This window comes from Mirounga leonina, unplaced genomic scaffold (assembly GCF_011800145.1).
Source record: "Mirounga leonina isolate KUSES-001 unplaced genomic scaffold, KU_Mleo_1.0 Mir_168, whole genome shotgun sequence".
NCBI lineage: Eukaryota > Metazoa > Chordata > Mammalia > Carnivora > Phocidae > Mirounga > Mirounga leonina.
This window is the reverse complement of record NW_023270426.1, coordinates 29,303,999-29,418,477: the sequence shown is the minus strand read 5'-3', so window position 1 is coordinate 29,418,477 and position 114,479 is coordinate 29,303,999. Positions and strand designations below refer to the sequence as shown.

Sequence of the window (114,479 nt, the reverse complement as noted above, 5' to 3'; positions counted from 1 at the left end):
AGCCTGCTTCTCCCTCTCCCACTCCCCCTGCTTGTGTTCCCTCTCTCCTTGTGTCTCTCTCTGTCAAATAAATAAATAAAATCTTTAAAAAAAAATCCACTTTGGGGCTCCTGAGTGATTCAGTCGGTGAAGTGTCCGCCTCTTGATTTCAGCTCAGGTCATGATTTCAGGGCGCGGAATCGAGCGCTCCATTGGGCTCTACACTCAGCGTGGAATCTGCTTGAGGATTCTCTCTCTCCCTCTCCTTCTGCCCGCCCCTCCGCTCTCTCTCTCTTTCTCTCTCAAATAAATAAATCTTTTTTAAAAATTCACTTTTAGCCTGAAAAATAGTATTTCTTTATATAACTACATAACACTTTCTTCCTTCTTACGCCATAGTGGTCACTCCCTCGGGGTACTGCCGAGAAAGTGGGTGTTGCTGCAACAGGAAGCACACACTTTCAAAAGTTATAGGACTGGTGAGGGCTCCCAGGAAACTTTGCTGCGCTCTCACAGTCCCTAAGTTGTAACCAGAGAACATGACTGCATAAAAAAAAATTGTTATTCTCTGCTTATTACAGGAACATTAGAAAATATAAAGAAGCACAAAGAGGGCAATAAAAGCAATTCACAACCACAAATACTCTAACATTTTCGTACATATCCTCCTGTTTTTCTCCCCCTAGACATTTGGATGCATTCATACAACTGTTGATTTCTCCCACCTTCACCCTAAGTTCTCTCCTCCCTCAGAGTGGCCTGTCCCCAAAATAGTACCACCATTTGCCTAGTTGCTCAGGGTAGTACCTAGGAATGATCTTTAATTCCTCTCTTGCTCACCCCACATCCAATCCACTGACATATCTCATCTCTCCCGCTTTCCAAATATAGCTACTTCCAAGCCCATCACCATGTCCAGACCACCACCCCTCTTGCCTTTTGACCTCCTGACTTCTACTCTTAGCTCCCTGTCTCTCTAGCTGATTTTCAAAACAATAGAGTGATTCTTTTTAAAAAAGTTTCATCATATCATACCCCTGCTCAGAACCTTCCAATAGCTTCCCATCACACTTAGAATGAAATCCAAGACAGTCCCAGGGCCTACAAAGTCCTACGTGACCTACTCCCCTCTCTCACTGCCCCTCTGATCTTTTCCTTTCCGCTCTCGCTGCTTCCTGCACCCAATCTCAGGAGCGACAGGACCCCAGTGGAGCCCTCTGCTGCCATTCTGAGCACATGACTTGTTTTCATGCAGGTCTCAGCTTTCTCTCTTTATGATGTTTCTGACCAGGTGAAACTCCATGAGAGCAGAGGACTTGGTTTACCTTGGTCCGAGGTCTCACATTCTAGTACAGTGTCCATTACCTTAGAGATGTGGATCATACATAAGACTAAAAATTAGACTTAGTGAATGTAAAACCACAACTTTGGTGAGAGAATATACTGGTCAGTAGAAGTTGGGCTATGCTGTGGTAACAAACAATGCCTACGTCTCAGTCACCTAAAATAACAAAGAATAGCTTCTCTTTCACACTTGTCCATCAAGTGTGGGGACCAGGAGGTAGTCTCTGCCCAGGGCACCATCACTCAGTGATGAAGGCTGACGGAATCTCTACCCTGGAGAGTTCCAAGACCATGGCTGGGAGGAAAAATGAGAGCAAATTGGACTGCTCCTTACAGGCTTCTATGGGGAATTGATATATGTTGTTTCTGCACCCATTTAATGTACCAAAGCTAGTCTCATGGCCACCCTTAACTCCACGGAGGCAAGGGAAGCATGATCAATCATGTGCCTAGACAGAGGGGCATCAGAAGTACAGGGTGTCCACAAAGCCTGAAAACATAAGAAAATACATTTTGAATAGTTTGTTGATTTTTTTTTTAAAGATTTTATTTATTTATTTATTTGACAGAGAGAGACACAGCGAGAGAGAGAGCACAAGCAGGGGAAGTGGGAGAGGGGGAAGCAGGCTTCCCGCAGAGCATGGAGCCCGATGTGGGGCTCGGTCCCAGGACCCTGGGACCATGACCTGAGCTGAAGCCAGACGCTTAATGACAGAGCCACCCAGGTGCCCCAAATAGTTTGTTGATATTATAATTCATGAAAAAATTATATTTTCTTGTTTCCAGACTTTAAATACTCTCTATTTGGTCAACAGCACTGACAACTTCCACAGTGCTGTGCAGAAAATGTCTTTCTCATCTCTGTGGCCCTGATAAGGTATAACAGGGATCTGACCCCTATTTGTGGGAAGCGATGTTTGAGTTGAGATCTGAAGGATGAGTTGCTTCAGGGAGAAGGAAGATGTTTCAGGGAGAGTGAACTTTTTAGGCCATGGGGCTGGGTGTTGTAGGGGGAGTCAGGGAAAGAGTCAAGGGAGAGAAAGCTGGAGACTGAGTAAGAGGCAGGCAGGACCAGGGCTCTGCGCACATTTGGCTAAGGGTGAGGCTGTGTATGCACGGATTATATTTGCAAAATGGGCATCAAACTAAAATTGTCTCAGAGCCTGGTTTTTTTAACTTAACATTATATCATAAACAACTTTCCTTGTCACCATAAGCCTTAATGCAACTTATTTTTAATGACAGCACAGAACCATTATATAACCAAATCCTAATTCATTTAACCAATCTCCTACCGTTCAGTTTTGAAATGGCTTCAACTTTTTCACCACTGTAAACGATGCTACAGAGAAGACCCTTGTAATTTAGTGTTTGTCTCTTCCACCATCATTCACTTGGAATGAATTGTTCAAAGCACAGTTGCTGGGTAAATGAGTACGCACATTTGTTAAGCCTTTTTTTTTTTTTTTAATGAATTAAGAAATTCATCCTCTGGACAGTTTGTGCCCCTGTCTGCTCACACCACAAATACCACTTTGCTTTAAATGTTAAGACATCTGTAAGTTACTTTGTTTCACTATTTTCCAGCCCCATACACCATACCCGGGCAGAGGGAAGGCGAAGCGAGGAGCGAGATCTGCAAGTGCGCGGGGATACTTCTTCCACCGAGACAAACCGGCAACGCTCACGTATCAGGCCATAGTTTCCAGTAAGTACCATCATCTCGTCCACAATATAGATCTCTCTAGCAGCAAACATTTAGGGGCCATATAATTCAGAAGTCGCTGTTGAAACAGATCAATGGGCCGTGCACATAATAACGAGCTTTCCCCCGCAATTGCGAGCTGGGGAGGCTGCGCCTCTCTCCACCCCGCGACTGGTCCGTGAATGGGGAGTCAGCATTCAGCCCTGCCGGGCGGCCCTGAAGCCGCGGGAGGGGAAGCAGGGCGGCTCAGCGGGCCGAGGAGAGGACTGCGATATTAGAACTTCCCTTTCGGGCTCTGCCGCGGACTTGGGCCGTGGCCTCGGAGCCGTCTGTCCCCTTTTTCCTAGTGGTGAAATCCACAGCAGCGCTAGCTTCTCCCCCGTAAGGAATCCAGCCAAGCGCTCAAAGACTTTGAACACGTCTGCGCCTCGGCAAAGGAAATTTTGTTGCCCAGGGCAATTAATTGTTTGGTTTTTTTTTTTTTTTAAGATTTTATTTATTTACTTAGAGAGAGAGAGAACGCGCGCGCAGACGCGCACACAAGCGGGGGGAGGGGCAGAGGGAGAGGGACATGTAGCACTTCAGAAAAATCTAGATTTCATGGTCAAGGAAAGGGGGCAAATCAAAATCAAGGCACCAATGAGAAATAAGAAATGTGGTAAATTGGGCGCCTGGGTGGCTCAGTCGGTTAAGCGTCTGCCTTCGGCTCAGGTCATGGTCCCAGGGTCCTGGGATCGAGCCCCACATCGGGCTCCCTGCTCGGCGGGAAGCCTGCTTCTCCCTCTCCTACTCCCCCTGCTTGTGTTCCTGCTCTCGCTATCTCTCTGTCAAATAAATAAATAAAATCTTAAAAAAAAAAAAAAAAGAAATGTGGTAAATTGTCTTGTCTTTTGCTCTACAGTGAACCAGTAGGCTAACATGATACTAAAATATGCCCCTCATTGGAGGTCTGAAAACAATGTAGAGGAAATATTTTTTCATAATTCTGGAGAGATAGCAACTTATTTTTGGAAGAAAAAGCTAATGAAAGCAATATAATCTACACGGTTCCGTTTTTTGAAAATTGTGAGCATAAATACATGTAAATACAGCCTTCACAGAATGTATGTAAATACATTCACTAGAGGTATACACAGGAAAAGTATCAAGTGGTTGTCTGTGGGTTTTCATTTTTCTTCCTTTGGCCAATCTCTATTTTCTGATTTTTCTACAATGAACATAAATTACTTGAGCAGTAAAAATTACTTTAAAGTAACTGATGAATATTTTAGAGGACAATGATCTCTGTGAACCTAAACAGAGAATAAACCAGGAAGCTTTCATATTATATATATGGACATGATCCAAAACTGAGTAATATGAAATATTTGTTTTCATTGAAAAGAAGTAAGGAAGTCAAGGGGAGGGGGCATTTTCTGACTTGAAGTAAACATATTTGGGGACCTGATCAGAAATAACTATTGAGGGGCGCCTGGATGGCTCACATGGTTAAGCGTCTGCCTTCGCCTCAGGTCATGATCTCAGGGTACCGGGATGGAGTCCTGGGATGGAGCCCCACATCTGGCTCCCTGCTCAACGGGGAGTCTGCTTCTCCCTCTCCTTCTCCTGCTCCCCCTGCTTGTGCTCTCTCACTCTCTCTGTCAAATAAATAAGCTAAATCTTAAAAAAAAAAAAGAGTTATTGACTTTTGTATCTCCACTTAGAAAAATTCTGTTTCTAAATGTTGTTACAGATCAAATTCTCCTTCTCTGCAAACGATGTAGGTTTTACTTCCACAGAATGGATTAACTCTTCAAATTACACTAGCAGTCACCAACTTAGCACCTAGAACCATGCAGTCCCATATACGTCTGGAGGGCTCTCCCGGCACATCATGCGTGTCCCCACATCCCAAGTACATACTGTACCAAGTAACAGAGAGCTAAATGGGATTCATCCATGACAATGATAACAAGCCTATATATGGCAGCTCCTCTTATAGATTCCTTGCTCGTACGACTCCTGGGGAGGGATCAGATGAAATGTTGAGAGAATATAATGTTAATCTAACCATCATCCTTTCCCCCTTCCACTATTAGACACTCCAGTTTTGCTTTGGGGAACTAGCCCTTCTTGAACAGATACAATCCTGGTGGGACTGTCAATCATGAGTCCTATCCTCTTCTGGTTGATGGGTTAGCATATGACTCAGGGTTGGCCAGGCAAGTGTTCTCAACATGGGCACTGAATCCTGACTGGACTGACAAGGGCTGTAGGAGCTCATTCACAACAGTTGCGACACCTAAAAGTATGGTCCCATTATTCCTGCTGCCTCAGAACTGCCTGGCTCCTGTCGTTTTCTGAGATTTTCAGCCTTTTCCTCAATTCTGTATGCTACTCTATATTTTCAGTAAATTCCTTTTTTTTAATTAGCTAGATTTATTTTCTGTGGCTCATAACCAAAGAATTCAAAAAAGATAGAGACCTCTTGTCACAGACCCGCCTCTGAATCTCTGCAAAGTCCCAAGATGATACTGGATGATTACTCCTGTATGGCTGGAATCAGGTGACAAGAGGTCACAAAATATCTATTATTCCCTGGAAATGAAATGAATACAAATATATATGTGTATACACACATGCGTGCATACACACAATATATATATGTTATGTAAATATATTGTGTAATGAATAATATTAATGTATATAAATATATATTAATAAAGTGCTCTGAAAATAGCACTCTTTTGATATATTTTTTTAAAGATTTTATTTATTTATTTGAGAGAGAGAGAATGAGAGAGAGAATGAGAGACAGAGAGCACATGAGAGGGGGGAGGGTCAGAGGGAGAAGCAGGCTCCCTGCCGAGCAGGGAGCCCGATGCGGGACTCGATCCCGGGACTCCAGGATCATGACCTGAGCCGAAGGCAGTCGCTTAACCAACTGAGCCACCCAGGTGCCCACACTCTTTTGATATTAAATGAGTCCCCACCACCACCATCTGCTATAAGAAGAGAAAAACATTCTGAATTATAACTAATGCAAAATAAACTAAAATTCTGGAAACATAATCCAAAGTCATGACAATGTGGCAGCAAAAGTTTCAGTGATCCCTAGGTCAAGAGTTCCCAGAAGGGAGAGCAGGATAAAAGAAGCAAAGATGGGACAGCATAACACATAGACTGCTCTAGGCTGGGAATCAAAAGAGCTGGTCTTTAGGATGTAATTCTGAAGCCGACGACTCCAGGCATTTCTGCAAGCCATCACTCAGATCTAGGAAGGAGAGAGCATTATTTCTCAACCCTCTCTTTCTTTGTCCAAATTCCCATGGGACCGTTGGCTGATTCTACCCACCAATGACTGCTCTCCCCTGGGTCACGTGTCCATCTAGGGTTCAGTCACCCGAGGTCACAGAAGGTCAAGGTCATGTCATATAAAAAAGGATGCAGAAGCCCAGCCCTGAGGGTGGAGAGGACAGTTCTGAAAGTCAGGGACAAGAGTTGGGAAAGGCTTGTCTGCTGCAGCAGGATAATTTTAGAACAAGAAGGGGGATTAGAAAACAGGTCCCTCGTTCCCAGACAAACGTTTCAGCTACCAGACCACATCATCACTTGGAATACAAATTTTCTGAGAGAGGGTACCTGGGTGGCTCAGTTGGTTAAGCGACTGCCTTCGGCTCAGGTCATGATCCTGGAGTCCCGGGATCGAGTCCCGCATCAGGCTCCCTGCTCGGTGAGGAGCCTGCTTCTCCCTCTGACCCTCCCCCCTCTCATGTACTTGCTCTCTCTCATTCTCTCTCTCAAATAAAAAAAAAAAAAAATTTTCTGAGAGAGAGGGTTGCGTTAGATAATTTCCAAAGCCCAGCCAGCACTAAAGCACTGTGGTAAAGTTTCATTACAGCGTGAGGATTGCTTTGTTAGTAAACAAAGAACATTCCTTCGAAGTATTTGTTTCAGTGGGGGTAGGTATACTGCGTGGTCATAGACTGTAGGTTTTGGAATTGGACTCTCTGGGTTCGATCCTGGCTCTCCAGGGTCCCTCCCCATCCACACATAGTCTCTGAACCACCTCGTATGTTTTTTATGAAAGATACACGAAATAGCCGATGCAAAGAACTCGTTGCAATTCCTGGCATTTTACTTTTATGAGATATAAAAATACCACTGCTGTTATAGCAGGAAAGGATGGATGAAGAAAAGCCTTTCTCGCTCTAAGCCTGATTTCAGTTTTTAGTCCATAGTAAATCTATAATCTGATATTGACCTTTTGTGATATCAACCTGATCTCAGAAATAATTTTTTATCATGATGACCTCTTAGGATAAAGTCAGATGAACAAAACACAAATCACTATCTCATCACATAAGCATTGATCATTGGTTTTTTTTAAGTGATGAGGGAAAAGGCACTTCTCAGTAAACCCTGGTTCACACGGTGAATATTAACATAACCTCCCCTCCTCCCTCCCGCACTCCCCGCTGCCCCCACATTCTCCTCCCTTCATCCTTCCTGTGAGCATCTCCCTAGCATTGTCCTAACTCCTGTGATGTACCCTCCCAGGACTCTCTTCAATAGAGGAAAAAATACACTTTTTATTGATTTCATTTCATATACATTTATGCTGTTGGTTGGCTGCTTTTATGTTACATCCAACCCTCAGAATTCGGGTTGAATATGTCATGCCATGATGCGCAGGAGGCCTGTGGAGAGAGCGCCCCTGGACATTAATGGGAGCCGAGTACATTCAAAGGAAGAATTTTGCTTTCAGTGTATTTAACACTGTTTGCCTAGAGTTCTGTCTCCACAGGGGCTAACATCTGCGTAAAACAGCAGGGAGGGGAGCTCCTGGCCTAGGCCCTGCTGAGAACAAAGCCAGGACACCTGAGAATTAAAGAGCTCCCATCCTTCAAAGCTTTCCCAAGACTTATCATCCCTCTGTCTGTCTTGACGCCTTCACAACCTGTGTCCGACCACTAAACAATTCATACACAGCGTCGCTGCGCAGGTTGATAAACTTGATGTGAATGGCATCATACGTATACATCTTATTGCCCCTCGCTCTTGTTGATCAGAATGACGTTCCTGAGCTTTATCCACCTCGCTCTAGCTTATTCATTTTAATAGCTGGAGAGCATTTTGTTGTTCATAATGTTTTATTTCTTAAGCTGAGCAGTGGGTACCTTTGGTATTTGTCCTATTCTTTTCTAAACTTTAGCGGAAGTCTGAGATAGTTCATGATCTAAAGAATAAAGTGAGTGCTGTCTTGCGGGTTCTCCTGGACATACAGTGATCCTTGCAGCCATGCGTGGCTGTCCTGGTGGGTTGCAGAGTGCCTCTCCCCACTCACCCACGTTCCTGGCTCTGTAGGCTTGAGCTCAGCAACTAATAGTTTTGCAGTAAGACTAGTTGTGTTTACTGAACACTGATGCTGTGCCAGGCACTGTGCCAAGTGCTTTGAGAGGGTGATCTCACTTAGTCCTCATAACAACACTACAGGGAGGGGAGTGTCATTATTGTCCCACATTTATAGCTGGGAGAGATGAGGCTCGGAAGTTTGGTGACACGTCAGATGGCGAGGAAGGTGTAGCCAGCATTTCTTTGCAAGCAGGCCTCTCTGACTGCAAGATTCACGTTCTCATGAATCACCCCCCCCCCCATGTTTTTCCATAGTTTGCGGGGGGAGGGGTGCCTTTGGCTTGGTCTGGACACTGATGGTTGGCCTGGCCCCTCCTCAGGACATGCTCACCCAGACACCCATGGTAGGATGGAAGGACGAAAGTAGCATTGGGATTGTGACTTCCAGCCAACCCCTTCTTCACTATAGTAAGAGTGAAGAAAATACACTTTAGGATGGTTTGATCTGCATGCTAAGATGGGTCAAAGGACCAGACACTACCCCATATCCACTTCCACCCCACTGCACACAGGCATTTACCCAGTGGCTGTCTTCCCACACCAAGCCTCGGACCTACCACAGGGGTTGGCCAAAAGACTTTTGGGAAGGGCCTTCAGACCTGTGAGATTTTTCTCCTAACAAGTTTACACTTAAAGTCATGGTCATTTTTCTTTTCTATTTTTTTCTCCTTTCTTTCCTTTCTACTTCCTCTTCCTTAAATAAGAAAAGCATTTACATTTTTTAATGCAAGGATTTTAAGTATGCCAATTTCAAATTCTTATTTTGTTTAAATGCCTCAGGAGCCTTTAAAACATGGCAGTGGCTGGACCCCTGAGAAGTCTCACTGGGGCTCTGTAGGAGGGGAAGGGTCAAGATCTTGTAGGTCACCCCGCAGTGTGCTGGGAATTCCCTCTGGTACCCTGGAGAACTCTCTGAGTTGCAACAGCCAGACAAAATAAAGCCTCTTGCATGGGTCTGTATCCTCTCTAATAGAAGGTAATTTGAGGGGCGCCTGGGTGGCTCAGTCGTTAAGCGTCTGCCTTCAGCTCAGGTCATGATCCCAGGGTCCTGGGAATGAGCCCCACATCGGGCTCCTTGCTCGGCGGGGAGCCTGCTTCTCCCTCTGCCTGCTGCTCCCCCTGCTTGTGCGCGCTCTCTCTCTCTCTCTCTGACAAATAAATAAATAAAATCTTAAAAAAAAAAAAAAGAAGAAGGTAACTTGAAAGATATCAGGATTTGTTTGTTTGCTTGTTTTTACCAAAATTTGCACTGGCTGTGGATGAATAACTATTTAAAATCAGTGTTACAGGACCAAGCTGACAGGTGGCACCTCTCAGCTGCAACCTTCCCCCAAAACCTATTCCAGCAGCCCCACAGTAGGGGGAATTCTCTTCTGTGGCATGCTACCAAAACCTAAACCAGCAGGTGAAAGAAAAAAAAAAAAAAAAGAAATCAACTTCACGCCTCTGAAAGAATCAGCAGCATTGTATTCATCAATCCTAGCCAGGAAGCTGCTCCGCTGTTTTAATAATTCCAAACGTTCTGAGGAGGACCCCTGCTCCTTGGAAAAAGGCTGTCGTAACTTCAGGCACTTGTGACAAAACCTGGGTGAATTATTAGACAATTTCATGCTGGTTTGTGGAGTGATTAAAACAAGTGGCCTTGAATGATAGCACATGTTATAAAGAGATGGAGACTTTCAGTTATAAAAGATGTATCAATCAGGGGAAAGCAAATACAAGTTAAAGTTTGATGAGCAATTGGATATTAATTGGTATTAACTCTGCTTTTTATGTCACTTTGATGTGGAGTGGATCATAAACATGGTAAGCTATACTAATAATGTATATTCACTTCAATTCAACTTTATGGCGTCATTTATTAAAGAAACCAGTATTGAGATTGAGTTGTTGGTGCACTGGTGTGCACTCTTCCCATTGTGTACCTAACTTCGCTCAAGTCGTGAACGCTCTCAGCCCCAGCCTGCGGGGGGCACTGCAGGTTAGACGTGTGAGACCCATTGCCTGGTTTTTGCTTTATGCACCAATTCTAAATTATAGTGGAAACAGGTTTAATAGCAACCTAGGGCCTTATGCTTTTTTTCAGAATTTTTTTTTACAAGTTGCCTGCTTTTTTCTGAATTTAGACAGCAAGTTCAAGGAAAGGAATGTCTTCTTAAGGTTATTAAGTAAACACCAAATAGACACTGTAGCATACGTCTATAAATAGCCACCATGTTTTACGTCAAGTATAACCCAACACATTTTATTTCCAATATAAAAGTAATTTTTTCCAATTACAAAAATGCAAAAGTAATACATGATTACTTATAAAAGAAGAAAAAATTGTCTTCAGGGGGCGCCTGAGTGTCTCAGTCATTAAGCGTCTGCCTTAGGCTCAGGTCCTGATCCCGGGGTCCTGTGATCAAGCCCCACATCGGTCTCCCTGCTCTGCGGGAAGCCTGCTTCTCCCTCTCCCACTCCCCCTGCTTGTGTTCCCTCTCTCCCTGTGTCTCTCTCTGTCAAATAAATAAATAAAATCTTTTAAAAAAATTAAAATGGAAGCACACTGGATAATCAGGTTCATAATGTTCTTTTTTCCTTTAGTAATCCATTTGGACATTTTTTCAATTTCATTTTACCTGGATTCATAGCCCAGTTCTGCCATTTCTTCACTGTGTGACCCTGGGCAAGTTACTTAATCTCTCTGTGCTTTCTCATCTGTAAAATGGGAATAATCTTACGCACCTTAAGGAGTAGTGTAAATGTAAATGAGACATTTTTGAACACATCCTTTTAAGCTACTATTTAGTGCTTAGCACTATGCCTAACATGTTCAAAAAGTTACCTCTTTTTATTAAGCCAATACTGTTTCTAATGAGTGGGGTCTAATTGGCTGCATTGCCAAACTATAATTTATTTAATCAATAGACTAATGCTGATATTTCAGGTTGACACTGACATTTCAAGAATACCTGGCATTATTACCTTGGGATAAACCTTCAGGAGCCCACATGGCTAAGAAAACATCTAAGAAATACAGCTTCTCTTTGCTGCACTGGTTGCCATGACTTAGAATTTTAGCACAGCCAGTACTTTATTACTACATTATTACTACATTATTATTACTTGCCTCCATATGACAAATTTACTCTACTAGTTCTGTTGTTTTGTTTTAAAAATCAACCACAGTTTCCCTTTGGTTGAGTGAAAGGTAGGCCAGCTTAGAGTGAGGCTGAAAAATCACTGGAGATCTTTGGGAAGTCTAGGACGGTATTTTGTTGATATTTGGGAGACAAACTTTGCCTACTCTGGGGGTCAGAAGCAGGCAAACACTGATGTGCATTGGATTTTTTCATAGAAGGAAATCTATTAATTAGGCTAATGCTCTGAGGAAAGTATTTCACCGAGCTGTTTGCCTCAGAACCTATATTTTTATTTTCTGCCCATTAATTTAAACAGATTATTCAAAGGGGATGTGTATTAATAAATAGCAAGGGAAGGGACTGAAGCTAACCTGGGGCAAGGGTTCCATCGTACGTGTATGAACTTAGAGGAACGCCCATCAAGGAGTAAAATGGGCTGTTTGTACAAAGCAAGAGGAGGAAGGCAGGCGAGTGCAGAGATGGAAGGGATCCTTCTGTTCCAGATTTATTTGATTAAAAGGCAGGTTTGCTGTCATAGTTTGTAAATATGTCAGGACCATAATTACTACTCACACCACATTGGGGGGAAAAGGCAGGTTTGTGTGAAAATTAGAGAACCAGATCACAGAACAGGCACCCTGTGATGGCAGGCACTTGGCAAACAAAAGACATGTGTTGCATCTCATTAAAAGAGGTTTCCTTTCATTGCCATGGAGGGACTCAGATGTCATATTTCCCCTCCAAAGTAAATGGCCTATTTTCAAAATAGGCAGAGAGTCCCCGCTCCTTGTATCTGCTCTTAATTCAAGAAATATATCTAATGGTAGTCTAACAAGAGTGAGTTTCAGAAGAAATTAATGAGGAACATCCATTAATTATTTATGCTCTGAAACAGTAGGTCTGCTAATGTTTCTGCTAATCACCAAAGCTAAACAGATGTATCTTCATAAAGACAACCTTGAAGGATAGAGTGAGTATAAAGAGGTGCAAATAGGAGAAATCCGTCTAGGTACAGGGATGGAAGGAAGTGATACTAGTAGAAACACTGTCCCCGCCCAAGGCAGTATTTGTTTAAACTGCAAGGCACAGGAAAATCGCCAGAGCAGGTTCTGTTCACATTTCCCAGTGTTTAAGTATTCTATCAAGCAGTAAGAATGGAAGTTGAATGGAAGGAGGGGAGGACAAAAAGAACGAGACCACTACTCTGAAACAACTTCAAAAGCTGCCCCCTTTCCGGAGCCGTTCCAAAAGCAGCTTCTTCCATGGCTGCTGAATGAGTGGCAAGGCTGTAAATGTTGAAATCATCGTGTACAAATCTGGATGATTCAAACCTGTGTTTTTGCTTTCACGCTGATTTGGACAGAATAAAATGTGTCCGTCCCTTTTCTGAGTTGCAAAAGTTGTGTCCGGACCTGCAGTATGGAGTGGCAGTTTGTGTGGGGCCATTTTTTTTAAAGATTTTATTTATTTATTTGAGAAAGAGAGAGAAAGAGAGAGCAAGCACAAGCAGGGGAGGGGCAGTGGGAGAAGCAGATTCCCTGCTAAGCAGGGACCCCGAAGCGGGGCTCGATCCCAGGACCCTGGAATCCTGAGCTGAAGGCAGATGCTCAACCATCTGAGCCACCCAGGTGCCCATACATGGGGCCATTTCTGAGAGCTGGCCCGTCCGGATTGAAAGCCTGGCTCTTCCACTCACTAGCTTTGTGCTGGGGGTAGTGACCTCTGAGTACCTCAGCTTCCTGACTGGCAACATGGGATAGCAAGAGGACCGACCACTAGGTTGTAAAATGATGCTCTTAGGACAACCCAAAACACATGCTCAGTTTTTGTGAGGTATTATTACTATATATTATTATTACTTACAGTGATTATATTCAGGACAGCTTTACTGTGGTCAATTTATGAGTGTGGCAGGAGTGGGTATTTCACACAGAATTCACATCCTGTACGTGCACAGCTTTCGTGATGGGATGATAGTGACGGTCTCCACCTTGCCTTCTAACTCACACTGTCCGTCATGATGATTTCTCATGATCCTTTGAGAACAGAATTCCCTTCATGTTCCAAGGAAGATGTACAGGATGCTTGGTATCAACTTGGGGACCAAAATGGCGGCCACAGGAGACTGGCGTCTCCAGGTGTGCCTCTTCCCATCTACACTGGAGACGGAGGATTAGTTCCTTTCGAAGGCACTTGTAGCCCTCAGACCTTGTATCCAAAGGGTCACAGGGAATGACCCCTCTTTGGGAAGGTCATCTCTGTCTTGCCTGTTGAATCACGTGTCATCAACATATGGAGTGATCCTAGGAAGCATTCCTCATGCTGCATGCAGAATCACCCGGGGAAGTTTAAAAAACATATATGCGTATGTACATATGTATTTATTTATATTGAGTGTGCAGTGTGTAAGTGCAAGTGAGCGTATGTGTTGTGTGTGTTGTGTGTGTGCATGTGTGATATGTGCACATGTGTGGGCGTGTGTCTACTCGAGCCCCTCTCTAGGACTACCGAATGAGAATTCTCATTGCTGGGGCCCAATAACCTGCATTTTCTGAAGCTCGCTAGGAAGCTTCCGGTGTACAGTCAGATTTCGGAACTACTATTCAAAGGCGGGGATTTTCTACATCCTGTGTCACAGCGCATCTGCATGTTTCTCATCGTTGGCTGTGATTAAAGAGTATCAGTATTTACGAAAGACCCGCTGTCATAAATCAGGGTGGATGTGAGCTTATCCCCGGAGCACGGACACTCTCCCTCACTCCTGTGCTCTAACACTTTCTTGCGCGGCGGGAAGAGGGGGTTACGTTTCTAGTGCTGGAACCAGCATCCTGTCTCCTCTCTGCAGGAGTCGGCCATGTGCGAGGGCCACTGATGGGCCGTTAGTCCATGCGGTCAAAATAATGCTTCACTTACCAGAAAGAAATGGAGGGTGGGGGGAGGACTACTTTCAGTAGCTAGCGCACTACACTCCTGAGAGTGCGTTGCTCAGGGGATTGTGCATTACCCGCCGAGGAGGTCTACACCAGACCAACAGCCTGTTCTCCCGGGGCCAGAATGCCTGTCTCACCTCTCCAACCAGAACCTGTCCCTGGCATGGGTCCACCCTCTTTCCACGAGTCATGAAACAAGACAAAAACAATAGATTCCTTTAGTATCCATCCCACCCCCTGCTTTCCACCATCCCCTGTGCATACTCCCTTAACATCAATGATCCCTGGACCAGTCATCATTAGGTTGTGAAATTAAAATAGAAATACCACAAAGAGAGGAGAGCCTATTACCTAAAACCAAGCTCTCTGGAAGTAACATTAGCTCATCTGTCCAAGTTAGGGGGAAACGGACAGGGGCTGGGCCAAGTGCGCACGCCATTAGCTGTTCTAACAAAATCAAACCCAACGTGCAGCCAAAGCTTTCTGCGTCACTTCTATGTTTTATTAAACAACACAGCCTGTCAGGCTGGGTAACTGGCGCTGCTTCCCGTGCACAGACCAGCTGAATTCAGAGGTGTGTGGCGACGGTATATTTAGGTCTTTCTACCCACACTGGTCAGGTTCCTGATTCCTTCTCCACACATTTCTAAACCCCAAGGACATGCTTACTCGCTCTGTGATCTGTAAAAATACATAAACTCTCACAGAGCTGAATGCAATTAATCTGAAGTGGGATCACAGGCACTTTATAAACCATAAAATGAAAAACGGTGGGGGGAGTAGTGAAGAGATGAATTCTGATAATTCTTACATGTTTTGTGCTGCATTGAAACAAAAAAATTTTAATTTGCCTATGAAGGTATGGAAAAGTACGACTTCCAGACCACTCTTCTATTTAGCTGACCTGCACAAACTTCTGCTCAGATATTTTTACTTTAGGATAGATACTACTACCTTTAAAATGCAACACCCAGAATAGTGCCCACTACTAAAATATCTGCAGAGTGCACTGTAATAACAATTAAACCAGCTAGTGGGAGAAAGGAAGAAAATGAAATCGTTATTCCAGAATTTCTCTACCTCCCAGTGCTGCCAGCCTCTGAATGCTCAAGGAGAAAGTCCTTAGAAAAATCTTAGCTAATAACGTCATACAAAAATCAAGTTGTATGGGGGAAAAGGGCAAGGATGTTTCTTCTCTGTTTATCATATAATTTAACATACTCTTGAAACAAATGGGCAGATGACACTCACTTGTTCCGGATGTCATGCAATAAATAAGTTCTTCAAAAATTCTCCGAGTTGCTTTTCAGTATTACTACCAGTGCAAAGAGTGACAATAGCAAATGATCTTTTCCTACAGGAAAGCTCAAAACGTTCATGTCTTCTGGGATCCCAGTGTGTAAAGTACTGTAACATTGTAAAGGTTTGAATGATTACATAATCCTTAGGTCTGTTGCCTTAAAAAAAAAAAAAAAGCGCCTTGTTGGTTATAAGACAGGCTCATTTCTTTCCCTGCAAGAGCTTACTCTTTTGGGTTACAGCGTAGTTTCAGAACGGAATCCACAGGTAATATTCATGACCAGTGGAAAAGGCCCCTTCACCTAATATTCCAGATCTAGTCCAGATAAAGCCATTATCAAAAATTTTACACCTGCTCTCCTGTTTTGATTTTAAATTTGAAGTGCAACTTCGCCTCTGGCTTCTGGGTAGTCACATTAAGTTAATCATTCCAACAATAAGAAAGAATAAGGCAGAAAACAAAGGAGAGGGACTCCCAGTGAATTATGCACACTACCCCTGGCAATCCACCACCTCCTTTCTCCCTAAAGCGAAATACTTTGCTACAGGAAATGGGTTTTCAAAAAGAAAAAGTCTTGCCGTTTTATGAATAGGGAGATGATGTCCTGAGGAAGTGTAGAGACATAAACACATCCTCAGAGAAGAAAAAGTCTCCGCCTGGTTAATGGTGTGGTAGGTTAGACATGAGGAGGGGAAGCAAGCAAGGGGAAGACTCCATCCTTTCCAGACAAAATATGTCTGTGTTTTTTCAAGTTGAGTGTTTAAAACATTTTTATCTTCCAGAATGCTCAATAAATCAATACATTTGCTTAAATGGTTACAAGAGAACCCACTAAAAGAAGAAATGTTTAATAGTTTTAATAACATGACTTTTCAGAGTTTATCATCTGAATGATAATTTTACAAAGAAGTGAGGAAAATGATAGCTTGCTTTTAGTTTTCTGCCTTTTACCCAGAAAAAAAAAATCCATGAACAGTTTGTGCAGTTATTTCACATACTGTGTACTAACGACGTATCTATTCAACAGCTAATTCTTGTGTCCCCCAAATATACTCCAAATGCAAAATAGTTTCATCAACTTTTCTATCTTAATTGTTTTCCTTTGGGCTCACCGTAGAGCATAATTCATTGACCACCCTTTTACACATAGGTATACCCACTGTACAGAAATGTGACAGCAAGGAAAAATCTCATTTTATGTAACTAAGAAATTCACATGAAAGGATTTTTTGGGCTGGAGCAAATTGTTTGGCAAATAACACAATAGCCCATGAGGGTGATTCTGAAGTATGCCTTTTAAATTCCCAAGTCACAGGGCTTGAGACTTTGGGGTGATAATTACACTTCTCTGTGATACACTGTCAGTAGACAAAAAATACTTATCTTCTTCAGGGGAGACTGGTAGGGGGATCCTAGTCAGGAAAGCGAGCCCTTTCATTCTTCTGCAGGAGGTGACTTGGACGACTGTCAAAACACACGGTATTTGACTCAGCTCAGGGCTACGTGTAATGTGCATTTACAACCATTAAGTCGTGAGAAAATGTCATTACCTAGAGTCCAATTGTCTTTATCTGGTTGAGTAATGTGGCATATTATGGAAACATAAAAGTGCAAACTCGGGTATGAAGTATTCCCTTGTCTCCAACATTGCTAAACACAGTTATTTAAGTAATTCCCTAAGATTTAATAGCCAAAGTAGGAAATTCAATGGTAGTTGAATAGAACTCCATTTGGACAATTTGATGAGGCTTAGAAGATGTGCTAATAGTGGTTTACATTTCACAAAGTACTTTCAGAGGTTTTATCTCATTGAATGCTTATTGCAACCCTGTGAACATTAAATGGGTACCGATATTAAAATGCCCATTTTATTTACGTTGAGCATTTAAGACTAATTAATCCAAGCTTGCACAGGTAGCAGGAATTGGGATGTGAACACAGTTATCAAGCAACGGTTAAAAGACTTACTGTGAAGTCAGATATAATGTGACTTTCAAACTGGACTTCGCTTTGAGACTTTGAGGTGACAGAGCCTGTCTGTGACTCACTTTTCCCTTGAACAAAAAGAGAAAAACCAGAGTATACCTCTCAGCGTTGTTGAAAGGACTAAATAAGAACGTTTGAACACATGCAGCTCAGTGAGTCACACAAGAAACACTGAAATGGTAGCCAGGATAACTGTGACCCTAAGGCTGGGCCTCTCTTGGCCACTGGAGGGTGAGGGACGCCCCAGTTGTGGGAGATGAGTTGCCTGCCTCAGACCTGTGGGTCCTCAGGGTTCTGCCTGCCATCTCTCTTCACAAAGGGAACACTAACAGAAACACCACGACACACAGGGCGCTTGGCTGGCTCAGTTGGGGGAGCACGCGACTCTTGATTTGAGCCCCATGTTGGGCATAGAGATTACTTAAAAATAAAATCTTTTTTTTTAAGTACTACACAAAAAAGGGTACCATGCTTTAAAGAAACCAACACTCAAATTAAAAAAAAATAATTCGTAGAAAATACATCAGGTAGGGGTGCCTGAGTGGCTCAGTTGTTAAGCGGCTGCCTTCAGCTCAGGTCATGATCCCAGGGTCCTGGGATCAAGCCCCGCATCGGGCTCCTTGCTCAGTGGGAGGCCTGCTTCTCCCTCTCCCACTCCCCCTGCTTGTGTTCCTTCTCTTGCTGTGTCTCTGTCAAATAAATAAATAAAATTTTTAAAAAAAAAAGAAAGAAAGAAAATACATCAGGTAGTAAGTCTCCACAATTCTTTTTCCAAGTTGACCTTAATTTCTTAGTGCCATTAAAAGGGACTGTGCTGAAATGAAATGAAAATGAATCAAATAAAAAGTAGAGATAGTTATTATCCGCCCTGGTTCTTCCAGTCATTTACTCAACAGTTATTACAGGGCTTGTGTGTGCAGAATATTTCACCTGTCTAACATGTTTTCTTAATTTCTTATTTATGGCACACACACACACACACATACACACACACAAATGGGTCATGTTTCTGGGCAAGCATGCGCAAGGAGTCCCTAGTAAAATGTTGAACAGAATCAAAACTTGTACTTTTCTCCTATTTTAAGTGTGCAAATTCTCGGGAGTCTAACTCATGTAGGCCACAAAGGGAGAAAAACAAGTGAAACCCTCTCCTGACACCAGTCCTGCCGCCCACAGTCTAGAAAGCGTAAAAGCGCTGCCAGTGATGATCACTGAAACAGCAAAATGTAGGAAAACGCAGTCCTCCTGGGCTGCAGGACATGAGGTGCAAAAGAGGCTATGTGCTGGTTTTAGACATTTAAAGTCTTCCGAACATGTCATAATGTACCAGGTAGGGTCTTGTTGTTTTTTTTCCTAGATATAGTCATTTCTGAGAAACTGATGGGTGCCTACAAGTCACAAACAGATTTCCAAATATATGAAGGCCTCAGCACAGAAGCTTGCCATAAAGAGTTCCTGTATAAGTAAGTCCTCGCTTCTGGCAGATTTTAATCATTTACTTCAGTCTTTAAAGTCTTCTCTTTAGCTTTATCTGACTTATCAAGAACAGTCACCAAAAATATAAAACTAAGAGTGAATGAAACTTCTTTGACATACTTGGGAGCCTCAGGAGACCGCACGGCAACATTCTATTGAGCTAACTCCAAATAATGTTCACATGAGTGGCTAAAGTGCAGAAATGTATAATTTATTAGGATTTAAATAAGTCACAGGGAGAGAAGTGCTTTAAAGTCATTGGTAGATTTAAAAAAAAAGTAATTCTAAGGAATTAAGTTCTGTGTGTAAAATTCTTGACCATCTTTAATTGAAGCAAAACATGTTGATAACGCTTTAAAAACAGCACCCCTGCTTTTTTAGCATTTAATGACAATGAAATATTTGTTAATGGCAGAATCCAATTTTTAGGGGTAAACACCTAAAAATATGTACTGTTACCAGCAGAAGGTTATAATCACTGTCTTTTGACTCAGCCATTTCCCTGAGACAGTTGGTATACTGGAAATACTCCCAATGGCTACTAAGTTTGTCAAGAATAAAAGTCTTTTTTCTGTTGAATCTAGTAGAACATGCCTACATTCCTCATGGGCTGTCAAGGGAAAAAAAAAGTCCCCTTTCTCCCAAGGGTGCTTACATCTGCCTTTTTTTTTTTGCAGGTGACAATTACCACTATACAATTAGTAGTCAATAAACACTTCATAGTTGCCAAAATAGCTAAAATTAGAAATTCCCCAAGGATCTAGAATGACATTACTAAAATAAGAAATCCAAACTTGTAAAAAAAAAAATCAAATAACTTTATACAATAGAACAATGACATGAACATCAGTTTTATTCACTGAGAATATATATATTTTTAAAAATCTATGGCATAAACATAACTATAAACGAACACTGCTATTCTCAGCACTTTCTGCCTAGAAAATTCAGTATACTATATGAAAACATCATTAAATTAAAGCATGTAAACTTATTTATGTACAACATGATTTTTTTAATGCCAAGGTTAAAAGGAAGAAGGCACCAGAAATATTGAAAAACACAAAGAAGCAAGGTAGAAATACGGCAAGATTATCATAATCCAGTTTGCCATGGGGAAAATATTTAAGATAAAATTGAAAATAAAATAAACATAGGTTATGATATAGCCAAATTAGTGTGAAATGTATCAAATTGGCTGGCTGTACATTATGGAGGTCACAGAAAATTACTTTAAAATGTTTCCCCACAAATTAGCATATATAAACTGTTGTCTATGGTTTCCAATATGCTACCTAAAAACACAGTTGTTGCTCCCCAAGGGAACTTGGTTCCAATCCAAGGCAGATGAGATAGATGGAGCCAGAATGGCAGTGTTTTGACAGACACTGATAAAAAAGGCCAGTGACATTCTATAGACTTGCAGTATTCCATTTTATTAGAAGCAGCAGAGCAAAGAGGTTAAGAGTATGAGCTCTGGAGTCAGACCAGTGTTTAAATCCTGGTCCTACCACTAAAGGCTGGAATCCACTTAACCTCTCCAAAACTCAGTTTTCAAGTCGAACAAAAGGAGGTTAGAGCAGTTTCTTCAAAGGGCAGCCGCAAGCAAGAAGGTAGGCAAACTTCTGAACCATTATCTGGTACACAGCCTGCATTCAATACATGCCAGTTATTTTTAAAAAGTGAGTACCTTAAAAATACCAATCAGTTTCATTGAAAACATTTACTTGGTACCATTGGTATTACAGGAAAGTCAGGCTTTATTGCCTAAGGAATCCCACAAGGAATGTAGAGAGAGAATAGAAATACTGGAATGTACATATAACATATACTTCCATGATTAGTACTGATTTCATTACTTTGCAGGTTTAATGGCTTTTCTCTGCGGCTTTCTGAAGATATGGCAACATTCTCATCAATACGTTCCCAACTTTCTCTTTACATTTTAGAAACTGAAAAAGCTCAGGTACATAAAGCTACAAATGACACACTTGCCCAAATTTAAGAAAAGTGGCACGGAATGGGTATTTTTTATACAGGGGTTTATCGAGACCAATCAGAAACCTATAGGGCAATGTGTTTGAAAGGATAAAGTTCAATGGCACAATGTTGGAGTATGTAGTGTTCTCACAGAGATAGCATACTTGATTTGCTTTGAATAGCTAAGGTAAACTCCATATGCGAAATAAAATTCAAAGCCAAATAATTTGTATTGATTCACACCCACTAAGTAGTTGCAGTTGTATGGACTTCACAGGCAGGTCTTTTATATATATAATAAATAATATCTGCAAAGTGACTTGAATTTTGTAAAAAGTAGCACCAATAGAACAGTATTCCACTCCATTCCCTGGACAAATGACAAAAATTTAAAACTGCAAGTAGGTTTAAAGTCTCTCACAGTTGTCTATTTAAAAAATTGAAAACTATAGGGGCACCTGGGTGCCTGGGTGGCTTAGTTGGTTAAGCATCCAACTGTTTCAGTTTAGATCACGATTTCAGGGTAGTGAGATTGAGCCCGTCAGGCTCTGCGCTCAGCAAGGAGTCTGCTTGAGATTCTCTCTTCCTCATCCTGTTCATGCACGCGTGCACATGCGCTCTCTCTAAAATAACATCTTTGAAAAAACTGAAAACCATAAAAACCTTCATGTTCAAGAGCATCCACTAATCAATAAAGATGTCATTTTATACATTACTTCCACCTTTAATTTTAGGCCAATGGTCAACAGCACACTCCAGACTGACTACTTTTCCAAGCAAAACACAGAAGATAAAATTTTAACATTTTATATTCAAAATAGTAGTGATGACAGCAAGGGAGAGAGTGGTTTAAAAGTACAATTCACCCTGCAATTCAAAAGTCTACTCTTTTCCAAACTGCAGTTCTGAAAGCCAAATATTGGGTCCTGACAAGAATTTTCAATAGAATATAAAACTACCAGGTGCCTACTGCATAAGGATACACATTGGTAAACTTTTTTCTCCTGGGTGTGTGTGTGGACTAGGTCACAACGCAAAATGTGTTTTTCACTGAGTTGCTGTGAAAGATTGAGTCACTGCTCCAAGGCCAACTAAAGTTTGCCTGCTGGAGCCCCCTACAGGCTCTCAATGTTAAAAACTTCAATCCTACAGTAAATAACCCTTTTGTTCAGAAACCAGAACTCAATAGTTTATAGAGGAACAGATGTTTCCATAGATAAATAGGCAGTGTTTGGTCCAAAAACATAAACTGAACATGTGTGCAAGCTCATTCTTGAAGCCAAATCATCCTCAAGAAACCAAATGAATTTAGCAAGTTCTGTATTAGCCCTTAGATCTAATTTCATTTAAAATCGGGAGAATATATACCCGTATTTCGCAGTAATAGCTGAGGGCAAAGAGAAGGAACCGCAAGGACTTTAGAAAACTGTTAACCAGACATCCACTTTTATGAAGTTTTCACAAAGCAGTGTTAAAAAAACCAACAGAAACATGAGGAGGGTCACTGAAAAGCTTGTTTTCACACCTCTATACCCCAACAAAGGATTGTGTAAAGAACAATTTTGAAATATCAAGTCTATACTTAATAGACTCTATTATTTTAAGAACTAATGGATCATTATACCAAAGTAGTGGAACTCGATGAAGTGGTTGGAAAACTGGTGTAGAAAACACAGGCTGATTTTCATTGAAAACAAGCTAATAGGGTATTAGAATAGAGCCTTCTTCCCTTGCTCCTCTTTCATAAAAGATAACAAATACAAAGAAAAGTTAACAGCAATGTTTATCATGCTTAATCACCACCATCATCAAAAACAAAATTGCAGAAGCCCAAGAAAAGAGTAGCTTCCATCTACAAATACCTTGCCAATAATCATCAAACACTATCCTGACCTTAATTTCAACTGTATCAAGTCACCTATATCAGAATGCTGGGACAGTTTAGTTAACCTAAGGTCGAATGCAGAATCAGGTTAAGAGGCCAAATGGTAGATGATCCTGTAGAAAGGAGATCAGTTGACAGTAAGATCAATGTAGCATAAATGGTCATTCAAAACATAATAGCAGTATAGTTTTTTTGACTCATTGTTAGCCCCTCACATAGATATTTGAGACTAAAATTGAAAAAAAGTGCTCTACCAATGTTGGTTCACATGTTTAAAGCTATCCTGACTCTCTCATCTAAAATGATCCCACACGTTGACATACGCTCACCCCTGTGTTTACAGTAACATAATTAGATCCAGACTAGATAGTACACTGGGGCTTGGGATTCAAAATTTATCCTTGGCTTTAGAAGAATTGACATCAAAATCAGTAAAAACATCACATAAAACCAGTAATTGCTGTTGATAAGAGCTCCACTGTAGCAAAATATTTGCCTTGCTACCATTAAACAGATATAACTATGCTTAGAAGTATGCTTGAACCCTTCCAAATGCCCAATTAATGTTAATTATAAACATAATGCTGGTTAAATTACCATGTATTCAAAACAAATGGTCACACAGACCTTGCCATTTACTTAATTCATAAAATACAGATAAAATTTATTTGAAAAGAATGAAAATGAAATTTGTTCCCATTCCTTGGTATTTTCCTGTAAAGTTGAGATTTAAAGAATTCTTCGTAGACAATGCCTAATCATTTGAAGGGGAATTTTATAATAAGAAAAACAGTTTTTAAAATGAGAAAATAAGTCCGAATGATATACCTCCCCTTCTCATCACCATCCAGTCCTTGGTGTGTATTATCACTTCCTTCTGTTATTCCTTACAAATACTCATCATGACCTATCTGCAGGTCATCTCTTCAAGGTGTTCTTTCCCTTCTCTCTATTCCACTGATGGAAAATGTCCTTCCAATTCACTGGTAAGCATACTGAAAAATCTCAAGATAACATTCAAGTAACTTTTTTCATAAAAACTGTTTGTGTTTTTTGTTTCTGGGATACCAGGACCCATTCACAACCAAAAAAATATGGTTATCCAAGGCTACTCACAACTACCACTTCAATACTCTTCTCATTCATTTTTAAGACCGCCCTGTTCATTACAACTTCTTGAATTCATTGAATATTTAATAGCTAGGAACTTCGGTACCCAAATTCATATTGAGTGCATTCTCTCATGTACATGAACCCAACATGAAACACACAGGCATATCCACTGCTCATTCATTCTCACATACAAACAAGCATACACACACATTTTCTTTCTTTCCAGAACAAGCCAGAATTACAGCTCTTTCGGTGATTGTTAGAATTTTTGGAATGGTTCATAAATTTTCCAAATTATTTTAAATTTGTAATACTTTTATCTTTTTTTTTCTTTTTTTCCAATTGTGAACCATTCCATATTGCATCTTTATTGCAAAAGTCAACATGCTTCTTAGAAATTCAGATTGTAATCGATAAAACAAACATTACATATATGAATTTAAATGTATAAACAGTTAGAAATTCAACAATATCTCCTATTATACTATTACACAAGTTCACAATTTTGTAAAAACTATAATACAGGCATACTATACATCAAGAGGAACCACTATTCCTTTTCACATGATTTTTTCTTTTTGAAATAATGATCCATCACCACGGACCTACCTAACTAGACTGTTTCCCAATTTTATCATCTTAGCTGGTGACAATGTTTTCCCAATGTTACAACACAAAGAAAGTGAGGGAAATTCTGTATTCCCTAGGGTTACCTTGTTAAGCTTGGGCAGCAACCCACTAGTAAACGAGGCTAACCTATCTAGACTGGTGGCTGTTACTGCTCATCAGCTTCTTAGATGTCATACTCATTAAAAAGAATAACATTTGCCTCAGATGGAGTATGTTATTTCCATAAGGGAAGATGCCAGGAAAACAAACCGCGGTACTCACTTTTAAGAGAAATTCTAGGGCTTCGGGTTTTGAGGGTGGGGGTAAAAAAATCCTAAAGGAAAAAAAATACACATTCAACTATTTTATGCTAACCTTAACTAAATTTTCTAATATTATATTTAACCCATATTTTGAATTCATTTTGGAGAGTCAAATATGTCTTAGACTCTTAGGACATTTTAAAATTATTTTAGTCCTATTTTAAGGTGTATTGAAAACTACACTATTTTATAGAAAGAGCTTCAAATCTTCCTGAAAACAGTGTCCGTCTATGCTTTACTTGAACACCCTTTTCTTTCATCTCCTCTCCCCCAGTAACTAAAAAGTCAAACAAATCTTCAACTCTATGCTGAGAGTATTATCAAACGATGTCAACTTTGAAGTTAAAAAAATCATATGAAAAGGAATCTCATTCTGCTAAACTGTCAGTCTACTGAAAATTTTCTTTTACAGCTCCATTAATTTACTGTAATTTTCAGTTTCCAAATACAAAAATACAACAATTCTTATTGAAATCTATACGCTGGTAGTTTTAGTACACAAAAAAACCAAACAAATTATTTACAAAATTATACAGTTTAAGAAAAAACTTTGTACAAAAAATATATAAATCCTTTGTTCCCTCTATCACGTTTAAACTGTCAGGACTCAAAATATTCACCACAATGAATCTTTCAAAATATATACCAACTGAGCCACAGACATCAAAATTTCATTAGAGATGATGGAGGAGGAAGGAGCAAGATTGCTTATTCTAGGTACCCCGTTGTAAGGTTTTCCTTTTATGAGCTTATTTTAGCTTCAGTGTTATCAGAAATACAATAACCTAGAAAAAGGAAGTCCTTATTATTGTGAAGGGAAAATTACATGAACTAAAAAATGATCCTGGTTTGAGACATCATTCCAGGAAAATACATGGAAGAGAAAAGATAATCAGAACGTGGGATTTAACTTCTTACAGCTAGGTAAATCTAGAGTCCTGATGGTTTTAGGTTTCTTAGCGAACAGTTTCTATTTTGAGAAACAGCCTTTACCTCAGGAAACAAAATCCTTGATATAGTAATCACCAAGAACCTTCTGAAGCCAACAGGAAGTTTCAAATTTTCACACCACACATATATAAAAACATAGATGTGTATATCCTTGAAAAAGTGACATCCTATGTACATTAATCATTTTATTTTCCCAGGGGTCAATACAGTGTAGTGTTGCTCCTCTGCTTTTCCCTCTAACATTCAGAACACAAGGACATAAATTTACATATATATTTTACTTAACAGATATTCTACTCTATACAGTGTACAGTAAAAATGCACACAGTGAAGGAAACTGTCTACTGAAGGATGCATATGTTCATGGATAGCAACAAGCTACAAAATTATGAAAATATAAAGTCATCTGATCAAAGTCAAATTATGACTCCCATTTATTACTAGCATCCCCATCCCCCTACCCCACCCCACCCCCACCCTATCCCCAGTCACCTCACCATCATGGTTTAAATTTAGGAAAAGAATTTCAGACACTTTTTAACCCTTTTGTATAACTATTAACTAGACTGAAGCTTCGAAAAAGAAAAAAGAAAAGCTGGTGACTCTCCCCCCGCCCCGGAAACCTTCCATTATTCTCATCAAAACATCACTTATTTATCAAAGTGCTGGTTTAAACTTTTTATTGGGGGACTGACTTTTGGTGGCTCAAAAGAATCACTTATCTCAATAGCTGGTAAGTCAGGGCTGTTAATAAAAAGGCAGGAGAAAGAAAATGGGGATAAGAAAGGGGCAAGAGGTGAGAAAGCCTTTTACATTCTGAGAATATTTTTAAAGAGGACCAACTGAACCAATACTCACTAATTTCAAAGCAAACTAAGGATCAGTAGCATAAATCCAGGACAGTTAACATGACAGAATGGAAATACCATGGAGCTAGCTACCACTGCCTTACAGCATTTAAGAATACAGTCTGATTTACACTAAAATAGTACTTCTACTGCACATAAACACCCCCCCACCTCGAAAATTTAGATTGAATACAAACTGGGCTCCTCCACAGTAAAAAAAATTAAAATAAATTTACTTTTCTTCTTCCAAGACAACTCTTGAAAGCAAAAGGGTATTTTAATTACAAATATCTCCTTCTATCTGACGACCCATCCATAATAGCTGAGAGTTAAGAGATTCCAGGCGATTTTGACATTTAATGAAATTTTATCAGATTATAATCCAAAATAAAATTTCTGAACACCCTGTCATTTACATCATAATCCAACACCAATAGCAACAAAACAGGTGGTGTGGAAAATAAGGCTCTAGAGATTATCCATATCATTCCTGTGGATCTTCACAACTGTGTAAAAGTCACTAGGCCTTTGGTGCTTTAATATCATGAACAGTTATGAGATGTGTTTAAATAGCAAACTTGCTGTCCTTAAACCTACTGTGTGGAAAAGAAAAATAAAAAAAATTTTTGGCTCATTGACTTCTTTAAATAATTTTAAAAAGTTGTTCTTCTAAACAATATTCCTAAAAATTATACAACTCGCATCAGATTTCATCTTCGCCATGAACGAGACTCATATTCATCTTCATCTTCATCATCATCATCATGCAGAAACAAATCTGAGGTCTCTGTTTCCTGAAGAAAGAGACGGTAAAATCTGCTTAGTGGTACAAGAAAGTTAAATTATTAAGCCAAAGGACAAATAGACTAGTATACAAAACGCAGGCTGGATTTACAAGTGATGCACTCAGAGAGTATCCTTCAGGGCAAAAACACCCAAAACAGTTTTTTAACATATATATATTCTCCTCCCCCTTGCTAATTTTGCTAGTTTTAATAGATTTCCATTCTAATACCATCAGGAAAATAAAGAAAATAATATATGAATGTTTAGTAGGAGAAATAAAAAAAATCTATGAAATGGTTTTGATAGAATCTATTAATTTAATAAAATTAAATAAATTTAAAATTAATTTTATTCCATTAACTTAAAAAGAAGGAAAATAAATGACGAAGCTCCTAAACCTTTGCTTTAATATCCAATTATCTGTGAATGGAGAACATACCAATTTCCCCATGACGCCAACATTCTCAATCTTACATAAAAATCTAAAATCTTACAGTAGAAATATCTATAAACATACCCAAAACACCAAGATTTTTCTTTCCTTTTCTTGTTTTTAAACATGCGAAATGTTTCTGCTTTTGCTTTTTAAAATTACCCACATAGTCAGAGGACTCTTAATCAATGATCAACGCTAACATCTTTTAAAACCAAAATTACAACAAATCAGGAATAATTTGCAATGTTGGCTAAGTGTCCATTTTAATTAAGAAATTAGAAATAGGGAGTAAAAAAACAAAATTATTTTTCATGTATTTTAAGAGTTTCATTATTTAGCAGTTCTATTATGTTAAGTCCTTGGTTTTCATATTTCTTCCCTATTATTCCCACTTTCTTACTCTCATTTTAACCAATTGTATACAGAAGGAAAATAAGAAACTCAAATCTCTTACTTATGGTACATGAACAAAAAGCTAAAACAACCAGCTAAAATTAAATCTGTTCATGTAATCCATGTCCTCACTTACCAGAATAAAAATTTTTAGAGCACAAAGCCAAATAAATGCAAAGAAAAAAGAAAAAAAAGTCTCTCCTACACCAGAAAATATCCCCCCGCAAAGAGGTTTTTATGTCTGCAACTGTTCTGATTCTTTAGTAAACTTGTAGACTAGTCTTGTTACTGCATGCATCAAAGAACAATATTTTATTTACTTTAATGTCAAGAAAAATACTAATTGAGAAACAATCTAATCTGAATGCTTATTTTCAGTCGTTACATTTACCTCCTCCTTGACTTCTTCTTCCTCGGTCTCAGTGGATACAGAAGGCACCTTGGCCTTGTGCCATGATATTTGCAGCCGACGGTCTTTGAATTTTGACCCTTGGTTTGCAGTCTAAAATAGATTTTAGAAAAACACAAAAGTCTGTATTCAAATTGTAGACTATTTAAAAAGTGTAATGACTCGGGGAGGAAAATATTAAAGTGGATCTATACAATCTCCAGTAAGAGCTAGAAAAAGTGAAATCCCTTCCTCCCTTTTTAAATGTATTTAAATTCAATTAGTGAACATATAGTCTATCATTAGTTTCAGATGTAGAGTTCAGGTATTCATCTGTTGCACGTAGCACCCAGTGCTCATTACATCACGTGCCCTCCTTAATGCCCATCACCCAGGTACCCGATCTGCCCACCGACCTCCCCTCTAGCAACCCTGAAGTCCCCCCCTTTTTTTTTAAAGATTTATTTATTTATTTATTTATTTGAGAGAGAGAGACAAAGAGAGAGCATGAGAGGGGGGAGGGTCGGGAGGGTCAGAGGGAGAAGCAGACTCCCTGCCGAGCAGGGAGCCCGATGCGGGACTCGATCCAGGGACTCCAGGATCATGACCTGAGCCGAAGGCAGTCGCTTAACCAACTGAGCCACTCAGGTGCCCCTGAAGTCCCTTTTAATTAAAGAACCACACGTACTATTTTGCCCAGATAATTTATGATTTGTATTGATGTCATGTTAACTTTAAAACTTCCTCTTGGTTTAGATGATACTGTCACTCCACTTAAAAAAGTCATGATGAAAACAACAAATACTATTTTTTTTTTTCTGCTCATGATTTTATTGACATCAGGAGTATTGAACAAGGGCGCCTGGGTGACTTAGTTAAGTGTCTGCCTTCAGCTGAGATCATGTTCCCAGGGTTCTGGGATTGAGTCAGTCCCGCACTGGGCTCCCTGCTCAGCGAGGAGTCTGCTTTTCCCTCTGTCCCTCTTCCCCACTCGTGCTCGCTCTCTCTCTCAAAAATAAATAAAATATTTTTAAAAAGAGTATTGAACAAGATGCTAGGATTAAAAATCTTGATCCAGCTCTACCATTAACTGGCAAGTAACTGAACATAAACGAGCCTCCATAAGTTGCTTAATATCAAAGTATCTCAGCTTTCTTTTATTTTTTCCTATTTTAGGATTGCTCTAAGGAGTCCATAAGAACAATGTGAGTGTTCTATCCAAATGCACAAAACCATTGTTAGCACAATTATAAATATTAAAAGGCATTAAACCAAAAAACAAATTAATATACACCCTAACATACAAATTGTTAGTATGTAGCAAAGTATACAGCTATGCAAATGACACACTTGTTTAATCTCAAGCTCTTTAAAATTTAAATTCAGTTAATTAACATATAATGTATTATTAGTTTCAGAGGCAGAAGTCAGTCATTCAGTCTTATATAACACCCAGTGCTCATTACATCACGTGCCCTCTCTAATGCCCATCACCCAGCCACCCCATCCCCCCACCCCCTTCCCCTCTGAAACCCTCAGTTTGTTTCCTATGATTAAGAGTCTCCTATGGTGGGGCACCTGGGTGGCTCAGTCGTTAAGCCTCTGCCTTCGGCTCAGGTCACGATCCCAGGGTCCTGGGATCGAGCCCCGCATCGGGCACCCTGCTCCACGGGAAGCCCACTTCTCCCTCTGCCACTCCCCCTGCTTGTGTTCCCTCTCTCGCTGTGTCTGTCAAATAAATAAGTAAAATCTTAAAAAAAAAAAAAGTCTCCTATGGTCACCCTCTCTGATTTCATCTTGTTTTATTTTTTCCCCTCTTCCCCTATGATCCTTCTTCAACAAATACTATCTTAATACGATTGCTGGTCTTTAGCTTTGATAATCTACATAGTTAGACTGAAAACTTAAAAGTGTAATTTTTTTTAAATGCCTATTGCTGTCACAGCATCTCTTAGAGCCCAACCCATAGTTGATAAAGCTATTCCCACTTCCTCTTCTGAAATGCCATACAAGACAAGTACCAGCCATTCTACACATTCAACAAATGTTAAACACCTACTCTCCTAACTCAAGGTAAAATTACTCTGTTTCAAATGTATTTCTTAGTACTACCACCCAATTTCTTCCCCCCCCCCAAGAAATTTCATTAAGAGAAAGCAAAAATTTCAAAGAAAAAGCAAGAGAGACAAAAGAATAGGGCCCCAAAGTATCACTAAAGTGAAAGCTCAGTCATTCCTACAGCTTTTCTATCAATGATGCTAGATTGCAGAACATCCCCAATTCTGGGTTCAATCCTGAAAAATGTAATAGAAATGGTTCTTTCTAAATATGGGGGTTCAGTCTAGTTTTTCTAGGAAAAATGCTGATAAATGTCATTAAGCTTTTGCCAAATGTTTCCACAAAACACTCAGATCACTGCATGTTAAGAGTGTATGTTCTGTCAAATAAAATCTTAAAAAGGTGGGGGTGCATGGGTGGCTGGGTCAGTTAAGCATCTGCCTTCAGCTCAGGTCATGATTCCAGGGTCCTGGGATCGAGCCCCATGGGGGGGACTCCCTGCTCAGCGGGGAGTCTGCTTCTCCCACTCCCTCTGCTGCTCCCCCTGCTTGTGCTCATTCTGTCAAATAAATAAATAAAATCTTTTTAAAAAATTAAAAATTAAAAAAAAAAAGAGTAGTGCATGTTAAGCCAGATCCGTAACCAGTCAATTACTGTCTGCACAGAAATCAGCCTGTGATCTAAGGAAAAACTCTATTATCCCTGTGGGGGCTGCATTTTTATACCCTGATACCAAACATTTTAACTCAATGGGACATACTAAAATGATGTATCAAAATGGCCCCATCCAAATATATATTTACCATCTTTTTTAAAAATCAAGTAGATGCTAAGAGAGTAGCTCTCATCACCAGAAAAAAGAGAATTCTTACTATGTAAGGTGATGGATGTGAACTACACTTATTTTAGTAATCATTTCACTATATGTACAAATATCAAATTATTATGTTGTACAACTTAAACTAATACAATGTTGTATGTCAATTAGATCCCAATAAACTCGGAGAAAAAATCTGGTAATGTGTGTAGTAAACATCTTTTGCCCTTATTTGTTTAACATACACAGCCCAATTAGAGAGACTTTTTCACTATTTTGCTCACTTCGGTATTACTTGAATTCTTTCCAGCATTACTGAGGTAAAACTGACAAAACTGAAGGATATTTGTAAGTGTAAAACATGATGATCTGATATACATATAAAGAGTGAAGATTCTATCTAGTTCATTAACAACACATTCATCACCTCACCTAGTTACCTTTGTTCTGATGAGAATATTTAGGTTCTACTCTCTTAGCAAATTTTAATTATACAATACAGTGTGATCAACCATAGTCACCTTAGACTTTGTTATTTAAAAATTTTAAAAAAGATATATTACTTTTATAACCACAGAAAGTGATGAAGATTTTTTAACCTACATTTACTGGTTTGCCCTCCAAAGAAGGTAGCAGTTCTATCCTCCAAAAGGAATTTTAGGGCATTAAATGTACTGCATATAAACTACTGGAGGAAAAATTAGAAATTTACTTTGTATGCAGTCAGGAATTAAGAATATATAACTCCCACAATCTAACTTACAACAATAAACAAGATTAGTGATTAAAATTTGTACACATATACAATGAAGGATCTAGAAGAATACTCCTATCAATAGTGTTTGTAAAAATAAAGCGAAAATAACCCAAATACCCATCCACAGGAGAACTGAAGAATAAACTATGTTATATTTATAAAACTGAAAATTATACAGCAATAAAAATGGCAAACTATTGTTACATATGACATTAATGAATCTTACAAACATAATGTTAAGGGAAAAAAGCAGACACAAAAGAATACAGACTGTGTGGTTCCATTCATATTTTTAAAACAGAATAATATTATCACCTTTAAGAACGCACATTTAGGTGATAAAACTACAGCTGGTTCTCATTATTCGCACTAGTCGTATGAAGTTCACTGCAAGCACAGAATTAGCAAATACTGAACCACTGCTCCTGGGGCCAAGAGAGGGTTAGGTTCCTATGAGCCTCTGTTCAAAATATTTTCTTCAACTGATCAATACATAACCTTGTTTATATTTAAAGACACCTTATTTAAAATACACTGTTGATTCACTGACATTGAACTCAGCTAAAAGCACTCATTCCTGAACAAAGCTTACATAACACACGGATCTTCACCATAAGGCACATTGCAGCCTTCTTGAAGTTTCAACAGTGCACTTGAGAACTACACTTCGGGGGGGCATTTCAAATAGCAAAATCACCAATGAAAAGCACAAAAATGAGAAAAATTTGGTACTAAATAGACTGCAAAAAGGACAGCTGTTTACAGTATGAGAGCTGAAACAAGAAGGGCAGAGCATCACTTTATTTGAACTGAGCTGGGAACACGTGCATCTGGTATCTCAAATTTTTCACAGCTCTGTCAAAGTCTGAAAATGACCACAAAAGCATCTTGAATATTGATTTTTGATCTTACAAATAATTTTAGTAGGTAGGTTAATGTGCAAATGCAAAATCCATGAATAATAAGGATCAACTGTATAACAAAAGCAAGGAGGTGATTATCATAAAAAGTGAGGAAAATGGTCACTTTTCTAAGGAGGAGAGAAAACAGTGACTGGAAGGGGGCTGGGAATATTCTTTTTCCTGACCTGAGGGGTAGGTATATACACATTTATCTTCTGCTAAATCACTGAATTATATACATTTCTACTTGGTATAGTTTGTTTCAGTAAGTATTTTAAATTGAGTATTATCCTTATAATTTCAAGAAAACACCGAACAGCTAAGATATTTATGTTAAAAAAGCAAGGCTTGAAATGCAGCTCTGTATTTATAATGTAAGCCTACTCTGGTAAATTTTTTCAAGTGAGAGACTTTGTGTATATATTCTTGTATTAATAATTTTTTTCTGCACAGCTATTTACCTTTTAAGAGTAGGCAGAGATCAAGAAAAGGGGAGATTTTTACTTCCAATTAACCATATTTTAAACTATTTGCATGTACTCTTTTGTTAAAAAGTACTTTAACAACTTTAAAACTAGCCTCTAAAATGTCACGTATCTATTAAAATACGTAATTTTTCTATACCCACATATATATTATCTCACACACATATCTATAATATGGCTTGAAATAATGAAATAGTAGGCAAAAGTTAGCTCTCCATCACTATGGGACAGTTTAAATCCAGTGTGGTACATCGATGCAACGAAATACCATGCAGCCATTAAAAAGAACAGAGCAACACCACGTGCACTCATATAGCATCATCTCTATTAACAAGCTAACACATATTAAATGAAAAATGCACATGCAAGAGAGTACTGTTTAACATACCACCATTTGTGTTAAAGAGAGACAAAATAATACATATACACAGAAAGAATATCTTCAAGAAGATATGTAAGAAACAGAAAACAATAAATGCCTATGGGGAGTGAAACTGAGTGACTGGGTACAGAAGGAAACCTTATCTTTCATTGCATATACTTTTAATTCTTTTACACTTTGTACATGTGTGCCGCCCCTCAAAATATATAATTCAAAAAAAATTATATACTGATAAATAGGTGAATATGAGAAAATCAATTATAGGCAATCAATGAAAAGTTACATGTAGTAACTCAGAGGTACTTGGAACCTTAGAGGCAGAAGTTACGCAGAGAGAGATTTATCTAGGCCAACCATTTTCCCAGATCACAAACCGATGCCAGTTCTGTCAGTCATCTGACTAGCAATCACCTGACAAGCAAATATGAAAAAACAAAACTCAAATGCTATTGAGGATATAAGCAACAGGTACTCTTATCCAATGTCACCGCAAGTATGAATTAGTACAACATTCCTGCAGGGTTATTTGGCAAGCTGTCCCCAAATTTTAAATATGCATGCCTTTGATCTAGTCATCTCACTCCTACAAACCAAAGTAAAACAAGGTTCTCAACTGAGACAGTAACATTACCCTGGGGGCATTTTGGGTGTCACACAGACCAAAGAGCACTTCCTGGCATTTAACAGCAGTGCCAAAGGTCTTGACATGTGCAAGACTGTCCTGCATAACAAATTATTCTACTCAAAATCGCCAAATCCAGTAAGATGTTATTAACATTGTTCGTAACAGTGAAAAAAATGGAAAACATGCTAGTCATCAAATGGCAGTAAGTATCAGTAATTCACAAAAGATCTACCACTTTTTTTTTTTTTTTTTTTTTTTTTTACCAGGCCTGAGGAAGGGCAGTCACTGAAGTGCTATTCAGAAGTTTCTCTGAATGTTAAATGCGGAGAAAGGGTAACTTTTGTTCTGGTAAACACAAAAGCTATTACTTGTCAAACAATAAGGTATCACTTTCATATACAGTAAAACTCTCAAATATATTTCCACACACTTGGAAGATGGGAAAGGGTAAAAACCGTATCTAGAGAGGCTACAGGGAAAATCTAACCATATGTGAGAAGTCTTTAGTAATTACAACAGAAGTATTCCATTGTCTTACATGGAAGTTCCAGGCATGAAGAAACAGGCAAATTAGAAGTTCTTGCCAGTAAGAACACAAAAATTTGAATGAATTACATAAATATTTTTGGGAGTATAGAAACAGACTTCTAAACCTTTTTACTTTCTTAAGACTCAAAATGCTCTCTGGCTACAGACAGGAGAGTGCATTGCATCCACAGTATACAATGATACTAAAGTGATTTATTTTTTAAAGGCATAAATCTGTAAGAAAAGAGAAAATAGGAGAGAATACAACACAGCCAAAAAAACTGGGGAGCTGAAAAGCAAAAGGATTAATGTCAATATATAATGCTTATAATTTAAAAATCAAGAAGTAACAGTAAAATCACATTATTTAAAAATGAAAAAATACTCAAAAATTCAGCTAAAAGATTTAAAAGTAGACACCCTTAAAGAAGAGAAAATGAGAAATCAAGCAGGAGAATGTTTAACAACTCTGTAGATATAAGTTCATTTGGGTTTTCAAATGATGTACACCTATAACTCTTAAGAAAACTAAAACATTCCTATCAAAAGAATCTAAGGTACTTAAAGTTGTTTGCTTCTTTCTGTAACTAAAATGCTTTCCAAGTATTCTTCAATGAACATCATAGAAGACACTGTCTTGCAGAAGAATGAAACTGAACCATTCTCTTTCACCAAACACAAAAATAAACTCAAAATGGATTAAAAACCTAAATGTGAGGTCTGAAACCATAAAAATCCTAGAAGAGAGCTGAGGCAGTAATTTCTCTGCTATTGGCTGTAGCAGTGTTTTTCTAGATAGGTCTCCTGAGGCAAGGGAAATAACAGCAAAAAAAATTCTGAACTACATCAAAATAAAAAGCCTCTGCACAACGAAAGGAAACAATCAATAAAACTAAAAGGCAACCTATAGAATGGGAGAAGATACTTGCAAATGACATATCCGATAAAGAGGATCCAACATACATAAAGAACTTATAAAATTCAACACCCCCCCCAAAACAAATAATCAAATTAAAAGATGGGCAAGAGAAATAAACAGACATTTCTCCAAAGAAGATATCCACATGGCCAACAGACACATGAAAAGATGCTCAGGGGCGCCTGGGTGGCTCAGTCGTTAAGCGTCTGCCTTCAGCTCAGGTCATGATCCCAGGGTCCGGGGATCGAGCCCCACATCAGGCTCCCTGCTCAGCGGGGAGCCTGCTTCTCCCTCTCCCTCTGCCTCTGCCCCTCCCCCTGCTTGTGCTCACTCTCTCTAATAAATAAAATCTTAAGAAAAGAAAAGATGCTCACCATCATTTATCATCAGGGAAATGCAAATCAGTATTACAGTGAGGCACACCTATCAGAATGGCTTAAATCAACAACACAAGAAACAACAGGTGCTGGCAAGGATGTGGTAAAAGAGGAAGCCTCTTGCACTGCTGGTGGAAACGTAAACTGGGGGCGGTCACTGTGGAAAAGAGTATGGAGGTTCCTCACAAAGTGAAAAATATAACTACACCTCTGCCCCCCAAAAATAAAACTACCCTACAATCCAGCAATTGCACCACTGGATATTTACCCAAAGAATACAAAAACATTAAATCAAAGGGATACATGCACTTCGACATTTATAGCAGTATTATTTACAATAGCCAAATTATAGAATCAGTCCAAGTGTCCACCGACTGATGAATATAAAAAGATGTGTTGTGTGTACACACAAGACACAGACAATGGAGTATTATTCACCTATAAGAATGAAATCTTGCCATTTGCAATGACATGGATAGAACTAGAACTAGAGAGTATTGTGCTGAGCAAAGTAAGTCAAAGGAAGACAAATACCATATGACTTCACTCTTATGTGGAACTGAAGAAACAAAACAAATGAGCAAAGGAAAAAAAAAAAAGAGAGAGAAAGGGGCAAACCAAGAGAAAGACTCATGACTATAGAGAACAAACTGATGGTTACCAGATGGGAGGTGGGTGGGGGATGGGTGAAGCAGGTGATGGGGATTAAGGACACTTGTCATGATGAGCACTGCATGACGTATGGAAGTGTTGAATCACCATACTGTATACTGGAAACTAATCTTATACCGTATGTTAACTAACTGGAATTTAGATAAAACCTTAAAAAAAAAAAAAAAAAGACACTGTCTTAGTTGTCTAAACCAACTACTTAATCTCTTTCCATTCTAATTGATTGTGATTTTTATCATTGGCCAACTGGCATATGGAACCATGACTGATTTAATTCAATCATGGTAATGGTTTCCTCAAGAGGGACTGGCTTACAAATGGGTAAGTAACAATTCTGGCTAAGACACATGAGGGCACAAGTGCTGAGTGAGAGTGGCGCATGTCAGGAGTCAGGTGGGCATGGAGGATGAGGGTTAAGGCAGGGATATTTTCCGGGAAGGTTATCTCATGATTTTAAAAAATGCGTAAGAAAGGTACTGTTCTTTTCTGCCTTTGGACATTCTTTTTAAATGCCATGAAGTTTGTGGTTGCTGCAGACATCCTGGTGTCACACCATGAAGAAAAAAGCCTAAGAACAAAAGCCAACATACTAGGATACTAGAGGAAAAATATGAAAAGAAGTTGTGTGCCTGAGTTTCTGAATAAATTAAACCTAAAACCTCCTTACCTCTAGATTTCTTGAAAAGAAAGAAAATAAATGTTCACATTTCCCAAGTTATTCATATTTTATTTGTAGCCAAACACTTCCTGAAATGCATGTATTACTTTCATAATCAAGAAGAAAAAAAAAATCAAGTTCCACCCTGTATCATTGAGTGCAACAGCTAAAACACACTACACCACAGTTCAAAAATCTTATAACTGATGAATACTACTTGAAAATGCCTAAGTGCATTTCAAGTATTCCAAACATTTAGTTTAAGTAACTCTTCTGTTGCAACTTGCCAAACCTCTCTTTTAATCAGGGGCAAAGGAAAGTACCTTAGCTCTTGTCCTGTCTGTGCCCTCAAGCAACGCTCTATGACTTAAAATTTTCATCTTCTGACCTAAATTTTAATATTAAAATACTTAGAGGGAATTCTTCATAAAGGCCTGTAATATCCTCAGATCTCTGTCAAATGAAAGATATATAAATAAGGACCCTTATTTTAAAAGTTCTTGCCAGACTGATTTTACCTTTAAAAACATAAAATTCTATTTATATGCTACATAATACTATTTTATATTTTTTAACTTAAATACTTAATATAAAAAGTAATATGATAAGCATATACCATCTCTCTGCAAACTACAGTCATCAGGCCAAATGTGGTCCAGTAACTTGTTTTTGATAGCCTGTGAGCTAAGAATGGTTTTTATGTTTTCAAAAGGTTATTAAGAGTGAAAAAGAAGTTGGGGCACCTGGGTGGCTCAGTCGTTAAGCGTCTGCCTTCGGCTCAGGTCAGGATCCCAGGGTCCTGGGGTCGAGCCCCGCATTGGGCTCCCTGCTCCGCGGGAAGTCTGCTTCTCCCTCTCCCACTCCCCCTGCTTGTGTTCCCTCTCTCCCTCTGTCTCTGTCAAATAAATAAATAAAAATCTTAAAAAAAAAAAAAAAAAAAAAAGTGAAAAAGAAGAGAGGCACCTGGGTGGCTCAGTCAGTTAAGCGTCTGCTTTTGGCTCAGGTCATGATCTCAGGGTCCTGGGACTGAGCCCAGCATCGGGCACCCTGCTCAGCGGGGAGTCTGCTTCTCCCTTTCCCTCTGCCCCTACCCCCACGTGTGCTCTCTCTCCAAATAAATAAATAAAATCTTAAAAAAAAAAAAAAAGGGGAAAAGAAGAGCACCTGGCTGGCTCAGGTGGAAGAGCATGTGACTCTTGATCTCAGGGTCCTGAGTTAGACCCCCATATTGGCTGTAGAGATTACTTAAAATTTTTTATTTTCTTTTATTTTTTTAAAGATTTTATTTATTTATTTGACAGAGAGAGACACAGCGAGAGAGGGAACACAAACAGGGGGAGTGGAAGAGGGAGAATTCTGCAGGCACCCCGCTGAGCAGGGAGCCTGATGCAGGGCTCGATCCCAGGACCCTGGAATCATGACCTGAGCTGAAGGCAGACGCTTAATGACTGAGCCACTCAGGTAGCCCTACTTAAAAATTTTTTAAAATTAAAAAAAAAAAAAAAGGTAAAAAAGAAGAGGGAGAGGGAGGAGCAGGTGAAGGAGGAGGCGGAAGAGAAGAAAACTCAAGAGACAGTATATAGTCCACAAAAACCTAAAATATTTACTATCTGGTCCTTTACAGAAAAAGTCTGCTGGCCTCTGATATATGCTATTAAAATATTTATATATAGGGGTGCCTGGGTGGCTCAGTTGGTTAACCATCCAACTCTTGGTTTCAGCTCAGGTATGATCTCATGGTCATAGGATCATCATGGGATCGAGCCCCAACTTGGGATCCCTACTCAGTGAGGAGCCTGCTTCAGATTCTCTCTCCCTCTCTGCCCTTCTCCATGCGCATGCATGCTCGCTCTCATAAAATCTTTAAAACATTTATATATTATAACATATGCTTTATATTATATATAGTTCTCATTGTATGTTAGATATATTATGTATTTTAATATGTATATAGTTTAATTTACACATATTTTTTATATAAGCATCTGGGATCTAAAAGCCCAACATTAACACATATCCTCTAATTTGGTTTTAAAATATACAGTATAAAAACATGGGGGCGACTGGGTAGCTCAGTCAGTTGGGCGTCTGCCTTTGGCTCAGGTCGTGAGCCCGGGATCCTGGGACTGAGCCCCACATCGGGTTCCCTGCTCCGCGGGGCTCCGCGGGAAGCCTGCTTCTCCCTCTCCCACTCCCCCTGCTTGTGTTCCCTCTCTCCCTGTGTCTCTCTCTCTGTGTCAAATAAGTAAATAAATAAATAAATAAATCTTTAAAAAAAACCAAACCTAATATGGGGTGCCTGGGTGGCTCAGTCAGTTAGGCACCTGCCTTCTGCTTAGGTCATGATCCCAGGGTCCTGGGATCAAGCCCTGAATCAGGCTCCCTGTTCAGTGGGGAGTCTGCTTCTCCCTCTCCCTCTGTTACTCCTCTCCACTCGTGCTCACTCGCTATCTTGCTTGCTCGCTATCTCTCTCTCTCTCTCAAATAAATGAATAAAATCTTTAAAAAAAAATACTAATACTGGGGTGCCTGGGTGGCTCAGTCAGTTAAGCATCTGCCTTTGGCTCAGGTCATGATCTCAGGGTCCTGGGATCAAGCCCTGTGACCAGCTCTCGGCTCAGCGGAGAGTCTGCTTCTCCCTCTCCCTCTGCCCCCACTTAGCACGCTCTCTCTCTCTCTCTCAAATAAAATCTTTTAAAAAAACAACAAAACTAATTTTCATCCTAAACGTGAATGTGATGTTAAAAAGTCTGACTTAAGAAGTAATATATGTTCATTTGTAAAGCAAAGAAAATAGCTCCTCAGAAAGAAAGAAATGAAAAACCAACTTGAATTCTGCCAACTCAGAAATATAAATTTAACGGACTTTCATTCCAAGCTTATGTATAATCATCTTGTATCCCACTTTTTTTTAACCTAAAAGTCAATCCTGAGATTTTTCTCGTATTATTATTTAAAAACATGTTTTCCAGAGCAGCAAAATGCCACTGAGAATTTAGATTGATGCTTTTTTACTATTACAAGGGGTGCTATAGTTAACATCCTTACAGCTCTTATTTGCAGACAACCATAATTCCCTTATGATAAATTCTTAGAAGTAGATTACTCGATAAAAGAATAAACTGAAGGATTCCAGAATTAGGTCCTCATACTGCAAAACAGCTTCATTAAAACCCATCTACCATCTTTTCATACATATGTGGTTCATCCATGATCCTTTCACAATCATTAAGGACAGTAAAAGAATACTGAAAATATCCATGTTACCTTTGCCTTTGTGGGATATGAAATACCTCAAAGAAGAGTTACCCTTTATGTGTGCTAAATCTATTTACAATGCTGTCTAGGCATATATATTTCTGTAGTTCTTTCAATGAAAACATACTACACTGCCCAATTATCCATTACTAGGGTGTGTTTCTAGTACTTCAAGACTGTCTAATAGCACCCTATTAAAACAAACAACAAAATACCATCAAAACTGATGGCAATGTCTCCTTCTTGAAGTTACCTCACCTGCATTGGCTTTGTTTGCTCCTTCCCCAAATGCCTGGACATGCCCCTTTCCACAAACCAAATGCCATATTTCAGATTTATAAATATTTATACATGAAAATTGGTTATGAGATGCTCTAGAATGACCCCACTTATGAGAAAGACAGAGATGCATGTGAGCATGAGTTCTGGGCTAAAACTTAAACATCTACATATAGTCTCCAGAGACCCTCAAGATACAACACACAGCCTCCTACCTAACAAAGATTACCTTGTTTTTGTAACTAGAACTTTCTGCAAATTCAAATTTACAACAATTCTGCTTTACTTCAGTGTTGCTTCACCAGAGCTTGTAATGGGTCTAAATGCCCAACTTATTTGGCAAGGAGATATTAATTTTATGTATTTCAACATCAAAAGACAAAAATCAACATTTACCCTGCCTCCACAAGAATACTCTACACATGTGTAGTGCTCCTCTCCCTATTTTACTCCTCAAGAAGTCACTTTAAAGCTAGTCTCCCAGTTTACAAAAATATATGTATATACAACGGTCAGACTGGTGAAAGAAACTGACTCAAGAGTGAACAGAATGCAGCCAACAGAGCTCTCAAATCTGGACACTTTAACAACCCACTAGTGAAAAAGGATTAAGGGGCATCATACTAATAAGAAACAGAGTGAAGTCTTGCTCTTTAAGATTTCCTTCACCATCTTTAACACGTAATAGGGCTGAAAATGGGGGCGGCCCTCAGTCGGTTGAGCGTCTAACTCTTGACTTCAGCTCAGGTCATGATCTCAGGGTCGTGGGATTGAGCCCTGCGTGGGGCGGTGCACTGGGCACGGAGTCTGCTTGAGATTCTCTCTCTCTCCCTCTGCCCCTCCCCCCAACTCATTCTCACTTGCTCACGCTCTAAAAAATAATAAAAAAATAAAAATAAATAGGGCTGAAACGTTTTCTCCCAAAAAAGTCTGACGGGGCGCCTGGGTGGCTCAGTCGTTAAGCATCTGCCTTCGGCTCAGGTCATGATCCCAGGGTCCTGGGATCGAGCTCCGCATCAGGCTCCCTGCTCTGTGGGAAGCCTGTTTCTCCCACTCCCCCTGTTTGTGTTCCCTCTCTCGCTGTCAAATAAATAAATAAAATCTTTAAACAAAAAAAAAGTCTGAGGAATAGGGATCCCAGATGTTAACAGTCAACTGTGTGTATTTTTATCTTGGTTCTGCCACTTACTAACTGTATGATCTTGGCTGGTTTACTCTTAAGTTTTAAACTTTCATTTTCTCATCTGTATACATGGAATTTCACATGCACTTTATACAGTTATTTAAGATTAAATGAGATCATGTATGAAAACACTCTAGCACAAGTAACACTCAGTATTTATTAAATGAATGAGTGGAAAGAGGATATACTCTGTTTAAGGAGCAAATTAAAGACAGTTATCTGTAACAAATCTCTATTTGCATGTTTATCTAAAAGTGTTTGCCACTGTATACAGAATATAATGATACATGTCTCTTATCCTAAATAAATTCTTCCTTTGAATTCTGTCTTCGTCCCAGATTATTTTCACTTATTGACTATAAACACCTGGTAAACCATGTAATAACCTCCCCCCCAAAAAATCAAATATTTGCTTAGAACAACTTGTCACTACAAATGCATTTAGGTGGAGTATTATGGAATTACAAAGCATGAGCTGCTTCTTGACCTTCAAATGTATTAATAAGAATTTGCTAATACCCATTTTTTTTTTACAACTTGATTTTCTAATCTATAAAACATTTGACATTTATACAGAATGCAGCAAAAAAATGCTGAATACAGTGCTTTTAGAGCTGCATCTGTCTACTTTAAAAACTTACTGAGAAATGCTGAAGTAATTCATCTTTCTCCTCCTCAATGAATCCCCCAACTGATAGTGCTTTGGGGCGGTGGTCCACAACCATGTGATTCAGTGAGCCCCTTCCTCTTCCTCCACGGCCTCTGCCTCTTCCTCGACCTTGAGAGGACATGGTCTTTCCTCGACCCACAGGTAAAATACCTAATCGTGCAGCCTGAGTAACAACAAAAGGTAGAATATAATATACACTGTCAGACTAAAGCCTGGAAAACAGAGGAAGAAAAAAGTATTATTTGAGGTGTTAAATGTAGTGGGTAACTCCTCTTAAATCTCACCTCAACCTGTAACTGACTGAGTTTTTTCCGTAACTCTGTTGTGTCCTCTCCTGAGGATAGCCTCTTGTGAAGGTCCAGTTCAGTATCTAATAGTTCTTTCTGAGCCTTTGGAAAAATTAAGAGTAAAAATGTATTTGTTAAAAAAAAAATGTATTTGTTAGATAACATCTAAGATCTTATTCAGAATAGTATACTAACAAGATGACACACATCTCTTTTGGCAAAATGAGAATAAGAGGATGCAATAAACCTGAGTGTTTTAGGGAAGGTTAACTGTGCAAAAACACATAGAGAGTATACTGACATTAGTAAAGATATTAAGCAGTATTACTGCTTAAGATGACCTAAAAATCATACCTTGGAAACAGTCAACGAGAAGAGGGAGCTGAGAATAATTTTCTAATAATAAAGAGTCATAAATGAAACAATCAGGCAAAATAAATTACATAGGAAATATTCGTTAATGATACAAACATAAATAATAGCTACATAATTGCTTTCAGATTTGAACCCTACAACTATTGCCATTCTTTTTTTGGTGTGAGGGACAAACTATCCATCTTTAGATGGCGTGACCGTGAGAGAACTAACCCCCCCCATTTACTTTCTAACTTTTAAAATGTGTGTATGTTCCTTCTATAATTGGGGGACATTTCAATAAAAATATTTTATTACATTTTTTCAAAGCAATCTTGATGAAATACTTTATATCCCTCCAGTAATATAGAGAACCACAATTTCAACTGCATTATAATATTGTACATAAAAATTTGCATTCTATATATCTGATAAAGTTATTATTCTGAGTTCTCAACGGGCCAGAAATTAATCTAAACTCCACTCAGAGCTGTGGTATAATGGAACCACTGTGTACAGCAAGTATTCTCCTAGGGTAAGGAAACAAATGGCAATTAACAAAATTAGACTATAAATGATCTAGAACTTCTGATTAATCTTTTCAACAGAATGCCTCATTTTTACCCATATAAAGCCAATGATACCTTTTGAATATTAAAAGAGATGGTTCCACTGTACTATAATAGAAAAACAATCCATGAAACAGGAAAATACACTTTTTTTTTTTTTTTTTTGCCATCACTCTAGCAATTTCATCTTCAGGAAAGGGAACCAAAAATCCAGTCAAAAACACATCTTTGTTCAAAGAGGATATTACCACCTCTTTCAAAAAGCATACACAGAATATATAGAGACATTTTTTAAAAACTATTACTCTAATGGTCTCCCCATTAGACTATTAGCTACCTAAGGGTTTCAATGTACTTTCAAAGAGCCAAGCATATAATAGATGTTCAACAATCCTATGCTGACTGGAAAATGCAAATAGATACCTCTGTTTTTGTCTTTACTTTAGATGGTGTGGAGACTGCGGAAGATGTTTTTAATTCATCTTTCAACTGTGAGATCTTTTCACCAAGCTCTTTCAAAGTCTTCATTATGTTTGCTCTCTCTTCTGGTTTCATGTTTTTGTTCTTTTCTAGCTTAGATATTAGCATCTATAAAATAAACAGAAAAAAATAAAACTACACTTAGTAAATTTTAATATAAAAAAACCCTTATAAACTTTACTATGAGGGATATCTTTGTAAAATCCATTGTATCCATCAATTCCAGCAGGCAAATAATGAGCTCTTATCTTACCTTCTGACATTCTATTTGTTTTTCTAGCACTTCTTGCCTCTTTTTCCTCATGTCTTGTTGTAGCTTCAATGCTTCCTATATGAATACATTAAAAAAATTAGTAATGGATAACAAAATTTGCCAACATTTGCATACATTTCATAAAATACCAACTTATTTCTTCTGGGTCTTCCCTATGCTGTACAAGAAAAATTTTGCTCCTAATCAAAAAATAGCTGAAACCAGAGATGAAACCTTTAAGTTTATTTTCTGTATAAGAGTTTATAACTGTACTTTAAAAAATATTTAAAATGCCGAACACTGTATCTGTGACATTTACATTCACTTTTGAATGTATTTATGAAGAAGATGACATGACATGAATGTATTTATGAAGAAAAACAAGAGCTGTTCTCATCTGCCAATGTAATAAGCCAATCCTTATTTTTCAAGTTTAAAGTTTAAAAAATCTGAGATGAAGCTAGAGGACAGAAGTCATAGCAAATTCTATGGATTTCTGCCAGGAAAATATTGCCTCTCACCCCTCTCTGTTAATCAAATCTCTAATTATACTGAGACAATACATATAAATACCTATTTTATTTGAAAAACTCTATTTGAGTTTAAATCTAAAATGATAATGAAATTCAGAAGTGAGTCATATGAATAACAACTACAAAAATGTTTTACTTTATGTGAAACATTGTCTAACTTACAAAGCAAGAGAGGAATTAAAAGAGGAAATAATGAAATAAAACTGTCTGCTTCTTTACCTTGGAGGAAAAAACAAACAAAAGAGGACAACTCATTGTCGTTTATTTTTATACGGAAAAAATTCTTGCCTTGTGCTTAATGTAGCCACTGAAAGGCAATTGCAAAATACTTTTTTGTCTGTTCATCTCTTTTTTCCAAATGTACACTACATAAAGAAGCAGCTAAATAAACATTTTAATGTAGTTCCATAACAACATGAACTATTCAAATATGTTAACATAATCACTTAAGAATTCAATGGGTCGTTTCCTCTTTAAGGAAATTAGAATCAAGGCTGTTACCTGCTTCTTTTTAAGAACTTCTTGAACATCATGAGATTTAGACCCTGAACAAAGTTTTGAAGGTGTCTTTAAGTTTGAGGAGCTGTAAATCATTTTTGGATGGCCTGGAGCTGAAAATATCTATGAAACACAAATATAATTAAATTAAATTTTAGAAAAGCTTTCAAGTAATTTTTTAGAAAGACTGCATGTATTTTGTTTTTTTCAGGAGTTAAACTTTTTTTACATTTAAAAACTTCATTTATAAAACGAGTTTCTTATGTATACATAAATTCAACTGTCACTCAAATATAAAAACAAAAATTAATTTTAGCAATAATATTGTGTTTCAGAATGCAAACACATCATTCCTCTTCTCCTTATATTTTTTTAATTGAGAGAAAAAGAACTGCAGCCCCTTATATCTAGGAGCTGGCCAACTACTCTGAGTGAGGCCTTACTGTCCTGTTAAACAAAAACAATTTCACAAAATATCAACCTCCAACATGGCCACTCTTGGGACCAGGATGGGTCAAGACAAAAACAAGATCACTCCACAATCATTACTGAACAGACACAAAAAAGAGGAATACTATCTAAACAGTAAAAACGACTAAGTATCTCTCTAACCTGACTAACAGGAATGACTGCAGCTTCTTTACCAATTACAGCTTTAGCCTCATTCTAGTTTTCCCTCCTTCTAGGTTAAGACTAATTAAGACATTTGATCACAGAATTACTCGTTTCCTTAAACCCTCCTTCAAATCACCTAACACAGGATTAAGGTACTTTGTAATCATAATCTTATTACATTTAATCAAATGTAATAATCAAACATAAGTAGTTAGATCACAGATCTGAGCAAAGTGGTGGTCATCTCTACCGTGCTGGTTTTGGTATTTAGATTCCTTTCCCCTTCTGAACAGACCACTCTCCAGTCAGTCTTCCCTAAGGCTTAGCAGAACTACATGGTACAGTACAATCTCTCTGGTTCAAGTCTTTCCTAACACATGTTCCTCTTTTATTTTTTAATTAAATGTATGATATAAGGGACACAATATAATATTGAGAAGTTCATAGAAAACAACTGTGTAAATAATATCATTAAATATTCATAACCAAATACAAAACTTCTCTCAATCATACAATAGTTAACTGTCCTCAAAATTAAGCTACTTTAACTACACAAGAGTCTCTGAGGTACTGTAGGAACCCTACATAGCTGAAATTTATGTTTTTATTAAAAAAAAAAAAAGGCAACACCTACAATTTACTGAGCACTTAGTATGTATTAAACACTCCCCTTCCATGCTTTATTAACAGGAAATTTTTCAATCCCCACAGCAACTCAACTTATTGAAAAGGGAACCAATGTTCCCGAGTTATCTAATACAGCCAGTAAGAGGCAGGTCAAGTCAGTCGGGGCTGTCTGACTTCCAAATCTGTAAAATTGTCTTTGTTTTGGTATCTTTTTTTTTTTTTAAGATTTTATTTATTTATTTGACAGAGAGAGACACAGCAAGAGAGGGAACACAAGCAGGCGGAGTGGGAGAGGGAGAAGCAGGCTTCCCGCTGAGCAGGGAGCCCAATGCGGGGCTTGATCCCAGGACCCTGGGGTCATGACCTGAGCTGAAGGCAGACGCTTAACGACTGAGCCACCCAGGCACCCCGGTATCTTTTTATAATAGAATTTTTGAAACAAAAGAGTTATATTACCAATTTGATGTATCCATCACCAAGCACCAACAATTATCGGGACATAAAATACATTAGTTCCCCCTTATCCAGTTTGGCTTTCCATAATTTCAGTTACACGTGAGGTCAACTGTGGTCTGGAAACAGATGACCCTCTGACTCATCAGAAGGTCATCAGTAGCCTAACACTACGTCACAATGCCTGTATCATTCACCTCACTTTACCTCATCATGTAGGCATTTTATCATCTCACATCACATGAATAAAGATGAGTACAGTACAATATTTTGAGAGTGACCTCTCTTTTATTAAAGTATATTGTTATAACTGTTCCATTTTATTATTGTTGTTATTCATTTCATTGTGCCTAATTTATATATTAAACTTTATTATGCATAAGGATATACAGGAAAAGAAATAGTATATATATAGGTTTTGATACTATCTATGGTGTCAGGCATCCACTGGGGATCTTGGAAAGTATCCCCTGTAGATAAGGGAAGACCACTATAATCTTGTTTTACTTAAGTCCTCAACTCCACATTCATACCAAACACCATGTTGTTCTGTCTGTAAATATTTCAGTTGTATCTTTAAAGGATAAAAACCCCTTTTTTAAACATAACCACAGGGCGCCTGGGTGGCTCAGTCGTTAAGCGTCTGCCTTCAGCTCAGGTCATGATCCCAGGGTCCTGGGATCGAGTACCACATCGGGCTCCCTGCTCGGCAGGAAGCCTGCTTCTCGCTCTCCCACTCCCCCTGCTTGTGTTCCTGTTCTCGCTATCTCTGTCAAATAAATAAATAAAATCTTTAAAAAAAAAAAACAAACATAACCACAATATGGGGAGCCTGGGTGGCTCAGTTGTTAAGCGTCTGCTTTCAGCTCAGGTCATGATCCCAGGGTTCTGGGATCAAACCCTGCATCGGACTTCCTGCTCCGCGGGAAGCCTGCTTGTCCCTCTCCCACTCCCCCTGCTTGTGTTCCCTCTCTCACTGTGTCTCTCTCCGTCAAATAAATAAAATCTTTAAAATAAATAAATAAATAGGGGCGCCTGGGTGGCTCAGTCATTAAGCGTCTGCCTTCGGCTCAGGTTATGATCCCAGGGTCCTGGGATCGAGCCCCACATCGGGCTCCCTGCTCAGTGGGAAGCCTGCTTCTCCCTCTCCCACTCCCCCTTCTTGTGTTCCCCCTCTTGCTGTGTCTCTCTCTGTCAAATAAATAAAATCTTTAAAAATAAATAAATAAATAAACATAACAATACCATCATCACACTTAAAAGATAATGACTCCTTAATATGATTAGATATTCACATCCTAAGACTGTATTATAATTTTCTAAACATTTTTCCCCATTTGAATTGGGATCTATTAAGGTCCATCTACTGCAACTGGTTATATCTCTTTTAAGTCTCCTTTAAGACTGTTTCATTTCCCATCTCTTTCTTTTCCTTGCAAATTGCTGAAGAAACCACGTCACTCATCCTGCAATATTCACCAGAGAATTATACGATACTCTGGTAACATGTTCTGCTGTCCTATGAATTTCCTTTAAATTAGTGAGTAGATCTAGAGCCTTTATGACAATTTCTCATTCTTTGACAGGATTCTAGAAATCTCTAAATATCTTTTTTTTTAAGATATTTATCATCTGGAATACTGTCAGCCCCAAATCCGAGGAGAGCCATTTCTTCAAGAACCCCTGGCTCCTCTGAGTGCAGGGGGTAATTACCCTTGGAATGATTATTATTTCTAGATCTTTCCAGTGAGCAGATTTAAGAAATGTTCTAGAGTTTTTTACTGCTTATTTGTTTTTTAAGATAAAACCATCTGAATTTTATCAGTACAGTTGATCCTTGAAAAACTCAGGAGTTAAGGGGTGCTGACCCCCCATCCCACAGCCAAAAATCCACTTATTTAACTTTTGACTCCCCCAAAACTTAATAGCCTACTGTTGACCAGAAGCCTTACTGATAACATGAACAGTCAATTAATACATACTTTGTATGTTACATACTGTATTCTTATGATAATAAGCTATAGAAAATGTTTAGAAAATCATAAGAGAAAATACATTTACAGTCTTTACTGTAATTATTTAAAAACTCCATGTTTAAAAGAGCCCAGATGTCCATCAATGGATGAATGGATAAAGATGTGGTATTTATAAATATATATACTCAGCTATCAAAAAGAATGAAATCTTATGGGCACCTGGGTGGCTCAGTTGGTTAAGCGTCTACCTTCAGCTCAGGTCATGATCTCAGGATCCTGAGATCCTGAGACCCACATAGGGCTCCTTACTCAGTGGGGAGCCTTCTTCTCCCTCCTCCCTGCTCATGCTCTCTCTCACTATCTCTCTCTAATAAACAAAATCTTAAGAAAAAAAAACTTGTCTGAATAAGTTTAACACATAATTGTGTACCAGCAAAAGAATTCTTTAAAAAAAAAAAGAATGAAATCTTGCCATTTGAAACAATGTGGATAGAACTAGAATGTATTATGCTAAGCAAAATAAGTCAGAGAAAGACAAATACCATATGATTTTACTCATATGTGGAATTTAAGAAACAAAACAGATAAACATAGGGGAAGGGAAGGAAAAATAAAATAGTATAAAAACAAAGAGACCCATGGGCGCCTGGGTGGCTCAGTTGGTTAAGCAACTGCCTTCGGCTCAGGTCATGATCCTGGAGTCCCAGGATCGAGTCCTGCATCAGGCTCCCTGCTCAGCAGGGAGTCTGCTTCTCCCTCTGACCCTCCTCCCTCTCATGCTCTCTGTCTCTCATTCTCTCTGTCTCAAATAAATAAATAAAATCTTTAACAAAAAACAAACAAAAAAAACCCAAAGAGACCCTTAACTATAGAAAACAAACAGAGGGTGGCTGGAGGGGAGGTGGGTTGGTGGTGGAATAACCAGGTGATGGGCATTAAGGAGGGCACTTGATGTAATGAGCACTGGGGGTTATATGCAACTGATGAATCACTAAATTCTACCCCAAAATTAATAATATACTATATGTTAACTTGAATTTAAATAAAACCATAAATAAATAAATAGATAAATAAATAATAAAGATCCATGTTCAGGTGGACCTGGCACAATTCAAATCCATGTTGCTCAAGGATCAACCATACTTTCAATTCAAAGCAGGACTACAGTGTTTTTACTTAATCTCATATACCGTACACTTCTTTTCAACCACACTAATTTATCTCAGTTGTCAGTGACAACAATATAATTCTTCATTTGATTTATCCTGCAATGCTCACAAACCAGTTTCAGAATAACAATGCTGCCAACAACATGACTGCTGAAAAATACTTTTTAAAATTGCTTTTTGTGGGGCGCCTGGGTGGTAGAGCTGGTTAAGTGTCCAACTCTTGGTTTCAGCTCAGGTCGGGATCTTAGGGTTGTGGGATTGAGCCCCAAGTCAGGCTCCAAGCTCAGTGCAGTCTGCTTGCGTTTCTCTCTCCCTTTCTCTGCCCCCCCCCCACGTGCTCAAGCTCATGCACACGCACTCTCTTTCTCTCTCAAATAAATATTTTTTAAAAATTGCCTTTTGTCCTCAAGGCTTATCTCAATACGATCTATAGTCAAATAACTGTGTTTTAAAGTACCTTTTATGCAAACATTGTTATTTGTTTCATTTTTTTAAATTTTGAGATGACTTTTTTCATTTTATTTTATAACTGCAATCACCATTTACATGGTTCCAAGACAAATCTCTAAAACAAGACATAGTCAAAGTTGTCTAGTTTCTTCTATTCTTGCTGTAACCACCAAGATTTAAATTTTAGGAATTAAAAAAAATTCTTTTAATTTTAGGAATTTTTGTTTCTGTTAATAAGCAAATATTTATGTGTGTTCATGGGACCTACTTGTTTATACTAACAGGGCTGACTATATATGTTTTGTTCCATTTAACTTTTTTTTACCTAATATAGCCTGATGATCACCTCATGGTTCATATGAAGATACTCCTCATTCCATTGTAAAGTTGCATATACGCTGTTCTATGGATGTACTACTACATTTTAAGTAACTAGTTCCCTATTGATGGGCATCTGGGTTGTTTGCAGTCCTTTACTATCATAAAGAGTCTACAATTACTAGCCTTGTACATATATTTTTTCACAGTTTGACAAATGTACTTTTGGCATACATTTTGAGGAGGATTACTGGTTTAGAATAAATGCATACATAATTTTGCCAGACACTGCCAAATTTGCTTTCATGGGGGTTGTACCACTTAGCATTTCCATCAGCATCTAAATCTCAAGATCTTTTTAGAAATTATCCTAGTTTATTATGTAATTTTAAAAATGGATCTAATTTTATCTTTTCTATATGGCTAGCCAGTTATCCAAACACCATTTATCAAAACCTCTGTATTTTCCCCACTGACCTAAGATACTGTTTTGACATCTAAAAATTCCTATTTGCCAGTAAGTCTATTTCTCATCTTTTATTCCGTTCCGTTGGTCTACCCATGTGCCAACTGACTTGGTTATACAGACTTCATAATATTTTTTAATGTCTAGTAGGGCTAGTCCTCCCTTGTTCTTTTTCAGAATTTTTCAGACCCTCTTTGAAATAATCACCATTGTGGAAAGTCACTGTACAGCTATATTCCTAAAAGCAAAGAAACTACTTAAAATACATTCCAAAGTTTGACTTCTGATTACAACAGAATCTTCTTCAGTAAGTTCTTACTTAAAGAGGAAAAGAAATTGGGGCATCTGGGTGGCTCAGTTGGTTAAAGCGATTGCCTTCGGCTCAGGTCATGATCCTGGAGTCCCAGGATCGAGTCCCGCATCGGGCTCCCTGCTCCGCGGGGAGTCTGCCTCTCCCTCTGACCCTCCCCCCTCTCATGTGCTCTCTCTCATTCTCTCTCTCTCAAATAAATAAATAAATAAAATCTTTAAAAAAAAGGAAAAGAAATGGACTAAGAAAGACATCTATTAATAAATGGCTAAAATTCTCAAATTCCTACTTTGCTTTGAATAGGAAAAGAAAATTTAGCCAATTTTTGGCAGAATCATGGAAATTAGAGAAGTATACCTGCCACACTTAGGTTAGCTCTCACATTTACCTTGATTGAAGAAACAAGACACTACAAATCTGGATGAAAGTCAATTTCTTAATTTCTCTGTGTCGCTGAACAGCTTTAAATATATCTGAGGATCGCAGAAATACATACCTGGCAATCCTCTCCAGCGCCACCTGACTGATTCAATAAGTGTGATGCATCACTCTGGTTACCACTTGCATGTCCAAGACGATGTTTAACAGGAACTTTGTTAAGAACATAGGCCCCCGATGTCTGTGGTTTACTCATTATCTGCACACACAAAATAAACACATATGTAGTATAAGTTTTTAAAATGCCCAGGAATGATACAAATTCAGGGTGGTGATTACAATGGGGAAGAAAATAAAGAAATGAGAAGGGACGGTGCTTCAATTATCTGTAAGGTTTTATTTTTTAAGTGGTACATATACAAACGATTGCTATTATCCATACTTCTATGGATGTCTGAAAAATGTCATAACAAAATGCATGCATACACGCATATATGCTCATTTGGATAAAAACGCATGCATATATGTATATATGCTCGTACAGATAAACATTTCTAATAATTTTTTAAATGTTCCCTTTAAGGAATTTGGGGGTTTTAACTGATGGTAGTTTATACCAATAACAGTAGTTCGGTGCATGCATATACGCTCATCTGGATAAAAACGCATGCATATACGTATATATGCTCGTACAGATAAAAATCTCTAATAATTTTTTAAATGTTCCCTTTAAGGGATTTGGGGGTTTTAACTGATGGTAGCTTATAACAATAACAGAACAGGGTCTAATAGAACATAAAGCTGACAGGATCACTTTTATACACCATTTGGCCAACATCTAGGGGAAGCATTTGCCTTTGGGCTCTAACATGAAGTGTAACAGACAAAAGAAATCCAGGCTTAGGTGCAAATAAAAAGGATGATGACTGGAGTTAAGACTATGTACGGTAAAAATCTTTTTAAAAAAAGGGGGGCGGGCACATCTGTATCATTAAGCATCTGCCTTCGGCTCAGGTCATGATCCCAGGGTCCTGGAATCGAGCCCCGCATCAGGCTCCCTGCTCTGCAGGAAGCCTGCTTCTCCCTCTCCCACTCCCCCTGCTTATGTTCCCTCTCACACTGTCTGTCAAATAAATAAAAATAAAATCTTTAAAAAAAAAAAAGAAGACTATGTACGGTAAGAAATCCTTTTTAAAAATCTGAATGCATTTAACTGAAACAAGAGAACACTACGAAAAGGTTATCATTATCATCAATATTGGAACGGCTCTAGTGCATAGTAGTTTGTTCTTTCCTTCGTCTATTCACTCAAGTGTATTGTGAGCCAGGCCTTGTTTTAGGCACGGAAGACAGAATGAATAGACAGAATCCCCATTTTCTTGGAGGTTACATTTCAGTTAAAAGTTTTAAGAGCTTTTTAAAAGAGTTTTCTACATGGAAAAATTAAGACAGAAGAGTGAGTACAAGGATGACTGGTTCTAACACAAAACAAAGCAAAAGTTCTAGATTCAGAGTTGTTTGGTAGTGGACAGTTACTATATTTTACTGCTGAGAAGAATCACTAAGGGTACTTCTTTAACATGTAGATTTATGCACTTCATATCTAGAGACTGACTATAAGTTTGGGGAGATAAGGCCCAGGAATTTGTACCCAGGTAATCAATTCCAGTAGAAGACAGCACTTGTCAAACTTTACAGTTCCTAAGAATCATCTGGAGAGCTTGCTTAGGCCCCAACCATAGTGATTCCAACTGAGTAAGTTGAGGTGAGGTCCAAGAAACTGCATGTCTAATAAGTTCTCAGGAGTGAGATGCTGCTGTCTGTAGATAAAACTGAGTGGCTTTAATGTAGAAGACCTAAGGATCCAAACTGAGAAACAACGATCTAGACAGAGGGTGGGACCAGAGGACCTCTCATTCTCTGTGAACCAGTGGATTACCTTCTGGATACCCCCATGTACCGTTGAGGGAGGAGACTGGGCCACCAGCACCTGCTGCTGATGAAGGTGCTGTGGCAGATGATGGTGCTGCTGTGACAGGTGACTAAGTGTTTGCTGTTGCTGCAGGAGTAGCTGTGTTGGAGACTGTAGTGCTGGCTGCTCGTTATTTTCTCTATGCCACAGAACTCGAATGAATCGGTTGTTTAGAACTGCTTCAGTACTGGAAATGGCCTTCCTGGCCTCCTCATTAGTAAGATACTGGATGAGGGCTGCTTCTGGATCTCCCTTAAAAGCAACCTGTAAGAAAAAACAAAAGCATCAACAAAAAAACCCGACAGAAATTAACGAATAGTTAAATTCAAGTAAATTATTGATAAAGAATTCAAAAGCAGAGAACAGCCTGCTGAAATCCATTCTGAATACTTTGTAAATAAAGTTCTCCATCTTCTAAGAGATAATACGCATATTTTCCAAAATTATACATAAAAGAATATAATATTATTCAACAAATAATCCTAGTAACGTTACCTAACCACTTGGGGAAAAGTTGTTAGATCCCTCCCAAATATCTTACATTCAAATAAACTCCAGAAAAAGAAACTATTTTACAATAAACAAAAAACCTGATAAAAACACAAAGGAAAAAAGGGTGGATATCTGTATAATCTGAGTGTCTGGAAAACCTTTTTATGCATACATATAAAAGTTGGATCCATAAAGACAAAGAACAGTAGATTCTACCACATAAAATTTTAAAATCTGTCAGTCCACATATGCCCTAAACTGAATGATGAGTGGAAAAAGTATTTTTAATATATATGACAAGCAGTGGCTTAGAAAAGCACTACTGTAAATACTTTCATAAAGAATGGGCAAAGACAATAGGCATATCCAAAAAAAACCCTACAAAAGATCTATATAAATTAGAAACCTATTTAAAAAAAGCAAATTAAAACAAGTATAATCTTTCACGTACGAAACTGGGCTAAAAAAATTTTAATGGATCCATATTACAGTGTTGATGAGGCTTCATACAGTGCATTTAGGAGTACCCATTGGCACAACCCTTTGGAGAACAATTTGGCAGCTCAAATAAAAAGTCTTAAAATTCCCTTTAATTCAGCAATGCATCATAAAAAAATAATGAAGGTGCAGCGACAAGGTGGCTCACCACAGCATTGTTTTTATATAAAGCAACAGAAACAAAAGAAATTCCGAAAAACAAAGAACAGTAAATAAATGATGGCCTATAGCTAGGGACTGATTTATAACCCCCCTCCCAAATTCTTATGTTGAAATCTTAACCCAGCACCGTGATAACATTTGGAGACAGGGCTTTTAGGAAATAATTAAAGTTAAACGAAGTCATAACAGTGGGGCCCTAATCAGATGGTACTGGAAGCCTTATAGAAAGAGGAAGAGCTCTCTCTCCCCTTCCACAATTCAGGGACACAGCAAGAAAGTGGCCATCTGCAAAGCAGAAAGAGAACCCTTGTCAGGAACCAAATTGGCCAGCACCTTAACTTTGGACTTCCCCCCAAATAAGTTTTTGTTGTTTAACCCACCCAGTCTATGGAATGTTTTATGGAAACCAGACGAGACTCATCTACCAAACTACATTAAGCCATCTTATTTTTCTAAATGCCATAAATAATAATGACCCAGGAAACACGTAAGAGAAAAAAAGTAATCAGAGACATTTGGTATGACTTTGTATTCTTGAAGCGTGTAAAGTATTTTCAAAAAGAGAACATGTGGGGCGCCTGGGTGGCTCAGATGGTTAAGCGTCTGCCTTCGGCTCAGGTCATGATCCCAGGGTCCTGGGATCGAGTCCCACATCGGGCTCCCGGCTCAGCGGGGAGCCTGCTTCTCCCTCTGACCCTCTCCCCTCTCATGCTGTTTCTCTCTCGCTCGCTCTCTAAAAAATAAATAAAATCTTAAAAAAAATAAAAAATAAAATAAAATAAAAAATAAAAAATAAAATAAAAAGAGAACATGTGGGGCGCCTGGGTGGCTCAGCTGGTTAAGCGTCTGCCTTCGGCTCAGGTCAAGATCTCAGGGTCCTGGGCGCCTGGGTGGCTCAGTTGGTTAAGCAACTGCCTTCGGCTCAGGTCATGATCCTGGAGTCCCGGGATCGAGTCCCGCATCAGGCTCCCTGCTCGGCGGGGAGCTTGCTTCTCCCTCTGACCCTCCCCTCTCTCATGTGCTCTCTGTCTCTCTCATTCTCTCTGTCTCAAATAAATAAATAAAATCTTTAAAAAAAAAAAAAGATCTCAGGGTCCTGGGATCGAGCCCCGCGTCGGGCTCCCTGCTCAGTGGGAGCCTGCTTCTCCCTCTCCCTATGCCTGCTGCTCCCCTTGCTTGCACTTTCTCTGTTAAATACATAAAATCTTTAAAAATAAATAAGTAAATAAAAAAATAAAAAGAGAACATGTGTAAATGTGCATGTGTGTTCTCCCATATAAACAAATATAGTATGTCTTTTCATTAAAATATTAATAATTGTTATTGCAAAGTAGTGCTATTTAGGTGATTTGTTTTTTCACTTTTGTTTAATGTATTTCCAATCATCTATAAAATTAAACATGTACTACATTCAGGGACAAAACCTGCTTAAAAATCTCTCAAAAAAAATCTTTCAAAATATTGGAGTTCTTTGAAATATCAAATTTCCTAATACTACTTTCTTAAACTCAGTTATATAAATCACATTTTGGTTTGATGACAACACTAACCATCAGGGGTGACTAACTGAAACTGCAAATTAATGAGACCTTCAAGTACTCTCAATCACAGCGTTAACACTTAACCACAAATTCATAAATTGGAGACAGAATACAAAAGCTACAATTTATGAGATATTAGATAACATGTTGCACTGACTAAAATTCTCAAGATTAGAACCATCCTTAACGAATTACTATTTCACTACAATATGAGTCATTCAGTAGACAAAATTGCTATCTTAGAAATCACCAAAAATCTCACCTACCTAGTGAGAATACTAAAGCAGATTAAAAAGTCATTTGTCCAGAGATAGCACTATGAACAAAAATACGCTAACTCTGTGTCTTTCAGGAAGAAGTTGTGGATAAGAAACAAATGCATAAAAAAACAAATTCAACTTAACAATTTCATCATAAAGTTGAGCATAGAGCTATACAGTGGAGCTTAAAACACTCAGCAGAGACCATCAGACTAATTACCGGCTCATTTAAGCAAAGTGAACTTACAAGAGTAATTTCAAAGATGCGTAAAACCACATTAATTCTGTCACCAACCTAGCCACATTTACCTGGATGTTTACAATAGTTCCAAATTTGCTGAAGTGTTCGTTGAGCTTGGTAATGTTGTTCAATTCCTGAGGGATTTTCTTAACTTCTAATTTGGTGTTTGTATACTGATTCTTTCTCAAGAATCCTGGTTTACTCTGACTGTTATTCCCTTGCCTGAAAAGAATATTAATAGATCTTGATTAATTCCCCCACCTTATGCCTAGCCACGAGAAAGGCCAACAAATAATTTATGCTTTTATGTATTGAAGTGTCATCTGTAAGACATTCTTACATTCTTGAGAAATTACTTAACATTCTTCAGAAATTACAAAATAATTTTCACATCTTCCTTTTACATGGGAACAGAACAGATGGAAAGAAAGAAAAAAGATTAAATAGCAAAAGATCACAAAATGAAAGAGGCCCAAATAAGAATAAAAATCATATCCTAAAGAGATCCACCACAATTACCAAGGAGTCTAACTTTAAAGCAAGGAAAGAACATCATTTTTTTTATGGAGTGTTTTTCAACTTCTGCAAAAGTATGTAAGTTTTTCTTCTTTTCTCTTCATTTCCAGTGTCTCAATAATTCTTAATACTGAGCTAGGTCTATATATAATAAATACAAATTACTAATATCTATTATTAATATTGTTAGCTCTTCCATTTTTAAGATGTTCCAATGATGCCTCTGGGAACCCTAACTTTGAGACACATAGTTTGAAAATCATTGGTTAATGACAACTCTTAATTTTTCAAATTTACTAATGCACACAAAAATAACAAAAACACCAATTAGATGTTACTAAGTAGCAAATTATCTTACTTTCCCAGCCAAGGTTTCTTTGTGAGCGGCCCTTCCAAACCACTTATAGCTCTTTTTCGGCTATCTGGTTCAAGAACTACTCTGGTTATGTTGCTATTAATTGAAACAGGAACTGGTGGTTCAGTCTGGATGACAATATTAGCAGCTGTTGGAAACAAAAATTAACATTACTAACAATGCATGGTGTTTGGGGAATTTCAAATGATTAAAATATTTAGCTTAAAAGCTAAAAAAGCACAGTGAACAGCACCCAACTACCATTTCCTTTTCAGAAATGCTTAACAGCAAGAAAAAATTATCAACTGCCTCCTTTTCCTCCTTTGTTAAAAATACAATATCCAAGTTCAAAAAGTCATAGGCAACTCCAATGTAATAACTGATTCAGGCAAGGATCCTCAATGGATGCAACAAAAGAAAAAAAAAATCAGTGAAAGACTGTTAGAGAACCAAGATTTTTTTTTTTAGAAAAATTTTTTTTTTAAGATTTTATTTATTTGAGAGAAAGAGAGTGTGCACGGGGGGGGGGGGGTGCACAAGAATGGGGGGAGGGATAGAAGAGAGGGAGAAGCAGGCTCCCAGCTGCCTGGGTGAGCAGGGAGCCCAATGGGGGGCTAAATCCCAGGACTCTGGGATCATGACCTGAGCCGAAGGCAGATGCTTAACCGACTGAACCACCCAGGTGCCCTGAGAACAAGATATTTGTGGTGCCGAAGTACCACTCCACAAATGATTACACTACAAAGGAGAGATCTAACAATTATCATCTCAGGCAAGCAAACTTAGCACCATAAATATAGTGAAATTATTTGTATTCTGATGTGATTCAACAAAAAAGTTCACCCAGACAGGATATTTTTATGAAATTATGATTTTCCTATGTGTAGCAAAGATACTGTGCTTATATAGGACTACACCTTATTCTTGGATGTAAAATAAAGGATCTAAAGTGCACAATCTCTACAATACACTTTCAAGTAGTTCAAGAAAAAAAAAATGTGAAGGGAGAAGGGAAGAAAGGAGAAAGAGAAGAATGTACACGTATACAAGCAAGCACTCACACCCGAAGGTGATAAAACGGTAACAGATGGTAAACCTAAGTGAAGGTATTCAGATGTTCATCATACTTCTTTTAATTTTTTGTAGGTTTAAAATTTTTCAAACTCAAAAGTTGGGAGGAAAATCCAAAGCCAATACTATAAAGTGGTATATTTCATACACAACATTTAAGACTAAAAGAAACTGACCTTACAATGGCTTATCTGTGTGTTGAATAAAAAAGTAAGTAACACAAATCTGTGCCTGATATACTCTGAATATTCTCAACTTTAGTAACTCCACCAAAAGTAGAACTAGCAGCAAAGAATAATATGTAGGGATAGTTGTTAGGGCAGGGATGAGGGGTGGAGGAAGTATATACCATTTCACTGTGTGACAGTCAGGGAAATTGTGAGGCAAGTTCACTCATTTAACATACATTTCTTCAGCAGCTGCTATAGCTCCAACAATTTTATTAGACCTTATGCTTGAATTAGTGAATAAAGTAACTATGATCTCTGCCCTGTTATGGCCTTTCTTTTCAGAAGACTAATGAAGGAGATAGCAATTGTGATGGCATAAAGCATTCTAGAATTTGAGATGCCATTATATCTTCCCTAGAACAGTTATGATTACCTCTTAACATTGCGTCGTGCTTTTCTTTACTGAAGTGTTTTATAATAAAAGGTAAGTATAGCTAGAACTTCGATGACTTGCCAACATGACAAACCAAGCCTGCTATACAAAAACCACATGACTTCTACCTCAGTGAGATTAGCCATGAATTACTATACATGAATGCATACAAAGACCAGACTAGTGGCAAAGGGAAAACATGAATTTCTGAGAATATGATCTTCCCACTAATTTCAAGTAATCTGGTAATAATTTATGCATTATAGCACAGAAGGTAAAAGCATATTCTTCAGAATTAGATACACCTGGGTTCAAGTTCCACTTCTGTTATTAATAGCTGTGTGACCTTGGGCAAGATCTTTAACCTCTCTAACCCTCACTGTCTTTATCTGTAAAAAGAGAATAAATATAGTACCACTTTCAAGGAGTTGTAGGAAAGGAATACAAGAGATAATAATACATATAAAAGCATTTGGTTTCATCTTGACACAAAACTGTTAGTCTGTAGTGGTAACACTGATATTAATGGCAGTAAAGAAAAGTTAGTAAAAGCAAGCTAGGAAAGAAGGTAAGAACAGGAAAATGGACACTATATAATTAAATCAGGATGGCCCATGGCCAGTTATTCAAATTCAAATTAAATATTACAGATCAAACTACATAAGTAAGAAGAATTGGAATGTCATCAAACTTTCTAGCCCAATCTTTTAGAGGGGAGTAAAAAGAAGGACATCAACCCATAATTAAAGGTAAATGCTTGCATTTAGTCTTTATTTTTTTACATTTAGTCTTTAAAGGTTTGTGACTATGCTTTGCAAAGGTCCTAACATATGGTTGTAATCATAAATACTAAAAAAGATCAAATGATTTTATTACAGTGTTTCAGATTCTCAGTTATTAGTATGAAGCACAGCTCTTATGATACAAAGTAGGCCCTTAAGTGATCAATGAGTCTGAGGGCAAGAGGCATGTCATTTCATCTTTCTTTACACCTAATATCTAACACTGTGCCCAGTAAACAGCTAAAACAGCCTAAAGGTCTACAAAAATAGCAATTAAAAAATATAAGTACTGGGGCCCCTGGGTGGCTCAGTCGTTAAGCGTCTGTCTTCGGCTCAGGTCATGATCCCAGGATCCTGGGATCGAGCCCCGCATCGGGCTCCCTGCTCAGTGGGGAGTCTGATTCTCCCTCTCCCACTCCCCCTTGCTTGTGTTCCCTCTCTCTCTCACTGTGTCTCTGTCAAATAAATAAAATCTTTTAAAATATATATATATATAAGCATTATTTTTATTTTAAAATAAATATATTCTAATTATAGCTTTAAAATAAAATTTGGAGATACAGTTATTCAAACAAATTTACTTGATATGATTGCATAGCACTCTTCAAAAAGACAATGTATAAGTAATTCTGGACTTTGGTGAGGTCTGAAATGCTATACTGAACTCCTGTATAACAAGAGCATCAAAGAAAGTATGAGGCAGTCTCACCTCTTGGATTTGCATCCATATCTCCAGATGTTAGGCCAATCAAGTTTGGGCGCTGTGTCTGTGTTCTTGAAAAGAACTGTCTGTACTGAGATCTACCAGAACTGGTAATACTAGGAGCTTCTGGATTATAACCATCTGGTTCATATGTATCTGGGGGAAAACAAAACAACAAAACACATAACAAATCAGAGAAGTTAATTTCTCATTAATAAACAACTGCAAAAAATGAATTTTTTCTTCAACAAATATATCAACCTATACATATATATCTGAATTACAGTATATAGACATACCTGTTAGAAGTGAAAGAAATGAAAATGCTCCTGTCCCAAAACACAGATACACAGATCCATTCTTGATTACAGAGGTATTTCCAGATTTATGTACCTAGCCATTTTTATCCTCTATATTAATCACCTAATCCTAACATCAATGAACATTTTAAGAGAAACATGCACATACATGAATACAATATATAAAGGATTGGTTGAGTTTCCTCAGTTATCATGTCTCACCAATTTCCAGGTACTCTTTTAATTAGGGGGAAAATCAATCTACTAATTTGGTTATCTACACTTTGAAAGGGAGATATAATAGCTGGTTTCATACGTAAAACATTTCAAATGCTTTCTTTCAAACAGCTAAATAAGACAAATTTTATATGTCTAAACATAATCATGATCTTACTACCAACAACCTCATCAATGTCACTTTTATCACGTTCCCTTTGTTTTCTCTAAAAATATTTAATTTTTTAAATTCTATTGCTAAATAACTATTTTGTTAGTGTTAAAGAAATAGAGTGTTCATCTCTAAATAGTATATATCCTCTTCATCCTACATAAGATCAAAGAACAGTAAAGATTAAGTGAAGACATTGGTTTTCCCCACTGCGCTTTAGAAGTCCTTGTATCTCTTATTTTCTTAGTGGAAAAATCTCTATGGCGTTCATAGGAAGTTTCAGCTACAAGGTAAGAGACATTCAGATCCTTAATTAATGGCCAATCAGATTCTAAGTAGAAGATCAGCAAATTAATTATAAAAAAAAGTTTTCAGTTACTACTTGGTAGTCTTGACAGAAGATCTCCTATAGTTAAATCTCCTATAGCTGTAGAAAGTTTTAAAGAAGTTATATAATCAAATGACCTTATTCTCTAATTCCTGAGAATACACAGAACCCCTAGAAACTTAAAAGTCCTTAAGTCAATTATGATGAACTGAGATCCAAAGGCAAAGTGAGAAATGTTAAAAACCTCATGAGACACCCACAAAGCACACACAGGTCTTCAACATGTACACATAGGCAGGAGGGAAGAATTTTCAGGAAATCACTACATTATACACAGCCAGTCCACACATAAGGCAGAGGGGGGAAAAAAAAGACATGTTCATCCTTGACCAGCAAGAAATCAAGATGGTTTTGTTTTTAAAAAAATTAACCTAGTTTTTCTTGAAATGTATAACTGATTAGAAAACATTCAAGTAGATATCCTCTTCCTATTTATTGGATTAGAAATCAAAGAACTAGCATGACTTTTGTTTCTGAGGCATTAAAACTCAAAGTAGAGGACACCAGAGATAACAGACACACAGGAGGCCTCATCATCTATCAACCAGTAGGGACAAATCAAAGAAGCAGAGAAACAGGGTAGAAAACTACCTAAGAGGTTTAATGGGAATTTGTGACAGCAGATCAGGATGCCAGTCACCACTTAGGCTGGCAAGCTGTGGTACAAAAGATCAGAGAGGTGGATGGCCATTTGTAGCAAAGCTTACCTGGGACCAGGGGGGTGGGGCTGGAGACTGAGGTATGGTACCCAATGGAGGATCCCATGAGGTTTCGAGGTGGCACCAAACGAGCTGCCAACAGAGGAGGCGGTGTCCCCAACTGAAGTCGCTCAGATGCAGCAGCACCATGTTCACGAGAGTACATGGGCTGTCCTACAGAGGAAAGAACAGGAGGGCAGCTGGGAATGAGAGTCACAAGCTTCTCAGGTAATGACTTACTTCCTGAGACTTCAGCCAAGAACAGAGAAAAGTACACCAATGTGAATGGCAGTCGAGAAAGGTATTACTGAGATTCTTCCTAACTCCAGAAACGGACATACAACTGGTTAGGATGCACTGAGGTATAAAGAAAGAGTAAGAATTAGGTAGTATGACTATATAATCTCTACCTTTCATAATCTGAAGTGAATAACTATGTGCTAACTGTACACAAAACTGAACAGTCAACCATATCACACTATCAGACAAAGGTGCCCTAAGCTGTTATTCGTGTAGAAACTTGTATCCAATAAAACATGCAGTTTTGAAGACTGTCGTACCCATTAAAAACAATTCTTCTCCTAAAACTCACATACTTTCAGGTTCACACAAAACATACTCCCATATCTGAGGGCAGAAAAAAGAATAAAGAAATTAAAACACACACACACACACACCCCCCACAAGGATACCCTCATAGAGAGTAAGAAACGTTCAAAAGAAAAAAACTAAACAAGATAGTGAAAACTTGCTACCCCTTAGCAGGTGGATAACAAGTACAGACAAAGAAAAAAAGGACAAAACCTCAGATACACAGACCAAACACTGTACATATGAAATTACCTCAGACATGAGGAACCACTTTTTGAAAGAAAGGAAATTTAATGTTCACATTTACTAATGGAAGAATGTCTGACACAATGAAGTCAAATTTGGTAGAACAGGATTTAAAAAGAAGTATCAAGGAGCAGTTTTTTTCTTTCATTGGCCACTTACTAGTATCTGTTTTACTGACTACCCCCATGAGACCTATTATAATATTTACTCAATACTTTATATCTAAAGTCAGACATTCACTATGTGGCTCAAGATAAAATAAAGTGAATTTAGAATTTTTTTTTACACCCAATGAATGTCCTTAAAAGTTATAAATTTCCAAAAGATTTTTAATACACTTTAACAGAACAAGCCATAAAGCAACCACCTGATTTCATAGGAAATATAGAAGGGAAACAGATGTACTAAATTTTACTATCCTTCTCTTCCTATATATGAAACAAAGAGGCAAGTGACAAATCATACTGTACAACAGACCACAAAACTCTGCGCTTAGCACCAATTCTTTCAATATTTACATTTAAAAAGTCTCTTTCAATCATTACGTTACAAAAACAATCTAACATATCAACAATCTAAAAATAGTTGTAAGAATGACCTACTGTGCAGAATTTCCTGCAGAATGAAGGAGTGTACTAAAGAGAAAAATGGGGAAGTGCATTCTCAGTCCATATGACTGGCTTAAGCTTTTGACACAGCATTCAATGTACCCAGTATATTTAACTAATAACTGTCTCAAACTGAATTGAAAAGTTAAAGACTAATTTGCGCAATGTCCCTTCAACATGAGTGACAAAGAACATGCATTTAATTTATTCAAATGAAGCCTGATGTTCTTCAAAACACCTACTGTAATCTCTAAATACTATTTAAAAACAAAAAGCTTCCTTAGACAAAAGGCTGATTCTAGGTCTGGGCAGAAAATTAAGATAAACCTGGTATACCGTCATATATATATATATACACCTTGTGTTTCCAGAAGCAAGACAACTATCAAACATTAGGTGTGGGGGCGCCTGGGTGGCTCAGTTGTTAAGTGTCTGCCTTCGGCTCAGGTCACGATCCCACGGTCCTGGGATGGAGCCCCGCATCGGGCTCCCTGCTCCACGGGAAGCCTGCTTCTCCCTCTCCCACTCCCCCTGCTTGTGTTCCCTCTCTCGCTGTGTCTCTGTCAAATAAATAAATAAATAATCTTTAAAAAAAAAAAAATTAGGTGTGTCAAAAACAAAACAATCTGCAGGAGCCAACATGAAGAGGCTCCCATGGTCAAAGATGAAACAATGTGAACACCAAAAAGGATGTAATGGGGTGAAACATATCAAACATGTTAAAAATCCATGTGTTCATAATGATCCCCTTTGGAAGATACAAGGAAAGCAGTAATTCATTATTCTGAAAACTAACAAATGAAAGGAAACAAGTATTTATCCTTTTATAAAAACTGCATTTCAAGTTAACCAAATGGTTAACACTACTGAGTTTCACTTCATAGAATGCCTGTCAATAAACGTAGAAGAAATTACAGAATTAGAATCACACTTTTATAACCCCTAATGAAACAACAGATCTAAGCAGTGATCACAAATGGCTGCTGAAACCATGAGCAACTTTCAAAATGGATGTACCAGAATGAAAACAACTGTACACACTGATCAATGTTTACAACAAAGGAAAAAACCCAACATTATGTACATCATGAAATACTGCAGTAGAAAGTACATCAATAAAATATTCATGACCAAACAAACAAACAAACCACAGCAACCTGAATCTAAAGTCTCCAAATTTAGCCCCCAATTTACAGGAAATATAGAGGACTGAAGAATGTGTTAAATGACACAAGCAGAAGCAATATGCCAAGATCAGAATGTGAAAAAATTCTTCAGGACAATGATCTGTTTCTTAAATAAATGTCAAGGAAAAACCAAAAACCAAGGAAAAACCAAAAAAGAGGTAAGGGAAATCGTTATAGATTTCAAGACTTAAGAAAGGTCTCTTCTTAATGTAATATATAACCTTGGTTGGATGCAGCTTCAAAGAACCAGCTGTGAAAGGACACCTATGATACAATTTGGAAATATGAACACTGATTGGATATTTGACAACAGTAAATATTTTGGGAGTGTGATAAAGTATTGTGATAGTGTGTGTTTAATCCTTATCTTTTAGAGATATATACTTAAGTTCTTACTGATGAAATGTTATGTTTGGGGGTGGTTCTAAAATAATCAAGTCAGTGGTGAGTTATAGATGAAGTAAGATTAACCATGTATGTTGAGGAGTGTTGAAGCCTCTGAGTACCTGAAGATTCCTGCAGTATTTGTTTTCCTTTTGTGTATATTTGAAATTTTCCAAATTAAGTTTTTCTTAAATCAAATAGGTTACAATAATGGTGAAGGTGAGCTGGTCACAATTTATATTCATTCAGTTTAGTTCTGATGGGCATAGAGAGTGACCAGATAATTCCAAACTACAAACATCCCAAGTTCGTGCTCCTACCTTAAGTTTTTCATATATGTTACATGCCTGAGAGCAAAATTTTCACATTCTTAATGTTAACTCCAGCCGGGTGAAGACAGTCTTTATGCAAACTGAAATTTTAGCTACTCTGTAATTTCCTGATTTTGTCATTTAGAGTATTCCCAGGAAAAAAATCTTAAGTTTTAAACTAAAAGCTCAATTAGGAAACAAAAAAGCTACACCTTCCAATTATTGGCCATAATTATCATGTATCTTCTGTATTAGAATTCAAGGTACCTGGCACACCATCTGAAGCTCCAAGGCCTAAACATGTGTAGTAGGAACTCAACAGTCACTTAACGAAAGGATGAAAGCTTATTTATTAAAAGTATCCCAATGAGAAGTATTTTGGATGAAACTGTATGTTGAAATGGGCAGTAAGATATTGAATATAAGACAAACCAAAGTAAAACACAAGGGGAGAGAAACCCCAACATTATATTCAGTGACTCTACTGGATATTGATACACTTCTCTAGACATCAAAATCCATGATTCTGCACTGAGAAATGTTCCACAGAATTAAACAAGGAATTTCAAGTTTAATAGGAGTATAGTGTTTCACTAACTTTACATATTGATAAAAGGAAATATATTTTCAGAAAGATAAAGATAATTTACATAAATTCATTTGAAGACTACAACTTCCTTCAACCTAAAAATCAATTTGTAGAATACAGAATATTATATTCTACTATTACTTTTTCAGAAACTCATTAGAGTGAGCTTAGCAATCATAAAATATTCCTACTATGTCTTCTTCAAATAAACTTAAGAAACTGGTTGAATTTAAGGGAAAATAGAGAATATACTTGAAAATGGTACTGTGAAAACCAAAAATGTACACATTGAGTTGGTTAATTCAAATTTGGGTAAAATATTTTAAGTACTTCAGAGGAAATAGTTGATTTTAATAGGTGTTACGATATTGCTCTCTTTCCATAAAATTTCAATTACAGCTATTATTTAAGTCCTTTTCAGATATCTGTGACATTTTTAATTCAAGAAACAACAAAATTTCACAGTTTTTTCTAAACTATATCCATTTGACATCACCTTTTAAATACCATTCCCATGAGCCACCGATATCCTGCCCAGTTATATGATGTGGATAATTTCTTTTCTTCTGTTAATATTCAATTGGCCTTTTCCAAAACAAGTAATAACCACAGCCAAAATGACAGTTTTTTTGACAGAATTAGTTCCTTTGTCACCTCTATTTCTGAGCCACTCTGTTCATCCAGTCATAACAGCAAAATATACTGTACTTGTTTTTTTAAAAAACATTTCTTTTCCACTATTAAATTTTTTGCTTCTTAGAAGAATCATTTCTTATTCATCTGTATATTCCCAGTACCTAGCATTGAGCAGACTCCTATTTTTATCTCTAAAAATCCAGATTTCATTTTTCTCTGTATATTCCAGGTCTCTACTGACAAAATTTTCATAACTAAATACCATCTGATACACTCTATTCCACTTATAAACATTTTCTATGTAATGAATTTTAAAGATAATTTTGACAATAAAATATCCGTAATTTAAACTTTCCCAACTTATTAAACTTTGAGAGCTAATACATTGTAAACATAGTTTTTTACACTTCATTTGAAGTGAAGTTCTAATTTTTTGGGAAATTATTGATTATACTATTGAGGAAAGTATACCTGAACAATTTGAAAGATTTAACTTACCTGCCTAGAATGAAATTTAAAAAAAACCTTTTTAAATCAGGTGAATAGAAAGATACAAAAAAATGTATAACAAACATTACACCAAAAAAAAATGTTGTAATGTTTACACTGAGATCAGAAACTATCTCCTACGTTTTCAAATTTCTCTGTAAATTTTAGAACCAAAATTTAACTTTTAAAAAAGGAAGAGAGGGGCTCCTGGGTGGCTCAGTCGGTTAAGCGTCTGACTCTTGATTTCAGCTCAGGTACTGATTTCATGCGTCATGAGATCAAGCCCCATATCAGCCTTCAAGCTCAGCGGGGAGTCTCCTTGAGATTCTTTCCCTCTCCCTTTGCCCCCCCTCCCACTCACGTGGGTGCGCTCTCTTGCTCTAAAATAAATAAATCTTTAAAATAAATAAGGAAGAGAGTAGTTTGCATAGTACAAAGTTTTAAATTGTCTGATTCAAATAATTCTGTAACTTTCAAAACATTCAGTTGCCAACCAACTAAATCTCTTTAAACCGCTGATGCAATATATGAAACTATACCCTAAAGCAGTAATTCACAAATGCCAAAAGGATGTTATCACCTTTTACTGGTCTGAGACAAAAAAGAAGGAAAAAATGTAATTACCATTTCAGAAAACCAAAGGTAAAAGGATAGTCTTTTAGCCTGTATTTTAACGTAAAAATTTATTTTTAAATTGAAATGACCCTAGATATTTTCACATACAATTCTACAACATGGCAAATAAAAAGTTGCTAACTGCAATGCTCCCCCAAATTTTCTTAAAAATGTTACCAGCATCTGAAACAGAAGTTTGGAACTTATATGTTTTAAAAGGCCTTTACACAAAATATTTTTGCTTTTAAAAAGAGAAAAATGGTGTTCAAGTAACATGAAGTTTACCTTTTTTCATGTTGGCTCTCAAGCATGTAGCACAATGCCTAGCACATAGAAGGCATTCAATAAATACTTGCTCCATTAATGAATATGAAGCTAAGTCATAATGGTAACTGCCAGATTTTTATAAATTAAAATCAAAACGGAATTTTTACAGGGTGAGTCACAATGTTAAATTTAACAATAGTAAAATAAATGGTAATTGCCAGACTTTTTAAACAATTCAAAACAGAATTTTTATCTTGAGTCACAATGCTAAATTTAACAGTAAGAAAATGTGCCATCTGCAACAAACTCTCAGATAAATAATCCATTTTTTGTACTTACAAGTCCAAAGGCATTAAGAAATAATGTTAAGAGATGAACTGGGGAGAATAAATGATACAGGATTGATAAACTTGAAGCTGAGTAATAAGTATATGAGAACGCATTATACTATCTTCTTTACGTTTACATTTAAAATTTCTCTAAAAAATGAGAGAAGCAGTAAAACAAACATGCGCTATAAAAAGACACTATAGTAGTTAGAAGACTGTGAGATACTAAGATGTGGTTTCTGTTCTGAGGCTCAGCTGAACATAAAATTAACATACATGAAAGAAATCTAACAGTGGGCCTGTGTACAATTGTATGTCATTATGTAATAAATGCTTTTTGGTCCTGTAGGAGTTTACAACAGAGCAATAATGTTCCCCATGTACTCAGATTTAGGCTTTGAAAGAAGAGAAGAGAGAGCAGATTACTAGGAGTGAAGACAGGAAAAGAAAGTTGAGTCACAGGGCACCTGGGTGGCTCAGTTGGTTAAGCGTCTGCCTTCGGCTCAGGTCATGATCCCAGGGTCCTGGGATTGAGCCCCGCATCAGGCTCCCTGCTCAGTGGGAAGCCTGCTTCTCCCTCTCCCACTCCCCCTGCTTGTGCTCTCTCTCTCACTGTCTGTCAAATAAGTAAAATCTTTAAAAAAAAAAAAAGAAAGTTGAGTCACAATGGAGGCACAGACAAGGTATAATTGGCCTAACCAGAGAAGATACATGTGGGAGTATAGTGAAAAAAGATTACCAAGAAGGGCAGGGTATATTATAGAAACTATAGGGAGGGGTTCATCGGTAGTCTGGGAGGAGGGGCACCTGGGTAGCTCTGTGGCTGAGCTTCAGACTCTTTATCTCAGCCCAGGTCTGGATCTCATGGTCTTGAGTTCAAACCCTGTGTTGGGCTCCACGCTGGGCAGGGAGACTACTTATAAAAAAACATATATATGTAATTTAGGGGAAAATTGTGGACACTACAGAGTTCTCATGAGGTACTGTTCTGATTCATTTTCTCAGGAAAATTAGCTTAGCAACATTATACGGTGTGACTGAGGGGGACTGAAATATAATGGAGTCAAGAAGATTATAGCAATAACCCAAATGTGAGGTGATTCAAGTGTGGATGAGGGCAGAAGCCACAGCAGGAATAGAAAGGGATATTTCAAAGAAAAAGAGAAAGGATTTTTTGATTAACTAGATATAAATAAAGCAAAGCAATGAGTCAATCATGTCAAGGTTTCAATTCTAGGTGATTAGATGGTGTTATTTCAATTTATAAAGACACACAGGGATAGTGGAGGTAGACACTTCAAGAGAAGATAATTATGTTTGATTTCAGCAAAGTTGCAATTTAAGGAGACAACAGTAACCATAGTATTATAAAAACTAATCTTTATATTTAGCTTACTAGATGCCAAGTTCTATTCCAGATAGATGTATTAATGCATTTATTCCTCAAATATGCTTTTGAGGTGAGTAACGTTATTATTATTCCCATTTTACAGAAGAGAAAACTGAGATTCAATGAAGTAACTTGCCTACGATCACAATGACAGTTAAGTAATGGAATCAGGATTTAAACCTGGGCTTTATTATATTGCTGAATTGCCTTACCATGACATGATAAAGATGAAGAAATGTTTATGATAAATACACTGCACAAAAGATGAATTTATTCATAAAGCTACATAGCTCTGTAAATAAAAAAAATCTCGGGGCACCTGAGTGGCTCAGTGGGTTAAATGTCTGCTTTCAGCTCAGGTCATGATCCCAGACTCAAGTCCCACATTGCGCTCCCTGCTCAGCGGGGAGTCTGCTTCTCCCTCTGACCCTTCTTCCCCTCATTCTCTCTTACTTTCTCAAATAAATAAAATCCTAAAAAAAAAAAAAAATCTCACAATTTTTTTTTTTTTTTTAAGATTTTACTTATTTGACAGAGACACAGCGAGAGAGGGAACACAAGCAGGGGGAGTGGGAGAGGGAGAAGCAGGCTTCCCGCATAGCAGGGAGCCCAATGCGGGGCTTGATCCCAGGACCCTGGGATCATGACCTGAGCCAAAAGCAGACGCTTAATGACTGAGCCACCCAGGCACCCCATAATCTGACATTTTTAACAACCAATTACCTTATTTTTGTTTCTGGAGAAAGGAATATTTTAAAAAGCTTTAAATAAACTAAAAAAAACGACAAAAACACCTAAGAAATCAGAGAGAACCAAGATTTAAGAACAAATTATTATAGTTAAACATAAATGTTGTAAATAGCATTGCCACTAAATATTACAGTTAAATGATGCTCTCTATCATCATTCCAACATACAAGTTAAATAATTATTCGGCGTGTTTTATCCGACCTTTTGCATACTCTTAAAAGATAAGCCTTATGTTTTTGAAATTCAATTAGAGGAACAATTTTTGAACAGACGCTTCAAAATAAATTTCCTTTAGAATAAGAGACTAAAGCTTCAAAATACATGTCCTTCAGAAGATACTAAATGTTGCTACTTCTTTTATAGCAGAAGGCCTTGCCCTGTTCTTCCACTAGCACACAAGATAAAATACAGCCATACAGTATAATCATACAGTAAATTGCCTTGTGAATACAAATATAATTTTTATACAGTACAGTCCATAAGAAGAAAAACTGTATTTTTTAAAAGTATGACACTGAAACTAGCTTTTCTATACCCTAGCAATTTTAAGTCAAGCAATATTTACTTACGTTCTGATACTGTATAAAGGAGGTTCTGGGGTAAAGGAGGAGGTAGTCTTGCTCCCACTGGTGCAAGATTGGGCACTGCACTTGTCCCAGGCTGGTCACGGTTGTTTATCAAGCTTGACTGTGTTATGGGTGGTCCTAAGAATTAAAAAAAAAAAAGAAGAAGAAGAAAGGTAGAGCATTAATGTTTCCTAACTAATAAAATACTCACTATACTAAAACTAATTTGGATAGTTATAATTAAAGTACCTACTTTGGCACAGAACAGAATTAAGGAATTTGATAAATGCAGGCTTCAGTACTGTAAGTTGCATAATTAATTAAGATGACATTTTAGTTCTAGAACAGACAAAACAATTATAGGGTGAAAAAAAAGGACAGTTACCTCTGGGGAGTGGGAGTGAAAAATGGCTGAGAAAGCACTTGAACAATCTTTCTGGGATAATGGTAAGCTCCTTTTTTAAAAAAAAGATTTATTGGTTTATTTGAGAGAGAGAGAAAACTTGAGCAGGGGGAGGAGCAGAAGGAGAGGAAAAAAGAATCATCAAGCAGACTCCGCACTGAGCACAGAGCCCAATGCAGAGCTCCATCCCAGCACCCTGAGATCATGACCTGACCCAAAATCAAGAGTCAGACGCTTAAGATTGAGTCACCCAGCTGCCCCTGGGATAATGGTAGAGTTCTATAGAACTCTTAAGTTCTACAACATTAGGAACATGTTTAAATGTACTGATGTCTGCAACATACTAGGTAATGCATCAAAAATAATAATGGGAGAGAGAGAAAGATACATGATAATACAAATATAGTAAAATATTAATCACAGAACCTAGATGGTGAGTATATGGGTGTTCAGTGTACAATTATTTCAACTTTTCAGTTTGCTTGAAATTTTTCATAGCAAAATGTTGGGGGAAAATGACATTCCTGGGTTTCACTTTTAAACAGAAATATTCCCACATATCACATCTTTAATTGTGAGAATTTCTATATAATAAGATGCTTTTTTATCTGGGGAATAAAATCTCTAGTTGAGCTTCACAATTTTATCATTTACATGACAATGTTAAATCTATGTATCAGGTGCCTGAGTGGCTCAGTCAGTTAAGCGTCTGCCTTCGGCTCAGGTCATTATCTCAGGGTCCTGGGATCAAGCCCTGCATCGGGCTCCCTGCCCAGAGGGGAGTCTGCTTGTCCCTCTGCCTGTCTCCTGGCTTGTGCGCTTCTCGCTCTCTCTCTCAAATAAAAAAAAAAAAAAAAAAAAGAACCTAATGTATCCAATGTCTCCAAACCTTTATCAACTTTAATGTATTCTATAAAGAATATTAATGCAGGAATGCTAGGTGATAGGTACATGGGTTCGTGCTAAACCATTTGTGCCAACTTCTTATGAGTCTATAACAATTTCAAAAATAAAAAGTTTAGGGACATCTGCTCTCCCTCTCTCTCAAATAAATAAAATCTTTTTATAAGTTCTTCAAGAGTATTAAAATAATTTTTAAAGTCTTTTATTTCGGAAATTTTCAAATACACACAGAAGTAGAATAATATGTGTACCATATGTACTGTCATAAGATTTATTTATTTGAAAGAGAGAGAAAGAGGGAGAGCGGCGCATGAGTGGGGGAAGGAGCAAAGAGAGAAAATTTCAAGCAGATTCCCCGCTGAGTTTGGAGCCCACTGCAGGGCTCAATTTCATGACCCTGAGATCATGACCTGAGCCGAAATCAAGAGTCGGAGGCTTGGGGCGCCTGGGTGGCTCAGTTGGTTGAGCAACTGCCTTCGGCTCAGGTCATAATCCTGGAGTCCCGGGATCGAGTCCCGCATCGGGCTCCCTGCTCGGCAGGGAGTCTGCTTCTCCCTCTGACCCTCCCCCATCTCGTGCTCTCTCTCTCTGTCTCATTCTCTCTCTCAAATAAATAAATAAAATCTTTAAAAAAAAAAAAAAGAGTCGGAGGCTTAACTGAGTGAGCCATCCAGGCGCCCCGAAAGAGATTTTCTTTAAAGACTAGGAAATTTCATTAAACTACTGGCATGTTCTTTTTTCTGACATCTTCAAAACAACTGGATCTTAAGACGTTGTCAACTAGCAAGATTTTGACACCCAAGATTTTTTGAAGGTACTATAAATAATCTAATACAACAATGGATAGGATAAGGAATAACATTTTAATTATAGGAATATATTCTAAATTCTACTCTTTCAAAAACTTTAAATCTAGTATCAAGTTAGTGAAGAGACAGGTTCTTCTAAATACAATTCTTTGCTAAAGGACAAAATACTTAATGAACATGTACTTACTTGGTATGGGAAGCACAACAGAAGGCGGAGGCTGGCCATGTCCCTGGGGGACAGGAAGTCTCATACTGTGGCCAGGACCTGGACCTGGACCTGGGCCTGGGCCTGGGCCAGGGCCTGGGCCTGGGCCTGGGCCTGGCATCGGAGGCATTAACATTCCAGGAGGTGGTGGAGGAGGAAGCCCAGGAGGAGGTGGAGGGAAAGGAATCATGCTTGGCAGAGCAACTTCATCAACAACCAGGGGATCATTTCCGTGATCAAACTGACAAAGGTCACCAAGTACACAAAATCCTCTTTCTGTAAGAATATAAGAAGAATCTTATTATGATCTTAGAGTTCAGAAAACAAATAAAACAAGGCCCTGAAAAGCCTACCAATCTGATTTACAAAGTAATTTTTCCCCAAGGAATTTAAAAGCCTTAGTGTTATTCTGTTAATCATCGCATATCCCGGAGGTAAGGCCTGATAGATGTACTCTCTACTTTCTATGAGACTATGCTTTGTTGAGGTAGCAAGTAACAGGGTCCAAAACAGGCTACTAGCCACTTTAGATGAACCGATTTGCCATTACAGTTTCCTAATAAAAATTCAGATTCAGGGTGCCTAGCTAGCTCAGTCAGTAGAACATGCGACCCTTGATCTTGAGGTCATGAGTTCAAGCCCTACATTGGTCATAGAGATTACTTTAAGGAAAAAAAAAAAATTCAGATTCATTTTAGCAAAGGTAGGGTATGGGGGTAAGGACTTAACTGGACAATCTAATTTCAATTATCTATTTTCATGGTATTATTCTAAATTCTACATTCTTGCTGTATCTGCAATTTGAAACTAGTTTAAAATACTTAAGTGGGGGGTCAGCTGGGTAGCTCTGTGGGTTAAGCATCCAACTTTTTTTTTTTGGATTTATTTATTTATTTGAGAGAGAACATGAGCAGGGGCAAGGGGCAGAGGGAGAGGGAGAGAGAATCCCAAGCAGACTCCACACTGAGCATGAAGCCTGACGCAAGGCTGAGACCACAAAACCCTGAGACCACAAAACCAAGAGTCGAACACTTAACCGACTGCACTACTCAGGCGCCCCAAGCATCCAACTCTTGATTTCGGCTCCAGTCATGATCTCAGGGTTGTGATATTGAGCCCCGGGTCAGACTCCATGCCCATCTCCCTCTGCCCCTCCCCCCTTAAAAAATAAATAAAATAAAACAAAACATTCAAGTGGGAAAGGGCCCTGGCTGGCTCAGTTGGTGGAATGGGTACCACCAACTCTCGGGGTTTTAAGTTTAAGCCCCAAATTGGGTATAGAGATTACTTAAAAATAAAATTCCAAAAAAAAAAAAAAGAAAATATTCAAGTGGGCATTATTTACTAGGTTATTCACAGCAGCACTGTTTATAACAACAAAATATTAGAAACACCCCAAAAGCACAATAAAGAATTAAGTTAAACATATTTTTCTACATACATATTTTTCTACATATAGAATACTTAGAAACCTAAAAAAGGTATTAAGGAAGCCCTAATGTATTAATATAGGATAACTGCCATAAAATACCACTAAGTGAAAAAAACATGCAGAAGAGTATGAAGAGTGTACTAGCGTTTATGCAGAAGAGAAAATAGGGGAGACTATATGTATCTGTTTATGTACATATACATAGACTATGTTTGGAAAGATAAACAAGAAATTAATGACATTAAATTGGCCTTGGGAATGAGAACTCTGTGGCCAGGAGACCAGGGTGAGAATGAGATAATGCTTGAGTTATGATCTGATTGTATTTCCTACTTAAAAATAAAATGTAAAAATATATATTCTATATTTATAGAAAAAACATTACAATGTCTGCTATTTGCTTCAAATGATACAGGTCTGGGAGAAGCAGGAGAGAAGTACTGATGAAAACAAATTTGCCCATGACCTCCTATTGATGTGAGATCATGGATACACTAGGGTTAATTATATTGTTTTGCCAACTTTTATTAATATTTAAGTATTTCCATAATAAAAAATTAAAATACACACACACACACAGGTTCATTCAAGTGGAAAGTCAGCAAATTAAAATTTTAAGTAGGTTATAATGCTTAACAAATTCCCAGCACCAAACACTACACAATTTGAACATTTTCTTAACCAGAGCCAAACTATTAAATCAAGAAAGTAAATAACCATATGCCAAAAGAGGCTTTCCTCCTCATTCATCCCTTTTAACAAAATCTGGACTATAATGAAAAGATATGCAATATTAACATTTGCTTTACTAGTACTTTTGGGTACAAGATAGATCAAGAGAATTTTTGCCATCATAAGTTCTGCATACACTAGCAATATTAGCAACATCTGCTTTACTAGTACTTTTGAGTACAATATAAAAAAGAATTTTTACCATCATAATCTCTGCATCGCCTCTTTGGTGGTGGGTTTCGACCAAAAGAATTGGAAGAGCTATGATTGTTATAGTAATTAGACCAACTCTCTGTTGTGTTTTCAGAGTGGTGCGCAGGTGCGATCACAGTAACAGTGCTGGGAATAGACTGTGCCCCAGAGGAGTACTGCTCAGAAGAGCTCGGAGGTGGTGCAGACACAGGCACATAGGAACTCTCCAAGTCATTCCTTTCACTCTTAAACTTTGATCTTTCCCTGTGCTCTGCTTCAGAGACAAAATAAAAACAAGAAACAAGATTAGACATTTATGTTCTTTTTTTTTTTTTTTAAAGATTTTATTTATTCATTTGACAGAGAGAGACACAGCAAGAGAGGAACACAAGCAGGGGGAGTGGGAGAGGGAGAAGCAGGCTCCCCGCAGAGCAGGGAGCCCGATGCGGGGCTCCATCCCAGGACCCTGGGATCATGATCTGAGCTGAAGGCAGTCGCTCAACCGACTGAGCCACTCAGGCGCCCCTAGACATTTATGTTCTTAACAATGTTTATTTTCTCACGAAACAGGGAAGAAGAGTATATTGCAGTAAACTCACTGAGCTGTCCATATTTCAAAGTGCTCTCATTATTAACATATCCTAAAACCAGGAACATCAAAAACGTGACATATCTTGACCAGTAATTTGTGTAAAATCATCTTTTATAACACCAACATCAATACATAATGAAGAAAGCCTGATATTTAATAAGAAAGGTATCTAAGAACTGACTTCCAAACTGATATCCCGAGAGATAAGTGGTTGGGATCCCAGTTATCCACTTATCTTTTTTTCTTTTTAATTTTATAAACTCTAGACAACCTTAAAGCAAAACAATGGTTTTTAGTGACGGGGTGGGGGATAGAGCAGGTAGTCCTCTTCCTTCAATGATAGCTTTGTTGATTAAAAGACGGGGGGTGGGGGATGGGTTAGCCTGGTGATGGGTATTAAGAAGGGCACGTATTGAATGCAGCACTGGGTGTTATACGCAAACAATGAATCATGGAACTCTACATCAAAAACTAATAATATAATGTATGGTGATTAACATAATAAAATTAAATTAAAAAAAAAAGACATTACTTTCAATTATACAAAATGACTTTAAGTCCAGACATGTACTATGATATCCTTACAAACAGCTTTTTAGTCCAACTCCTTTGACTCCATCCTTACAAGAGAGCCCTGTCTTTGTAACAAAATTAGCATTAGGTTTCTGAGACAATTCTAGATTTTATGTTGCTCAGACATGTTAAAGGTATATGTGCGTTTAAGGGGAGTTCTAATACCCTATGACAGAGGAAGATAAGCAATACAGACTTTTTAGGAGGAAGCTTCATCTACTCACCAACATTCCTATTTGGATCCCGGTCTTTGCTGCGCCCTCTACTTCGGCTTCGGCTTCGACTCAGGCCTCGGCTCTTACTCCGACTCTTACTCCTGCCTCTTCTCCAGTCGTATTTCTCACGGTACAGTTCATTCCGCTCATAGTACCGGTCATAGTCTCTCCATTTGCCATCTTCTCTTTTTTTCTCACGTGTCCTATAATACACCGATATAAAAGCCATATGTACACTATAGAAACCAAGTATGCAAACAAATCAGGAGTATGAAATACCCTGATTCATCAAAATTCATAATCTCTGTGCTTTCTCAGAAAGCCATAAAACCACAACATAATTCCTCTGATCCATTATATAAAAAGAAAAAACATTCCCTCAATTACACTGGGTGGGGAGAAATGAAAAAAAGAGATGAAACCAAAGTATGAGGAGGGGCAGGGGAAAAATGGAAATTCAAAACTAGAAAAGAAAAAAAGGCAGAAACACAGTTTTCCTAAACAAAAGACTAATTTTTTAATGGCAGGCTGATGAATCAACATATAAACTATTTATAGTATAAAATACTATGGATGATTTTAATAGTGAGCACCCCTAACCAAATGGAACATTTCATTCATTAATATCCTCTAAGGAGACGACTCCCACCCCTGTGCTCTTGGGGAAAGCACATAATGATGACTGTTTATAAAAGGAAGAGAAAGTATGACAAAGACAAAAAATACAGAACGGAGAGAAGGAAGGTAACCTCTTTATCAATTTAGAGAGAGGCGTCGGTACATATGTTAAAAATCCCATTAATGCCCTTATGGTAACTAAAAGGCGAGTTATCAGTGTCTCCCTAATTAAATATAAACACACACCTTCGTTCACTAGATTCTGAGCGAGTCTTCTGGGGACTAGGATACTTCTTTTTTCTACCATCTCGTTCTTCCTCTGCTGGCTCCTGAAATACCTATATGAAAGCATTCAATAGGAACAAGATCAGTCCTTCTGTTAATTACGATCACATCTATCTGATAATCTTTCTAGTATAAGAGAGGGCACAAATACAATGAAATACTGAAGTCAAATTATATCCAAAAAAGTTAGACAAGAGAGAGGAGTAAAAAAGATGCTGAAATTACTTTAACAGTAATACACTAATTTTTAAATGTTAATTTCTCTTTTTTTAAAGATTTATTTATTTGAGAGAGAGAGAACACACGAGAGCAGGAAGTGCAGAGGGAGAGAATCTCAAGCAGACTCCAGAGCTGAGCATGGAGCCTGACACAGGGCTCCATCTCACGACCCTGAGATCACGACTGAGCCAAAACCAAGAGTCGGGACTCTCAACGGACTGCACCACCCAGGCGCCCCAAATGTTAATTTAAGGTAAGAAGAGCAGTGCAGGAGCAAAACAGCAATTCATCCCTTATAATGAAATCATAGAAAGAGCAAGTCTTTATATCTCTAAGTATCATATAGTAAAATGGGTTTATGTTTTCCTAATTATAAAATATACTCATAATTTGAGAACTGTAGATTTATTTTATAGAAAAGGTTTCAAGAATAAATGGTGAAATTAATAAGTGCCACAAAACTACACATTTTACAAGATTTACAGAAAATGGTATTGGAATTCATGGAAATACTATCTTCTTTTAAAGCCTAACAGTTAAGACTGACCAGAAATCTGTGATTTTATTATTTTTTTAAAAAAGTTAATCTCAACATCAAAAACTAATGATGTAATATATGGTGATTAACAATAAAAAATTTTTAAAAAAAGTTAATCTCAAAACAAATATATAGCCTCTACTAGAGAAAGGTGAAATAAAGTCATTTTCAAGAGCTAAACAAATGCCCACCTAATGGAGAAGCTCACTTAACAAACAGAAGTCAGTGAATGGAACAGATGATAACAATTTAGTAAAACTCAGGCAACATGAAACGGTAGCCACAATATGGCAACCATATGGCACTGGTTAAAACAGGATTCATTTGTTTAGACTATATTTAAAAATCATTCTCTCTACCTATTTACAGGAAATACAGAGTATATATTATTCCCCTTGGATACGATCTGCAAATACAGACAGTAAAAACTCTACAGGACAGGGGCACCTGGGTGGCTCAGTCGTTAAGCGTCTGCCTTCAGCTCAGGTCATGATCCCAGGGTCCTGGGATCGAGCCCCGCATCGGGCTCCCTGCTTGGCAGGAAGCCTGCTTCTCTATCTCCCACTCTCCCTGCTTGTGTTCCCTCTCTCGCTGTGTCTCTCTCTGTCAAATAAATAAATAAAATCTTAAAAAAAAATAAAAATAAATAAATAAATAAAAAACTCTACAGGACAAAAGACTGAGTTCCTTCAACAAAATAAAATTTAAGGAAAAAAAGGGGGGTGAGGAAAAGAAGACAGAGAGAAAAATATAGGTAGGTTTATAAGGGGATTTAAAGATTAAGAGAAACTTAAAAGACATCAAGATGGAAATCATTTTCCTTTTCTATATTTGCAAGGATTTTTTTGATGGACATGTATTAACCTCTAATGGAGAAAAACTTTTCTTAAAAAGTTAAAAGGATCCAGGGAGCCAGGGTGACTCAGTTGGTTGAGTGTCCGACTCTCGATTTCAGTTTAGGTCATGATCTCAGGGTCATGGGATCAAGCCCTGCATTGGGCTCTGTGCTCAGCATGGACTCTGCTTGTCCCTTTCTCTCTGCTCCTCCCCCTGCTCATGCTCTCTTTCTCTCTCTCTCTCTCCAAAATAAATAAATAAAATCTTCAAAAAAAAAAAAGAAAGTTAAAGGATCAAAGAGAAATAAAAACATAACATCATCTAAAAACTTGGGCATAGGGGCATCTGGGTGGCTCAGCTGGTTAAGCGTCTGCCTTCAGCTCAGGTCATGATCCCAGGGTCCTGGGATTGAGCCCCACATCGGGCTCCCTGCTCACTGGGGAGCCTGCTTCTCCCTCTCCTCCCCACTCATGTGCTCTCTCTTGCTATCTCTCTCTCTCAAATAAATAAAAATCTAAATAAATAAATAATTTAAAAAAAGAAATAAAAACTTGGGCATAAATGTTCACAGCAGCATTATTTCTAAAAGCAAAAAAAGGATTAACCACTTGCCTATCAACCCAAATATGCATCAACTGAGGACCTAAAAAAGAAAATGTGATATATCCATAAAATGGAATATTATTCAGCCATTAAAAAAACGAATACATGATACAACCAAATGAACCTTGAAAGCATTATGCTAAGTGAAAGAAAGAAGCCAGTCACAAAAGACTACAAATGGCATCACTCTATTTACATGAAATATCCAGAATAGGCAAATCCATAAGGAAATAAAGTAGATTAGTGGTTGCCTAAGAGAGGGGTATGGGGCTGGAGGAGAAGGGCTGGAAGGTGATAGATTAATGGGTACACTGTTTCTTTTTTGGATGATGAAAATGATCTAAAATGGATCATAGTGATGGTTGCACAACTCTGAATACAATAAAAAACCACCACATTTGTACACTGTAAATAGGGGAATGGTATGGTAGGGGAGCAGTATTTCAGTAACGCTATTAAAAAGTCAGAGGGCATGCACAATATGGATGAACCTCACATAATAAGCTAATAGGGTATGTGACCAGCTCAGTTGGTGGAGCATGCTACTCTTGATCTCGGGGTTGTAAGAAGTTCGAGCCCCACGCTGGGTGTAGAGATTACTTAAAAATAAAATCTTAAAAAAAAAAAAGAACTAAAAAAGGCAAAACTGTATGATTCCTTTTACATAAAATGGAAAAAAAAAACAGGAGAAACTAGTACATGGTATTAGAGGAAAGAATAGTGGTTACCCTGGAAAGAGGGAAATGAGAAGGAATAAGGAAAAGGAAATTTAAAAAATTTTTCAGAGGTGCCTGGGTGGCTCAGCCAATTAAGCAGTTAAGCGTCTGACTCTTGGTTTTGGCTCAGGACACAAACCCAGGGTCCTGGGATGGAGCCTGACGCAGGCTCTGCACTCAGTGCAGAGTCTGCTTGTCCCTCTCCTCCCCCCTCTTGCAAGTGTGTGTATGCGCGCGCACGTGCTCGCTCTCTCTAATAAATAAAATCTTAAAAAAAAGAAATTTCAACCAACCTGGTTATTTAGATCTTGATTAAAACATATGGGGAAAAATAGACATTTATGAACAATTAGAAATTTAAACACTAGGTATCTGTTAATATTTTAAGGAGTTGGGGCGCCTGGGTGGCTCAGTTGTTAAGCATCTGCCTTCAGCTCAGGTCATGATCCCAGGGTCCTGGGATCGAGCCCCGCATCAAGCTCCCTGCTCGGCGGGAAGCCTGCTTCTCCCTCTCCCACTCCCCCTGCTTGTGTTCCCTCTCTTGCTGTGTCTCTGTCAAATAAATAAAAAAATCTTTAAAAAAATATATATATATTTTAAGGAGTTACTGCTATTTTTATATAAGATAAAATATTTTAAAAGATTACTTCTAAAATATAACCTTTTAGAGATGCATATTAAGTATTTATAGATATAATGATATATCTGGGATTTGTTTCAAAATAATTTAAGAGGATGAAAACTGGCTGAAGTATAGTAAAAGACCACTGCTCATTGATCCATAATTATTGAAGGTGAATGATTGGTATATCGAGGCTCATTTTATTATTCTGGCTTCTTTTAAATACTTTCTTTTTTTAAGATTTTATTTATTTATTTGACAGAGACACAGTGAGAGAAGGAACACAAGCAGGGGGAGTGGGAGAGGGAAAAGCAGGCTTCCTGCGGAACAGGGAGGCTGATGCGGGGCTCGATCCCAGGACCCTGGGCTCATGACCTAGGCCGAAGGCAGACGCTTAATGACTGAGCCACCCAGGCGCCCCAAACCAGCTATCTTTCAAACAGATACTTCTAGTCCACTGAACTTCAATGACTGTAAAAAAGGACACATGGCACAAAAATTTTAACTTTTTATAAAAGATTTAACATATACACATACACCCAAAATTATACATTATCAAGTATGGCAGAAAAGTTTCCTCTTATTTCCATTACTTGAAGTAACATACTGGGAGCCTCTCCTATTTTAATAAGATATTATGAAACAATTACAAGGCATGAGCCAAAAGCAAAACTGTGACAGTGGTTTCGATTGATCTGAAATATAGTCATATTATGTTTTCTTTTAATGATGGATCAATTCAATCAGCCTAGTATTTTAAGATGGAGCAGAAATGACAGCTAAATGCAATACATGATCCTTAGATTGAATCCTGTGCTGGAGGAGGAAAAAAGCGATAAAAAAGGGGACACTTTTTTGGGGGGGACAAAAAAGGCAGGGGTGACATTGTTAGGTCAACTGATAAAACTGAAATACAGATAGATTAAATTATTTTATTAGAATTAAATTTACTGAAACTAATAATGATACTGTAGTTATCTAAGAGAACATCCTTGGGGTGCCTGTGTGGCTCAGTCGGTTAAGCATCTGACTCTTGATCTCAGCTCAGGTCTTGATCTCACGCTAGTGAGTTCAAGCCCCACAATGGAATCCACACTGGGTATGGAGCCTACTTAAAAAAAAAAAAAGTAATAGAACATCCTTATTCTTATGATATGCAGAGTATCATGAGATCATGATGTATCTAACTTACTCCTAGATTAAGAACATGATGATAGTCTTGGGTGTGAATATATAAAAAGAGCAAATGGGGCAAATTTTCAATAGGTGAATAAAGATAGTGCATGGAAGTTTTAGGTAGGATTCCTGTCATTTTTATGTAAGCTTAAAATTATTCCCAAATAAAAATCATATTAATCATAATAAAAATAAAAGGTAATAAATATTTCTGTATAATAACCAACTTTTATGTGCCACGCAGTTGATTAGGATGTGTATGTATATAAAATCTCATTTAAATGTCAATGAAGTACTACTATGATCATCATTTTCCTGATGTGAAAATGAAGCAATAAGTAACTTACTTTAGAGCACAATTTTAACTCATGCAGCCTGATTTTAGAACCCATATTCTTATCATACAACACTGTTTTGTCTATACATAAAAAGGATTACAAATGAGCTCTAAAATTTTCCCCTTGGTTCAAACAATTAGATTGCCATAAATAATCTTGTTTTTGTACTTCAACATTATAAAAACATTTTTTTTCTTCACTCATTCACAATGATATTTATAACTACATTAACTATAAAAAATACTCTCTGGTAAAAAAAGAGAAAATGGTTTGTCTATTATATGGAAATGTGTTACTTAATAATGTCTCTTAAGGTTTCATCAATACTTTACTTTTAGTCAAACCTCTACATTTAACCAAGTTTTCTTTTTCTAAAATCCCTGAATAAGATTTCTCTGAATTCCTCAATATTACTAAAATTTCTCTTGGAACACTAAACAAGCTATCTGAAATTCTTCCAACATTTCAAGTCCAAAGAAATTAGAAGCCCTGATAAAGAATCTGTATCATGTACCAAACATAGAAACTTCAATCAACAGATAATTACTTTTAAAGAGGTCAACTTCCAACTGAAAATGATACTAGTAAAAATAGGATCTAAGAAGCCCCCAAAAGCAAAAGAAAACTTTGCATTACCTCTTCTTTAATTTCCTCTTTTTCTTGGACTGGTGGTTTTGGCTCAGGCTTAACTGGTTCCAGAGGTGGAAGGTAGTTCTTAGTATAGAGACTTTCGAACAGTTTATCCACAAAACCTGAAGTTTCTAAGGAGAAGAAATAGTATTTAAGTGTTGCACAAACAAAAACAGATGTTTGAAAACACACTCTATGGCAAAGCTGAGGAAAACAGGACATCTCAATACTGGTGGCAGAACTAAAAATGAGTCTAACCCTTATGAGGAAGAATCCCATTCTTGGGTTTTGAAACTACTGTAAACTAAATAGTAGGAATTAATACGTTTGGAAAGAAAATATCCATCTAATATTGGAAAAAGTATTAGATTTTTTATGTGTAAAAAAAAAAAGCCTTATAATTCACCAAAAACTATGTAATACTATCTTTTCAAGTGAGAAGCCATATTTACTATCTTTCCTTTCTCACGAGATATTTGAATTAAAGGGTATCTTCTCATACCAACTGTTAGATCAACCAGTAAGTGTGCATTATCCACATTCCTTTCATCTATTCAATAATATTTACTGAATACATTCTATGTGCCAAGCACCGTAGGTTCCAAGTCACCACGGTCTCAACAAAGGAAAGACAAACAGGAGGCGGGAGGGGGGGGGGAGCGATACACAAAGATAAAAAGGCAAACATATAACATGGCAGGAAGTGACAAGTGCCATGAAAAACAAAATGAACCAAGACTGGGAAGTGAAGATGATGATTAGAGGCATGAGGCACTCAAGAGAAACTACTCTGAGAAGAGACCAGAAACCATAAGAGAAGAAACCATTTCAAGCAAGAGTAAAATGAGTTCAAAAGCCCTGAGTTGGGAACATGTTTGCCATGCTGAAAAAAAGGCAAGGGGGAAAAGGTGGCTAGAATGCAACAAGTGAGGGGAAGTGGTAGGAGATGAGGTCAGAGAATTAGCCGGGGAGGCCTTCAGGAAGCTCTGCAGGTATGGAAAGGACTTTGGTAAGAAGATGGGAAGTTAAAGGCACAAAGAGAAGAAGATCATGCCCATCTCTTCCTGGACAGCAAGAAGCTCCAGCCAAGAGGGAAAAAAAAGAAAGTAGCTTCAGTCCTAATAAGCAGTAAGCATTAGCAGCTACATTATCCACAAGTTGTCACCCCCCAACCATCAATTAGATTTTGCCACAAGCTACAGAGGACCCATTCCCCTAAAAAGCATTAGAGTTACAAATGCTTCAACAAAAGAAAGAAGCAGAGAAGAAAAGGAAAGGGGAAGAAAGGTCTTCCCAAATACATGATAAATAATTAATAGGAATGGATATATTCAAATGTTAAAGGATGCTGACTGATTTCTTTCCTTCTCCAAACTTTTATTTCCAAGATTTTATATAAAGTTTTAAATTTAAAATCTTAAATATGTGGCTGAAGGCACATAATAATTACCTTTTTGTAAAAAGACGTCAAGTTGATCAGCACAAAAGGCTTTCAATTCTTTCTCAGGTTTGTCCTTCTTGACCAGTGCTACAACATAGTTGGCTAAGGCTGAAGGGTCAGCATCACATCTAGTTAGACAAAGAGAAAACAAAAATTTTCAAACTTTTTTTTCAAATAGCGATGTCATTAATAAAGTCATCCCTATTTTAGAAAGATAAAGGTCTTTAAAATAAAGTGACTGCAAACAAAGGTGACTTGTATAACAGCATATACATAGTGCAAGCAAGACTGTCCTTTTCTGCTTATTTTTATAAAATTATTTGTCTATGTTCAATGTTCTAATTATACCCAGGATTTTGGACCATATGTACATTTATTTGCTCTCTCAATGGTAACAGGGAAAGGGTGGCAATTGACCCCTGAGTTGCAGCGCTGTAGAAGCACTGTTGATATCCTCAGGAACTATCTGTTGTTCCATGTGACCAATGATGAAGAACCAGGGCAAGTGGGACACCTTTCCCCCATACCTTATAGCCCCAGGCACCAGCATCTAAAAAATAGCGATCAAGTTCACTGATAATCTTCTCAGTATCTTAAGGATCTCTTTAAAAAATAAGAACACAGGAAGGTTGACACCTTAAATATTACTGACAAACACTCTAGCAGCTATAAGCAGGAAAGAAAAAATCTGGCACCTAGAAAAGAAAGAAAACAAGTGGCAGAAGGGCAGCAGGGACAACCTCTATCAACTTCTCTTTTCTTCCTAGTCAGTAATAACCTGTCTTTTGGTGGTGGTGGTTGTTTTTTTTTTAAGATTTTATTTATTTATTTGTTTATTTATTTGAGAGTGAGCGAGAGTGAAGAAGCACACGCAGGAGGAGCAGCAGAGGGAGAGATAGAAGCAGGCTCCTCGCTGAGCAGGGAGTCCGATGTGGGGCTCGATCCCAGGACTCCAGGATCACAGACTGAGCCAAAGGCAGACCACCCGAGCGCCCCAGTCACCGATCTTTCGACATTCAAAATCATCTATGCCAGGGCAGCACATGTCAACTTCTGACATGTAGCAATCTTCAGACCCAATATTTTATCTACACTACAAGAAACAGAAAGCTTCTGTGCTCTAAATATACATATATATGCATATATACATATATGCATATATATATACGGGAAAAAATATTTTTTAAGTAAATAAAGCAAATTTTATAAAAAGAAAAATGAAGCATCAGCACCTTTACTTCCTTCTAGTCTATATTTTTAAAGTTTATAATTCAATAAAACAGAATTTTTTTATTGCCAATATTGCTGTGGGAAAGGCTAATTCTTTGAACATAAATGCACATTTATGCACCAAATCCAAGGGAGCAAATTTCAATGACTGTCAATCTTACAAAACTCAGAGCTAATAGGGCGCCTGGGTGGCTCAGTTGTTAAGCGTCTGCCTTCGGCTCAGGTCACGATCCCAGGGTCCTGTGATTGAGTCCCGCATCAGGCTCGCTTCTCCCTCTCCCACTACCCCTGCTTGTGTTCCCTCTCTCGCTGTGTCTCTCTCTGTCAAATAAATAAATAAAATTAAAAAACAAACAAACAAACAACTGAAGAGCTAATAAAATAAGTTGTACTTAAGGGTCAAAGTGCACTAGGAAAGAGTGTAAGTGTGCCAGATGAGGAGCTACATATTAATAAAAACATGCAATTTAAAAGAAAGCCAGGATTTTTCTTAAGTAAAAAATGTAAATTACATTTTCAAACAGATTACCTTGGTAAACGCAACTGCTAAATTCTAAAATGGATATACAGATCAATATAAGAAAAACAAACAATCTGACCAAAAAATGAGGGCCTAAAAAAAAAAAAAAACCTGTCAACTATACTTCAATTAAACAAAGAAAAAATTTAAAAAGAAGAAAAAAAGAAAAAACTGGCAGAGCACCTGAATAGATATTTTTCCAAAAAAGACATGCAAATGGCCAACAGGCATTTAAAAAGATGACTGACATCACTAGCCACCAGGAAAATGCAAATCAAAACCACAATGAGATCTCACCTCACACCTGTCAGAATGGCTATTCTCAAAAAGACAAGAGGGGTGCCTGGTGGGCTCAGTGGTTACAGCATGTGACTCTTGATCTTGGGATTTTGAGTTCAAGCCCCATGTTGGGTGTAGAGATTACTTAAAAATAAAATCTCAAAAAAAAAAAAAAAGACAAGAAATAACTGTTGGGGAGGATGTAGGGAAAAGGGAACCCTCATGCACTGCTATGGAGAACAGTATAGAGGTTCTTCAAAAAATTAAAAATAGAACAATCACATGATACAGTAATTCCACTTCTAGGTATTTACCTGAAGAAAATGAAAACACTAATTCAGAAAAACATATGCACCCTTATGTTCATCATAGCATAATTTACAATAGCCAAGATATGGAAGCAACCAAAAAATCCACTGATAGATAAAGGAATAAAGAAGATAAAGACTACATGGTATATATAATGTATTATTACTCAGCCATAAAAAAGAATGAAATCTTGCCATTTACAACAGCATGGATGGACCTATAAGGTATATGCTAAGTGTGCTAAGTCAGAGAAAGACAAACACCGTATGATTTCACTTAAATGTAGAATCTAAAAAACAAAACAAAACAGAAATGCTCATAGATACAGAAAGCAAACTGATGGCTGCCAGAGGGAAAGGGAGTTGGGGGGGGTGGAGGATGAATGAAATAGGTGAGGGGGATTAAGAGATACAATCTTCCAGTTATAAAATAAGCAAGACATGGGGACGTATTTAATAGCATAGGGAATACAGTCAATAATATTCTAATAACTTTGTATGCTGACAGATTGTAATTTGACTTATTGTGGTGGCCACCACACAATGTATAAATCAAATCACTGTTGTATACATGAAACTAATCTAACACTGTATGTCAACTACTCAATCTAAAAAATACTAATAAATAATAAAATGAATACATAGTATGTTCAAAAATGTTACACAGGCCATGCCCACCTTGGCTAATCCATAAATCCCTTAAAACAGAAATGTGTAGAGAGATTTAATCTCACTCCTGAAAACAGTAAGGTATTTAATCAGTATAGTTCTAATGGATCTAACATTCAAATGGAAGGGAGAGGGTAAAAAAAAAAAACTATCACATTTCTACCTTTACATAGAAACGTTCAGATCCTGGAAGAGGAAGATATTTTAAACAGAAAGAAAAGGATTTTTAAAAATAAGAATGGCAGGGGCGCCTGGGTGGCTCAGTTGGTTAAGCATCTGCCTTTGGCTCAGGTCATGATCCCCTGGTCCTGGGAATGGGCCCCTCATTGGGCTCCCTGCTCAGTGGGGAACCTGCTTCTTCCTCTCTTTGCCCTTCCCCCCACTCGTGCTCACTCGCTCTCTCTCTCATGTTCTAATAAATGTATAACACCTTTAAAAATAAAAATAAATAAGAATGGTAGAAAGAGGCAATCTCATTTTTTCTGCTGTTAGGAGAACCTTTAAGGAGTCTCATGACCCAGTAGGTAGAAAGCTGGGTAATATGAGGTTTCTAGTGTGAAGCAGGCACAACATTCAGATTACTGGATAAATGAGGGGAGTTAAACAAACCCAGCTACCTTATACATGTATTTAGTATCCAGACTCTGAAAAACAAATGCAGAGTAAGGTTGCTCCTGATGAAACACATTTTGATGTGATGTGTTAAGCCTCATGATGAATAGTTACAAGAAGGTAAAAGAGCAAAAAAAAACTAGACACCAAGAAAAAAGAGTGGTCACAGATTTTTAAAAATTTGTGCAGTATGAGTGAACAACTGATTGTTAATAACTGATGTTTAGAATTCTGTACCAAATACAAAAAGCATGTTTACAGCCAAAGGAATGGGACCATTTACATTTAAGCACACTATGAAGGAAATTGCCAGTCTGAAATAATAAGTCACACCAATTGAATGGTGAAACTTAAATACACTGGGGAGTTTTATGCTGTAATTTTCTATACCTTTATGATTGTTCTTATTTATTCTTTCATCACCCCCTACTATATAATCTTTAAAAACCGACAATTATAGTACTGCAGTAGCTATGGCACCAATGCTAACAGTAGCCCAACCAAACTTCCAGAAGTGTGTTCCCAAAATCTGAGCATGAGTAAGATCCTTGATAATTTACAAGACAAATGCAGGACCACTTCTTACTTCTCTTACCCCAGAGTATTTAAAGTCTTTTAGCTATTTATTTGTGACCAAAGCTTATGGAAATTCATTTTACATAACTGTAGGAATAAGAATATTTGGGAATGAAAAAGATTTTAAGATTTTGGATCCATGGCTATGGTAAATACACACATTTCTAGACAGAAAGGGGCTTCTATTATAACAAAGAGATTAGAAAACATAGTAATAGTCACCTAAAGTTACTATTCTCATATAGTCTTTAAAAGGCCTTAACAGCACAATCAGTGAGATACCTAAATTTGTAAATATGTAAAGACAAATGAAGCGATCCACTCAAGATCAGGCAGAAAGCACACCTGTGGAATTAAAACTCAGCTACAATTCCACAGAGTAAAATCTATTTTATACCACATACACTTTCCTACTGTAAATCCACATGACAATGCATTCTATGGCTCAACCAGTAGTTACCTTCCAATGAAAAGAAAGAACAAACAAAAGAAATTCCGTAAGTTTAATGGAAATTAGAAATATGAGGACTCCTTAAAATTCACATCTTGCATAATAATGTCCTAAGAACATCTTTCAATTATCTATATTTTATTTAAAAAATAAAAGTCAACTAGAATGAATTTTCATCAGGGGACGTTAATAGAAATATTGCCTTAAAAATGTCTTATCTGTAAAACCTCAAATTTGTCTTTTTCCTCCTTAATGAAATCTCCACTGCAGGTATATGACACATCTGCTATGCTGGTATATCAGCTTTACAGATTTCAGACATATACCCAATCCCGAGGCCAAAGAGTAAATAAAGGTCTTTCCTTACCTTAGGCCCCAAGTCAAGAAATACTACTTAAAAATTATCAAAGTCTACTTGTTTTAGGAAAAAACCAACACTACTTAAACCTTTTCCACTTTCAGAAAAAATCTACAGGTTCTTGAATATGGGCTCAATTTTAAGTTCTACCTTGGTGTAACGTGTTCCCTCTCTCACTGTGTCTCTCTCTGTCAAATAAATAAATAAAATCTTAAAAAAAAAAAAAAGATTTTATTTACTTGAGAGGAAGAGAGACAGCATGTGCATGAGTGGGGGGAGGGGCAGAGGGAGAAGCAGACTCCCCACTGAGCAAGGAGCCCGGTAGGGCTCAATCCCAGGACCCTGGGGGATCATGACCTGAGCAGAAGGCAGACACTTAACTGACTAGCCACCCAGGCACCCGTGAAAACAGCATTATTTTTAGCAGAAAAAGAAAAGAAAAAAAAAGTCAACATAACCATTCTCATTGTTAAATGTTTATGAAATATTAGGCCTCCAAAGTGATGGTTATAAAAACAATACACAAATATGAAAAATGTTTCTGATGTAAGGTCAAAAGGAGAAATACAGATAAAAAATTTAAATTGATTCTGATTATAGCTACATGGAAGTTCATATACACAAGAGAAACTAGAAATAAATAAACACAAGTAATTTTATTAATTTTTTCTCTCTGCATTTTCTGGAATAGTACTTTTATTTTTACTTTATAAGACAAAAAGTAAATATAAAAACAAAAAGTCTGCTTCTGAGATCTGTGTTCAGATTATTCCTTTGATAAAACAATATTGGAAAAACAAGTAAAGGGAGGTGGGGGGTGCCCAGCTGGCTCAGTTGGTAGAGCAACTCTCAATCAGGGTTTTAAGTTCAAGCCCCATGTTGGGTGTTGGCTTTACTTAAAAACAAAATCTTAAAAAAAAAAAAAAAAAGAAAGAAAAGAAAAATAAGTAATATTGGAGTTGACATTTTCAAATTGTTAATGTAACTATTAAGTTCTAAGAACCTGTTAACAGATATTAAAGAGAGAGAAATAATGGCACTTCTACTTTTCAAATAAAAGTTTTCATCTTCCCCTTAATTAATTAGAGGCTTTCATGAACAGAAGAAAATACTCCTAGATTTGTTTTGGGTAAAAAACATATATATACATACATCTGTCATATGCAAACACCATTTTGATTACTTGGACTATGGCTCACAGAGCAGTAGTCACCACCTAAGTATAACCTAAAAATCAGACTAGTAAAAAAGAAAAATCTAGGGCACCTGGGTGGCTCAGTTGGTTAAGCGTCTGCCTTCAGCCCAAGTCATGATCCCAGGGTCCTGGGATAGAGCTGCAGCAGGCTCCCTGCTCAGCGGGAACCTGCTTCTCCCGCTGCCTGCCGCTCCCCCTGCTCCTGCACTCTCTCTCTCTGTCAAATAAATAAAGTCTTTAAAAAAAAACTTATGTTTCAAATTGTCAACCAACCTACATATACATATAAGGACACTGATTCATTTAAACGTTTACTGACTGTTCACTAAATGCCAAGCATCTTACTTGGTAATGGAATTACTCTGAGCAAGACAGACCTTGCCTTGCAGTCTAGTGGCCAAGAGATGAAAATGAAAACAAGTAATTATGGTACAAAATAACAAATGGTTAAAAAAAATTTAACAACAAAATAAGTAATAACCCTGTGAGAAGATGAGAAAAAGCAGTGATACGAAACATAGAGCTATAAAAACAACTTCTGGCTTCTAGCCTATAGCAGTTGGGCCAGGAAGAATGAAGTCAGACGTATTTAGGAGGCAGACCCAAGGACATAAGAACAAATATGTCCTTAAGTTAGTATACTATAACTTGTCAAGAAGTCTTCTGGTCAAAAGAAGTCCTTTTCTGCGAAACAGTTAACAGTCTCCTTAAACAAGTCCCACAGCAGTTTAGAGGCATACTAATTCTTTGAAGCCATAATCACATTATCAGAACTTCTCAGTCTTAAGAACATACCTCCAAAATACTCATTTCATCTTTGTAGTTTATTTAACTGAGAGGTCAGGTCTCATAGCTGCTAGGTGACAATTTTTCCTCCCATTTGAGCAGCCCCAGACATTACTAACCAGAATTTAATGTGATAAGGATTGCAAATCTATGGTAGCATGTAAACTCTAGAGTTCAACCTAAGTATAACCCCTCCACGACCACTGAGCCAATAAAATGATCTCAGTCTGTGAAGCTTATTGCTGCCTTATCCATCATACTCAGAGATGACAACATATTCAATCTCCTAGTGCACTTAAAAAGACTTTGATATGGACTGAATTCATAAAAGTGCACATCATGGCCATGGCTTTCCCTAGCAATTCCCGGTCCTACCTACAGGGCCAGCAGTGAGACTCTAGCTCTGGCATGCACTAGATTATTATTTTGTAAGTGACAGTAGAGCTTAACATTAGTAAGTAAAATTTTTTGCAAAAACAGTTTAATATATTTTCATATTTCAAAAACCATAAAATTTCATTTATATTTAATGATTCTAAGGTACACCGGCCCTTTTTATAGTCTGCACATTAATATTCATATCGTATCTGTGAGGTAGGTAGAAGGCTAATATGATGAACTGGTCAGAGAAAATTTAGAGAATTTCTCCGAAGTCACACAGTAAATCAGACATAGAGACAAAACTAGAAACTAAATGCCCGGTTCACATAATGATGTTTTACTACAATAGACAGATGCAAGTGTCCAAAAAGTATTACAAACCCATCACTCTTTTTAAAACATATGCCAAGACAAATTTTTATAGTAAGCCAAACGAGCAGCCTTGAATTATATGTGTTTATATATATTTAATATATCTAGTATAAATAACTTAAAACATTTCCCATTAAAGAACGTTTTTGGGTAGAAATGCATGTTTGTTATTGAAAAGTGCTTGCCTGAACTTTTTCTAAACTTTTAATTTCTTCAGTGATAAATATATCCCCTAGATTTACTTAGACTTTACTCTTAAAGGGCTCACATACTGAAAAGTGAGAAGTTATTTCTGATAGAAAGAAACCATGACATCTCCCAATTGCGCATAATCCCTACATAGTCTCTATGACTAAGATATCTAGGATATTTTGGAAGTGAAGGAAGATAAAGACCTCAAACAAGACTTGTGAGTTCAGTCTGTTCATGTAGCAGTAAGAAAAGAGATATAAACTTCTTGACTAAGATGGTTTCTCTCCCTTAACTGCACTGCCAACAAAAATGGTACTAGGTTTTTCCCAACCAGTTAAAGGAGTCATTTCTTCCAGGAACCCTCCTTCTGTCTTTCCCCTAGTAAAAATGATAGGTCCCACATCTACAAAAGGAGTGGAATGGAAAGTAACAGATAAGCTCTACCAGCATATGATATTTCTAATTTGTCTATAGGGAATAATTACATGTAAACTGGCTTGGTTCACAAATAACCCCGCATGCCTTTGTTTCACCAGTGACAAGATGCAACATGCTTAAAAATCTTTTATAAATTTAGTTAACTGTAAATTAAGCTAAATAAAACACACGACAGTGGATCACACGCAGAGATAGTATGAATCCAACATATCCACTGCAACTCCATTATCTGAAAACCTAACAACTGCTCTGAAATGCTATGTTGTAACAACATGCCAATCTGCCATGAAAATTTTCTTCAATTTGGAATATGCAAAAAGTAAATTTACAAATACAACCCATTTTAGTATATCATCTATTACATTTTAGGGTTTCTAAACAAACAAAAAATAATCTCCCATGACAACATACTAAGAATGAAAATATGTGGGTGCCTGGGTGGCTCAGTCAGTTAAACGATGCCTTCAGCTCGGGTCCTGATCCCAGGGTCCTGGGATCGAGTCCCACACCGGGCTCCCTGCTCAGCGGGGAGTCTGCTCCTCCCTCTGCCCCTCCTCTACTCATTCTCTCAATCTTGCTCTCTCTAATAATAAATAAATAAAATCTTAAAAAAAAAGAATGAAAATATGTACGATATCGGCATTTGCTATCTCTTTCCTTTTTTTTGCATTTGTTATTTATTACCACTTCCATCCAAAACCATTAGTTATATGAGTTAAAAATTAGTACTTTTATTTTGTACTTCTAGGAAAGCCACCTATTATTATTAAAGTTTAAAGTGATTTTTTTGCTCTTTTTAACCCTAAAAAAGTAACGAATTTTTTTTAAAGCATGATGTGTGCTTTCAGTTGAACATGTAACTCAAAACAAATGGGGAAACCAAATTCAATCACTTTAAAGATACTTTTTACCCATGAAAATTACAGAATATCTATAAACTTACCAGTATAAACAGCCAAAAAAAGCCAAGAGGAAACACTATTGGGAGGTTTAATAAGTTCCTACCCAAACTAAATTTCCACATTAAGAAAAAAACCAGGGGTGCCTGGGTGGCTCAGTCAGTTAGCAGCTCCCTTTGGCTCAGGTCATGATCCCAAGGTCCAGGGATAGAGCCCGTAATCAGGCTCCCCGCTCAGCAGGGAGTCTGCTTTTCTCTCTCCCTCTGCCCCTCACCTCACTCATGCGCGCTCTCTCTCAAATAAAATCTTAAAAAAGAAAAGGGGTGCCTGGGTGGCTTAGTCATTAAGCGTCTGCCTCCGGCTCAGGTCATGATCCCAGGGTCCTAGGATCAAGCCCCGTATGGGGCTCTCTGTTCAGTGGGAAGCCTGCTTCTCCTTCTCTCACTCCCCCTGCTTGTGTTCCCTCTCTCACTGTATCTCTCTCTGTCAAATAAATAAATAAAACCTGTAAAAAGAAAAGAAAAGGAAAAAAAAACAAAAACCACTACCCAGCGGGCACCTGGGTGGCTCAGTTGGTTGGGCGACTGCCTTCGGCTCAGGTCATGATCCTGGAGTCCCAGGATCGAGTCCCGCATCGGGCTCCCTGCTCGGTGGGGAGTCTGCTTCTCCCTCTGACCCTCCCCACTCTCATGCTCTCTCTATCTCATTCTTTCAAATAAATAAATAAAATCTTTAAAAAAAAAAAAAACCACTACCCAGAATAAAACATTTTAGGGAGCTTACAAAAGAAGGGCAATTAACTATAAGGTTAAAACTTGAAGCCTTCTATCAAAGACACACATATTTAACTCTTTTAGAAGGATCTCTACTAATAAACTCAGAGCCCGTATGCAAAATTGTTGCACACACACACACAAGGGTTTATGTTAAATAAATAACATGAAGGTAAAGAATTTTTAAACACAGACCTTTTTCCTTTTTCTTTTTTTTAGCCTGTTCCATATACGATCATTTTCACTACATCTATTTCCTTTGTTTCCCACTTTTGTCACAATCCATCTCCATTGCTGTGTTCCAAAACTATACTGTAGAAAAAGTATGATGCACACTCAAGAGACCCATATTCTTCTACAAAACTTTCAAGTAGACCATCACTAATATAAAACCCAAAAGTCCTAGTGTACTTTCATTCATACCTGTATTCTACTCACATACCCCTAATCCTCAGAATGTACATAGCACTTCAGACATCCAAACTCCCCTAATGCTGTCTCCTTTAACCAGCCTACCTTCAAAAGGCTGACACATCGGACTACAGGTGACTCTCTTCCTAGGTGTTAACATCCAAGAAATCAAAGTAGCAAAACAACAACAAAAAGAATTAACAAGATTTCTCAGGAGAACCAGGAAATAGATAATCGGGGAAGTAGCTCCCAAGAGCCCCAACTTTACCATACTTCCATCCCTTCCAAACTATCCCTTATTTCCACCTCTGAAAAACTCATTTTTTTTTTTCACTAAAACGATCTAATCTAATGAAGCATAGCCTGCCCACCTCTTCCTCTTCTACCCCGTTTCCTTTAGTCAGTAAGTCCTCACCTCTAATAGAATAACTAAGCAGGGGCGCCTGGGTGGCTCAGTTGGCTAAGCGACTGCCTTCGGCTCAGGTCATGATCCTGGAGTCCCGGGATCGAGTCCCACATCGGGCTCCCTGCTCAGCAGGGGGTCTGCTTCTCCCTCTGACCCTCCCCCTCTCATGCTCTATCTATCTCATTCTCTCTCTCAAATAAATAAATAAAATCTTTTAAAAAAAAAAAAAAGGAATAACCAAGCAGTAGAAATGAGGAGGGCAGGAAATGATCCCTTCCCTTCCCTTTCCATGCCTTCTTTCCCAGGAGAGTTAGATATCATCTCTCTCCCAATCCTCCCTTCACCATTCCCTCTCTTCCCTGTATGGGATTTCTCAGAAACTACATACTCCAGTATCTCAAATAAACACAAAACAATCCTACCCTCTTAAAATGGTTATAAAACAAGCAAACAAAGCTGGTACCTCTGCCATCCCTTTGAAGCGTCCCAATATTTCTACAGCTAATACTAGCGAAATATTTTTTCAAAACGAGCCCTTCTCATTTTTTTTAGCTCCTCAACAAAAATCCTACACCTCAATATCCTCAGTTGCCCTCACAATCCTTCAACAATATTTACAAAACTCTTACTCTTTCTGCTACCCTTTTATTCTTCCAATAGCTATAACTAAAAACGCTTACATGCTTCAGTTATACAACCTTTTCAAATATCCCTCCAATAATACTAAATACCAGAGTAGCCCTTTCAACCCTTAAAATTTTAAACCCCTATTTTTTCCAACCCTTAATGGTATTTAGAAATTATTAGTCCTCCTAGCACTAACAACTCCTGGATAATATTTTAAAATCCCTTCATATCCTTGTTATCATATTTAACAGCTTTCCAGTAATTCCCAAAAACACTTCAATGCCCACATATCCCTTTCAACCACCCCATGTTTCTCAAATCCTTCAAAATTCTTGAACCCTTAGAGCTCATCAATAATCGCTAAAAAGCCCTCAATGTCCCTACTATTCTTTTCTGCCCTCACGTTTTTAAAAGGCCCTCGATACTCCGCTTCTGGACCTTTTAGTCCCGTACTAATATTGGTTAATAAAGCCCTCCACATCCTGCTACACCCTTCGAGATCCCAATATTCACATTTAAAAATCCCTCGACAGCCTTGCGATCTCTCGCAGTTCTCAAATACCAAAATTTTAAATTCCCTCACTATTCCTACTACCCCTTCCAGCACCCCAATATTTATATTTAAAAAGCCCTCGCTGTCCTTGCTGCCCCCCCCTCCGGTCCCACAGCCACACCGCCTCTACGCCCCTGGCTCTCGCTCCCCCCGCCACCGCCCCCCCCCACAATGGTGATAGTACTACAGAGAAGACGTCGCCGGGACCTCCCGACCGCGGCCCCTCCGCTCCGCCCTCCCCCAGGCCGCCTCCCCTCCCCCCACGCCCCCGCGGGCCCCCAACGCCCACGTTCGCCGGCCCTGGCCCAGCCTGGCTCACTCACATCGGCTCCAGTAACTTGGCCAGCCAGGACTTGAGGGCATCCACATCCTCTATAAGCATGGTGCAGGGAAGGCGGGCTCGGCCGCCGCTCTTGTTCAGGCCTGCCGCGGGTCTCCCCTCGCCGCCTCCTCACGACCTCTTCACAGCTCCCGGTGCCCCAGCCCACCGGGCATCTTAGGAGACTTCAACCTACTCCCCGGGCCGGGGCCTAACAGGAACTAACCCAAGAGCCCTCACTCAACCTAGCCCGACGGCTCAGGCGGGCGGGAAATAGCGTCGAGTGGCGGGCGCAAGAACCAATAGAAGTAAGAGGGCCGTGCGCGCAAAGCCAATGAAAAGGCTCGCTCGCCCCGCCGGCCGGCCGTACCCAGTTAAGGAGGAGGGATATAGCAAGGTAGGTGGAGAGCTTACGTGAACTCCTGGTGCAAGATGGTATCTTGGAGAAGGTGCTGTGCCTCTTAAAGGGGCCACGGCTCCTTTTTTGACCACGCCGCCGCCCGCCGCGGCATACGGTGCCTGCTGCTGGGAGTGCCTGGGGGAACCCGGCGAGCCCCTCAGCCTGGTTCCGTCCTCTCGTTTTTTTCCTGGAAACACATTTGTGTCCCGAAATGACTCAGCTGTAGTAAATCTGCAACACAACGTGCAATACGTTCACGTTCGACACATTACACAGAATGCAAAATTTTACTTTTTTTTTCCTTACACAATCATTTTGCTCAGCACACATGCTTGTATTTCTCGCCGCTATGCTTAAGTTACGTAGAATGTTTCTGACAACCATGCCTTGGACTCCAATAATCGTCATTTTTAAAACGTGGCGCACAGTTGTAGAAGGCTGAGGCCATTCCAGTTTTAGCAATATTTTTAATATATGCTTTATTTAGGAAGAAGAACGATTCTAATATTTTTTTTAAAATTCTCTTTTCACTAGGTATCTAAAATTCAGTAGGGTTTTGTTTTTGTTTTTTTTTTTTTCAGGAAGAACTTTGGTCAGCAAAAAAAGTTTTTAAAAATAATTTTTTTCAATCGAAATTACCAAAATAAGCAACTTAGTTTGTACTGCGAGCGAAATTCCTTTTGAAGTTTTGAAATTACTAGCTTGGCACTGCTCTTAAAATGCTTATTCAACACTGAGCACCTGCTATATGCCAGCACTATGTAAGATTGGATTCCGAAGGTGAGCAAAACAGTCTCTCCTCTTAGAAAGCTGAACAGTTTATGGGATTATGCTTTACAATAATAACATTTTTTAAAAATACTTGATGAGCACACCCCTCCTATAATAGAGATGGGTCGGCCTAAAATAAGCAGGTATGCTATCTACGCACAGAGCAGGAAAAAGCAAACTTTCTCTTAAAAGGGCTAAATAGTAAATATCTTTGGTTTTGTGGGCTGGGAGGTCTCTGGCACCCACCCAACTCTGCCCTCTTGGCATGAAACTGGCCATAGGTAATATGTAAACAAATGATTAAGACTGTGTCTGCATAAAACTTACATAAGATTTTCAATTTTAGATAATTTTCAAATCTCACAACATATTTTCTTGATTTTCTAAAAAAACAGAAGTGCAGAAGCCATTGTTACCTTGCAGATAAACAAAAGCAGGTGCCAACCAGGGTTGGCTTGCCCGCTGCAGTTTGTGGATACCTTACATAGAGTAATAAAAGCAAAATGCACTTAGAAATCATCTAATGAACTCCCTTCATACCTTCTCCCCAACATTGCAAATAAGGGAAAAAGGCCAGAGACTGAGTGGTTTACCCAGAATCACACATATCTGCAGATGGAGCAGAATTTGCAATTTGCAATCTTAGCAAGCCCAGAGCTTTCCCATATCCAACTGTTGGCTCTTCCTTCTCTCCTCCTCCCCTTCTTTATTCTTATCCACATGTTTCCTTCACTTCTTCCTACTACATAGATGAGGTGTTACCCAAAAATGACAAATTAAAAAAAGAGAAATGTAAGTGATGTGATTAGGCCTAGGGCTAGGAAAGAACTTAATAGTTGTGTGATAGAAATGGAACAGGAATTGCTTTTATCACAAAAGTTTGAAAAGTTATATCCATTTATATCGATCCAAGCTTTTGGGAGTTCAGATTCCGGGAGCCTAAGAGTCAGGCATTGTAAATAATAATCCTAGCCACAGTTGTTGAGTACATACTCTGTGCTGGCCCTGTGCTAAATATTTCAATATATTGTTGCTTCTCCTCTTCACAGTCCCCCTGTATAGTAAACAATATTCACAATGAGAAAATTGCATCCCAGAGAGATCATGAAACTAATGAGTGGAAAGGCCCAGCCTTGATCGTGTGTGTTTGACCACAAAGTCCACAACTATAACCTTCACTTAAATATCTCGCTAGCAAACACTGAAATATTAACCATGTGGTTCATTCAAAATTCATCCAACAAATATGTATTATTACCCATTACCATCTATTAGATACTGTTCTTGGGATAGTAGAGAATAAGGCTAATAATATTAAATAGTTAACCTTAGTTAAGGTGGATGTTAAAATGGATACTTTACAAAGATTGGCTTTTCTCTCAGTTTTATCTTCACAAGAGGAGAAAGAGATGTCAATTTATCTAAGAGAGGTTATTGATATAAGGCATTGGAAAGAGAGAGTGACTACAAGAAGAATATACATCTAAACCATCCTTACTCAAACCACGTTCCCTTTCTTGGCTTGAGGGTAGCTGGGCCTCAACCAGGAAGAACTGTTAACTATGCAATTTCACACGTGTTGATAGAAATGAATAGGCCTTCCATAATCAGAGTGGATTTGCCCACAAATTTTTTTTTTTTTTTTTGGTCCTGTTCTCTAACCTGTGGCCAAGAGCTGTCCCAGATGTATGATAAGGGAGGTTAAGAGTAATTTTTCAGATTTAAATTTCTGTGTAATTTACAATCACAATCTGTCTCTCTGAAATGCAGTTAGACACAGCTTTGGTAGAATTTCAAACCAGGAGATTCATAGTTACAAACAGACCCTCTAATGCCTCTACGTTTATAGATGATCATTTAATTAAACACACATCCATCAAAATATCAGTCTCTGCTGAGTCTGGGTCACCAGTAGCAGCCCATCTGACTCAGAGAAAAGTCACTTGGGGGTACCGGCTGGCTCAGTTAGTGGAGCATGAGACTCTTGATCTTGGGGTCATGAGTTCAATTCCCACATTGGGCGTAGAGCTTACTTAAAAAAAATAATAAATAAATAAAAGTGTTGGCGTAGAGCTTAAAAAAAATAATAAATAAATAAAAGTCACTTGAATCTTGGCTATGCAAAGGCAAGGTGAGTTAGCAGACAAATAGCAAGTCAATTGGAATTGTCTCTCTTCATTATGGAAATGTAGATTTGTTTTCTAGGAGAACTATGTTACAAGGTTTTTTTTTTTTTTAAAGATTTTATGTATTTATTTGATAGAGAGAGGGACAGTGAGAGAAGGAACAGAAGCAGGGGGAATGGGAGGGGGAGAAGCAGGCTTCCCGCTGAGCAGGGAGCCGGATGCTGGGCTCGATCCCAGGACCCTGAGATCATGACTGAGCCGAAGGCAGATGCTTAACGACTGAACCATCCAGGTGCCCCTTGTTATAAGGGTTTTTTTAAAAAAGTTCTGTCACACTACATAACTATAAGAATGGCTAATATAAATGGTAAAATGGGGCAGCCACTCTGAAATGCATTTTGATATTTCTCTAAAAACGAATGCAGCTACCATATGAACCAACAATTACACTCCTGAGAATTTATCCCAGAGAAGTGAAAACATGTTCATGGACGAAAACCTGCATACAAGTATTTATAGCAGCTTTGTTTAAAATAGCCCCAAACTGGAATCAGCCCAGATGACCTTAAACACGTGAGTGGTTAAACAAACTGTGAGACATAGATACCATCATATGGTGGAATGCTACTCAGCAACAGAAAGGATGGAACTATTGATACATGCAAAAATTTGGATGAATTAATCTGAGTGAGGAAAGAAGCCAATCCTCAAAGGTTCCATTGTATGGTTTCATTTACATAACATTTTGAAAATGACATAATTTTAGGAATAGAGGACAGAAGTGGGGGTGTGGAGGGAAAGTTGGTGTGGTTATTAATGGCAGCATGAGAGATCCCTGTGGTATTGGAAGTGTTCTTTTTTTTTTTAGATTTTATTTATTTGAGAGAGAGATAGAGTAAGCAAGCATGAGCAGTGGGGAGGGGTAGAGGGAGAGGAAGAAGCAGATTGCCACCTGAGCAGGGAGCCAACACAGGGCTCCATCTCAGGACCCTAGGATCATGACCTGAGCTGGAGGCAGACCTTAACCAACTGAGCCACCCAGGCGCCCTGGAAGTGTTCTGTATCTTGACCATGGGGGTAGACACAGGAACTACAGAGATGATAACATTGTATAGAATCTAATTTATACATGACGGGGCGCCTGGGTGGCTCAGTTGGTTAAGCGACTGCCTTCGGCTCAGGTCATGATCCTGGAGTCCCGGGATCGAGTCCCATATCGGGCTCCTTGCTTAGCAGGGGGTCTGCTTCTCCCTCTGACCCTCCCCCCTCTCATGTGCTCTCTCTCTCATTCTCTCTCTCAAATAAATAAATAAAATCTTTAAAAATAAATAAATAAAAAAGAATCTAATTTATACATGTATACACCCACATGCAAACATGTATAATGAATAAGTATAAAACTAAACTCATATTGATGTCAGTATTCTGACTGTGATATTATACTATGGTTTTGTAAATATTACTACTGGGGAAAATTGAGAAGTGTGCAAAAGTTCTCCCTGCACTATTTCTTACAGTTACACATGACTCTACCAGTATCTCGATTAAAAAAAAGTTACTTCCCACACTGAGACCAGTGTCAATATGGAGAAAAAGTTGAAAGTAGCATATCTGGGTATACATGTACCAGAAATAGTCTTTGCCCCATTCTCTGACTGTGTCATGGGTTCCCACTGGACCTGTGTTAAGGACCCAGGTCTAACATCCTTGCAGATTAGAAGGATATCTAGAAAAGATGTTCAAAGCTCTACTGCCATAGTGACTTTTTTTTTTAAAAAGCAGGAAACATCAACAATGAACTGACTGGACTTTGGTTCCCTCTGGCTATTCCTCTGATAATAGAAGTGAACTGCTCTCCCTTCTTTAGATAGAATAAGCCCCTTGGGATTTGGACACATCAAATAATAATACCTCATACTCTTGTGCCAGGGACTCTGCCAAGCAACTTCTCATGGATTAGCTTCTTTCGGTTCCTGCATTTATTCATTTATTTACTTATTTATTTAAGGGGGGAGGGCAGAGGGAGAGTGAGAGGGAGAGAGAAAATCTCAAGCAGGCTCCGTGTGTAACACAGAGCCTGACTCGGGGCTCAGTCTCACAACCCTGAGATCAGGACCTGAGCCAAAATCAAGAGGCGGATGCTTAACCAACTGAGCCATTCAGGTGCCCTCAGTTCTTGCATTTAGCCTTTCTTTTCTTTTCTTTTTTAAAGTTTATTTACTTATTTTTTAGTTATCTTTATACCAATCATGGGGCTTAAACTCAGAACCCCAAGATCAAGAGTTACATGCTCTTCCCAACTGAGCCAGCCAGGCAACCCTAGCCTTTCTTTCTTTCAACAAATACTGGGGGCACCTAGCTGGCTCAGTTGGTAGACCACACGACTTTTGATCTCAGGATGGTGAGTTCAAGCCCCTTTGGGCATGAAGCCTACTTAAAAAAAAATACTTATTGAAAACCTATAATATGCAAAGCACCGTTATAGGCCTTGGGGATATAGCAGTGAAGAAAATAGGTATTCTCGGGCGCCTGGGTGGCTCAGTTGGTTAAGCGACTGCCTTCGGCTCAGGTCATGATCCTGGAGTCCCAGGATCGGCCTGCTCGGCAGGGAGTCTGCTTCTCCCTCTGACCCTCCTCCCTCTCATGCTCTCTGTCTCTCATTCTCTCTCTCTCAAATAAATAAATAAAATCTTTAAAAAAAAATAGGTATTCTCTTGGAGATCTATTTTAGAGGAGGAGAATGATGCCAAATGAACAGCCATATAATATGTCAGGTGGGATATATTCTATAAAGAAAAAAAAGTAAGTGTGGGGATAGAGAGTGATGGAGAACTTAAAAGCACTCTCTGAGCAGTGGTCAGGAAGCAGTAAGGGTGTTAATCACATGGATATCTGGGAGAAGAGCTTTCCAGGGACGTGCAAAGACCTTGAGTCAGGAACTAGTTTGGCACATTTGAGGAAAGTGGGGAGCAATGGGGCTGGAGTGGAGTGAGGCAGGAGGAAAATGATGGTAAAAGAGGTTACAGAAGTCGTTAGAGACCAGGTCATGGAGGACTCTGTTGGTCCTGGTAAGGACTTCAGGTTTTTACTCTGAATGAGACTGGAAGACACTGAAGGTTTTAAGCAGATGAATAAAATTATCTGATCTAGTTTTTAATTTTTAAAAACAGGATCGCAATGGCTCCCTTATGGTAATCAGGCTGGAAGGGATAAAAGCGGAGGTAGGGAAACCAGTTAGGAAATAATAATCCAAGCATAGGATGATGGTGGTTTGGACTAGAATAGCAGTGAAAGAGATGGTAAGAAGTTGGATTCTGGATATATTTTGAAAGTAGAGTCAATGAGTTTTACTGAGAGATTAATTGTTGGTATGAAACACAAAGAGGAATCAAGGATGACACCAAAGGGTTTGGCCTGAGTAACTGGCCTGAGGTGGGGAAAACAAGTGGGATGCATATTTAGAGAATGGCTGGTAGATCATGGATTCAGTACTGGACATAAAGTAGACATTACATATTTTCCTAGACATTACACATTGTGGTAGCCAGCCTCCAAGATGGCCCCCAATGATCATCACCTTCTAGTATTCACACCCATGTGTACTTTCTTCCCACACTGGATCAGGGCTTAACTGTGTAAACAACAGAATGGTCTAGAATGAACAGCCATTGACTTCCAAGTCTAGCTTATAAAGAGCATTGTAGCTTCTACTGTGGATCTCTTGTTCTAGGGAAAGTCAATTGCCATGTTGCATGACAATCAACCCTGTGAACAAGCCCAAACCTTGAGGAACTGAGACCTCTTACCAATAGCCACAACTAACTTTCTAGCCTTGTGAGTAAGCCATGTTAAAAGTAGATCTTCCAGCCCCAGTCAAACCTTTGGATGACTGCAGCCTTGGCCAACATTTGACTGTAATCTCATGACCCCTCAAGCCAGAACCACCTGGTCAAGTTGTTCCCAAACATCTGACCCACAGAAACTGTGAGGGATAATAAATGGTTATTGTTTGAGGTCACTAAGTTTGGAGGTAGTTTGTTAGGCATAACTGATAAATAATATAAAAATCCAAGTGGAGATGTCAAGTAGACTCTTTGATCTCTGAGTCTGGAGTTCATAAGAAAGATTGGGCCTGGTGTTAAAAATTGAGGATTCATCAGCATGTAAATTGTGTTTAAAACCATAGGCCTTGGGGCGCCTGGGTGGCTCAGTTGGTTAAGTGACTGCCTTCGGCTCAGGTCATGATCCTGGAGTCCCAGGATTGGGTCCCGCATCGGACTCCCTGCTCAGCAGGGAGTCTGCTTCTCCCTCTGATCCTCCCCCCTCTCATGCTCTCTCTCTCTGTCTCATTCTCTCTCTCAAATAAATAAATAAAATCTTTTAAAAAAAAAATGAAAAAAAAAAAAAACATAGGCCTGGATAAGATCATCTAGGGAGTGACTATATCTAGAAAGGCCATTAGGGCATTCCCCTATTTCGAAAGTAAGCTGAGGGGCGCCTGGGTGGCTCAGTCGTTAAGCGTCTGCCTTCGGCTCAGGTCATGATCCCAGGGTCCTGGGATCGAGCCCCGCTTCAGGCTTCCTGCTCAGCGGGAAGCCTGCTTCTCCCTCTCCCACTCCCCCTGCTTGTGTTCCCTCTCTCGCTGGGTCTCTCTCTGTCAAATAAATAAATAAAATCTTAAAAAAAAAAAAATTAAAAAAAAAAAGTAAGTAAGCTGAGAAGGCATGGCCATGAGGCAGCAGAACAGAGAGAAAAGAAATATGTCTCAGGAAAGATGGAGTTTTCAACTGTGTCATATATATAGTTCTTGGATCAGGTAAAATGAAGATAAGGAATTGACCACTGATTTTGGCAGCGTGGAAATCACTGATGACCTCGATAGCTCCATAGAGTGGAAGGAATGAACCCCGGACTGGAACAGGTTCAGGAGAGGAATTAGAGATAGTAAGACAGTTCTTGTGAAGAGTTTTACTGTAAAAGGGAATAGAGCAATGGCGGTACTAGAAGGCATTGTGGGATAGAGAAGATAGGGTTAGCTTGCATTTTGTTCTGTTTTTCTTTCACTTCTTTGTCTGCTTGCTTGCATTAGGTGAGATGATATGTATGGATTCAGATGAGTATGATGTAATGAAGAAAGAAAATCTGATGATGTGAGAGGCGGGGTGAGCAACTGCAACAATAAAATCTTAGTAGGAACAAAGAATGGGATTTAGTGTACAAATGTTGTGTAGGTCTTAACTGGAGTTCTGATTGTTCATGATATGTAGAGAAAAGAGCACCTGTTGATAGAGGTAAGAAATGTAACTCAAGGACGTTCTTTACTGATTGCTTCTATGTTTTCGGTAAATTAAGAAGAAATCATCAGTTGAATGTGAGGAGGGTATGCTGGATGTTTGGGGAGAGAGGAGTGAGGACAAAGCATCTTTGGTTTCTCAACCATTTCAAGGTCCTTCCCAACTCAGGGCCTTTCTGGTCTTTTTGCCTGGAACTCTTTTCCATATGTATTTGCATGGTTAACTTTTTCTTGTCAGCTCAAATACCACCTCCTTAGGAAGGCCTTCCCAGACCAGCCCATCTAAAGTAACCCCTCACTTCCCTCCTCTGGTTATTTTCTATCACATAATTCTGTTTTATCTTCCTCAGAGCATTTTCATGGCCTGAAATTTTTTTATTTATTGGTTTTCTCTACCTCATCCTAACTAGAATATAAATTTTCATGGAGTCAAGAATTTTGTCCTCCTTTTTCCTTAGCACTGAAAACAAAACCTGGTAGGTAATAGATGTTCAGTAAATATTTGTTTAAAGATTTCTAAAATTTACTTGTCAGAGAGAGAGAGCATGCATAAGCATAGGGAGCGGCAGGCAGAGGGAGAAGCAGGCTCCCCGCTGAGCAGGGAGCCCAATGCGGGACTCGATCTGGACCCTGGGATCATGACCTGAGCAGAAGGCAGATGCTTAACCAACTGAGTCACCCAGGTGTCCTGATCCCCAGTAAATATTAATGGATGACTAATATAACATTACAGCAATATTACCAAATAAGTACTAGGTACTATTATTACCATGTTACTGTCCTAGAGGGGTCAAGTGATTTGCCCAGGGTCACACAACAAGTTTGGAAGAGAGGGGGTGGAGGGTGTCCATGATTCAAAGCCAGGCAATCTAACACTAGAGCCTGCATTCTCAGACACTATATGGAAGAACATCTAGAAAAAGATACTGACTTCTGGCTATTAAGATGTTGAGAGTGTGACCAAAAAAAAAAAAAAAAAAAAAGCAGGTCTATGGTTGTGCCCCCAATTTAGATAGTTTAGAGCAGTCTCATTTCATTGATACTGTAAAAAGAGGAATCTTAAATGTCATAAATGTGCAAAATAAATTTTAAAAATAAAGTCCTCGAGGGGCACCTGGGTGGCTCAGTCGGTTAACCATCCGACTCTTGATTTCCACGTGGTTCAAGGTCTCCCGGTCATGAGATGAAGCCCCACATCAGCCTACTGCTGGGCATAGAGCCTGCTTGAGATTTTCTCCCTCTGTCTCCCTCTGCCCCTCCCCCTCCCCCAACTCACTCATGCGCTCTCTTGCTCTCTTCAAAAAAAAAAAAAATATATGTATATATATAAATATATATGGTCCTCAAAATTGGAATCTCATTAATAAATAATTGTTTGTCTTTAGCTGTTCCTTTGCTTTTTCTCCTCCCTTTCTTTCTTCCTTTCCTCCTTCCTTCCTTTCATTCCCTGAGGAGCCCTAGGACTCTGCTCCACGATGGTGATGTTAATGGTGGTGACAATTCGGATAGGTAGGCTATTTAGGAATTACAAGCAGTGTTTTGATGACTCAGGTGTCACATTTCCCATATGAGCCCATGACATGGCTGGCAATGCTTTGTGGAATGTTGACAAGATGGCAGGCTGAAGCTTATGGTTCCTGAGTCTGGAGTGGCATAGCACGAGTGAGTGATTGCTAATTCCTGAGAATTACAAGTATCACTACTTTAGGAGAAATCTAGGCAACAGAGGTTCCTCAAAATTTTAGGACCTATGAAGTGCAACTTCTCTAATTTGGTTACATTTGTCTTAATATCTAAGTCTTCCCAATTAGCATGGCTACTTGTTCCTAACTCATATCAGTCAGATTTAGAATTTCCATTTATTATTCCCTTTTGGGCTGCTATAACAAAATACCACAGGCTGGGTGTCTTATAAACAATAGAAGTTTATTTCTCATAGTTTTGGAAACTAGAGGTGTGAGATCAGGGTGCCAGCATCAGGGCTGTCTTCAGGGTCCCACATGTTTGTTTGTTTATTCACAAAGTGGAAGGGTGTGCTGAGCTTGTGGGTTCTCTTTTTGTTTTATTTTGTTTGGGTTCTTTTTTTTTTTTAAAGATTTTATTTATTTCTTTTAGACAGAGAGTGGGGAGAGGGGCAGAGAAAGAGGGAGAGGGAATCTCAAGCAGATCCCCTGCTGAGCTCGGAGCCCAATGCAGGGCTTGATTCTAGAACCCCGAGACCATGACCTGAGCCAAAACCATGAGTCGGATGCTCAACCAATTGAGCCACACAGGTGCCCCTGGATTCTCTTTTTTTTTTTAAGATTTTTTATTTATTTATTTGAGAGAGAGAGAATGAGAGAGAGCACATGAGAGTGGGAAGAGTCAGAGGGAGAAGCAGACTCCCTGCTGAGCAGGGAGCCCGACGTGGGACTCGATCCCGGGACTCCAGGATCATGACCTGAGCCAAAGGCAGTCGCTTAACCAACTGAGCCACCCAGGCGCCCTGGATTCTCTTTTATAAGAGCACAAATCCCATTCATAAGGGCTCCATCCTCTCGACCTAAGCACTTTCCAAAGGCTCCACCTCTTAATACCTTCAGACTGGCACTGGGATTTCAACATAAATTTTGACACAAACATTCAGACCACGGCACTGATCAAACTGGCTTCCAATATTCTCCACTTCTCTTTCTTCCTTCCTTCTTTCCTTCCTTCCTTCTCTTTAGCTTAATATTTCTTGAACATTCACTTACTATGAACCAGGCATTGGGCTAATTGCCTTGCTTGGTGTAGCTCATTTTATTCTCACAGCAAGCTCAAGAGACGGGTATTATCATTATCCACATTTTACACATGAGGATCCAGAGTCCCAAGGTTGAAGGAACAGAGAGCTAGCATGGGACAGAGCGTCAGTTTAGACCCGGGCATCTTACTCCAAAGCCTTTGAGCACAACCACCACACGCTCTTCCTCAGCTGCCTATTCACTGTCAAAGGCTGCACACAGAGCAACTCCAGGATCAGCTAAGCCCGGAAGTCCTAGAAGGAGTCTTCCTTCTTCTCTTCATACTCATTGCTTGTATCATTACAAAAAAAAAAAAAAAAAAAATCCGTTCACCATCCAGAAAGTGTAAAAGTAAAGATAGAATACTAATGCAGGAAAAAAAACCAATTTAAAAACAAAAGATGTCTAACTGGGTAGGGAAGTAACAGTATTCTTTGAGTGCTGCATACCTGTGGAACAGAAGTGTTAAAAGAAGTACCCACAATTCCTTCCTCTGACTCTGTCATCTCAAGATAGGGAAGTTAGGTAAGTATGCATGAAAAACAAACACAAAGAGACTCAGAGACAAGCTAAAGCTAATTATAGCTTTATGGATCTAAATTGAGATGTGGTGATTCAGTAGAATTTAGTCGAGTGACTGGTGGGGTGAGTTTGGACAAAACAAAAACCAAAAAACAAAAAAACCAAGAGGAAGTGAGTTCTGTTGTGGAGTTTTGAAGAATGAGCAGTATGGTCTGACAGTTGGAGAAGGTGTATCATACAATTATATGGTGATAAGTAGCTCAGTTAGGTTAGGAAAGAGATTAATGTGGGGCACAGGTAAACTTTTCTATTTTTAATCAGACTAATGTTTATAGACCAATTTTCCTAAAATAATAATAAAATAGCTGACATCTTAAAGTTCTTACTATATGCCAGGTGTATACATATATATGTATATATGGTTTATACGCATATTATTATACGTATACATATTATTTCTTTAATCCTCATAGGGATCCTATGAGGTACTTATTTTTATGACCCTTATTTTACAAAGTGGTTAATTGAATTGCCTGAGGTCACCCAGCTAGTAAAATGATGAACTCGGTCTGTCTGATTCAGAGCCTGAATTCTTATCCACTATGCTACCTTTCTAATTTCATTTATCTAGAAAGGGTATTCCATACAGCATAGTAAAGAACTGACAATTCTCAATTAAAAAGCCATATTACTAAGGTGTAATAAATTTCATTCTCTAAATATCTCTTGAATCTGTTTGCCTTTCTCTACCTTGATTGCCATCGCCATAATCTAAAATATCCTCACCTCTTACCTGGACAATTGCAGTAGCCTCCTTCTTGCACTTTTGCTTTCTTCCAATTCTTCTTCAGAATGAACTTTATAATACACAAATAGGGCCATGTCCCTTCCTCGCTTAAAACACTTTCATGGGTTTCCTTCTCTCCATTTGCTTCAGTGTTTGCCTCTTCCACTAGACTGCGATCGCTATGAAGGAGGCGACTGTGCCTGTCTTGTTCAAGTGTTGTATCTCCAGGGGTGCCTGGCTGGTGCATTCGGAGGAGCAAGCAACTCCTGATTTCAGGGTAGTGGGTTCAAGCCCCATGTTGGGTGTAGAGATTACTTAATAAACTTTATAAAAAGTGGTGCATCTCCAGCACCCTAGCATAGTGCCTTGTACATAGTAGAAGCTACATAAATTTTTGTTGAGTGAATGGAATCCAAATGATCCTTAAAAAAAAAAGAATATTACTCATTTACATAAGAAATGGGTTAATAGGGGAATAGGTGATGGAGGCATTTAAATAGGGGATAGATTTTTCATAATTTGTAATCACATAATAACCTGTTTATTTTCTTTGACGTCTCATACCCCGTAAGGGCAGGAACCATGTCTGTCTTGTTCCCTACTATATCCTAGCTTTATGTTAGGTTCACAGGAGGTAACCAATGAATATCTGTTGTATGAATAATTTCAATTACCAGTGTGAATTGGAAGCTGATGAATCAAAGATGGCAAATAGTACAGATAAGGGCAGAATTGGAACAGGAGACTATAACCATAGTTATGGGAACTGTGGAGGATGAGGATTCTTATATTCATTCAATAAATGTTTATAAGGCCCCTACTATGTGCCAGACTCTGCTAGGCAGCCTCCGCTGTCATATAGCTTCCAGTCTAGTGATAAATAAACAAGGCAATTAAAATTCAATGAGGGGTGCCTGGGTGGCTCAGTCGGTTGAGTGTCCGACTCTTGATTTCTGCTCAGGTCAAGAACTCAGGATGGTGAGATCAAGCCCTGCCTCAGCCCCAAGCTCAGCAGGGTGCTTGAGATTCTCACTCTCCTCTCTCTCTGCACCCCCCGCCCCCGTCCCCTGTGCACGTGCTCTCTCTCTGTCTCTCAAATAAATACATACATGTTTTTAAAAAAATTCAGGGAGAGAAATTTCCCAAGGGAAGGCAAAAGGGTGTGCTTCAGGGAACATTTAGGAGGGGAGGACATTTAACCCAGACTTGGGCTGTCAGGAAGTATATGTCTAAATTGTTAGTAGCTAAAGTAAGAAGGTATGGAAAGTGATGGAGAGTATTTTTGTGTGTAAGAGCCCAGAGGCAGGAGAGTTACTGGTAGGTTCTCCATAGCCTAAGTTTCCTTGTTCACATCCTTTCATGTAACAAATTTTATTTTATTTATTTTTTGGAAAGATTTTATTTATTTATTTGAGAGAGAGAGAGAGAGAGTGCAGAGCGGGGGGAGGGGCAGAGGGAGGGGGAGAAGACTACCTGCTGAGTTGAGAGCGCTATAGGGGACTCAGTCTCAGGACCCTGACATCATGACCTGAGCTGGAGGCAGATGATTAACAGACTGAGCCATCCAGGCGCCCCTCATGCAACAAATTTTATCGAGTCCATACCATGTGCCAGGCATCATTAGGTTATTATTAAATTTTTGTCTCATAACTAGTTATTGAAAAATATGAATATAGGGGCACCTGGGTGGCTCAGTCCGTTGAGCGTCTGCCTTGGGCTCAGGTCATGATCCCAGGGTCCTGGGATCAAGCTCCATATCGTGCTCCCTGCTCAGCGGGGAGTCTGCTTCTCCCTCTCCCTCTGCTACTCTCTCCCTCTCTCTCTGTCAAATAAATAAAATCTTTAAAAAGAAGAGAGAAAAATATAAATATACATATAAACACATACTTTTAAAGTCATTAAATTTATTAAACGTTTTATTTAAAATTTGTTTCTTTCCCTTAGTCCTTTAGGAAGACACACTTCTGGGCTGGGCATCTACATCCCTCCCGCCCCCCCCAAAAGTGCTTTGTAGATGCTTTATAAATGTTTACTGAATTAATAGATAAATGCAGGTGAGAGTACGTAATCTGACCTCAGAAAGTAAAAACCTCGGATCCTTGCTTGTCAAAACATCTTTCTTCCTATGATGTAAATGTTTTACATCTGCGCTGTCCGATGATACCTTAACCACTAGCCACGCGGACCATCGAGCACT

At 38.3% G+C, this 114,479-nt stretch overlaps 1 protein-coding gene across 5 annotated transcripts; it reads right to left on the bottom strand.

Moving 5' to 3' along the window:
* Positions 1-22,228: 22,228 nt before the first annotated feature.
* RBM27 (RNA binding motif protein 27) lies at positions 22,229-99,875 on the bottom strand. 5 transcript variants are annotated; one of them, XM_035014394.1, is made up of 21 exons: positions 99,623-99,875; positions 87,273-87,391; positions 85,829-85,953; positions 80,105-80,196; positions 79,250-79,443; positions 77,871-78,134; positions 75,487-75,780; positions 73,188-73,322; positions 64,236-64,400; positions 62,460-62,609; positions 59,298-59,442; positions 58,492-58,645; positions 55,197-55,493; positions 53,376-53,516; positions 46,499-46,618; positions 45,465-45,539; positions 45,155-45,319; positions 43,806-43,910; positions 43,493-43,684; positions 28,955-29,065; positions 22,229-27,742 (listed from the first exon to the last, which is right to left on the bottom strand). In XM_035014394.1, the coding sequence occupies exons 1-21, from the start codon at positions 99,679-99,681 to the stop codon at positions 27,659-27,661; spliced, it is 3,186 nt and encodes a 1,061-aa protein (XP_034870285.1). In that variant the 5' UTR covers positions 99,682-99,875; the 3' UTR covers positions 22,229-27,658. The 5 variants fall into 5 exon arrangements, with proteins under 5 accessions (XP_034870285.1, XP_034870288.1, XP_034870287.1 ...); XM_035014397.1 differs by having other exon boundaries at positions 55,218-55,493; XM_035014396.1 differs by having other exon boundaries at positions 77,871-78,131.
* Positions 99,876-114,479: the final 14,604 nt, after the last annotated feature.

What these genes read in the sequence shown, in the direction of transcription:
- RBM27 (XM_035014394.1), bottom strand. Translation starts at nt 99,681, where the DNA reads ATGCTTATAGAGGATGTGGATGCCCTCAAGTCCTGGCTGGCCAAGTTA. An exon ending in AAGAAACCTTGGCTGGGAAA is followed by an intron (nt 58,646 to 59,297) that starts GTAAGATAATTT and finishes TATTCTTTTCAG; the next exon opens with GCAAGGGAATAACAGTCAGA. An exon ending in AAGTTCTTAAAAAGAAGCAG is followed by an intron (nt 45,540 to 46,498) that starts GTAACAGCCTTG and finishes GTATTCATATAG; the next exon opens with GAAGCATTGAAGCTACAACA.